The sequence below is a fragment of the Siphateles boraxobius genome, unplaced genomic scaffold (assembly GCF_051911475.1).
Source record: "Siphateles boraxobius isolate OS27281-9 unplaced genomic scaffold, OSU_SipBor_1 1, whole genome shotgun sequence".
In the NCBI taxonomy this organism is placed as follows: Eukaryota; Metazoa; Chordata; class Actinopteri; order Cypriniformes; family Leuciscidae; genus Siphateles; species Siphateles boraxobius.
Window position 1 is genome coordinate 18,335,650 of NW_027508699.1, and position 144,179 is coordinate 18,479,828.

The 144,179-nt window shown below is 39.0% G+C and overlaps 3 protein-coding genes across 7 annotated transcripts in view; 2 read left to right on the forward strand and 1 right to left on the reverse strand.

Annotated features, from left to right (window-relative positions):
* Nucleotides 1-2,254: 2,254 nt before the first annotated feature.
* fam110b (family with sequence similarity 110 member B) lies at nucleotides 2,255-55,069 on the forward strand. 4 transcript variants are annotated; one of them, XM_077227279.1, is made up of 4 exons: nucleotides 2,260-2,390; nucleotides 27,237-27,293; nucleotides 41,800-41,890; nucleotides 52,592-55,069. In XM_077227279.1, the coding sequence occupies exon 4, from the start codon at nucleotides 52,919-52,921 to the stop codon at nucleotides 54,110-54,112; it is 1,194 nt and encodes a 397-aa protein (XP_077083394.1). In that variant the 5' UTR covers nucleotides 2,260-2,390; nucleotides 27,237-27,293; nucleotides 41,800-41,890; nucleotides 52,592-52,918; the 3' UTR covers nucleotides 54,113-55,069. The 4 variants fall into 4 exon arrangements, with proteins under 4 accessions (XP_077083386.1, XP_077083394.1, XP_077083408.1 ...); XM_077227293.1 differs by lacking the exon at nucleotides 2,260-2,390 and adding an exon at nucleotides 16,847-17,137; XM_077227271.1 differs by lacking the exon at nucleotides 27,237-27,293 and having other exon boundaries at nucleotides 2,255-2,390.
* A 34,286-nt stretch (nucleotides 55,070-89,355) lies between these two features.
* On the forward strand, nucleotides 89,356-92,355 carry cyp7a1 (cytochrome P450, family 7, subfamily A, polypeptide 1). The gene is made up of 6 exons (XM_077227312.1): nucleotides 89,356-89,499; nucleotides 89,857-90,097; nucleotides 90,190-90,794; nucleotides 91,037-91,167; nucleotides 91,271-91,449; nucleotides 91,596-92,355. The coding sequence occupies exons 1-6, from the start codon at nucleotides 89,417-89,419 to the stop codon at nucleotides 91,893-91,895; spliced, it is 1,539 nt and encodes a 512-aa protein (XP_077083427.1). The 5' UTR covers nucleotides 89,356-89,416; the 3' UTR covers nucleotides 91,896-92,355.
* A 22,859-nt stretch (nucleotides 92,356-115,214) lies between these two features.
* Nucleotides 115,215-144,179, reverse strand: part of tox (thymocyte selection-associated high mobility group box) — a 60,889-nt gene continuing 31,924 nt past the window's right edge. For both annotated transcript variants that reach the window (XM_077227301.1, XM_077227305.1), the window contains exons 3-10: nucleotides 142,608-142,715; nucleotides 132,787-133,032; nucleotides 127,143-127,394; nucleotides 125,587-125,817; nucleotides 124,059-124,139; nucleotides 121,505-121,870; nucleotides 116,861-117,009; nucleotides 115,215-116,765 (exon numbers count right to left, since the gene is read on the reverse strand). In XM_077227301.1, the coding sequence (XP_077083416.1) occupies nucleotides 116,729-116,765; nucleotides 116,861-117,009; nucleotides 121,505-121,870; nucleotides 124,059-124,139; nucleotides 125,587-125,817; nucleotides 127,143-127,394; nucleotides 132,787-133,032; nucleotides 142,608-142,715 (1,470 nt within the window). In that variant the 3' untranslated portion in view covers nucleotides 115,215-116,728. The remainder of the gene's footprint in view (nucleotides 116,766-116,860; nucleotides 117,010-121,504; nucleotides 121,871-124,058; nucleotides 124,140-125,586; nucleotides 125,818-127,142; nucleotides 127,395-132,786; nucleotides 133,033-142,607; nucleotides 142,716-144,179) is intronic.

Genomic DNA, 144,179 nt, shown 5'->3' on the forward strand with positions numbered 1-144,179 from the left:
CTTTATATTGCTCCAAGTTAATTGAGTTCATTGTCTGGTATTGGATGTGCTATTGCACACTGTTTGGTTTACCTTCATTTGCGGAAATCACTCTTTTGTTTTAATTAATAAAATAACTGCTGCATTTAGATCCGCTTCACCTGCCTCATCTTCTTCTTCAGCCTGAAATTTTGTAATATTTATATATTTTATATATATATATATATATATATATATTGCATTATCATTCCATATCAATTCTTTTATGTTTATATGTGAATGTGTTTCTATTTTAAAACATACATTTAAAATGTCCTAACATTATTTCTTCAATTGTAATTTCTGCTCAAGTACTTTTATGCCACAGTGCAGCATTAACTTGCACATCCTTTTCCTGGTATCTATGCCACTTCAGATGAAGTTTCATTGCCTTACAGTGTGAAGATAAACTGCAATAAACTGATACCGTGTTAGACCAAATCAGCTTAATCTTAAAAAGATCACACTAAATTTCAGGAGCTTGGAGTCAAGCATGTGTGATAGAACTGGCGTCTGGTTCAAGAGTGGGTCATCTAGGGCTTTGCCTCATGGGACTGGAGGCTGAATGTCACTTGTAATCTGCTCTCTCAGTGTCAACACAATGTCTGGCGTCTCCTTCGGCGCAGAGTGTACTTCTCTTGGAACAACAAACCCACATACGGAGAGCATATGCTGATGCCTCACTCAGCATTTATAATGAGCGTATTGATGATTCAAAGCCTGATAAAGAAAGAAAACATTAAGTGAGTAAAATGAAGATACATATGGCATCATTCCATATCAGTTCTGATCTAAACTCATACAGTGGCACTTTTGAGATAATTTAGTTTTGTGTTTAATTAAGCATATGCATTTTTTCTTAAAAATTACAGCAAAAGGATTTCACACTCTATGATTTCAGCAGTTCTTGATATAGGTCGTGAATTTAGTGATGTAAAATGATGTTGAGTCTGCCTCTGCCTGACAACAAGAATCCCAATTTTCAGCTCAGTTTAGCTGTTGCCTGGTAACAGGAAGGTCTGTGAAGTGAAACCCCTCAGAAGCCTGTGCTGCCAACAGTCCCCCTTTGAGAGGGAAATATCACTAATATCTCTTAATGTCAAATGTTTTCCCTCTTTGAACATGATAAGGGATAGATAAACGATTAATTATAAAGAGATTTGTTTAATGATGGTCATATGTTACATGCATTGATGATTGAACTGAATGACGAATAACCACAATTTCAATGACTTTATTGAGCAGTTCTTCAAATTAGCTAGTTAAAGTGTGATTGGAACAACAGTAGCAAATGTTATATGACAACATTATAGATTCTGATACATTTTTCTTTTTAATGAAATAGATTTTTTTAGTATTAGCCAAGAAACGAGTAGAAGAAAAAGATGCTCAGTCCTCTAAACAAGTTTCATTATTCAGACAAGTGAACAGAAATGTTGTTGTACTTTATCTAGTCATTCTAAAATCAAGCTTTACTTGAACTTTTCATATTAAAGAGTTTATCACATCCAAACCTATAGGTGGCGTGACTCGTGCAATGTCTTATAACTTTATGCCAGACACATTACAGAAATTAATGTTGACTCTATATTGACTCTGTATTAAAATAATATTAATAATGATAAAGTAGCATTTTCCCATTTGCAATTTCATGTTGAAATTGGCAATTAAACCAGGTGTAAGTTAATTTAAAAAAATGTAATTAAATAAATAAAAGTAGCTATAGGTAACTATAGGTATAAGCATAAGGAGTAGCCTAGTAGTAGTAGTTCTATTAAATGAATGACTCTCATGCAAGTTTTTTTTCTTTTCTTTTTTTCCCTTAAAAATATTAAAATTCTGTAGACAGAAAATGGAAACACCTGTCCAAAACATTATTAGGTTTAACACGAATATTTTTACCCAGAGGTCAAGTTCATTATGTAGGCTATGCTTGACATTTCATGTAACGGACCACAAACTGCGCTCATCAGCTGAATGTGGTAAACGTAGCGGTCCCTTTAAGAAAATCGGACAGCAGTATTTTAAAAACAGGGGTGAACTGTTATTTTAAACCTGAAAAGTCACTGAACAAAGGGTACATTTATTGCAAATGTAATCTATTTGTTAATGAAATTACTAATTTTCCCTTTAATGTAAAACGAAGGATCAGCTAATTACATTAACGACAAATTATATAGTTTGTTAGACCGTCCACCCCTCTTTCGCACAACGGTCTATTCTGGATCCAAGGCTCATGATGCAGTGGGATTCAATAAGCTGGTACGTTGCTGCCCAACGCAAGGTTTTCCGCTCCAGTCGACTGTGAATGAGCACGGAAATATACTGCAGCATCCTCTTTCATTTAGAGTCTTCACGCGCAGATCATAAAGGTAAGTTCTTTGTAGTCAGTATCATTTTATTTCACGCTGTATTTAATATGCGTCAGTCTCTGTTTAACGTTAGACCCCATAACAGCCCATTCAATAACAGTCTAGCATCCCTTACCTATTGTTCAACTCCAGACATCTAAATTCCATGGACATGAACACTGCTAATGACATGTTGCATGTGGTTGTACTGTGTTGCGTTTATCTTCAGGGAATTTGATACATAAGCAGCATATCTTCAGAACCATTCGCTCAATATTGCTAGTGTTTGCATTGGAATCTTCCTCCTAACTGCATTTTGCAGTCAAGGTGGAAATCTCGCTGTTGTCATGAAACCGCATGGATTACAGAGCAGACAGACAATACGCTTGAAGTAACAGCAGGCTTTCTCCACCATATATGACTTTCTTTTCTCCATTGTAACTGTCTGATAATGTAGGCTTTATGTATGAGTCTGGCTTCTTGTAATGTGTTGGGCGGGCTATTGATTGTCTACCAGGACTGTTACTAATGTAGTTCCATCCCCTTCCTTGTGCATCCCTTACAATTTGTCCTGTTTTAAGATTCTGCTTAAATGTCTTGGATTATTCTAAGCTTCTAATGGAGGTTTGAAGGGAATCAGACAAGCCGAAATGATAGCTTGATTAAGTCATTCAGATATCCAAGTTTTGACAGTGTGCCTGTCCTTGCAGTCTAAAATGTGGCACTTGACCTGTTGTGTTTTATAAGTTGTATGAAATTCAGCTGCTCAAACCAGATTTAAAGGCTGTTTGACTGGAGTATGCTGTCTGTTTGGATTAGGATAGCTGCTTAAGGGGTTGGTCATAAGGTTGGCTTACACTTGCATCTCAAAATTCTTGTTTTGAGCATTAGTCATTAGTCAAAAGCTCACTATCTTTTTAAGTTCTTTTTAAGCAAGCACAGGCTAATGCTTGTTTTGAGCACAAGAAACTGCCCGTCTCTTTTAAATACCATCTCTGTTGGTTCCCTCAGTAAAAATATTCAGTTTAACTCAACTGGTGGCGGGGTCACAGGTCGTGGATAGCAGGGAAACAATGCTGGCATAGTTAGGATGAAAACATAAATGCATGAAATGGAAATTCACCCTATCTGTTTTCTGAATTTTATTGAGCTTATTATGAATGATTTATCAATTACGTATGTTTCATAGGAAAAAAACCCTCATAATTCTTAATCAAAATGTTGATCTTCTGTTGAAACGTTGCTTAAATCCACCCCTTTCCTACAATCAACTCGAGCTCACATTCAGGTCTGCCTCCATCCAATAAACAATAGAACCAAGTCCCAAACCAAGTTTTTTTCTTTCGCGATAAGCGATGTACCTCACAATGTGGAAGAAACAATCTGTCAATATTTCCATTACATCGCAACTTTAAAAGGGAAGAGAAAATGTTTTTGAATGTGTCTTATCATAAAGAATGTGTGTCCAATCAGACTGGTATTTTGTCACAAATGTCATATTAATATTTGTACATATTGTTGGGCTTCTAAAGTTCCTGCTAATATTAATATTTTATATGTTTAGTTTAAGAATATTTTTATTTTATTTTATACGATGAACAATTTTGAAGTGAATGAGGTCGCAAAAAGCTGGTTGAAGGTGAAACAAAACCACTGGTTTAGATAATGTAGGGAGTGTCTTGTACAATTGTTGATTAACTTTATGCCATTAATTAGGCTGTTTGCTCTTTTTAGCCCACATTTTGATTACGAGCTACTTTGCATCAAACCTACAGAATTCGGTAATAACACAACAGAAATGTAGTGCACTCTCCTTCGACGACGGAAAGATGGGATGTGGAATGAAAAGCTCAGAGCTGGAACAGTGTCATGGGATTGTAAAGCCATGATTATATGAGGAATGCCATGATGACTTCAGCAGAGATGCGGAAATGAACTGCGTTTAGAGGTAACAGATGAAAATGCAGTTAGAGTTTTTTTCTCCGCACTCCTCTCGGGGCTTGAGGAAATCAAGGGCTTTAGTACAGTCTCCTCTTTGGCTGAGGAATTGTCTTAAAAACAGCTGAGCAGTCTATGAATAGCTGACAGATTTTGACATCGTATTGGTATCTTGCATTACATGGTCGAGCCAGCTGCGATTGGATCATAATTTAAGCGGATGATCCAGTGGGTCATTCAGGGTGAGTTTTGTTGTTCACATGTGGAAAGTCTTGGGCTTTTTCAGTCTTCTCACAGTATGAACAGTGAGTCACAGGATAAATCATGAAAGTAATTAAATCCAGTAGGTATATCAGCTTTTCAAATGCCTTCCTCTTTTTTCCATTGCAAAAGAAGAGAGTGAATTCAACCATGTTTTCTTGAAGACTACTCCCTTCATGCAGCCCAGTTCATTTGTGTCTGTCATGCAGTCCCTTATATACCTTTATATATGTAGTAGGCCTATTTGTTAATATAAAAGCTTAATAAAAGTTTACTATAAATCTATAACAATTTAAAAAAACTTTTACAAAAGGAAAAAACTTTCAGCCAGAGCTGCTGAAACTGCTATGAGTAAAATCTTGAATGCACTGAGCCACATCCATGAAGACCCCTGTCATGATGTTGCGTCTGGTTGATCTGAAGAGCAGAAGATGGGAAGGAAGTGGACATGTGGTCATGTCTCAAATCATAATGATGTCTCAGATTAGATTCATTTTAATGTCATGAAAGAACTTAACAACACTGTGTTATGGATATGGTAAAAGCAATCAAACTTTCAGCAAGATGTTAAGAATTTCATAAGTTTTTAGAAAAATCTAATAATTAGGACTGTCGAGTGGTATTTTTAATAATATTGCATGAATTACTTGATATGCCAATTAATTAATCACAATTAATCTGTTGATTGCATACCTTTGTATTAATATTTCCTATAAGAAAAGTCACAAAAATCCAAAGGTTACATTATTGCGGCCACAAAAGCACTGAAAACACATTACAAAGAGCCAGTATATTGGTATTTTTGTTTATTTACATATCATTGAAAATAACACATCAGCAATTAAAGTCAACATCAGTCCATTTTGAAAATGAGTTTCCAATAGAATTTAAAAGTAAGTAATTTTCAGCAAGTTTGTGTACAATTCACTTGTCTCATATGTTTAGCCGAGTGCCGCTGACCCAGATTTCCCAGATCTAGATTTCATAACCAATTTTTATTTTTACCAATTTCAATACCACAAAAACAAATATAGCCTACTTAAAAAAAACGAATTACAAGCAATAGGACAACAAACTACAATAGAACAAAGCAATAGACCTACCTGAAACAGTTCAAGCACTAGAAATAAGAAATACTAGCCTATATAAATTGTATAAAGTAATCAAATGTATTAAAAAACACTCACGGCACATCTTCACTGTGTAAATTAAATGTACATGTATTCTTATTAAACTGAGACAAAAGTGATTCAGTCAAGAGCATTGAGAGAATTTCTCTTTTTTGTTGTTTGATTAACATTAATGACACTGAGGACAGCAGGTTTATAAGGCTGCTGTCACTTTAAGATCGAATGCACGGTTCCTGTTACATGCATTTTCCTTCTCAACTGTTTCTGTTCATTTAAGACATAAATGACTGTTTATGAAGATTCTTGCAAAGACTGGCATTTTGACACATAAGATTTGTGTGTAACTGTTGAAGCCCAATTAGGCGGCAAAAAGAAGTCAGTTCAGTACTCACATGCTCTATGAGCGATTATACTCTTAATGTGTGCGAGTCTTTCAGACAGTGCTCAGAAACCATCTTTTTGTCAGAGCGCGCACATAGCGAAATTAGTTATCTTGCAATGATTTAAAAAACTTAGTGCAGTGCTTAAAAACGCACTCAAACGATAAGCTTTCATGACCACGCAGCATAGCAATGTCACGTGAGTGTAACAACGATAGAGATGATAGTCCAATCATGTCTACCAGTATATCGACGACCACCCTCACACTTAAATGATGTTTTGATGAGATTTAAGACAAATCAATATCTTTTTTACATGGCCTGTAGCTTGGCTGATTTCACAACAAAACTAACTGGTTTGGATGCCCCCTGACCGAGTAGTTATTAGTGGTAATGAAACACTTTTGTGCCCAGGTTGCGTTATTGTGGTTTCATGTTGCCTTTGTATTGTTTATTCTCCAGGGGTGGTTTAGGCCCATCTGTCTGATTCTTCACATCAATAGGAGCCGCAGATGCATAGCCTGACACCCAGCAGGCCTTTATAATGTGCCCAGGCGTAGCGTGTGTTTGTGTCTATGTGCATGTGGGTATACAGGCTCTATACTCACTGTTTTGTTCAGGACGTGCCGCCGGTCTGTTTTAAAGGGTCCTCAGAGTAGGCTGCGTGTTAGTCACAACAGACAGGTGTCCTGTCAGCAGAACCACTGCTCTTTTGCCTGCATGCATTAGTATCCACGCTCTGATTTTTCAGAGCTTGACTAATATTTTTTTGCTGCTGATCCAGGTAGGTCGGTAGTTTAGATTAGTACTTGACTTGATATTTTCACTAGCCTCACTGCAATAAATTATACTTTTTATTTTTAGCAAAATATATTTCATGTATTAGAAAGAAATTTATTTTGTTTTTTATTAACTATTAAGGTTTATTTATGAATCAAATCGGGGTACACCATATATTTGTACTATATTGGTTATTGGCTGATTGAATTAAAGGGGTACTATTATGCTCAGTTACAGGTTCATCATTTTATTTATGGGGTCTACAAGAATATGTTTACATAATTTAATGATAATTTTTTAAAATTTTCTTACCTCTTACCATAAATAGTGTGTATCAGGTCCGGATGCTTCCTGAGGTGCTGCGAACCCTACTGTAACTAAGTTAACCATGGCCTCAGTTTTGCCATATCAGTTCGAGCCGGAGCCCGATAATGACAGTCAAAATAACCGAGTTGATTGTGGCGAGCAGGACGAGGCCGAGGGCAGTGAGAGAGCGGCACGAGGCCGGTGGCGTGATTACTGATGAGGGACACCTGCACGACGCACCGGTCTCGTATCTCTCACGGATGACTGCTGTCATATATAACAAAACAAACACAAGTCCAGGCCTGGCCTCTCTCGATCTCCACTGTCGTCGCTTCTCCTTTTATGCTTCCGCTCCTCCGTGAGAGATACGAGACCGGTGTGTCGCACAGGTGGCGCTCATCAGTAATCACGTCACCGGCATCGTCCTGCTCGCCACATTGATCAGAATGAAACAACTTTCGCAACCACGACTTGTGCAGGACGTTTCAGAGTGGTAATTTTTTATTTTATACCTCTCTTGCATTTCAGATGTGATGTTATAATTGTCATCTGACCTGCAGGGGCACAGGAAGTAGGGGTGCTGTTTTCACAGGTTTATAAATGCATGCAGCACAATGTTTATAAAAAAATCAATACATTTTAAATCAGTAAACTCTTTAGTAAGGAATTTAACTTATGAATTGTTAGTGGGCTACAAAACTTTTCTCTTATTAAACTGTTTTAATCTTACATAGGCTAGTTGACTTTCTCAAAATGGGATTAATCTATTATTTCATTCCACTTGGATCTTGATTGACACACACCAGGGACTGAAATTAACGGCTGCTTGTGGCAAAAATGGCATGAAAATGAACAAAAATGCCCCCAAAAATTTAGTTATGGTGGAAAATGCCCCAATAACGAGTACTTTTGAAGATATAGGTTAGTTAAGCACTAAGCTGTCAAATTAGCAAGAGTGCTGTTTTCCCCAAATAGCATATTGCAAATATTATATTGCATTTTAGACAGACACATATTGTCTGTTTTTTTGTGCTCCTTCAATGAAAGTATTTCCAAACAAAGCCACATCAGAACCATCTCTGAGCAACATGTTTCATTCATGAAAGAATCAACATTTCAGAACAAGTTGATTTGAATGAATGATTCAATGACTCACTCTTTAAAACAGTGACTTGCTGCCACCTACTGGCAGGTTTCCTCTTATTTATTCATTATTGTTTATTTCCTGTTGCTGCGCAGGCTTGTTTATTGCCTGCAAAAAAACCCTCAATAGCCCTTTTTTGAAATGGCGGATTACACATACATTCCTTGTTGCATATTAACGCAAGTATCACAATGTTCTGTCAAAAAACGAACAAAAACAATCTTCCCGTGCCCCTGCCTGCATCAAACAGCGTGGTTCAGAATGCAGTCGTTATAAAAATCGTGAGACATGTTAAAAATTTATTTTAACTACTGTAATTTCATCTGACTTAGGAAGGCCGCAAAAAAGAGGTTTTGATTCGGGGTGGAAAAAACAGCATATCTTGGACATGGTGACAACACACTACTAACGCAACTAAACCAGGCCTTGCGCAAGCTTGCAAAAATATTTAAAGGGGACCTATTATGCAAAATTCACTTTTGCATGGTGTTTGGACATAAATGTGTGATGGCAGTGTGTGTACACAAGCACCCTTCAGTGATAAAAATCCCCATAAATCATAAGCAGTGTCTCCCAAGGACCTGTTTTCAGAATGCGGCTTTAGTGACGTCACTACAGCCACAGGCCCCGCCCACGAGTGTTGACAGACACTGCCTTTCTAACATAGAACCGCCCTTATCGAGTTCACAGCGAGATGAGAGTTGTACACATCCGCCATTGCTACACTGACGAGAATGTCTCCCAAGCGTTTTCGGTGTCGTGTAGCTGGATGTATTAATCCACATAGCTCTATTTATTTACTGAAGCGATAGGCCTAACGTTATTGATCATGGCAGTAATGAAGGTGAGAGCGCGCACTTTTGCCGCGTTCCAGGCAACCTGTAACCCGTGTTTTCCCAACCTTATACCCGTGAAAGTGCACTGGAACGGCAGTCAAACCCGTGTCTTCCCACCCGTGAACTTGTACTAGATCGATGTACTCCCAGTTATTCCCCCCCGGTGATTATAAATGGATGATCGTTACCTTCAACAGCGGGCTCGGCGATGGTTGATGCGCGCATCTCTATGGTAACATTATACACTGATGAATGAGCGCTGCTTTTAATTTCTTTACAACAAAATTGATTTGACACAATTTCATTTACTAAATGGCATAAACAGGCTTTACTCCCTTCAAACTTAAACTGGAATATCACTGTTTCTGTCAGTGCGACTTCCCGAACAGGTGAACGCGCGCGCACGCACACAATACTTTTGGAGTAAAAATTTTAATTGCAGATGCAGTGCACCGTGATGCATCGCGATATCGAATTGAACTGAATCGATGACATGATAATCGTAATCGAACCGAACTGTGAGACCAGTGTAGGTTCACACCCCTACTAATTATACAGTGTTTATTCAGCTCTTACAGTGATTTTCTGGAGTAAAACAGACGCTTCATCTTTTGTGTGATGTACAATAAACTTCATTGAACTCATCAGTATATTTTTGGCCAACATTCGGACGAGGTCCGCTACAACAGGCTTGCAAGTTACTAATATAGTGGATAAAAGCAAGATGGAAAAATAAGTTATAACCGTAATTAAACTAGACTATACCTGTTCTATCTCCATACAGCATATATTATCTGGCTCTGCAGGCATTATTGCAGCTCATTTGCATTTAAAGGGATATACACTAAAACGGTGCGTTTTTCTGAGCCCCAAAAAGTGACAATTTAAACATGCTGTAGAAAATGATCTGTTAGGTATTTTGAGCTAAAACCTCACATACAAACTCTGGGGACATCAGGGACTTATTTTACATCATTTGAAAAAGGGCATAATAGGTCACCTTTAATAGCAAAACATGAAAATAATGTGGCTACAACCCCAAATGACCCTTCGCAGGGAGCTTGATTGACAGGTGATCTGGCCAATCATACTTCGCCATCCGCCATTTTGTCTGACAAAGCAGTCATGAGAGTTAGTAGATTAACATGGGAGGATTTGAACTTGAAAAACTGAAGATACTACTGACGCCTTTCCGCGCTTAAAACAACATTCCTTCTTATGTTCATTCATGTTTATTTGATACTATAAATGAACTAGAAGGAAGAGATGATCGGTTCACAAGCAGCTTTAACTGACGTTCTACAGCGATCTGTCACGACACATTAAAGAGCCACAAAACGGTATTTATTGTTTAAATTTCTTTTTAAAAATGACCAAATTTGAAAGGTGAAACTTTGTTTAATATGTTTAATATCAAAAGTAACCGAAAAGTAACCTGGTAGGTCCTGTCTGTCAGCGTATCGTCAGTCTCCTCTCTGATCCGTGATGTATTTTTCACTGCGTGAGAACATGGTGTGTGCGTGAGAGCAGCGTAGCTTGTCGGACATGGCGACAGTAACTAAGGGGGGCGGGTGTTTGCGACGGGTCAATTCCATTCATCCATTACTATGGTTTATTGCTTTTCTAATGTCCTGTTTTAGGCTGATAGATTTTGCGGCCCTATTACATAACTACTGCAGACATTTTACAGGGCCTGTTACTAAATATTGCTTTGATATTACAGAATGCATCAACAAATAAAATCCTTTCGCAAGCACAGCAGATCAGGCCTTTATTGAATCTCTCAGCACTTATTCCAGCTCAGGCCTTGGCGGCTTATATCATTGAGAAATGTGATTGCATCTTGTCTACAGGCTCTTGAGAAATATTTTTGCAATTAAAGTGTCCCAACACTGGGTCAGCTGAAGGAGGATTAAGGCCACACTGCTGCGAGTGTGAATAGCTCAACAGAAGGTGTTGATGAAAGCAGCCCTATGGAGGTGCTCCACAGCAGATGGCACACACACTGGGAACTGATGTTCACATTCCACATTCACATTCCTTCTCCCACTTCCGGATAATTATTAGAAATCATTCAATATGTATTCAATATGCCTGGGTGATTATCTTTATTTGAGTCAGAATTATAATATCCTGCTTTTATTGGCTAAGAGGTGATGGATATGGAGCAGGGAATAATTGTCACTGTTATACTCTCAATAATCAGTATAATGAATGTTTGTATTGCTATCCACATCAAACCAATATTTTGCTTGTAAACCCTTCCATTCCACAGCAGTTGCTTACATATTGGAATTCTTTCTAATATATTACAATCACAAATAAGGATGTTCCTTCAACTATGGGCATTTTCGACCTTTGTGGACTTTTAGAAACGCACTTCTCAAACTAAACTTATTGAAATGTCAACTAACAATGTCTAAAAATTCTGTATTTTGTTCATTGCAATTCAGGTAGAAAATATTTTTGAAAATGGATTTTCAGAATTAAATGGCTTGTCCTTTTGTCTTCCGAATGATAATTTCATTGCTGAGATTTTATGAATCCTAAATACACACAATTAATTCCTATTTCCACACCTTTTGCATAATTTGACAAGGGTGAAGCTTAACTGGAAATGATATGCAATAAAAATGTTCAGAGAAATATTCAAGTGAAATATACTTCTTTCCTTTTTTTGCTCTTATTTCATTTTAGGCATACATTGTAGTTTCATTGATGCAGAATTGTCTTTTTAGGTCTGTGTTGAACCTTGGGTTAAAACATTGGTAAATAATAGTTTGTTTAATTCACCCTTTGTTTAGGTTATCATAGTTTTAATAATGTTAATATTTTTAGGATGTAAAGATTTAATGCAGGTCTGGAGAAAAATAAAATATAAAGCCGTTTGAAAAGTAGCAAAACAAAAGTTGTAATATAAATCAACCCCTGGGACCTTTAAGTGTCTGTATTAAAGAAGTGCTTATAAATGTTTAATCATCAGTGATATAAGTATGAAATGTTTAATTTATCATTATACATTTGAATGTGAATTATTTAAATAAGAAGAGTGCATTATGTTGAGTTAAATTAATTAACTGCTAGACTCTAAGGTTTGTCTGACTGCGGGATTAAAATGTGACCCAAATCCTCTGGACAGGATGAAAAGCATGCATGAACCTGTGATTTTTCTTTGTATTAAGGGAATGGGCTCTTAATTACGCAGTTAAACATGCCATAGTGGTGTTCTGTTCACGGTATAAGATCCAAGCAATTTCTGTGATGTAGGACACCATTTGGTATTGTGAGGATTTTTAACCGGTTATTTCCCATATTCTTTCATGTTTCAGTCTCTATTCTGACATTATCTACAATAACAATAGGATTAGCCTTACATGTGTTAGAGAAGGACAGTCGCCCTCCATTTTAGGAATACTAAACTTCTCAAGGGTTCATCCTAAAATGAAAAATCTTCCCATCACTCAGTTATTAGTGCTGTATGTCTAGCAGAATGAATAAAATGTCTGCGGTCTACATCATCTGACATCTTGCATTCACATGACTGCCTTGACAGAGATCAACAATAAAGGAATTTAAAAAAAGAGAAGAGGATCGGCGAATAGTTGGGAGCATTGGCAGAGGGCCAAGCACGACGCTCAAACGGTGACCTATTTCACGTCGTCCAGAGTGTGCTAGACTAGAGAAGAGATGAATTACTGTCTCTGTTGCCATCTCATTTCAGGTGCTTATTTATTTGTGCTACATTTTGGAATATTTGTCTTTCAACAATGGTTACATCAACTAGTTGCTAATAGCTGCTGTACAATATGCAATGTACCGGATCCTTTTGATGACCCTCATGCTATGTTATGGGCTGTTGTGGGATGGGGTGAGATTGTTAAAGTGACTACTAGTTTTTCCGCTGGGCATCTAGTAGCAAATACATGGAGTACAGTTAATATACCCTGTAGTTTGTGTAGATCCTGGCCAGGGTAAAATTATGCCCAACCCCCAGGGTCGGTTCAAGTGGCAGTGCAATTAGCACTCAATCCAAATGCCAATTCTCATGGTGGCACATCCAGTTCTCTCTGGTGGCACAGTATTGGCAGAAATGCATGTTGCCTGTGAACAAACATCCTTTTTTTTCTATAAATTTGGGACCTTTCCAATTATTAAATATTATATCCCCAATCCCTCGAAAAGAACTTGAATAGTTTCCCCCAAAAGTAGAATGGTCATAATTTCCTTCCCCCTGATATTGTTTTTTAAATCAAGTTGCATAAACCTCTAAGACTAGTCTTACAAGGCAGACATATAAAACATTTTTTTTTTAAGACTGTTCATAGCTTTTTAAAATCAGTTATATAAAAACATATATTTTCATAGAGTTGGCCTAATTTGATTCCGGAAAGCAAGACTGACTGCCCCTGACTAACTGCTAGTGGGCCATTCTAGAACTTAAGACACTGTCTTAACATATAATTTAAAGGTAATTTTGCATTTTGCGAAAGAACATTGTTTTAGTTGTGATTAGGCTCTGTGGGACTGTGCGGATTAATATGGTTATCCTACTGCTCAAAAAACATCCACTAGGCATAAGATATATAATCAGTTTAGATGGTTTAGATCTCAAGCTGACTAGCTGAAAACATTACTGTAGCTATACCCATTAATAGACAACTTCCTTGAAAATGAATTTACAATTGAATTAGCACAGCACTACAACAACCCATAATGAAATTACACTTCACAAAAGATAATGCTTAACAATGAACTCCAATAGAGAGCTACACAGTAATTTATCTGTTCAAATTCATCAGTTCTCGTCATCTTCGAAAAGCCAAGAGAATGTTGACTCTCGTTTTATTACGAGCTTGTGTCCTTGTGTTTTCTTTTTGCAAGCAGACTCTCTTCTGTTCGCTGTTTTTTTTAAACCGGTGATTCCCCAAAGGTACAAGATTTAAGCCCTATTCGCACAGGATTAGTACTATCTGGGGACCTCGTGTGATTAAGAAATTACCCACCCAGATCTGAATTTCATGCGGCGCATGCGCACGGGATAACCGAAGCCTGTGATTTTACTCAAATTTTCTGACTTATCTCCCGGATATGACGTCAATAGGCTGTTGCTTGGAAATGTCTTTTCGTTATAGGTCTAGCTGTATGACATATTATGACATAAACAGAATAAAGTTTCTTACCGCATGCTGCTATACATGTCATTCATCTCCATCTAATCATTCTTTTTGTTTTTGCTCTTCTGATGATTTTCAGCTTTCACTTTCTGCAAATTGTGTAGTTGTGTATAGCTATATGACCCAGCACTCAAAATACTATCAAAACACTCCAACACAGCCACAACATTCTTCGCGAAAGATGGATAAAAAGGCGCACATGAAACAAAAACCTTGAAAAAATAATGTACGATCCGGCCAAATCACAGGGATGCCGATTCGCATGGGACCAATATTATCACAGGACCTCGGTGATCGGCAAAATATAGTAGGTAATTTGTGGGGGAATTTTTACTTTACAAATTACAGACATGGCCGATTCGCACGGGATTAAGACCTCAGACAAACTCCGCAATTATTACAAATGACTAGAGGTCACCAGGTAATACTTTTCCCGTGCGAATAGGGCTTTAGCTGCTCCATGTCAACGCTTCTCGCTCGTTGTCTGCTTATAAGAAATATTTTTCAAATATCCAACATTCTTTTGTTATTGAGAGTGTTTTGATATTTGCATCGATAAGGTGATCATCTGTAACCATGGGTACAGTGGTGCGCCTCAAGCCATCCGATTCATCTGTGCAGAATAATGGACCCAAAAGCACAACTTTTACTAAAACAACGCAAGTAACGTGTACACTGTAAACCTGAATAAGTTGGCAAAACTCAATCCGTTGCATACATTTTTAGGTAAAGAAGAAATTCAAAATTTAAGTAAGGAGAATTGGCAGATGTTTAATTGCTCTTAACTTGAAATATTTGAGTAAGCTAACTCTTTTCACTTAAAATTATTATGTAATATCAACTCAATTATTTTTAATCGTAGAAACTTAGCTAGCTTTAAGTAGCTAATTCAGTAAATGCTAACTTGCTAAGTAACACAGGGTTTTGATAGCATTAGCATAGTATAGCAATTGCTGAATGAGTATGGCAATATAGAAAATTTAACTTACCCGTTCTCAAACCAAGCTCATGCTCCACTCATGACCAGGATGGTAACCTACATAAAAGAAACTCTTAATTAGCATAACTAAACATTAAATGCTACTAAATCTCTCCCTCTGCATTAATCTTGCACGAAAAACATTATTTAACTCTAAATTCTTTGAATTTAATCTCCCTTTTGAATTTCATGACATAGAAGGCAATAGAAATCCCAGCCCAGTTTCAGTTAAATTTAAGTTTGTCAAAATTTGTTTGTCAAAAAGAAACAAATTCATAAAACTCAAAACAATGAAACAATTCAGATTACTTAAAATGTGTCAGTTTTGTGAACTCAAAAGAAAAAAATGTCTATATACTCATAAAAGTTAATTTGATTGAACTAATTTGTTTAATTCAAGTTTACCCTTCTCAAACCAATTAATTATTTTGATCATTAGGGTTTACAGTTTTCTGCTTTAACCGCTAGAGGCCCAAAAATTACATAGTGCAGCTTTAAGCAATTTTAATAGTAAAATCGTATGCCAGTGCTTTTACGGTGCTCTATCGTGTATACAGGTTTGAATTGGTGTGTAAATGATGTCAGAAGTTTCATTTTTGGTTGAACTATCCCTTTAAACAAACCATTTTGCATTTCCTATTCTCCTATTATTTACAATATAAGGGTGTGCAAAACAAAATAAAAAAATTTAATCTGTTAGTCAGTGGCTTGCACAAGACTTTACTTTATAACATGTTTGTTGGATGACTAGTACACCATCACCACCTATCTCTGATTATTTTGTATTTTTATGAAGCCATTTTTTCTTGTTGGTTGGTCATTAAGATGTTTGTGTGATATGTAGACTTTACTATTCTTGTGTAAACATTTGGTCGGATCTAAGGACATTGCAAAGGCCTCCAGAGAGTCAGGCTATGCTGAAAAAGAAACTGTACTGACAGATATTATAGGTTTCACTCAGTTTTGTTTCACAAACAAGACACTGTACAATATTTGGATTGGTTCACAAAATGGCCAAATTCTCAGTTTTCAACACAGCTCCAAGTGACTCACTAGTTGTTGTTAAAACATTGCATGTGAATCACTGTCTTTGATGCCAACCTTTTTTTTTTACTCTTAACCAAAATACTCCTTTTAGTGCTTCACCTTATATAACATAATAAACCTAGAGATGAAATTGCGTAACGATTCATCTCAACCTGATGTTAGCGTATCTTTCCTCTCATTGGTCAGTCATCTTTACCGTTTGTCCAAAGGTCATTAAAAATGTTCATGTATATCTGTTTTTTTTTTTGAACTCTCCGTGGGCAGTGAGAGGAGTGATGACACTATAATCCCATTGAAATCTGGCCTACAATCTCCACTGATGCGATTAAGATATTTCTCAGCCCTGTGCGGTAGGCACTGCTTCAGAGCTACAAATAGGCAATGTTTCTGTGGGCCTAAACATGACCTATACATGGTCCTGCAACAACAGATTTCACTTTCATAAAGTCTTGGTTATGACAACAATGTTTTTTTTTAAAGCGAAGATTATGGTCTTCCCACTTAAGGAAAGAGGGTAAGCAGTTCAATGTTGGCCTGTGATTAAGGAAGGCAGTCAGATTGTATTAGACTAATAGCATTTGATTGAGGACTAACTGCCATTCTGTCTGGTATATCCAGTCATTTGTAAGATTTAGTTAAGTTGGAAGGACACTATCGTTCTGCTGCCACTGTTACGGGAATAAACCCGGCAATGAAGTATGTCGAAAGATGTGTACTGTGATTCTGTGCTTCCTTGTACGCCAACTTTGGAAATGTGTCATCTCTGTGTGGATTTCAAAGGAAACTTCATCATGTGAGTATCTTGCGGTAGTTTTTGACGATGGTACTTTAATATACTCAGTTCTATAGTAGTATTATTACAAATGAACGCAGAGTTACCCAAAGGTGTAATTTTTTTTTAAATGGCAAACAACTGTCTGAGTGAGACTGCTTTCTCTTTGTCATTACCTACATTTGTAGTTCAGCCGTACTAAATATTAAGGACTTTGTGATTCAGGGATGGGCAGCAGAGATGCCTGTATTATTGTCTGTCTGTGTAACGATGCGGGAAGAATGAAGCGAGCAATGAATCCAATTGCAAGCACATTTATTAATAAAACAAACAAAAGAAACTCAGACCAGGAACACAGAAACAGCAACCATTACAACATTAACAACTCACAAAGACAGGGCTGAAACACAGGGCTTAAATACAGGGGTAAACGAGCTAAACAAGATAACAAGAGGGCGTGGTTAATCAGAAACTCCTGGGGATACTTATAAACTAGAAAAACTACAAAGGACTACAAAACATGACACAGCACAGGGTATAACTAAAGTTCACACAAGACAATGGAAACACAGGACAGACAGGAACAAGACATGAACCCACACCGTGACATAGCCCTCCCCCTATGGGCGGCTCCCGACGCCCGTAAAAAACAAACAAAAAAAAGTTGAGGAGGGTGGTGAAGTGGAGGCGGTCTTGGGGGAGGGATGTAGGGCCAGGTCCGCGCAGGGAACAGGACCAGGGCCTTGCAATGGCGGGCCTGGGCCATGGGACGTGGGCGGAGCAGGCTGCGCAGGCGGCCTGGGCGGTGACAGTCCATCGGGCGACCAGGGCGGAGACGACCCCTCGGACGGCCAGGGCGGAGACGACCCCTCGGACGGCCAGGGCGGAGACGACCCCTCGGACGGCCAGGGCGGAGACGACCCCTCGGGTGGCCAGGGCGTAGAAGACCCTTCGGGTGGCCACGGCGGTGAAGACCCCTCGGGCGGCCACGGCGGTGAAGACCCCTCGGGCGGCCACGGCGGTGAAGACCCCTCGGGCGGCCAGGGCGGGGAAGACCCCTCGGGCGGCCACGGCGGAGAAGGCCCTTCGGGCGATCCCGGCTCGGGAACAGCAGACACCGGCTCGGGAACAGCAGACACCGGCTCGGGAACAGCAGACACCGGCTCGGGAACAGCAGACACCGGCTGGGGAACAGCAGACACCGGCTCGGGAACAGCAGACACCGGCTCGGGAACAGACAACACACACACTGGCTCGGGAACAGACAACACACACACTGGCTCGGGAACAGACAACACACACACTGGCTCGGGAACAGACAACACACACACTGGCTCGGGAACAGACAACACACACACTGGCTCGGGAACAGACAACACACACACTGGCTCGGGAACAGACAACACACACACTGGCTCGGGAACAGACAACACACACACTGGCTCGGGAACAGACAACACACACACTGGCTCGGGAACAGACAACACACACACTGGCTCGGGAACAGACAACACACACACTGGCTCGGGAACAGACAACACACACACTGGCTCGGGAACAGACAACACACACACTGGCTCGGGAACAGACAACACACACACTGGCTCGGGAACAGACAACACACAAACTGGTTTGGGAACAGACAACACACACCCTGGTTCGGGCTCAGGAACGGACAACACACACACTGGCTCGGGAACAGGAACAGTCTCTGAATAGGCCATCTTGTCCATAGACAGTGGCTCGGAGGAAGTGATGTGAACAGTCTCTCGATGGGCAGACGTGACGTGAACAGTCTCTCGCTGGGCAGACGTGACGTGAACAGTCTCTCGCTGGGCAGACGTGACGTGAACAGTCACTCGCTGGGCAGACGTGACGTGAACAGTCTCTCGCTGGGCAGACGTGACGTGAACAGTCTCTCGCTGGGCAGACGTGACGTGAACAGTCTCTCGCTGGGCAGACGTGACGTGAACAGTCTCTCGCTGGGCAGACGTGACGTGAACAGTCTCTCGCTGGGCAGACGTGACGTGAACAGTCTCTCGCTGGGCAGACGTGACGTGAACAGTCTCTCGCTGGGCAGACGTGACGTGAACAGTCTCTCGCTGGGCAGACGTGACGTGAACAGTCTCTCGCTGGGCAGACGTGACGTGAACAGTCTCTCGCTGGGCAGACGTGACGTGAACAGTCTCTCGCTGGGCAGACGTGACGTGAACAGTCTCTCGCTGGGCAGAAGTGACGTGAACAGTCTCTCGCTGGGCAGACGTGACGTGTACAGTCTCTCGCTGGGCAGACGTGACGTGAACAGTCTCTCGCTGGGCAGACGTGACGTGAACAGTCTCTCGCTGGGCAGACGTGACGTGAACAGATGTGACGTGAACAGTCTCTCGCTGGGCAGACGTGACGTGAACAGTCTCTCGCTGGGCAGACGTGACGTGAACAGTCTCTAGATCTGCAGAAGTGACGAGGACAGTCTCTGGATCAGCGGGCTCTGGCGCAGGATCAACGGGCTCTGGGCTGGGCATTATCAGCAGGGTAGAGGGCTTTGTGCTGGGCAGGACCAGTGGTAACGGAAACTCTGGGCTGGACGGGACCAGCGGCGAAGGAAACTCTGGGCTGGGTTCATGGGCTGTCGCTGATGTGTGTGCTGCCCACACACACAAAACAGCCATGGACACCACAATGAGCGCTGCGTCTTCCAGAGCAGACTCAAGTGCGGCGTGTTCAGTCTCTGGCGGGCAGGTGATATGCTCCGGTTCTGGCGAACAGGCGACGGGCTCAGAAGACTGGCTCTGGCTCTTGCTCGAAGACTGGCTCTTGCTCGAAGACTGGCTCTGGCTCTTGCTTGAAGACTGGCTCTGGCTCTGGCTCTTGCTCGAAGACTGGCTCTGGCTCTGGCTCTTGCTCGAAGACTGGCTCTGGCTCTTGCTCGAAGACTGGCTCTGGCTCTTGCTCGAAGACTGGCTCTGGCTCTTGCTCGAAGACTGGCTCTGGCTCTTGCTCGAAGACTGGCTCTGGCTCTTGCTCGAAGACTGGCTCTGGCTCTTGCTCGAAGACTGGCTCTGGCTCTTGCTCGAAGACTGGCTCTGGCTCTTGCTCGAAGACTGGCTCTGGCTCTTGCTCGAAGACTGGCTCTGGCTCTTGCTCGAAGACTGGCTCTGGCTCTTGCTCGAAGACTGGCTCTGGCTCTTGCTTGCTCTTGCTCGAAGACTGGCTCTGGCTGGACGTGGCTGACGTGAAGCTCTGGCTGGACGTGGCTGACGTGAAGCTCTGGCTGGATGATCTCTCGACAGTCTTTGGCTTAGGAGCCACCGGACACGTCGTTGAGGAGGCCATTCTTCTCCTCCTCCTCCGTCTCCGGACCACCGGATTTGGGACCACCGGAATTGGGACCACCAGAACAGGGACCAGCGGTGAAGGCCTGGCGTGACACGGGATGAAGCTCTCCAAACATCTGGAGAGCGCCTCTCTCCAGCCCAGACCGGAGAGATTGGGGAGTTCCCTCGGGTTAACCTCCTTAGCCCCCAGCCGGTAACAGACTTTAATTGCCTCGTCATCCAGTGAGCAGGAGGCAGCAAGAGGAACAAATTCCCACGTATACTGGAACAAATCAAGGCTTTCCAGGGCCAAGGCCGCGATCTGTCCAGCCAACTCCCGGTCTAGCCTGTGTAGATCAGGCGAGATCCGTGCTGCTGGATTCATATTCGGTGAGTTGTTCTGTAACGATGCGGGAAGAATGAAGCGAGCAGTGAATCCAATTGCAAGCACATTTATTAATAAAACAAACAAAAGAAACTCAGACCAGGAACACAGAAACAGCAACCATTACAACATTAACAACTCACAAAGACAGGGCTGAAACACAGGGCTTAAATACAGGGGTAAACGAGCTAAACAAGATAACAAGAGGGCGTGGTTAATCAGAAACACCTGGGGATACTTATAAACTAGAAATACTACAAAGGACTACAAAACATGACACAGCACAGGAAATAACTAAAGTTCACACAAGACAAGGCAAACACAGGACAGACAGGAACAAGACATGAACCCACACCGTGACAGTCTGTCTGGATGGATGACTGCCAGAATTAATCTCTTTTATAAATGACCATGAAAGGATTATTCAGATTCAGACCTGTTTCATATGGAGAGCAATAAATCACCTCAGCAAGCGATAGGAGTTTAGCATTGACGAGACCCAAATGATGAAATGCAAAGTCCCTTAATGATCTATTGGGGATTTCTTTGATCGAATTAACAGCTTTTGGTTGGGGGAATGAATATCTTTCCAGATTGCCTGATGTAAAATGTTGCTAGGGACAATGACGTTCATTTTTTAAAAAAGATATTATTAAGATATTAAAAATGTAATTCAGTGTAATGCAGTGACTTGAATGCACCTCTTCTTTATTGAGCATGTTTTAATCTCCAAAATAAAATTAATTTTGTTTATTAATATTTGAAAAATGTTTGTCACTTTTGTTGCACAAAATATTCTGTAAAAACTATTTAAAAATATATTATTTAAAAACTGTTTTTGAAAATGACAAATGTATACACTCATTTTACATGTTCATGGTGTAAGGAAAATATGTTTTACACTAAAAGTTTGTGGTCAGTCAGTACGATTTTTGAAATAAGATTTCTTTGAAAGAAATTAATACTTTTATTCTGCAAGGACACAGTACAATGATGAATATGTATAAGAAAATGTCAGTAAAGACTTTAAAATTGTCAAAAATAATTATATTTCAAATAAATGTTGTTCTTTATTTTCATTAAATAATCCTGAGGGGAAAAATCCATCACAATTTCCTAAAAAATAATAAGCAGCACAACTGTTTTCAAAATGGATAAGAATGTTTCAAGCAAATCAGCATATTAGAAGGATTTCTGAAGGATCATGTGACACTGAAGACTGGAGTAATGATGCTGAAAATTCAGCTTTTGGAATAAACATTTCAAATATAATAGAAAACATAGAAAGCAGTTATTTTAAATTTTAATAATATTTTAAAATATGACTGTTTTACTGTATTTAAAAAAATAAATAAACGCAGCCTGGGTGAGCATAAGATACTTTTTTCAAAAACAATAAAAAAAAATCTTACTGACCCCAAACTTTTAAATGGTAGTGGATTTTCCTTTCCTTTATCTTGTGCAGTCTGATTTGTCACTGACCCACTATTTCTACTACACTGTAAAAAAATTAATGTAAAATTTACAGCAACTTTCTGCAATTTTGATTGCCAGTAAGCCTGTAAATTTACAAGATTACTGTAAATCATCAACTACAATTAAACTGTAAAAATGCAGCACACTTGTATAAGTAGCAAAAAAAGAGCATCTGTGAATTTACCGTTCTTTACTGTAATCTTTACAGTATGAATTAAAACCTGTGTAAACTCATTTCATTTGAGGAAACCGATTATTTTAAATTGGTCAATTGCCATTTCATATTTATACTGTGATATTTTTTCATTTGAGTCCACTAAAAAAAGAATGTTCCTTAAAATAACATTAATTTAAATAGAACTAAATAGAACTAAACATCAATTTAACTCAATCCTCTTGCAGATAATTGTTAGTTAACAACAGCACACATTCATGAGTTTAATAACTGAACCAAAAGATCATCACTGCATCAGCAACTACACAGTCAATGCTTTTATATAAAGCAACATGCAGCATAACATCAGTGTGTCTCTGCTCATCTCAGACTGAAACACAGGCTCTACTCTCCAACACAATAGTGACCCACAAAACTCAACAGAAACCCTTTAAAATCCCAACAGAACATTAAACACTAACAGATCTCCACTATATCATTATGTGCAAAAACACATAAAATCACTAAGTAATTCAAAGAATTTTACTTATTTTGTTTGGTAAATTTGACTGTGAGATTTTACAGTAAACTAGTGACTTCCTGCCACAGCACCAGATGAAATCAACTGAAGATAAAAGAAGACATTAAATCTCTGAAGATCTCAGCAGAGGATTAAACAACAAAACAGCATTACTAGCTTTACTTATTACTAACCAGGTTGACTGTTTTTCTGTCATAATCAGAAGTACTTATTGAAGTACTATTATTAGAAATAACAGGTTTAGATGGTGATTTATTGAAAATATTTCATTTGAAGTTACCATGATCGTGATCAGTGTTTGCTTTTTTTTTAAAGATTATTTTTTCTTTGGCTGCTATCTTTATGAGACAAATTTGTTATGACAATAAAAGACAAGAACAAATATGATCAGGTGTTGATGGTTGTGTATTGATGTTGGCCTTATCAACATCTAGTGGCCTGATCCTCTGATCTTGACCAGAGTCTATTCTCCCATTATGAAGGTGAGGTGTTATCAATTTCACCTTATTGATTGTGGTAGTCCTGTGATTCTACAGCATTATGTTCAGTTGTAATATTTACAGGTAATTTGGGTTTTAAATATTTGCTATTCACAAAACCTTTCAAGTTATTAGAACACACACATATATCAAGAATCAGCATGTGAACCTCAACAATGGTGACCAACAAAATATTTAGATAAACAGATCAACTCTGACCATCACAAATCAAGCTACTAAAAAGTCACATAAAAAAAAACATAAATTAAAGCACACGGTAAGAATAAAAGAAAATAAGACAATTCCGCTGCATAATTTATGCATGCTGGAATGCATGCTGGGAGTTTTGTACTATGGTGGTACACAGCATGCATTGCGACATGAAGCTTTTTATTTGAGTGTCACCATTCTGATTGTTGATGTTTGTGTGTGACAAAATAACATAGTGCTTTAAAAATTACTCTGAATAATGTTTTTAAAATTGTTCAAATTATAACAATGCAGTGTAAAATCACAGGACTTTTATAATCAATCATATGGAAAGACCCAAACAAAAAGAGATTAAACTCTGGATGAAATGAGGTGCTACTGATTTATAAGCTCTATTGATGACATCATCAATACACAGCCATTGTCACCAGGTCACGTTTCTCCTGGTTTTTTTGCTATAACAATTGTGCCTTATAAACACACAGGTAAAGCAGCCAGAGAAAAACTAATGTTTAAATGTCAAGGACAAGAGTCCAACTAAAGCCAACACTTACTAACAATAAATCATCAACATCTAAACCTTTGTTCATTCTCAAAAATAACTTCTGATTATGACAGTCCATCTGGTTAGTAATAAGTGAAGCTGGTAATGCTGTTTGTGGAGTTGTTTAATCCTCCTCTGCTGAGATCTTGAGATATTTAATGCCTTCTTTTTGTCTTCAGGTGATTTAATCTAGGCTGTGGGGAAGTCAGTAGTTTAGTTGCTGATGCAGTGATGATCTTTTGGTTCAGTTCTTCATCTCATGCATTTGTGCTGTTGTTAACTAACAATTATCTTAAAGAGGATTGAGTTACATTGATGTTTAGTTCTAAATCATTTAAATTAATTTTATTTTAAGGCGAGACACGGCAGGCAAAAACATCGTTTTTTTTTCACTGGTCAATTTTGAGATTTTGGGATATTTGTCTTCAATAACCTGTCTTCTTTCAGACTTGTGGCTAAAAAAAAGTCCGAAATACACATTTAGGTCTTTATTTTACTACACCTTGTCTGTTTGCGACTGTAGATTTCTCATAAATTCATCAAAAGTTGTCGTTATAAATCATCCCTCTACTCCGCGATCGCGATCTGCACCCTGTCATCACACAGTTCAGTTCAGTTCAAAGCTCTCTCTCTCCTGAACAATACTGCCGGATCCAAATATGGTCATTTCCTTTTTATCAGCAACCAATCGCGAAACTAAAAGGGGGGATTTAACTCTAAATGCGCAATGTTATTGGCTGATGCTAAATCTTTAAAGGCGGTTTTCTCAAAATGACTTTTCTATCGTACTCAAAGTCCGAAATCTCCACTTCAGTAGTTATATTATGAATACATTTACAGAGGGATTTGTAAATATATTATTCCTAGCCTGATTTATATAACATTTTATTCAAAAAAATATGGCGAAAATCATTTTTTAAGGCTATTGACAGTATATTCTGATTTACAGGATAAAAAAAGTAGATATCCATAAATCCCTCTGTAATTTTTTTCCCATCTAATATGTGAACACAATGAAAAAATAATTTTGAACCTGGCTTTATTAAATACTCAGATTTCGTTTTTTAAAAGATATGCAAATTAGCGCATATTTAATTAGATAATGCCTAATTTGCATATTTAAACATTAAATTACAGAAAACTTGTAATACATTTTTTTTCTCATCTTAATGTAGGTAGTAATCAGCTGGGAAAGTTTCATGGTGATATTTGCTAGCTAAAAAAAATTTCCTATTCACCTGTAGTGTCTCGCCTTAAGAAACATAAATGTTTTAGTGGATTCAAATGAAATAAGATCACAGTATAAATATGAAATTGCAATTGACCAATTTAAGATAATCGGTTTTCTCAAATGAAATGAGTTTACACAGGTTTTAATTTATACTGTAAAGATTACAGTAAAGAACTGTAAAAAATTTTTGCAGCTTTTGCAGGTGTGCTATATTTTTACAGTATAACTGTAGTTTATGATTTACAGTAATCTTGTAAATTTACAGGCTTACTGGCAACCAAAATTGCCAGTAAGTTTCTGCAAATTTTACAGCAATTTTTTTAAAGTGTCAAGCAGTCATACAGTCTTGATGCATTTATCTTGAGGACACACCTGAACATTTTAAATGGAATTCCAGCCTTTTCCAGGTGCGTTTCAAAACCACACATGAGTACCGTTTAGTTTAGATCGTTTCTTTTATGATGTAGGTCCTGTGATGTTGTGGAAACTTTGAAACGGCATCAAACACATCAGCAACAAGCTGCGTGTTCTTTCTCTGTGGAAAATACATCCCCATGTACAAACGCTTTCTGTACTCTCAGCATGTTCACACAGTGTTCAAGAAACACGACTTGGAAAAAGGTGAAACTGCGCTTATGGAGGGATTAAGAGCTCTGACTCACAGCGGCCTTCCTCTGAGCCGACCTTCCCCCATACTGAGACGATGCGAGAAACTTCCACAGGCCCATGCATTTTATATATGTTATTCAGCTCTAGTGCTGGATCGTTTACATCTGAGCCACATTTAGTTTTATGTAGCCAAGTAAGCTAATAGTAATTGATAAACATGCCTTTATGGTTTACAATTCACCATTAAAGCTCCAGTTGGTAACTTTTGTAAACAAATATTTGTTAAAACTGTCATTATGTCCTGACAGTAGAATATGAGACATATAATCTGTGAAAAAATCAAGCTCCTCTTGCTCCTCCCTGTGGTCCTATTGCCATTTGCAGAAATACACCGCTCCTGGTCAGAAACAACCAATCAGAGCCAGGAGGAATGTCTTAGCAGTGTCAATCACGCTCGTGTACGCGCTGATCACCCCTCTCTTGCACAGCGCGAGCGCGTACCGTCGTTCGTGACCCTCCTGTTCGAACTCGTTCATCCAAATGAACGAATCTTTTTTCGAGGCATTTCGTTCATTCAACGAACGAAATGACCTGAAAAAAGATTTGTTCATTTTGAACGAGTTTTTTTCGGAGTCGGTTCGTTCATTCAGGTTCGCTAGATAAGACCCTTATTCATCGTCTGGTATCGTTTAAAGCCCTTTGAAGCTGCACTGAAACTGTCATTTGAAACTGTCACTGTTCAAATTTTCAGACTAAGTCAACATTTTCTCAAAATTCCCTACTTCAGCTTTAAGTTGTAGCTTGAAATCTACTTTTTAGCATGTGTGCAGGAGTAATGTCGCATAATGAATTTATACTTTGTTATCTGGATTATAGTGTGTGCTAATTTAGTCAGACTAATTTAAAGGAGCTGTAAGCAATATTAACTATTTTGCTAAACTACACCAGACTTGGCCAAAGAGTGGAGGTTTTGGCTGCCTAGCATGGTTGAGTTAGCCCACACTGGTAGATGCTGTAGCTACACCATCTGGACCCAAAAAACTTTTGTTTTCCACCGACAGCTATTTAAAAGCCATGTGCACTGACGTTTTTCCAAGCACCATCAAAATTGTAAATATTTCATTATATTATAGTAGATGTTTTGAGAGTGACCAAATTGCTGCTATTTTTGTTACAGCTTGGGATAGAAGTGACTCGTTGAGACGAATGGCAATGCTAACAGATGGCTGCACAGGTATTGCTTATACTAGTATTCTTAGGGGAGCTAAGCTCTCTCATCCAAACACTCTCCTTTCCATTGAAATCACAAAATAAAATATCAAATATGCCACATCATTTTGTAAGTCGAACAAGATTTTGGCTCATGATCTCTATATAATATCATGATCTCTTAATATGCAAGGATTTTTCGCCACCAGGGGTCGCTAACCTCTTACAATAACAAAGGCGTATATTGATGACGTATATTCCACATTAAGCTGAATTATGGATCTTGTCGTCAAGCTGATGGATCTTTTATGGATGAGTGAATACATTAATGTTTTAACATGACTGTGGTGTGAAGCAGGGCGCGATTGCTAGACGTATACCAGCGCCACACACAACGCGAGTCCCGCGGATTTAAAAGAATAAGGACATTTCATTCTACCGAACTACACGCAAGTGCTGAATTACTACTCACACATGTCAGTTTATTAGACAAATCAAACTTGAGGTAACGCAGCGCTGTTTCACTTGCTCTAACAGTTACACTATCACACTAAACGGCATTTGAGTGTGTTGAATGTTTCCTTGGTTAAAATCGCAATTTCCTCACGATTAACAAATTGTTTGAAACATTTGGGATATTGTAAGTAATCAACTAAACAAATATATAACATTGGCCTAGTGGTTTTTGGATATTTTACTGCAAAAATACTACATATTGTACCTTTAAGGCATGAAGTTGACTCATGCTTTGGTGGTGGGACTGAGTCCCCCCCTAAGACTGTAGTCTTAAAGTGACCCAAGGATACTTTTATCATAGACCTTTTTGGACTTACCCACTGAGTTACCCACCCCCCTCTCTCCAAAATCCCTCCCCGTTAAGACATGATAGCAAAACCGTACAAAATGACTGTCAGGCACAGAGTACCACATTCTTCTGATTGGCCAAACAATAGCAGTCAGATTGTTTTTGATGTCATTCGTTGAAGCTATGATGCTTTATGCACTGGTGCAATTTATTTATAACTTTTTTCCTTCTATAATGTTTTTAGCAGCATAAAACATCAGTTTCATCATGGAATTGTTACCAGGACAACCAAGAATGCCTTATAACTTGCTGAAGGGTTTTATGCATGTCATGTAAATAATTAAACAATTTTGAAGGGATAGTTGACCCAAAATGGAAATTCTGTCATTTTACTCACCCTCATGCCATTCCAAACCTGAATAACTTTCTTTCCTCTGTGTAACATAACAGAAGGTATTTGAGAAATGTCATATTTTTTTCTCTCTCGATGCAATGCATATCAATGGTCCCCAATATTGTCTGGTTACCAACATTCTTTAAAATATCTTCTTTTGTGCTCTGCAGAAGAAAGAAAGTCATACTGGTTTGTAACAACTTGAAAACAGAAATTTATTTTTTGGGCTGAACTGTCTCTTTAAATCCTACTGTTGACAAAAATGTGACAAGAAAAAAATAACACCACTAGATTGTTAATAATGCATCAGTGTTTTTGAAAATGAAACATTTTAAAGAAATATGATAGTTTTAAATAATCCAATCATAGTGAATAATGTTGGGCATTGCCGTTTGATGATAATTAAGTCACTCAAATGTACCTTTTATGACATTTAAACAGATATATGCACAACATAAACATCATTTTAAACTTGCATCTGCACAAAAAGAAGCAACTGAACAAGTGCTAGTCAAAATGTGCAACTCTTGTCGTGAATACGATCCTCCGTAACAACATGGTAAACCATGGGCAACTAAACAAAGAATTCAAAACAATCTATTAAAATAGTGTTCCCATTACAATGTTATGTATATGACAGATTTGTGCTGCACATTTTGCACTTAACTGTATATTCATGATCAAAGTGATTCCAGGGACAGTTTCACTTTAGTTCTTCGTTCTGGTCCGCATGCCATTGCTATGCGGACCTCAAGTTACAGCCCACAGCAGTGCCATAAACAATCAGAAAAACATTTTTTAAAGTCACATGAAAAAATTATTCATGAGTGCTCATCACTGTCTGTCGAGTACTAAGTACTCATGCCAACACCTACTAGTGACTTGCAGCAACAAAGTTGGAGATGGTGTAAAGTGGGCTGAAGGAGTCAGTGCACTTGCTCCATGAGGTCATGGAAGAGGCTATCTGACACCGCGGTTCATGTTTATTGTTCCTGCCATGGATTTTTAATCGGACAGAGCTGAGTATTCATTGTGTTTTCCATGACAGTGGTTTGCTCAACTGTGTTCCTCCACATTCAGGGAAGAGCGTGGTGTTGTGCTGAATGCTCCAGTTTTTGTGTAAGAAGGCATATTGAAGGTAAGGTTATGATGATGACTGTGGTTTCAGTGAATAGACTGGATGAGGTCTGAATCCAAAGTGCCTTTGTCCAGCCTGTCCACTTATTAAAAGAACAGCAGTATCAGGTTGTCTTCGAAAGATTTAGTTTATGAAAATTTAATATGGCTGTTACATGGCACCGGCCTCAGTCCTGCCGCTGCTGTCTGCCTACACAGGCAGCTGGTTGAGGGACTGTAATTAGATTAGAGAGAGGAGTGGGTGGCAGTGGGCAGACGTATGTGTGTGTGTGTGTGTTTGTTTGTCTGCTGGTGTCACAATCACGCACATGGCTGATGTAACGACTGGCTGGCTGTAATCCGGCACTCTTGAGTTGTGCGGCCCATACTGCTGATGGAAGGTGTGTGATACAATCCATTACTCTTGCCCTCTCCCTCTCTCCTTTATCAGTTTTTGTCTTTCATTCGATGCATATGGTTGTGTTTGGATCATTGCTTTGCATTTATAATTTTCTGTAAGCAAACACAAGCTGAGGAGAGATCATTTAATTCATGACCAGGGCCAAATGGAATCAGCAGACCTTTTATCTACACTCTCTGCAGTTTTTACATTTTTTTTTAATACTCCTTGATACTGATTAATTTTGGTGAATTAGTGTTTGTATCATGTGCTCTCACATTCTTGTTCTTTCTAACCTGTCATATTATGTTATATTTGCATTTACTGTTTGATCTCTTTTTCACTCTTGTCAGGGCTTAGCAAAAAAGCAAATATTATTTTTAATGATATTTATATTTATCATGGTGCTGTAGCATAATAGCATAAAGCTGATGTGGATAACACAACTAATTTTTGTAATTTATATAGATAAAAAGGTTTATTATAGCCATTTATTATTGTATACCAAAGGCATCATATTGAAATGAATAATATACTAACTATAACATGCATGTCAATAGAAACTTTTGTTTCTATACTACAAAGTTATTTGAAATAGCATAGCATAGTTTCTTGCACTTTAATGTTCATGGTTTGCATTCATTTTCACACAGAATAAACAAAATAAACATTTAGGATTGATATTATGAAAGTATTGACCAAAGACTGCATAAATGCCGGATGTATATATTTCAAGATCGATCCGCTCATCCCTATTTCATGTCATCTGATAATTCACATGTATAAGTATATCAGATAATTTTATGTGATACAAGTTGCACTAGTGTTTACATCTGAGACTCAATTTCTTTTTTTTCTTTTTAACCTGTAATGATGTTGTGATTTCGGTGGGTATTTGTGTTTCTCTCTCTCTCTCTCTCTCTCTCTCTCTCTCTCTCTCTCTCTCTCTCTCTCTCTCTCTCTCTCTCTCTCTCCCTATCTCTCTCTCTCTCTCTCTCTCTCTCTCTCTCTCTCTCTCTATCTATCTCTATATTTCTCTCTCTCTCTCTCTCCCTATCTCTCTCTCTCTCCCTATCTCTCTCTCTCTCTCTCTCTCTCTCTCTCTCTCTCTCTCTCTCTATATATATATATATATATATATATATATATTTCTCTCTCTCTCTCTCTCTCTCTCTCTCTCTCTCTCTCTCTCTATCTCTCTCTCTCTCTCTCTCCCTATATCTCTCTCTCTCTCTCTCTCTCTCTCTCTCTCTATATATATATATATATATATATATATATATATATATTTCTCTCTCTCTCTCTCTCTCTCCCCCTTTTGATATGTTATGAGACATTTTGGGTAGCTGAGAGGGCGAAGCAGGGATCAGGAACACGTTGAAGAGTTATTTTTAAAAACTGCCAGGCAAAAATTGCTCTAAGTAGAGTACAATTTCAATGCACTTAATTCCCATTATTTTACCCAGCATTCCTCAGTAATGATGGCACAAAGCATGATGCAATATTGATTAGATGGTTTATATGATGCATGACTCTGAAGCTTTTGTTTCTAGTAAACAGAGAACTAAGTGACATTATTCATAAGAGGATATTATTCACCACCCAAAATATCTTTCAGTGAGTTCTTGAAATCAGCCTGAATGGGCAAACTCACTGAGGATTATACAGGCACACATGTGTCTCAGCGTGCACACATCGCTGTTGCATCCGGATTGTTTTGTTTCCGTCGAGTCTCCAGCTGCTTTTCACGTGGCATGGCTATTTGATATTCCATCCATCATTGATTTATCACAGCTTTACATAATACCGGCACTGTGTATGCTAATACTTCATCAAAAATGAAATACATTTTACAAGCTTAATGTTCTCTTTGAAATCAGAGATACAGAAATATTTTTTTTTACTGTTTTAACTTTTTCATTCTGCACAGGACACAGCAAAAATGACTTCTATTATTATTATGATTATTACAGCTCAGAAAAAAAGTATTATTATTATTATTATTATTATATTTATCCTGGTACTATAGCATATTAACTAATAAACATACTAAAACTAAAGTATTGTAACAAACATTTAATGAAAAATGTAATGTATTTTATTCGGCCATATTTAAAGGTAGGCTACACTATGTAACTTTAAACTGTAACTTTTTGTGTAAAAACAAAACTACATGTATTTTGCGGAAGGACATTGTTTTAGTTGTGCTTCAGCTCTGTGTGACTGTGTGGATGAATATGGTTCTTTCCTCATAACAAAATATTATGAAAGTATTGTCCAAAGACTGCATAAATGTCGAATGTATGCATATTTTAAGATCGATCCTCTCATTCCGATTTCATTTCATCTGATAATTCATGTGTATAAGTATATCAAATAATTGAATGTGATGCAAAGTGCACTAGTGTTTACATCCGAGACTCAATTTCTTAGTTTTTTTATCTGTCATATTGTGATTTCAGTGGGTTTTTGTCTTTCTCCCTTTTGATATCTTATGAGACATTCTGGGTAGCCGAGAGGGCGAAGGAGGGATCGGGAACACGCTGAAGTGTAAATGTTTTATTATATAAAAAAATACTATACTTGGGTATAGGGTAAAATACTATACCTATACATTTAAAAAAATACCTACTCACCTGTTGATGCCATCACAGCGTCACTTTTACAACATTTCAAATCCCTCAGTTCTCTCATCATTTCCAAAAAAACCCAAAAAATGTTGATTCTTGTTTTATTACAAGCTCTGTCACGTTCTCTTTTTGCCAGCAGCGACTCTCTGTTTGGCTTTTTCTTTTTTTAAATGGGTGATTCCCCAGAGGTTAAAGATAAGTAAGATTTAGCTGCTTCAAGTCAGCCTTTCTCCATCGCACACAATATGTGTCAAAACAGCCGGAGCAACTTTTCTCTAGTTACGGATATGACTAGAAACGCACAGACGGGTGATGCATGTACGCAATTTCCTGTAAAAACCATCCCATCAGGTCTAATAATATAAACACCTATAATAGGCGTATTATTGTACCATAGTGAATCAGGGTTAGACAAAAACACATTTTGGAAGATTGATGTATTGACTCATTATTAGAATTTTGTGGATATTGAACAAAAAGTGTTACATTGTGTACAATTAATATATAGGGTACAAATATTTGTGACATTATTTGATGATTTAATTTATAATTTTTTGTGCGTGTGGTGGGAATAGACTGGGCACGCAGAAAAAAAATGTTGAGCCCTTCCTGGATTTACCTTTATCCTTCTGTCTTTTGACAAATCTGAAAAAGGTTATTTTTGCAGGGGTGATACGGATGGTGTTAGGGTTTTTTTTCTGAGTTACTGGAGCACTGAACAGCCCTTTAGCTGAGTTTACTATGGAAAAGCTTGTGCTGTAGTCTTTGCCCTTGGCCTGTGCATGAGAGATGAGTTGAGCCTTGACGAAAACTTTAGAGATCGTGAGGCAGCAGACGGGCACTGCAGCGTTACTTACTCAGCACATTGTCCTCTCTCTGTCTCTCCTCCCACCCTTACATTTCCAGCATCTGCTGCTGTTCTGATCCTTCCCCATTTTCCTGTGTGTCCAACCTAATAATGAGGAGACTGCACAGCCTCGTTCTCCGTCTAAAACAAACAGCGGCTTACCAAAATTTCCTTCACTGCCCTACTGCATTCACATGTCAGTCTGATAACTTTTTGTATTGATGCCATTCATGATTTTGATGGATAAGCTAACAATGTATTTTCACAATTTTAAAGATGTGCAATGACACAAACACTGAAAATGGCTCAACTCGTATACACGTTACCATTTAAACATTTAAAGATTTTTTTCTGTCTGTGATGCTTCATTTATTTGATCAACAGTGACATTGTGAAATATTAATACAATTCAGAATAACTGATTTTCCATTTTAATATATTTTAAAATGTAATTTATTCTTAGGATGGCAAAGCTGAATTTTCAGCATCATTACTTCAGTCTTCAGAGATCATTCTAAAATGCCGATTTGGTGCTCAAGAAATATTTCATATAATGCTGAAAGCAGTTGTGCTCTTCAAGATTTTTTGGGAAACAGTGATATAATTTTTTTCAGGATTCTTTACTAAATATAGTCCCTTTTCTCAGGGGACAAAAATATCTAATTTTAAATGAAAATAATGAAAATACAGTTTTTCCAAATTCGCCGGCATTGGCGTAAAGGTTTGTCAGAAAGTGATGTTTGACATTGTGTGCCAGAGGCGTGTGTGTTTGTATCTATGCTGTTGCCTCCCTCTCAGTGTGAGCTCTCCTTAAGCTGTTCTGGGTGCCGGCCCATAGCTTGGCCTCTTTCTCAAAGCGGACCTGCTACTTAGTGAAGAAACGCTTCTTGTTTTCAGCTTTTAACATACTTACAACAATCTTATTCATCTTCCTCCTCAAAGGAGGCCAGCCTCTCCCACACTGGCCTTGTTGGTAAACAAAAGATCCTGTGAAAAAGCCCCACACCGACCTTTTTGTCCCCATCATAAACCTTGGTGTGACTGTGTGTTAATGGGTATGTTCCTTTAGTGGTTTGGGACAGTCCATCTTTCCTGTTGGAGAGCTTGAATTAAAGAGAGTCTCTGTAAGTTTGTAGTATTCCTTTTTCCCCAACCATCAGATGTCCCAAGCGAAGCAGGCATGGATTCCATATGAATTGCTGAATGGTTCCTTTTATGTTTTCTTGTTGAAGTTACAACAGCCTCTGCAAGGTGGAGCTTCTGATTGGCCCTCCAGCTCCATTCAAACCATAACTTCCTCTCCTTTAGTGAGAGATCTCGTCCGACGTTCTCTGTATCGGTCTCAGCTTCTAGATCTGTACACTGTAAAAAATAATATGATCAATAAGTTATGACAACATATGTTTTTACATCACCTTCGGTGTGTGAATGAGTGTGTGAATGAGTGTGTGAATGGGTGAATGTGAGGCAATATGTAAAGCGCTTTGGTGGCCATTGGGTCTGTTAAAGCGCTAGTATGTAAATGCAGTCCATTTACCATTTACCATCACTTTAACGCAATTTTTTTATTTATTTTTTTGAAGTTTAATATAATTTAAGTTCACGACTTAAACATCTAAGTCGATTGTACTTAAAAAATTTAAGGCAGCACCTTTTTTTTGTCAGTTTAGATCAGTGGTTTTCAACTGGTAGGTCAGGTATCCACCTAAAAATTAGTTTTAGGTTTGTGTATTGACAACAGTGATAAAATAATGATGAATGCAAATAATAATTTTTAATAATTTTATTTTATTATTATTATTATATATTAATATTGTTGTATTATTATTTTTAAGATAAGTATATATTTTTAAAAGAGAGGATAATATCCAGAGGGGACAAAAGTAAAATGTTATTATTTGCATTTAGAATTTTTTTTTTAAACATAACTAACAATATTATCATGCATAATTATCTGATAGCAAATTAAACGGGTTTAATAAAGGAGAAACTGCTTCCCATATTTTTTGTTGTTGAAATTAAGCTAAAATATGAAATTAAATCATTTTGATTGAAGCTCATGTCATTTAATAATTTTGTATTGTTAGGTCTATAGTTTGTTCACTTTTACATAAAAACAAAAAACAAAATTGTATCGGGTCGCCACATGATATCCAGAAGTAAAATCTGGGTTATGAAGCAAAAACATTTGCCAACCACTGATGTAAAGTCTCCCTGCTGTAGCATGTTTTCTCATTAAAACTGGATCTTTGAGAGAGACTGATTCTGCTGCTGCTGGTGGCAGAACGGCATGATGGGAATGCCATCAAAGACAAGTAGCATCCAAGGTGAAGGGTTTGTGTGTGTGCATGAAAGAGACACACTGAACATAAATAGCACTTGCATTCAACAGTATAATGTATTCTTGTGTCTGGCTGATAAGCGCTTCACGGAGCTGTTGTTTAATGTCTAGAGTTTTAGTTTCCACTGACGTCTACAGATCGTCTGTAGTTTCAGAGATGTAACTACGATCGTTTGTTAGATTTTTGTTCTTGTTTCGCAGCATTTCATTCTCTGTTGTTCTTTAGTTTCATGCTGAAGTGGAATAGTAAGTGAGTGTTGTAGTAAGTTAAGTTGACACTGTTGGCTGTAGATTTGGGAACTGACTCACCCACATGCTGTTGTATGTGATTCATGGCTCGGGACTTGTTTGGAATGATAATGCAGGCTTTGGTGTTTGCTCACAGATAAATGAAGCTGTGAAAGTCGGCGGATGGCTCTGTGAAGAGTGCCGTCTGCACGGAATGCCAAATGACCACGTGAAAAGCAAAGGCTGTCTCTGTGCTTGAGTGGTAAACCAGCTCTCAGTGGGATTTATGTTCTGCTACTAGAAGTTCCTAAAACATGGTCACCCCTGATCCTAATGCTTTACAAAAAAAAAAAAACCTATATGAATGCATAAATAGGGTCAAAAAGTGACCCCTGTTAGATTTGCTGGTTTTCTTCAGTTTAGAAGTGAAGGCATCCTGGTTTTTTGTTAGTTTGTTTTTTTCTTCAATGAAATTACCAAAGTCAGCAAAACAGTCATCTTTTCCTCCATTTTGTGACGTATATCCGAGTAAAACTTCTCTAATAAGGAAATGTAGGGCAGGACTTGAATTTGTCCATTGGGAATTTATTGGAGTTGTTGGATCATTGGTGCTTGCTAATTTTCAATTTTTAAAAATAATGATGTGTGCATGGATAAATTAGTTATAATTAGCACTGCAATGAAATAAGAATTGTCCATTTTGATTTCATTGTGACTTTAAATGTTTCAGTAATGTTAATTTCCAGTTCCCTTGTAAATGCAATGAAAAAATACTTATTTATTTGAAAAAAAATAGTATTAATAATGATTATGAGTGATTATTATTATACAAATAAAAATGAAATAAAATCAATAAATACAATGTATAAAGTATTATATTTTATTCAATTCTTTAAATCTCACACACACACACACACACACACACACACACACACACACACACACACACACACACACACACACACACACACACACACACACACACACACACACACACACACACACACACACACATACACGCATCGTACATCCAGTGAGACTCCCAGTCCTGTCATGCGTCTGGATCTGGACCAGTGAATGTCCGATGTGAAAGGAAAGGCAAATCTACCATCTCACTCCCAGGAAATTCCTAGACCCATTGGTTATAGGCCTACTCTTAATTGTTTTTATACGCTTCTCAAAGAAGATGCCTTTGGGTTCAGTTGATGTCGGTATAGGCAAGGCAAGGCAAGGCAAGTTTATTTATATAGCACATTTCATACACTACGGCAATTCAACGTGCTTTACAGAAAGGAATTAAAATAATCACAAAATAAAAGCAAGGAAAATTAAAACAGTTATTAAAGTAATTTATAGTTATACAATTAGTTAAAAAAGTTAAAAGATGATACATAGATCAACTTTTTTTCAAAATACAAAATATTTTTCATATTGTATCATATTTTTCACAACTCCTAGTTTTACACTGAGATTTAACCATGGTGATTACACTGTGTCTGTGGTGTTCTTTCGGCAGTCTGGTATAGTATCGTTTGCTCAAAGTGCGTGCAATGTGAGGGGGATCCAGCTGACTAAATGTGGGTTTTGCTCCTTCATATCATTAATCGCATGAACTGTGCTGCGTTAAATTCTCTAGGGAGGGATGACATAATGAATATGCCTTTTTGACATCTCATCCCTGTGTCTTGATTAGTCTGAGGAAAGAAAAAAAACATTTGTGAAAAATATCACCAAAATGGATCAATAATGAAATGATTCTGTATTTGTAGTTTTGCTGTCAGGTTGTGTTCTCTGACTGAGGTGATAATGTGGTTACTGCTTCATTAAAGTGCTGAGCCCCGAGCAGCGAGTTTATACCAGGATTTTCTCATTACTTAGATGTCCACGTCTGGAGGAACGTCCCCATAAAATGATAAACTGTAGCCATGAGAGCCTGCGAAGCTCCAACATCTGCTGCTTTCTGTAGTGTCATGATGATTCATTAACACAGTAAAAGGGAAGGAACACTGTGAGCTCAAGATGCAAACACTCATCATCCACTCTCTGTATTTATGCGGCTCACTTATGTCCTTACAATCGCAGTCTTAGCTGTCTCAAAATAAGAGATCGGAATCCAGGCTGCGCTGCTCAACATCTTATAACACTCATTTGTTCGTCTTTGAAAAACGATGCCATGCTAGATATTGGCAACTTTCCATGAATCATATCATATCAAATCAAATTTTATTTATATAGCATTTTTAAAATCAACCTTGGTTGATCAACCAAAGTGCTGTACATGAAAGTAGAAGTAAAAATAAGAGCAAGAAACATGTAAAAGTTACAGAAGATTAAAAGCAAGAGAAAAAAGAAGTTTTTAACATGGATTTAAATTCAGCTAATGTAAGGAGCTGTTTTAACATGTAGTGGTAGGTGTTTGCACAGCTTAGGGCCAGCCACTGCGAAAGCTCGATCACCCCGGCCTTTTAGGCGAGATCGTGGGACAGACAAGAGAGGCTGATCTCTTGTTCTAATTGATCTGGATGGGTTGTGGGTGACAATTACATCAGAGAGGTATTTGGGGGCTTGGTTGCTGAGAGCTTTATTAATGAATAATACAATTTTAAAATCAATTCGGTATCGGACTGGCAACCAGTGCAGGGAACGTAGAATTGGGGTGATATGATCGTTTGCAGCTGCCAGTCATTTTTAACATAAACTGTTTATCAACAATCTCAGCAGATCACTGGATTTACCAATTTTGCAACACTGAAAATAACCGAATTTAGGGACATGTGACACTTGATTTGTGCAGTTTTCAAATTAAAAGATATATTTAAAAAACTATACAAGAATAAGTAATGTGTTGCAAATTTAACATAAAATGTGCCGCCATTGAATTTTGGAGGACATTTTGCACAAAAGATTAACTATGTCTCTATTTTAAAAAATAAAGAAGATTTAGGGCCCTATTTTAACGATCTAAGCGCATGGTCTAAAGCGTACGGTGTAAGTGCACTTAGGGTGTGTCCAAATCCACTTTTGCTAGTTTAACGACAGGAAAAATGTTCAGGGCACGTCACGTGGTGAATGGTCTAAAAGGTGTTCTCCATATTCTCTTAATGAGTAATGGGTGTGTTTTGGGTGTAACGTGCAATAAACCAATCAGAATCTCATCTCCCATTCCCTTTAAATGCCAATTGCGCTCACGCCATGACGGATACGCTATTTACATGGCAGAATTTGCAAGCGGAAAAACTGAACGCTTCTCTAGCGAGGAAACGGATCTGCTCGTGTGCAAGTTTAAAGACAAAGTGTACGCGCGTTGTGGATCCGCCTATAGGCGCATATTACTAAAGCGCTCTTTAAATAAGAAAAAAAAATATTGCGACATTGACTTTAGACCAGATTTCATTTGGTCAATGGTGCAGTTGCCTCAAAATAGCAACTCGCCAACAATGTGCCTGAACACACCTCTTTTTCAGAGCAGCACACCCATGGGTGCACAAATGGGTGCAAATGCATTTGCTATTTAAACATCGTGGCGCAGGACGTGAAAATGATAACTGCGCGGGCTGAAACTAGCAATAAAACACTTGCGTTGCACCTGGCGCTGCATTGTGCCGGGTGTATGATAGGGCCCTTAATCTAATATATTAAAAAGTAATATTTAATATGATTATATATATATATATATATATATATATATATACAGGTCCTTCTCAAAAAATTAGCATATTGTGATAAAGTTCATTATTTTCCATAATGTAATGATAAAAATTAAACTTTCATATATTTTAGATTCATTGCACACCAACTGAAATATTTCAGGTCTTTTATTGTTTTAATACTGATGATTCTGGCATACAGCTCATGAAAACCCAAAATTCCTATCTCAAAAAATTAGCATATTTCGTCCGACCAATAAAAGAAGGGTTTTTAAAACAAAAAAAGTCAACCTTCAAATAATTATGTTCAGTTATGCACTCAATACTTGGTCGGGAATCCTTTTGCAGAAATGACTGCTTCAATGCAGAGTGGCATGGAGGCAATCAGCCTGTGGCACTGCTGAGGTGTTATGGAGGCCCAGGATGCTTCTATAGCGGCCTTAAGCTCATCCAGATTGTTGGGTCTTGCGTCTCTCAACTTTCTCTTCGCAATATCCCACAGATTCTCTATGGGGTTCAGGTCAGGAGAGTTGGCAGGCCAATTGAGCACAGTAATACCATGGTCAGTAAACCATTTACCAGTGGTTTTGGCACTGTGAGCAGGTGCCAGGTCGTGCTGAAAAATGAAATCTTCATCTCCATAAAGCTTTTCAGCAGATGGAAGCATGAAGTGCTCCAAAATCTCCTGATAGCTAGCTGCATTGACCCTGCCCTTGATAAAACACAGTGGACCAACACCAGCAGCTGACATGGCACCCCAGACCATCAATGGCTGTGGGTACTTGAAACTGGACTTCAGGCATTTTGGCATTTCCTTCTCCCCAGTCTTCCTCCAGACTCTGGCACCTTGATTTCCGAATGACATGCAAAATTTGCTTTCATCCGAAAAAAGTACTTTGGACCACTGAGCAACAGTCCAGTGCTGCTTCTCTGTAGCCCAGGTCAGGCGCTTCTGCCGCTGTTTCTGGTTCAAAAGTGGCTTGACCTGGGGAATGCGGCACCTGTAGCCCATTTCCTGCACATGCCTGTGCACGGTGGCTCTGGATGTTTCTACTCCAGACTCAGTCCACTGCTTCCGCAGGTTCCCCAAGGTCTGGAATCGGTCCTTCTCCACAATCTTCCTCAGGGTCCGGTCACCTCTTCTCGTTGTGCAGCGTTTTTTGCCACACTTTTTCCTTCCCACTGAGGTGCCTTGATACAGCACTCTGGGAACAGCCTATTTGTTCAGAAATTTCTTTCTGTCTTACCCTCTTGCTTGAGTGTGTCAATGATGGCCTTCTGGACAGCAGTCAGGTCGGCAGTCTTACCCATGATTGCGGTTTTGAGTAATGAAACAGGCTGGGAGTTTTTAAAAGCCTCAGGAATCTTTTGCAGGTGTTTATAATTAATTAGTTGATTCAGATGATTAGGTTAATAGCTCGTTTAGAGACCCTTTTCATGATATGCTAATTTTTAGAGATAGGAATTTTGGGTTTTCATGAGCTGTATGCCAAAATCATCAGTATTAAAACAATAAAAGACCTGAAATATTTCAGTTGGTGTGCAATGAATATAAAATATATGAAAGTTTAATTTTTATCATTACATTATGGAAAATAATGAACTTTATCACAATATGCTAATTTTTTGAGAAGGACTGTATATATTATTTCATTTAATATGATTTAATATTTAATTTTTTATAATTGATATTATAATTTATACACATTATTTAATGCTAATTAATATTGTATGTTATTAATATAAAATAAATCATATTTTAAATAAATAATTTAAATTTTCAAAATTCTGAAAATGTAATTAACTAATTTACTTACTTATTTTTACGCCATGCTATAGAAATTGTTCTATCTTCCAATGTAATTTTATTAACTTTTCATTATATATAGTTTGGTTTCTACACAATTTCTTACTAAACTCCTACTCCTCATTCCTTAGAATTCCTATTTGTATAAAAGCTTTATTTAAGGTGTACATGTCACACAAAAAAGCCCTTACCATTATTATTATACAACAATTTTCTCATTGCTAGTGCTTTGGTAATAAAGCTATCAGGAAAAACATTGAGTTGACTTAACTGATTTGTGATGGCAGCATCTTATCTGGTGTTTTCTCTTGCCCAGGCGTCAGCCCCACTGATAACCTGCAGCATCTGGAGGACAAGAGCGGCTCGGACAGCAGCTCGGAGCCTGTTAAAACCTGAGCTACAGAGAGGTTGGTTACTTCATCTTTCATCTACTTAAATGCTCTTCCATCCAGTATAACTTATAGAGTACTAGTTAGTTGTAAAAACAATCTTTTGAACAACACTAGCCAACCAATTGTCAATACACCAACAAACATTTCATATGATATCTGCAGTGCTGGGGGCAGAGAGTCTGTTTGCATTTCCAGGTCCTGCTAATGTGTTGTGTTTGTTGTTGTGTGCGTTAGCAGATGTTCCTTCACAGAAAAACAAGAGGTACCTGAGGGGGCAGCTTTTAGTACAGGATAGTTTTTCCCATGTCATTTCCTCTTAAGCGAATGGGTTGTGCAAGCTGACACATTCCCTTTGATCATTTCCAACCCTTCAGAAGTGCGTAACTCAGTATGTTCATCTGGGTAAAGGCTATGATGAAATCTATGTGTTCCAGAATCCAGACTCACTAACAAGCCGTTAAAATGTAATCACGTGATGTTTAGGATGCCATTTTTTCATTGTCCACAATCTGTTAACACAATTGATGAAAAAGGGAATGAGAATTTGGGGTCTCGAGTCAAGTCATCTGTGGTGTCTAATTCTCAGCAGTTTGTTTATTACAATTAACCTGAGAAGATTATCTTTTCAGACCGACTGCCTTACAAAACACGCCTGAAACGGTCTCCACCTACAGTCATGTTAGGAACAGCTGTCCAAGACTGCTAAACCATCAAATTCAGTCACACTGGACCTTTGTGAAACAATATGTAACTATTTTTGTTTTGTTTTGTGTTTTGTTTAAATTATGTGCAATTGCAGGCTGATGTAGTTAGAAAAACATGTCAAGAGATCCTTCTTTTCTTTTCTAATCCATTACTATCAGTCTTTTTTGTTTTTGAACGCAAGAACATGTCCCGTGTGAACAAATTCTCACTTATTTGTGTTTGTTCTCGGTAAGTGAGGCTTGGTGAGTTGAGTTTCCTTTTGTCACAGATACTCGCATTGTTCTTTTTTAAAAAAAGCTTTTTTTTTTTTTTTTGATAATTTAATTAACCGCCCTTATAATTCGGGCGGCAGTGGTGCAGTGGTTGATGTAGGTTGTCTACAAACCGAAAGGTTGGTGGTTTGATCCCCGGTTCCACCTGACCAAGTGTCGAGGTGTCCATGAGCAAGACACCTAACCCCGGCTGCTCCCGTCGAGCTGGATGGCGCCTTGCATGGCTGACACCGCCGTCGGTGTATGAATGGGTGAATGTGAGGCAAATATGTAAAGCGATTTGGTGGCCATTGGGTCTGTGAAAGCGCTATATAAATGCAGTCCATTTACCATAATTATCTTTAGAATATAATACAAAATCATGATGAACCATGTTAACACTGATGCTGAGATCGTAAAGTGATCCAATCCACAGCATCAGGATCACCAGCCAACTGAACCATCCTCAGTTCTCCGTCACTGCTGTCCTCTCGCTGCTCCTTGAGTAGCACTAACAGAATTATTTCCTCTGCGTCCGGGACAGATAAAGCATTACGTGCACAAGAGCTTAGGGTCTTCGCTGTGGACACCATTTACTTTTTAATGGATGAGTCTGCTGTGGATTCCCGATAGTTAGTGTAAAGTATAACTGCATACATATGCTCATTATTCATTCACTAATATACGGGTGATCATAGCCCGTAAGCTTTGGATTGATGAGGCATGAGGAAAGTCATGAGTGGAGAGATTTGTCCCATGAGCTTTAGTACAGGATAATCTGGGTCATGGCTTTGCTCTTAACGAACCACAGTCTGGGTTAATGTCCCTTGCATCCGTTTACACCAACTAGATTAACTTTGTTCTCATTAACTCAAAGAGCTGGTTAGGTAGTGATTGCTGCAAGAAACACACACAACAAAGCTGTGCTAGAACTTTTATATTCTCCCAGGACATTACTCCAAGCACTTGAACTACTTCAGATGCGTAGAACAAATAGATTTGCAACGGTCGCTTTTTCGCATCCAGTGTGGACAACTTCTAGCTTTTACCGTGCAATGCGGCGGTGTTGCTTTTATTCTTGTGATCTTATGCAACCAGGGTCCAAAATTAACACTCACAGAGTAACAAACGCTTCTCTGTTAGCATGGCCTTTGAAAGTAGTTTAAATTCCATTCCTAGAGTGTGTCCCAGAGGGAAGGGAGCATATTTAAATGTGCTTAAAGTCGAAGTTGCTCTCTTAAGAATACAGACAAATGTGCTTGTGCTTTGAAAGGCTCACCTGCATTCTTCCATGAGCCATAGAAGGTCATATTCTGGTTATGTGCACTTGTAATTTAGTGCGTTGTAGACCTTCTCAAAATAGATGCGCTGTTGCTACCTGTGCCTGCCAGGTAGCCCTCGACAAAGCACAGCACGTCCTGTGTTTGGTCTGGATGTCAGAATGATGCTTTAATAGGTTTGCTATTTACCTTAGGCCTTATTTTCAGAGCCTTTCCTCTATCACAGAGCACCTTTGATTTACTGCAGCGGCATTGAGATCACAAAATATCCTTGAAATTGCTGTGAGCCTTCCAGTGCCAGTATCACAAATACAATTAAAGTGTCTTAAGACAAATATGTCTTCTGTCTGGATATTTTGGCAAAGAATATGTCAGATGGGGATGATGAACGGGATGTGATGCCAAAGACTGATTTGTGGCATTTTATGTTTGCCACATATTGACATTTCTTCTAACTTTTAAAGTTTTTTTGTTTTTTTTTTGTTGAGTTTTTGTAATGTCTGGTAAAAAAAATTTGGTTTTTTTTGTTGAGTTTTTTTAATGTCTGGTAAAATTTTCTTCTGCTCTTGATAGCTTTTGAATTTAAGCTGATATTTAGTAGACTCTAAATGACCTGACCAATTTCAGACTGTTCAGACCAATGTGTAAAAACTGCAGACAGACTGAATAAAAATGCAAATTCACTCTTTGACAGTAAGGTAACACTTATAGAAAAGCAGAAGTGTCGTGATTACCCTGGTACACAAAGCGCTGTGTAACTTGCCTTTTTATGATGCAGAGAATAAACAGTCAAACAATATTTACATGTTTCCAAATAGGCATTCAGATTTTGTATTCAATATGGTGTTTATCAAATAACACCTAATACAAGAGTGCAGAGACAAGAGGGCCGGTTCGGAATTCTTCCTCTGATATTCACTGTTGCTTAGCAAATTACTCTGTTCGTGAGTGCCACCAATGTACTTTTATGTAGCAGCAGCATCTCTAGGCAAGTGACCAAAAGCACAAATTTTACTGCACTGAAAAAAATGGTATTGGATTTGGTGTACAAATTGCTAGTAAATTTCACAAATAATTACAAAAAAGGCAAGTAAAACTGAATTAAATAAATGTGACATTTTGAAGTAGAAAGTACTTAATTAATATTTGTTTTATTTACAACGACGAAATAGTTTATGCAGTGCGATCCAAGACAGAATAGAAAACTTTTTTTGCATTTACGGCATGTGAGTGTTCGCGTAACGGATGCATTAACAGCCATTCTTTAAAAGTAATTTGTTTAAATTTGTAATGTTTATTGCACCAAATTTTTGCACTGAACATTCGTTCACCCTTTCTACATTAGGTGCAAGCAGCGCAACACGTCACGCTAAAAAGAACATACCTGTAGAAACTAGAGATGCACCAATACTACATTTCTCTGTCAATACCGATAGCCGATTATTCAGAGTGATATCTGCCGATACCGATAGTTAAATGTTCTTAAAGAGAAACTCTCCCAACTAATGCTGTGTAAACTATACAAGGAACCCTCTCATTTGGTAAATTACTATAATATTAGAAGTTAAAAAGAACAACAGAGCTCAAACTATTATATTCAAACTTATTTTCAGATCAAATATATCTTTTGAGGTAAAGCATGTTTTTTTTTTCAAGCAAATTTTTGTTTTATTTAATGCATTAAAATGGAAGAAACGATATGCACTCTGCACTGCCACTTGAACTGTGGCTCTACAGCAATCTGTCACGTCCCGTTTAAGAGCGTCAAAACAACATTTATTGTTTGAATTTTTTTATAAAATTTGAAAACGTGATTTTGTGATAAAGGTGACAGAATTCCAAAGCTGAGACTTTTTATTGTAAGTATTGTCTTTTTTGTATTGTCTTTATTGTATGAGTATGCTCATACTTGAGTATATATATGAGTATGCTTATTGTTGCGTATGACCTAAATTCAATAGAAGACATTTTCTTCACATACAGTATGAATCCTAGTCTGACACGTTTTTCCGCCCCCCTTTGATTGACAGGATATCATCGGCCCTGATCATTGGCTGTTTTAAAACAACCGGTTGATGGCCGATTTTAAAAATAATGTGCTACTTCCAATAACAGGACAAATGGATTTAGATATTTGGCTATCATGTGTCCATTGTAGACAAGCTTCTACACAGTCGAACAAACACTGTGTGACACTGCGACTGGTTTGGTGGCTTCCTATACATGATATAATTATGTAACAAGAGCTCTGGCACAGTCTCTCACACACGCACGCACGCACGCAGGCACGCACGCACGCACGCACACCTGATGTGACGGTTGGCCTATGTCTGGATGAGTGACGGGAGGGCAGAGCCAATGAGCTGCTCTCCCCTGAGGGCCCGGGGCTCATCTGCTGGCTCCATGAGTCACTAGTCCAGCCCACTGCTCACAGCACACAACCAGCTCTAATGTCACAGCCCTGTGCTGCTGCTGGTACTGCTGGTGTGAACAGATAACATATGCAAACCAGAATCTGTTGCTTATATAGGAGTTCATCAACAGTACAGCTGCAGTGCAATCTTATGAAACTATTGCGAACATATGAATATTTACAGTCGGGTCAAAAAGGCTTGTTTCCATTAAAGCTCAAAATGCTCAGGGGCCGTATTCACAAAGAATTTTATTTTACCACTAGGAGTACTCCTAAATCCCATTAAAATATTTTAGCTAGGAGTTTTCTCTTAAAAGTTATTCACAACGCCTTTCAGAGCTACTCTTAGTAAGGAAAAATGACAACTCCTAAACTAAGAGTGAGTCTTCGTTGCTATGGATGACGTCAATTCTCATGCACGAGTTTCCTCGCAATGATCACGGTGATTGGTTGTTAGATGACAGGGCCATCATGCGGAACATAACACAGACGCAACAAATCATGGAATTACGACATCTAAATATGTCTGTGTCCTACACAAAATAATAATAGTAATGTCATCGAAATGCATATATAATGACATGTTTGTGCAGGCCCCAGTGAAGTGTAATTCTAAAAAGGCAGAAAGAGAGAGAAAAGTGGTGAATTCAATTAAATTAAATTAAGGTAGCCTAATACCCTAATGAAACCGCCACGGCGCCACTTGCCTAATAATGAAAAACGACACTTGGATTAACACTTGCTTGGTTAATTGACATCCTATTAGTATAGAAGCTTGTTTCCGCCACTGAATAAAAATAAATTAAAATAATTGCGACTTTTTATCTCACAATTGCGAGATATGAAGTCAGAATTGTGAGAAATAAAGTCGCAGTTGTGAGATAAAAAGTCGCAATTACCTTTTTTATTTTTCATTCTGTGACGGAAACAAGCTTCCATAGCCTAAATAGACTACTTAAAGCAAGTAAATGTTGCTCCTATTGAAGTAATGTAATAGTTGAATTACGGTGGATTATGAACTCGCCAAAACGAAAAAGAAAGCCCAACTGGACGCAGGATCAGTTACTGCTGCTGGCCCAGTTGGTGCTGAAAAAATAAAAAAATAAAAATAAAAGGGAAATTCGACACTGGGATATCAAGTAAAACTAAGCGTGAGACATAGGAGAAGATTTGTTTGCAGATCAATGCAGCATTCCCGCTTGTGTCGCAGACCCCGGACGACTGCGAGGCGGTGATATGCGCTACAATCCTTTGTGAATAGGTCTTAGTGAGTTAGGAGTCCTCTCGACTTCTTTTAAGCTGTCCCAGACTTAGGTATTACTTTTAGGGCTAAAATGCTTCGTGAATTACTTTTAGTGAAAAAAATTAGGAGTCCTAAAGTTAGGAGTGACACGCCCATTATTTTTAGGAGTTGCTACTAAATTCGCAAGTTAGGAGCTACTTTTAGCCTTAAAATTCTTTGTGAATACGGCCCCTGAAGATCATCCCAAAATAACCTCCTCTGCATATGTGCTTTTGTGACACTGATAAGGGTTGTATATTTGTTATATATAATCGGGTTTTTTTAATGTAAAAATAGGATTTTATTATTTATAAAAAAATATTTATGGGTTCTAAATAATGGTAACAAATAATTTTGTTTGCATGTTTTTTATATATATGAAATATTTAGTAAAAAAATGTTTTGACGTGAAAACCAAAGCAGGTTTAATAAAGCAGTTTTGCTGTTAAGCAGGATCATATTGTAGTTCTTCTCACCCTGAGAAATGTACCTAGAGGACGAGCCTTTAGGCTAATGTAATAAAAGGATTTTTGCTGAAATCCAATCTTCTCTTTGTTTTATACATGATTTTGTAAACCAATACACCCAGTGGGACACTGGTGCTTCATATCATTTCAGAGTTGATAAACGCAACAGACTTGTGAATCTAATAGTAACGTAACGCACATCTACGAGCAGGGTGTTTTATATTGTTGTTTGAAGTAGTCATGTGGCCTTAAAGCAGCAGTTTTCTTTTCTTTTTTTTAGTCAGTTTTGGTTTTAAACTCCCTGAGTAAAAATTGTTCACGTGATCATCATGTGTTTAGAATTAAAAGAAAAAAGTTTGGCCTCTCAGACAACAAGATGGTTTTAATGGTGGTGTTGCTACATTGCCAAACGGCTCAGCTGATGTGGCGTATTTTCTGCGCATTTCTGTGATTTTTATGACCCGAGGCGCACTGGAATGTGGCTTACGTGGTCATAGAGTATAACACTGGTACAGCTGAGAGAACATTCCTAACATGGGAAATGCACTCGTTGATACAGATGTGCTTTATGATCTGCTAGTTGTATGTAAGAAACCATAAAGACCTCATGGAATAACAAGCAGTTTTCTGTCCTTTTGCTGAGTGCTGACATATCCTTGCTCTGTGCTGACTTGTTTCCTAAACAGCAAGTTTGTATTGGTTATTAGGTTGTATCGGTATATGGATTTTTTTGTTATTAGCTTTTAATTTAGCTTTTAATTTGCCACAGCTGTGAACCATGATTAGTAGTTTGCTAGCAAGAAACGCTGATATTTGGAGAGATTATCTCATTCTAGAGTTTTTCGATCGGACAAGATCAATATTTTACAATATCAGTATTTATCACTATCACTAGAACTTGCACTTTCTTTAGTTCCACTGACCTGCGTCTCACGATTTTAACTAACAGCATATACAGTATATTGTATCCATGCATTAGTCTTAAAGTGACAGCAGCATAATAAACTATTGTTAGACCTACCTGAAAAACTCTGTATATTTCATTTGTATGTTTGTTCTATTGTATTTATTTATTTGTGCTATTGATTGTAGTTTTATTATTTGTTCTTTTTTTATTGATGGCCGTTTACTTGCCTTTTATAATGTTCGAAATTTATATTAGTTAGTAGTTTAAGCTGTGGTATTAAAATTGGAATCAAAAATTGTATTGTAATAAAAAAGGATACATTTGTCAAAAACAACACAAATAATAATCGAAAGTGTATATAGTAATATTAGGATATTAATATATAGTATAGTATATATATTATAAGTAATCGAAAATCGAGAATCAAATTAAGATCAAATTAAGATCAATCTGTTTCGATACCAAGCCCTGTGTGTATATATTTATATGTAATGTATATTTAATTAAATCAATGTAATAATGTGTACACACAAACACACACACACACACACACACACACACACACACACACACACACACACACACACACACACACACACACACACACACACACACACACACACACACACATATATATATATACAAATTCACACTAAACTGGATTAATAAATGCTGTAACATATTGCTTATTTGTTAATTAATATTAATATTAATAATAGGGGTGGTGATGGCTTAATGGATCAGACACATGCCTTTGGTGTGAGAGACCCGGGTTCGAATCCACTATGAGACACCAATTTGTCCCTGAGCAAGACACTTAACCCCTAGTTGCTCCAGAGGCGTGCGACCTCTGACATATATAGCAATTGTAAGTCGCTTTGGATAAAAGCGTCAGCTAAATGAATAAATGTAAATGTAATATTACCTAATGCATTAACTGATGTTTACAGATTAAATCTTATTGCAAAGTGTTTACCACTAAAGCCACAGAGTTCATTGTGGTCTTTTAAGACCAGAAAGGAATATTTACTGTAGTAAACACATGACCGGTATGTTTCTTATAAGGGCATAGGATAACATGTGCAGGGAGGCCTGCATGTATTACTGATCGTGTAGCAAGTCGTTCTAATATCCGTTTTACAAATCGCTGTTTCATTTCAGCAGGCCAACTCACAGGGATGGTGCGGTGAGGTAAAGTGTTATTCTTACATGGGTGATAAGGGTGAGCGGGTGCGTTGAGAAAGCCGTGGGGATTGTCTTTGGCTCTGATAATTCAGAAGGGCTTTGGAGGGAGATGAAATGATGTGAGATGGCTCTTGGCTGGAGTCCCACAGCTGGGTTTACTCTGTTTTGGGGGAGGGGGCTACAGCACTCAACACAGAGGATTAAAGGCGACTAGGGTTTTTTTTCTTTGCGGGGGCGTTTGGGAAGATCGTTACAATTATTACTCTCTACATGACCCGTGTTTTAGTCTCCTCTGTGTTCTGTAATTATCTTTGAAGAGAAAGGCCCATTCCCCATATGCGGTTTAGGTTTATAATCATCGACCCCTTCCTGAAACATATAAACGGTCATTGTTGATAGTGTTATTAAAGAACACAGTTTTCATCACAGTCTGCTCATATTATGTCTAACTAAATCATCAATAATGTGACTGCAAAGTTGTTTGCTATATATGTTTGTTCTTGTCCCGCCAATGTCCCGCAAATGGCAAAATAGGCTAGTTTAGATAGTATTACTCAAGGTTACCCCAGACCAGTGCTTATATGTTATGACTCTGTGGCTGGTACATAATTCACTTCCAATTACTAGTAGAAGTTGTTTTGCATCTGTGTATTTTTGACCAGAAATATTTTGATAAGCTTTATTAAGAACATCTGTGACATGTTGGCAATTGCCACTGAAAATAAAATTCGACTTATAAAAAGCACAATATATGTACAAATTTTTGCCTCATAGACTTCAATTATAAGTACATAACCTTCAGTGTGTTTTTCAAAATTATTTTTTAAAACAGTTGGAGTTTAATTGTCCTTTTAAAAGGCCATCTTATTCTGTTTTCTCCGATACTTCCTCCTCTGACTTTTCTAAGACTTTGCAAAGTCTCTATCTAACCCAAATGTGACCCTGGGGACGTTTTAAGTGCTTGGGCAGAAAAAAAGTGCTTTTGGGTCCAGTGAGGTTCACTTGCTTATGGGAGTTTTTGTAATTAAATTATATGATATTTCTGCAAAGCTGATTGCTATACAACAATAAAATCCCTTGTGAGCTTGTAATCAGTGGATTTGTATGCCAGGATGCACAGAAATAAAGAACTGTGTGTAATAACTCTGATATGGGTCAGACAATTGCCATTGTAAGACAATGTTTTACACAGGTTTGAAGTTAACTAGACCTTGTAATGGTCAACATACATTATTTGAAATAACAGACCATTTTCTTCACTACAAAGTGGTACAGATAAATAAGTTTTATCTATAATATAAATAAGTGTGAAGCTATATAAGCAAGACAGTATAAACCTATTGAGCTAAAGACCCTAGGCATGTGAAGGCTTAAAATAAAATAGGCCTGAGCTCAAAAAAGAAACTCACTTGCCGTCTCAGTAATAATGGCTATGCTGATGTTTATTTATTTTTTTATAATCTCTGCAGCCCCTTAGATTGAATCAGAAGATTGTCACAGACTGTTGTGCCATAAACTGCTTTGTCATAGCAGTTTCCAGAACTTTTGTGGCCACCACTAACACTGTTGTCGAAGAACCTCTGTAATTACTTTTATTTATGAGACCAGGAAAGTTTTCCACCATTTTGTGTATCTCTTCCTCTCTTCAATGTATTTTTTTCTTGTCCCCCTGCAAACAGCCTCAGGGTTTTGGCAGGAACACGAATCCTGATCATACGTCTATATTTCTCTGTCTGCAAAAATAAAACATGCACACTCACACTTAAATTGCTGAATCATTGTTTCTTTGCAGTTTTATGAGAATAATTTGCCTCTCTTGACGTATGAGAATACGTATATACGTATCATATAATTTTGATATGAAATAATTATAACCAATATATAAAAAATAGGGCTTATCAAATTATCTTTTGATGAACGATGGTAACATATACAAATGTAACATATAAGGATAAACATTGCAGTTATACATAAGGCACTAGTGCATATAAATAGTGCACTAGTGCATATAAATATTTCTATATTTAAAAACTTTCTCATACACACGCACCACCACCCAAATGTGTTAATTCCACTGATATTTAGGTGTGCATGTGTTTTCTATTAGTTGTTTTCTCATGATTACATCATCAGCCAACAGCATTGCAGAGTCGCAGCTCTTCCTGTTGTTGCTAGGAATGTGATGTCACCTGCTCCTTTAACACGGTTGGTCCTTGTGTGTTTCAGGTCCTCAGCCTTGGCAAAGAACAAATGAGCAGCGACAAGGCTTTTCCCCACAATCCTCTGGTGCTCCCTCCCAGCTGGCTGAGCCTGACAGGTTGTGCTGACACTGACTGGAGTTGAGTGCTCTCTTTTTCCGTTGTCAGGGGCCTGGCTGCGTGGAGGAAGCGGGGGCTAATTAATGAGCTGTGAGTATGAGGCCTCACTGCTGACAGCCAGTGGAGACGGGATTAATAGTCCGGTCATCTGGCTTGATGTGTGTGCCTCCAGGCTGCCCCTTGACGAGAGTCCACTGCGGAATCCACCACGGCGGCCGCCGAGAGACCAGCAGAGATGCCCACCGAGACGCTGCAGGCAGATAGCAAGCCCGCCGTCCAGGGTGGGGCCTTTGCCTCTGCTGTCCCACTCCGCATCCTCAACAAGGGGCCCGACTACTTTCGACGCCAGACTGAGCAAAACCCAAAGCGGTTGAGTGCCGTGGAGCGTCTCGAGGCCGACAAGGCCAAGTACGTAAAGAGCCAGGAGGTCATAAACGCTAAGCAGGAACCTATCAAGCCACAGGTACTGGCCAAGCCCCCTGTATGCCCAGTTCCTGTCAAGAGGAATGGCGGTGTGGGATCTGGCTTGAAGGCCTCCAATAACAATGCCAAGTCGGACACCTGCGCAACCACCACCAAACGGGAGAATCTCAACCTGGAGATCCTGAAGAACATCTTGAACAGCTCCTCCTCATCCGAGGGGCCTGCCAAGGGGACGTCTTACAAAGTCGGGGCACGCAGTTGGGCGCCGCATCGCTCATCCGAGCTGACGGAACCTGGATGTCGTTCTTTTACAGACTCGCTCAAGGTACCATCTTCCACGCAAGGTCGACACAGTCCACAGGGAGGCAACTTGAACCTGAGTCGCAGGCTGCTGGAGGAAAGGTCGTGCGAGGCCGTTGGTGAGCGCTCAACGCTGCATGCCTCCCACAGCTCCTCAGACATTCGCCGCATGTGCAATGGCAAGCCACTGAGAGCGGCCCGTAGCAGCAGCTCTTCCGCACCACCACTGCCGCCCAAGCCTAGCGCTAAGGCCTTGGCTGCTTGTGACAATGCACCCCGCTCCCCTGAAAGAGAGACACTGGCCAGCACTACTACAGAGTTGGAGTTGGGTAATTCTGTGGCCCGCAGGCCCTCTCTGCACCGCTCCAAATCAGACCTGAGCGACCGCTATGCGCGGGCCGGCGCAGACGTGGAACGCTTCTTCAACTATTGTGGGCTGGATCCCGAGGAGCTGGAGAGCGTAGGTGTGGAAAGCTTTGCCCGAGCGAACTCTGACATTGTGTCGCTCAACTTTCGTAGTGCCAGCATGATCAGCTCGGACTGTGAGCAGTCACGGCATAGCAACGACGACCTGACCGATGAAGAAGACGATGCCGGGGAGCGTGTTCCCTATGGAATTTCTGCCGTTGAACGGAACGCCCGGGTCATTAAGTGGCTCTACAGCATCAAGCAGGCGCGGGAGTCTCAGAAAGTCTCCCATGTCTAAAAGAGGGAGCAGACCTCCCCAACCCAATCTAGACTTGGTACCTGCTTATTTTTGCAATCCATGCACTGTCTTTGAAATCTCTAAAGATTACATGGCAAAGACTTTTGAGTTGACGGCTCTTTTTAGTCACTTTTTTGCAGTCAGTGTTCGCTGTCTTCTGAATCTGCATGACTCTTTAGACACTCAGCCTCTTTGCGGCCTCAAGGTAATGTAGCTCATGTAGGAACCTCTTTAAAAATGGTTGCGTCAATGCCATCCCTGTACTGAAAACAACTCATATTTCCTTTTTTCTTTCTGCCTCTGTCTATCAAACATCTTGATGCCAGCACTTTTCAGGTGCTTCTTATTTCACTTGGGCGCACTGAGCCAGGAAGCCATATTGGTATGAATGCAGAGCTGCAGTGTGTTTAGACTTCTTTTGATCCTCTCTCTCTGTCACTTTTTTTTTTACTTGTTCTTATGATGGGTATGAGCTGTATGTATATAAACCTCTGTGAATAGGCGCAGCAGAAGCATGTTTTAGTCTATTCTCGAGATCTCCCCCGCCCGACTTGTCTTGGTCAGCCTTGCACTGGTCATATTTTTACAGCAGTATCAGACATCATTCAGCTCCATGTGGTTTGTTTTTACTTTGTCTGTTGGTGCAATTGTTTCGAAAGGTGTAAATGCTGTAAGAATATGTATATCATTTTCAGAGTTGTCTGAAAAACATTGTGACGAGTCTGCTATGTTCCTCCGTAGCTCCTGGTCTGTTTGTTCCCCCTTTGGGCTTGCATTGCGAGGCTGTGTGAGACTTTGTCCATGAACAAATCTGTAGGACACTGTTGTTGCAATGACATATATGTTCGGTATATTGAAGTTTGAGCTGTTACTTAAAAATTTCATCAAAATGTTTGTTAACATTTAGTTCTTTTTCATTTCAATAAATGGCTGATTTTGCCAACTTTTGTCATCAAACTTAAATGTTTTAATGTATTTATCTGTCATGTATATAGTTGATGCATGTATATATTATTTTTCTTGAAGTGAAGCACAAACATTCTTCAAAATATTTAAATGTGTGTTCCAGTGGGAAAAAAAAACTCATACTGGTTCAGAATGACATCAAGGTGAATGAATGATGACAACAAATTGTTTCTTCTTTTTTTTTAACTATCTATCTCTTTAAGCAATAATAGAATGCTTTTTGAACTAGCTCAGACATTGGCTAGAAAGGGGAAAAATAACAAAGGCCAATCATGTGCTCTTCCCATTGCTGACCCTGAAAAAACAGCTGTCAAGTGTTGTATTCTCACAACCCTATTTTTGCTCTCTCATTGTAGCCCTTGTCTCTTTGCAGAGTATGGCTGTCTGCAGGAGGGTAGGTGCCTTTAATTTAGTCATTTGTGCTGCTTGCTTTCTCAGGGCAAGAGGAAATGATCTAATTCATCACAAATGTTTAGAAAGTCCAGACCGCTGCACTAGAGGCCCCCTCGGTCCCTGGAGCACCTAACTCATAAACAAGCAAAAGGGATCCATGGGTCACAAGCTGGAACACTTACGTGAAACCTAATGTTTTCACCCACTTTTCTCTGCAGTTTACAGAAAAGACTCGATGCAGTCGAAAGCACTGAACTGGTCTTTGTGGTGATTGCGAAGGCAAGTCTCAGTGTAACTATTTCTCATACTTATTAAACTTTGGTGCACATGTAAAGTGCAGACATGAATGATGCCTTAAACTGTGTGCCTTATTAAGGAAAGGTGTTTTGCTTCTTTATTCTTGAACACATACCTGACCCGAATGCACACTCAAAGTGAAAGGTTTTTTTATTGGCATCTATGGACCTTTAGCATCCATTAACCTTTCCAATGCACAAAAGTTTAATTTTACTGGAAAATGTTATTTAGATTATTAATATGTTGACAATGAAAAAAAAAAACATTTTTAGGAACTGATCACTGAAAGGCTATAATTTTCCACAAAAAAACACCATAGCAACGCCCTTGCAACCACATAGCACTGCATTAAAATACACTTAAAGGGACATTTCTTAGGTTATGCTGTTATCTTGAACAGCTTTTATAAGAGGCTCTTGATTTTAGTAACCAGAATAAGGCGTGTCTGTTATTTAAGCCACAAAATGGCTGCTCTTGCTGTTCTGAAATTTATTGTGTTTTTAGGGTAATTATAAATTATTTGTAATGGCATTTAAGTGCCTGTTAAACAATATTTACACAATGCACACCCCCTCCCCTACTCCCCTTACCACTAGAAATGTAGGATTAGCGAATCCTCCCTCCGGCTTTGCATGACATGAAGATAATTTCTCAGTTGATCTAATGACTAATGGGAGGGTTTATCTGTTCATGTGAGGAAAGCACAAGACTGTCGAGCTGTGGCGGTAAAAAAGCCTTGCTTTTTTCCTGTGAGGACCTGGATTGAAACAAAATGGCACCCCAGGCAACAATAAGGAGGTGAATTTAATTTTCTATTTTGTTTCCTGAAGTTACACTAATAACATCAGACCCTCTCATGAACGCCTTCATTAATTTCCGTCTTGCATGCCTGACAAAAGAGGCATTGATGAATGCCCTTTCTATAGCGCCTCTCTCTCTCTTTCCCTGGCAGGAGTGGAGCAGAACATTAGGCTATGAAAGCAAGCCATGTTTGAGCTCTGTCTCTCTCGCTGGAGGGATGCTGCGACATGGTTGTGGGGTTCATTGGCTGTAATCATTCCCCCTGCACGGCTCCCTCCACAACACAAAGGCAGCAAGTTTCTTTATCCCTTTGACTCATGCTTTTCTAATGCAGCGGTTTAAGCCTAATGCTTTGCTACAGCTGTGAACTAGCATGACATTTACAACCGATTGCCACCTCTCTCTAAGGCCAGAGGCTCACAGTCATCATGTGGTGTCATAACAGGCTGAATGTGGCCTCGTTGTCCCTCTTTTGTATGTTTTGCTATTGTTTCGTCTGTAGCGCTGCAGCGCTGTAAATAACCAGAGATTTCATCAGCACTATATCTCCTTATAGCAGTATTGAAAGTGTCATGTTCATTAAAGTTGAATGGTACTCATTTTTAAACCAAGTTTTGTTTTAAACAAACAAAATAAATATTTTTGAAGTTGCATTATTATTGTAGAAAAAAAACAATGGAAATGAATCTGTTAAGTTCAGTTGCAATTTAGCTTGGTAAATAGCATGTTATTATAAAACAGATAATAGCCAACTGGACTTTTGCTTTTATGTGTTACACTGTCCTTAATGTGTGTGTGTTACCTCTTGTCTGGGGCAATTGTGGTAACAATCATTATAATTTGTTCATTAAGTAGTGCAAATTTTTTCAACACTGATAATATTAATATATATATACATATACATAATACTGGACTTTTGCTTTATGCAGTCTCTATGCATTGTTTTATAACATAAATCAAGGAAAAATTGGGCCAAAACCTAAAATTGAATAAGAATGCTGAAATTGAATGTGATAAGACATTGTAATAATTTGTTTATATCTTAAACCTTAAGTAATTGTAAAATTACTTTTTCTTACACCAACCCCTTGTATTTTCATTTAGATTTCTCAAATCAAATCTAAACTTATCTGTTTCAACAAAAATGTTTTATTATGTATATTTAAATGTCACATCATGGTGGTTTAGGGCTTACTTTTGTAGGACTTTAGGTTTATCCTATACAACAGTTGTTAATCAGGTTTTACCTTGTTAAGTACTTGGACAATACAAACAAGCCGTCAGAGCAAAATATCATTAGAAAGCATGTGGCGACCCTTCGTTAAAATTCCAGTAGCTTGGTAAAAGCTTTGTCAACAACCTGCATTCAGTTGTGTTCAGTCAGGAGAGTAAGAGGGCTCTGTGTGCAATGAATGCTCCTGTCCTGAAATTGAAATTCCAATGGCAGCCCACAGCTAACCATTATCAGCTGCTCTAAGATTCCTCTAGCCTCAAATAACTGATGATGCTTAAAAGAGGGGGAATCTGAATTATAAAACATAAATTGGGCTTATATATTTAAACAGTGTAGATTCTTATGTCTTTTATATCGGTCTGTTAAAATTGTTTTTTACATGTTCCATTCACAGAAGTATGATTTCTAATATCTATAGCAGATTGTCCTAACATCTTCCCCTTAAAGTTGCAGTAGGGAGTTTTGAGAAAATGTTGACTTAGCCTGAAAATTTGAACAAGCACAACTTACAGGTCCAACCCGCTTGCTCTCTGCTACGCTACAGCCCTCCCTCCACAGCTCTTCCCTCCACAGCTCTTCCCTCCACAGCTCTTCCCTCCACAGCTCCTCCCTCCACAGCTCTTCCCTCCACAGCTCCTCCCTCCACAGCTCTTCCCTCCACAGCTCTTCCCTCCACAGCTCCTCCCTCCACAGCTCCTCCCTCCACAGCTCCTCCCTCCACAGCTCCTCCCTCCACAGCTCTTCCCTCCACAGCTCTTCCCTCCACAGCTCCTCCCTCCACAGCTCCTCCCTCCACAGCTCCTCCCTCCACAGCTCCTCCCTCCACAGCTCTTCCCTCCACAGCTCCTCCCTCCACAGCTCCTCCCTCCACAGCTCCTCCCTCCACAGCTCCTCCCTCCACAGCTCCTCCCCCACAGCGGAGCCTGCCGTGAACGCGCAGGCTAGTAAACAGGACCACCGATGACGGCGGATTATAAACAGTTATGGAACAATCACTAATAGGGACGAAACATCAACAATATGCTTTACATTGACTATGGCCTGCCCATACTTTGACTACAAAGTTGGTCCTCAAATCATTATGTATTTTGCAATACATGTAACTTTATAAGGTTGCACTCTTTCTATAAGTTATAAATAGCTACTAAGATAACGTTAAAGGATTAGTTCACTTTAAAAAAAACTTTTGCTGATAATTTACTCACCCCCATGTCATCCAAAATGTCCATGTCTTTCTTTCTTCAGTCGAAAAGAAATAAATTTTTTTGATGAAAACATTCCAGGCTTTTTCTCCATATAATGGACTTCAATAGGACACAAACGTTTCAAGGACCAAATGACAGTTTCAGCGCAGCTTCAAAGGGTTTTAAACGATACCAGACGATGAATAAGGGTCTTATCTAGTGAAACGATCGGTCATTTAAAAAATAAATAAAAAACTTTAAGTTTTTAAGCACAAATGCTCGCCTTGCTCTGTTCTGTGATGCACGTTCGTGATCCTGTTCGAACTTGTTCATCCAAATGAACAAATCTTTTTTTCGAGTCATTCGTTCGTTGAATGAACGAAATGACTCCGAAAAAGACTCGTTCAAAATTAACAAATCTTTTTTCGGGTCATTTTGTTCGTTGAATGAACGAAGTGACTCGAAAAAAGATTCGTTCATTTGGATGAACGAGTTTGAACAGGAGAGTCACGAACGACGGTACGCGCTCGCGCTGTGCAAGAGAGGGGTGATCAGCGCGTACACGAGCGTGATTGACACTGCTAAGACATTCCTCCTGGCTCTGATTGGTTGTTTCTGACCGGGAGCGGTGTATTTCTCCAAATGGCAGTAGGACCACAGGGAGGAGCCAGAGGAGCTTGATTTTTTTCACAGATTATCTGTCTCATATTCTACTTTCAGGACATAATGAGAGTTTTAACAAATATTTGTTTACAAAAGTGACCTACTGGAGCTTTAAAGCGGCACTATGCAGGATTTCTGTTTTTGTCAAACAGCGATCCCTAGAGTCGCTGTAGAGTACTTGTATTTAACGTTACTGTCGTAAACACCACTCACGCAGAGCGTATCTGAACTCACGGCCTCTGCACTTAATAATAATAAAGTAGCCTACCGCGTTAGGCTTACCTGAGCCTAAATGCCAGATGACACCAATAAAGTGTATCATGTACGTCGCATTATTTCGCAGGGCTCTCAAGTTTTGAAGACAGGCAAGAGTGACATCCAGCCGACAGATACATTTTTGTCATTGACTGTTGAGTTAAATCTTACCCAGATAAAATAGTGCTATTTTCTGATTGGCTATTGTGTAGCTCGACAAACAACACCAGAGGAGACGCGCTTGATTCCTGCCGGTTCCACAGTGAGAGGGGCGCGGCCAGAGTTTTGGCATATTAAATATATTACAAATAGTTTTTCAGCGTGAGAAATACAATGTGTGGCGGGAGAGCGTAACAAAAGACTGAAATGAGTTACTGTCACGCTCAATGCGTGACACTTGAGAGCCCTGATTTCGTAACAATGTCCCTTATGATGTTGTTAGACATGATTATTGCAATTTATCATAATAGTTTGCAAATTTCGATCATTTACACTATTTACAACATGTAGGCTTATTTATGTCCTGATAATTATGTGAGATATTGACAAGTGTTCTCATGATAATAGCAGGAATCAACTTTAACAGTGAAAGACTGAGCGAGTGGGACTCTTGTCCGGTTCCTCGTGCTGTCAGATTCTCGTTACCTTTTTCTAGACTCTTCCGACCGCGCTTTCTTCGTTTTTTTCCGCCATTCTGAAAACGCAGGTCCGATGTTTACTCGTGTCTGACTCCTCGCTCGGTCAGTCTGCCATTTCCTCTTTCTCTGTTCCTCCGACAATCCTTTTCTAGCTTTCTGCTTCTTATATGCCAGCTTTGCCATGGGACGATAGTTGTTCTTATAGCTAGCCGTATCCTTGATGGGGGCGTCTACGCATGCAGTGCCGTAAAGCAATTCGTTACCTCGCGAGACCTGATATCACACGATACTTCCTAACACTGAGTTGCAGTGTTAGGACCAAAGTTGAGTTACTGAGTTACACCAAAGTTGCAAGGGTGGTTTTGCGGCTCACATGCACCAGGGGGGTGCGAGACGACCACCATTCAACACGAAATCAGTAATATAAACATTACAATGACTCCAAAGCTGTTCGGTTAAGGTAAAAAAGTTACTTAGTTCTGCTTTAACTGAGGGGCAACATGTATGACCAACAACCATAATCATCTGATTGAAGGGCTTTTTTATTCTGATGAGAAATGCATAAGCCATCCATTTCTGAATACCTTTAATGGACATAATACTGAGATGGCATGAAGATGGGGTCATTAGTGTGATGCATGTAGTGTCTGCATTCAGTATGAAATGGAGATTAAGTAAAGCTTACTTGGGCTGTGTGTTAAGTGTGTGTAACCCTTCTTATCTTGGGCGACTGAAAACTAACATCATTTGTTCAGTTGTTCAATTTGTTCAATGTTAAAGCAACACAACTGTTTTCAACATTGATATAAAGAAATGTTTCTTGAGCTGCAAATCAGCATATAATGATCATGTGACTGAAGACTGGAGTAGTACTGAGAATTCAGTTTTGCCATCACACAGGAATAAATTCAGTTTTAATATGCAGGCTATTCAAATAGAAAATGTTTTTAAAATGTTGTAAAAATGTCAAAATATAACAGTGTTTTTGGTCAAAAGCAGCCATAAAAGACTTCTTTCAAAAACACTACTGACCCCAAACTGTTGAATGTTAGTGTATATGTAGTATTTTGAATAATGATAAGCCATTTGCATTATACACATGCTTGATGTTTTGACAGCTCCGTAATAAATATACTTTTTCTTGCTATGTGTATCTCTATGCCTGATATTAGCCAGTTGTCTATCAGAAATTCCTTTGTTCTTTCAATGACTTTCAGAACTATTTCACAAAAGAGACACAATGCTTTTCTCAGGGACACAGCGCACAAATAGGTTTGTAGTCACAGCATAGAAGATAGAAGGTCAGTCACGCAGAACTATAATTGACCTAAAAGCTTTTATTTCAGTTCCCAGTTCTGCATCAAACTCTTGGCACGCAAAAAAGGAACAAACCCGATCCTTAGATTGTAATGATAAACATTGTATGTGTGGTACTAAAATCGTATTTTAATTATTTGCCCCAAAGCAAGCAAACAAGCAAACACATAAACAAAGAAGCTGTTGACTGGTTCATTCTAGGTGCTTGGATGTCTGACGGATGCCATTCGTGCAATCATCATGCAATAACTACATCATGATGAACACAGACTGTCCCCTAGTGGTGCTTTCTGTTTCCTACATGGGTGAAAATATAAATAGAAAAGCCTTTTACAAATCTAATTTCACATTACTAAACTCCAATGTTTTTATCCTGTGTTTAATGTTTTTAAATGTGTTCCCTTGTGAGAACAAAATGCAAAAACAGTTCAACAGTTTGATAGTCCATTCAAAACATTACAAACAGGGCCTAAAGGGGGCAGCGTACACACAGAGATGATCCTCAACAAAAATCTGAGCTGATTTTATTTTTGGTCTGATCAGCCCAGTTTTGTTGTCTTGGTGCTCATGGTTTGTTTTGACAGCTCTGCTGTCATCGTGGCATTATCCCCACCCTCTTGTTATTCCATTAAACATAATTGCTCACCTGTCATCGATTGACTTCCTAATTTATTCCCCTATTTATCCCTCTCTAATTCACTGTCTTGTGCCAGAATGTTTGTGTATGTTACCTAGCGCTCTGGCCAGCTGTAATACCTTGTCTTGTCTAGTTAAATCGTGTGTGTGTCATGTTTCGAGGCTCCAGTGCCTGTTTTGCTTCCTCTCTCACACCGTCTATACTGCATTCCGCTGCCCTGGCTTGCTTCCTGCTCCTTGGAATTGACTTCACTCACCCCTGCCTCTCATTCCTCGCCCACCAGCAATCTCTCCATCGGATGCCGGGGTGCCGTGGTCTATCTGTTCCTCCCGTTCTCCTGAAGGCTGCCTGGGAATTGCGCTGTCCAACGCCCTCTGCTGGATTTAATTATCATTTTTCTGTTGACTGCTTTTGGCCTTGTGTGCTATTATTCTAGAAATAAACTGAGTTTTGTTGTGCCCGCAACTGAATCTCATCCTGATTTGTGACAGAACAGTCTGGCAAACAAAGGTTCAGACAGCACTCATCCAGCAGACGCTCTCTTGGGCCAGTATGCCACCCAGCTTACCACCACTTCACAGGAGGTTGAATTTCCGTCAGCTCGGGTGGCCGAACTCAACTCAACGCCTGTATTGAGGAGCTCCAGTGAGATGCCCTGGGAACCATACCAGTCATTCCTTCTGCCCAATCTCCTCTCCACCACAAGCCCGAACCCCATGATAACAGCCCACGACCTTATGATGGGGACCCAAACTGAATGAGTTGGCCCTGCATTCCAGGTTTCTTGAGGAGCTGGATGATCAAATCAAATCAGTGGGTGAAATTCTTAGGTGCAGTTCCGAGCAATATAGCAGTATGACACGATGTGACGTAAACAATTACAGCAAACATCAGATTTACATAGATTACACATCTAATGTGCGCACAATTACTCACAGTACCATACACACTAACAGAACAATAAATAATATACAATATACACTATACAATATACAACAATTTACAATATACAACAATATACAAAAAATACAAAAAGAGGTATGTATACATGCAATAGATACACGTAAGGTGGATATATAAAAAATAAAAAAATTAATATATATATATATTGTTATATGCAGTAGGTTATGTTGTGGTGTGTTGACAGTTAGACTGTTTTTGGTTATTGATCATGAGGGATCAAGAGTTTAGAAATCTAATTGCTTGTGGGAAGAAGCTGTCATGGAGTCGACTGGTGTGTGTCCTTATGCGGTACCGCCTGCCTGATGGTAGCAGTGAGAGCAGTCCATGGCTCGGGTGGCTAGAGTCTCTGATGATCCTCCGAGCTTTCCTCACACACCGCCTGGCATATATATCCTGGAGGGAGGGAAGCTCACCTCCGATGATACGGCTGGCAGTGCGCGCCACCCTTCGCAGGGCTTTGCGGTTACGGCTGGTGGTGTTGCCGTACCAGGCAGTGATGCAGCCAGTCAGGATGCTCTCGACGGTGCTGGTGTAGAACTGTGTGAGGATGTGGCGGTTCATTCCGAACTTCCTCAGCCGTCTCAGGAAGAAGAGGCGCTGATGAGCCTTCTTCATGATGGCCTCGGTGTGGACGGACCATGTGAGTTCCTCTGTGATGTGGACACCGAAGAACTTGAAGCTGCTGACTCTCTCCACCGGTGCTCCATTGATGGTGATGGGGCTGTGTTCTCTGTCGTTCTTCCTGAAGTCGACTACTAGCTCCTTGGTTTTGCTGATGTTGAGGGAGAGGTTGTTCTTCTGACACCAGTGCGTCAGAGAGAGCACCTCCTCTCTGTAGGCCGTTTCATCGTTGTCGGTGATCAGACCTACGACCGTCGTATCATCAGCAAACTTGATGATGGAATTGGAGCTGTGAGTTGCCACGCAGTCATATGTGTTCAAGGAGTACAAGAGTGGGCTAAGAACACAGCCCTGAGGGGCTCCAGGGTTGAGGGTCAGTGATGAGGAGATGTTGCTGCCTATTCTAACCACCTGGCGTCTGTTTGACAGGAAGTCCAGGATCCAGCTGCACAGCAAGCTGTTTAAGCCCAGAGCCCGGAGTTTCACATCAAGCAAGGAGGGCACTATGGTGTTGAATGCAGAGCTGTAGTCTACAAACAGCATTCTCACATATGTGTTCCTTTTTTCCAGGTGGGAGAGAGCAGTGTGTATTGTAGATGCAATAGCATCATCAGTGGAGCGGTTATTGCGGTATGCAAACTGCAGTGGGTCCAGTGAGGGAGGTAGAACAGAGCAGATGTAATCTCTGACTAGTCTCTCAAAGCATTTACTGATGATGGGGGTCAGAGCAACAGGGCGCCAGTCATTTAAGCAGGTGATGTTGGTTTGCTTCGGTACAGGTACAATGATGGATGTTTTGAAGCATGTGGGGACTACATACAAGGAGAGGGACCGATTGAAAATGTCCGTAAAAACACCAGCAAGTTGATTCGCGCACTTTCTGATGACGCGGCCCGGAATACCGTCTGGACCCGCGGCTTTACGGATGTTCATTCGACGGAAAGATCGGGTTACATCCGCTACAGAGACGGAGAGTGTACTAACCTCTGTAGCTTCAGCCGCGAGAACTCTCTCCGCGAGGGGGGTGTTAGTTCCCTCAAAGCGAGCATAAAAAGTGTTTAGCTCATCTGGGAGAGAGGCAGTGTTGTTCACTGTGGAGTTTATGTTTCCTCTGTAGTCCGTAATGATATTAATTCCCTTCCACATGCTTCTAGAGTCGGAGGTGTTGAACTTTCCGTCAATCTTGTCTCTGTATTGGCGTTTTGCTGCTCTGATAGTTTTACGGAGGGCATAACTTGCTTGTTTTTTCTCCTCCGCACTCCCGGAGTTAAAAGCGGAAGTCCGGGCATTGAGTGCCGCACGAACATCGCTATTAATCCATGGTTTCTGGTTCGGGTAAATCCGAATTGTTTTGGTCGGAACAACGTCTTCTACGCACTTCCTGATGAAACATGTTACGCTGTCAGCGTAAACCTCGATATCGTCATCAGAGGCCGACCGGAACATCTCCCAGTCCGCGTGATCAAAACAGTCCTGAAGCATAGAGTCTGATTGGTCCGACCAGCACTGGATCGATCTGAGGGCGGGTGTTTCCTGTTTCAGTTTCTGCCTATAAGCGGGCAGAAGGAGAACGGAAGAGTGATCCGATTTGCCAAAAGGTGGACGGGGGAGGGATTTGTAGCCATCCCGGAAAGGGGAGTAGCAATGATCCAAAACCCGGTCCCCTCGTGTGTTAAAGTTTATGTGTTGGTGGTATTTAGGTGCTATTTTCTTGAAGTTGGCTTTGTTAAAGTCCCCGGACACAATGAACGCGGCCTCAGGGTGCGCGGGTTTCCTGCTCGCTTATTTCCCCATACAGTTCCTTTAGTGCCCGGTCTGTGTCGGCTTGTGGGGGAATGTACACAGCCGTGATAATGACCGCTGTGAATTCCCTCGGTAGCCATAATGGTCGACACAGAAGCATGAGAAATTCCAGATCAGGAGAGCAGAAAGACTTGATAGAATGTACGTTCCTCTGATCACACCAGGATTTGTTGATCATAAAACATACACCCCCACCTCTGCTTTTTCCTGAGAGGTCTTTAACTCTGTCCGCTCGGTGCACTGAGAACCCCGCGGTTTCAATGGCTGAGTCTGGAATCTCAGCAGACATCCAAGTTTCTGTAAGGCAGATAATGCAGCAGTCCCTCGTCTCCCGTTGGAAAGAGATCCGCGCTCTCAGCTCACAGAGCTTGTTGTCTAGAGACTGAACGTTTGCTAGCAAAATACTGGGAAGCGGGGGGGCGATTTGCGCGCCGTCTTACTCTGACGAGAACGCCGGCTCTTCTTCCCCTTCTCCGTCTGCGTTTCTGCGGCCGAGCTGCTTAGACAAAGGGCTCCGCTGCCGTGTTTTTTCAGCGGGGCATCACTGAAGAAATGAAACTCCGGTTTTCGGTGTTCGATTGCCGAACCAATGTCCAAAAGTGTTTGTATGTCGTACTCAATAAGACAGACAACATCCAAGACAAAAAACAAAAGAACTGTAAACAAAACAAACAAAAAACTACCATGTTGTGACGGAGCTCGCAACGCAGCAAACAGGGAATCCTGTTGGGTGCTTCTCCCTGTGTGAAGCACGGCTCCCTGCGCACCTGCATTGACTATAGAGGACTAAAGTTAGTTATTGCACAGAGCCCAGGTCTTCACCAGGTTGGACCTCTGCAACGCTTACCACCTTGTATGAATTCACAAGGGGGATGAGCGGAAGACAGCATACCCCTACAAGACATTTTGAATATTTGGTCTTACCTTTCAGTCTGACTAACGCTCCAGCTGTCTTCCAGACCTTGGTCAAGGATGTGCTAAGGGACATGGTAAACAAGTTTGTCTTTGCACCTTGATGACATTCTCATCTTTTCTCCTTCTCCACAGGTGCACATATGAATTTAGCGGTTTAGTCCAAATTTTCTGAACAGACACGATCGCTTTATATGATGAACTGATTTAATTTAAGCTTTTATTCACGTATAAAAATGTACTCTTCAGTTTTGGTAAACGGAAGCTTAAGCTTGTTCGCTTGATGTGCAAGAACCAATGAGATTTGTTCTCGCGTGTAAAGCAGGTTCGGTTGAGCTGCTGTTTATGTCCACTGATATAAAAGCGGTCTCTTCAGAAAATTTGGACTAAACCATTAATGGATTCGTTTTACGATCTCTTTATGAACTTTTTGAAGCGTCAAAGTGGTAGTTTACGTAGCTGTCTATGGAGGGTACAGAAAACTGTCAGATTTCTTTAAAAAGACCTTCATTTGTGTTCCGAAGATGAGGTTTTACGGGTTTGGAATGACATGCGGGTGAGTAATTAATGACAGAATTTTTATTTTTGGGTGAACTATCTCTTTAATATGGACTAAGCAATCGAAATATCGATGTAGCTAAATAAAATGCAGATAGAGACATTTTGACTGATTAAACATGAAGGTAATTAACACAACATATACACAGTATATGGCTTATCTGTGTTCTTCATTGTAACACGCAATGCCAACAGACATAGCCTTCATAACAGTATAGAATATAATAAAATATTATAATTTAAATCTCATTCTGTGATAAGCCGCGCAGTGGCTATCACATGCATGATAGCATTATTTGTTTTTATTTTCTTTCACCACACTGTGACTCAACAGAGTTTTTTTTTACTGCATTCGTTTTGAAAGCCTTATCACATAGGGCCTACACTACAAATTTTGACCCGGAGAGGATATTCTTTTTACTGTAAATGCTAGTTACTGTTATCACATTGGATTAAAACTTACTGACTTTACCAGGGTAACTACTTCCTCAAAAAAAAAAGTGTGAATATTTGTAATTTCTATGATCAATCTGTTTAAAAAATAAATACAAAACCTGTCCTCATTGAAAGAAAAAAAGTTGACAAAAAGATACAATATTTGATGATAATATAACATAACAATAGATTTACAAGCAATTTTTAAAAGGCCAGTCATTTTTGACCAGGAGCACAAAAGGTGTTTCAGGGTTTTCAACACCAAATAAGGGTTAACTACCTAGAGCTCTCATACTTGAGCTTTCAAACAAACTAGACCAAATACCAATCCAATCCAAAAAACTGCAACCATTCAGAGCATCTTAGCACCCTAATGGCAAAGTCTAAAACTAAACTAAACTTTGTTCATTACTTTAAATGGCCAGAGTATTTACAATACCCAAGACTTATAATCTTCAAACTTCAAATATCTCTGCAATCTTCCAAAGTATTAGAAGTACACATAGACTAAATAACATTCAGATTTCAAACTGACTTTCATACGAGGCTTTGTCGAGCCAAAATTCAAAGTTAGCCTTGACAGACTATCTTTTTCTTGTTTAGTTTGAAGATTGTTCTGCTTGGAGGACTTACAGATAAAATGACACAATGTCCCCACATTAGGCAAATCTGCATACAACAGTACATACTGACATATCTCTCCCATTTAGCATTTAGTGCTACATTGTGTTCTCCTGAGGGACATGGCTTTCATGAAAGGCAGAGGATTGAAAATATATGAGGGACCGGTGGATTATTGACAGTCAGCAAGAGAGACTGAAAAGTAATCACACTGAAAAGGAAGTCATTCAGAACCTCTGTACCATGAAACCAGGTGAGTTCAGGATAAGACTCATTGGTAATGATGATATGACAGTAGTCGTGCTGAATAAGAAAAGCAGCAGTGCGTGATTGCAACACTCAAACAATAACTTACAAGTATTAAGACTGAAACGTAGTGCTGTAAAAGGACTTTAGGCCACTGATTGTATATTGCGCTGGGATGGTCAATTTTTTATGTTAAGTTCAGACAGGGATCCGGTTCATGGTCTAGTTCAGTGGTTCCCAATCCTGGAGTACCCTCAACTCTACACAATTTGTTAGTCTCTTTAATCAAACATACCTGATTCATCTCATCAGCTCGCTAGAGTCTTGAAGACCTGAAATGGTTGTGTCAGATTAGAGAAACATCCAAAATATGTACTGTTACTTCAGGACCAGGGTTGGGAAACCACTGCTTTGGTTATTGTGTGCGGGTGATGTGAGATCAAATCAAGCCTATTTCCTGGACCCCATTGACTTTCACAGTATGGGGGGAAAAATTCTAAATCTGCAGAAGAAAAAAAGTCATACTGGTTTGGAATGACATGAGGGTGAATAAATGATGACACAATATATTTATTTTTGGTGAACAATCCCTTTAATTTTGATTTATTTAATTTTATGAATTTTCAATAGTTTTGTATTTAATTTTTAGTTTTGTTTTCTTCAGAGTTATTACTTTCATCATATTATTATATCCATTTCTATTTTAGAAGAATTAACAAAATGCTACATGAAATGTAAAGTATTGTGCAACTATAGATGTATGTATGTATGTTTCATTAATTTAATTGTTAGGCTTCATTTTAATATATTCCAGCATGTTGTGTTTATAATGAGTTTAATAAATGTGTAGTTTAATTTTTTTTTTTTTTATCCATTATAGCTGGCTAAATGCAGTCTTTTTTCATCTTACATTCATTCCTTTTTCCTGAACTGTGTGATAACTTCTGTTGTAATATAAGATGTGTGAAGTAAACAGACAAGCACAATGGGAGAAAAGGGGAACAAGGCTGAGACATGACCCAAAACTCAAACCCAGGTCTTCATATATCAGGAGGAGCATGCAACCCAGTGTGACACAGCTCTGACAAACTCAACTGCTTCTGGGCTCCTTCACCTTCCTCTTTTGCATCAGATAGAGTTTCATCTGGTGATTAATTATGTGTGACATAACATAAACATTGAATTAATTATACTGGAGCCTACAGGTAACGTTATGGATCATTTTTATCCTTCCCACTGTTATAGTGACAGTCCTGCTGAAATGTCCTGAAGAATATGCTCAATTTTCAAACACTGTATGCTCAATTTATTAGGGTCTAGCCTTGACCTAAAGTGACAGATGCACTTAAGTCTGTTGACTGATAATACTGTTTCTATAGGCAGCAATAAAAATAATACAAAACAGAGAAACTATGAGCAGATTTTTAAACGGTTTTAAATTTTTGAATCGGCACTGTGAAGGATGACAGGATAAAAATCGAATAAAAATTCAAATAAATCAAATCATTTTGCTTTCATATTCCTCTATTCAGTGCCCGATAAATGCATTCATGATCTTCTTGCCAAAGTTGGATTGTAAAATCTGAGTGTCTCAGATAAAATAAATGAGTGTCTAATAAAGTAGTGGTACACTAGTGGTATACTAACCGTCAGAATAGGAACTTAGAGATTTAGCCCTGTAGTTCAGTATTTTTGAAGAGGTCAGGGTTTACCTTCACCTATCTGTCTCATTTCATAGTTCAAACAGATAACAGTATTCTGACGTATATACTGGATCATGAATTCAACATACAACATAGCCAGGAAAAATCAATGCTTGTGCAGAAATTCTCCAAATGTCTCTCTACTGTATACTAGCATGACACTGTGCACTGAGTGCACTGAAATAAAAAGCAAACTGACCTTTAACAGATACACGTGATATGGTCCGCTTTGGTAAAACAACAAAGAGTTGTTTTTGAGGCGATACGTTTGTATCGATTGAACATTTGGAGCACAATACAATATAACTGATGTAACTGTTATGATGTTGAAAATTGATTTGGCAAAATGTACAAGCCTCCATCAAAAATGTTAATTATGTGTGTTATGATTTATGAACGCTGATGTTGGAAGCAGGTCTTTTCGCTGATTTCAGCTGAGTATTTTAATAGGTTACAGGTGACAAATGTCTTTTTATCTACCATTCCAACTTCAAGGTTAGTTATAGTTTTGCTTTAATGATGTTTTCCTTTTATTGCTCTGTGAGAGTCAAAGTGCATATGTGGATGTATGCCGACACAGACATGAGCGCCGTGGTACATTTACGTTTTTTGATCCAGCAGATGCTATTATCCAAAGCAACATACAAGTGAGGAACAGCAAAGCAGTTTATCATAAGAGTCGATAAAATACAAGTTTCAAGTATAAGGTCGATTAGAACGAGATTAAATGCGGAAAAAGAAAAAGAGAGAGATTATTTTTTTTAGTTCTTAGTTTTTTAGTATAATACATAGTTATTATATTATGTGCCTTTGTTTATGGTTGTGGATTAGTTAAGTTCTTGCATTACAGAGCCTTCCTGCAGCTCAAACAGTAGAGCATTGCACTTGCAACGCCAAGGTCCGTTAAGTCACTTTGGATAAAAGTGCATGCATAAATAGTAATGGCAAAGTAGGACCTATAAGACATTGTAAATAATGCTCAGCTTATGGTTTTAAATGAGTTCAGTGATGTATAAATATCTGATCAAATATAATTAAAGTTAGCAAAAGCTTAAACAACAAATATTTTGATTCTAATATTGATTTTGTTGATCCTGTTCAGTTGTTTCTGCAGACTTGCATTGCAATTCATCCAGCTCTTTTTTCTGTACTTTTTCTTATTTTCTCTCTATTCTATTGTAGTTTGTATTTGGTGGTGTAAGAAATGCTTATGATTAAAACTTTTGCATGTGGATAATAAGCTGTAATTCTGAAAATATCATAAGCCAAGAATTTCTTCAAAACAGGCCCCCTTTCATTTACACAACATTCCTTGGCAGTCATCCGTTCAAAGTGACTGTTAAACGCAGTGGCGCAAAAAGCGGGTATACGCTATATGCGGAGCATAGGGGTGCCGCATCATGGGGGCGCCAAAGCGATGGTAAAAAAATATAAAAAATTCTAATTTATATAAGTTATATAAATTTATATAAGTTAAATATTAAAAAGTTATATAAATTTTAGAGGACTAACGGCTAGAGTAGGCGCCGGCGCCCTCATAAGATTCCATAATATAATTTATTTTGACATAGAAGGGTAATATCCCGAGCGCGCGTGATCGCTGAGTGAGCAGCACAGTAGTGAGTTGTCATTGAAAAAGCAAATGTATAAAGCATAAAAAGGGGTCGGGGGCTAAAAATAGAAAAAGAAAGAGGGAAAATGAGATGGCATGTCAAGGGGCGTGACAGATAAGTGGATGGTGAAAGGCAACAGCTAGGATTTAAAGTGTGACGTCTGTGCTTGGAGGAGGCTTGCAAACATTCATGTTAACAGACTAGCTTTTGCTAACACTGTAGCAGCCAGAATATGCCAATAGCATCGAGCTGCAGCACCGCAGACTCACCTCCGGCTAGACTGGACACCAGTGGATAGACAGCCTACGCCATTTCCATTTACTACGTCATTTACGTTTCCCCGCTAATTTCCGTTTTCACCGCTGGATTGACATATATTTATTTTATATTTTCACCTCTGGATTGACAAATATTTATTTTATATTTTCACCTCTGGATTGACATATATTTATTTTCTGTTTTCACCAGTGGATAGACAGGATTCTTTGCAGGCTTAATTGCACACGTCTTTTCCGTATTGTCATTTTACTTTTATGACTTAAAATATATAATATAAAAGCTGTGTGCAAATTGAAATATGATCTTTATCATATATCTTTACATAAAACAATTCTCAATAATATAGCCTACTTAATATTATAACATCATTCATGCAAACTGCATTCACAAGGACCACCTTGAAAATATTGTTCAGATCATATCACTATTTTTTGGACTTAAATTCAGCCTAGATCAATAGACTATAACGTTTTGTCAATACAACAGACTTGTACATGTTAATTGACCACAGTTTTTTGCCTTGCCCATTTGGATATTCAATTCTTTCTTTTTTTTTTGTGAATGTAACCGCTTCTGTTTTTAAAATATACGTAGATTCACATGATCAGACAATTTACCAAACAATCCAGATTAAATTAACACTTCATGGTTTTGCAATATTTATTGGAAATTACCCAATCTAATTAGTAAAATTAGTCAAATCTGACCATCAGAATGAAGATGCCACAGTCAGGCTCGTAAGGTTGTGGGGGAAGTCCCTATTTCAAGAGAAGATAAAACATGAACAGTTCCAAATAAACTATTGCACAATGTGCACACCACACCTCATTCCTGTCCCCTAAAACTGGCAGTCTGGGCAATGCTCAGGAAATTCAGGGTCTGTATAAAACCCTCGCAGGTCTCCACAGTACCCCACCCAGTCTTTGAAAAAACATCTGCAATTTCTGCATTGTACAATTTTAAAAGGGAAACACAACCCTCTTACAGCCTGGGGCAGTTTTTTGACATTCACCACACCCATAGGCGTAGCAGCGGGTGTGCCGGTGCCACCCACAGTGGCAGCTCGCAAACCTAAAAATAGATGCAGAATTATTTTTTAAAGTCTTGATAAAAATGTTTTTCTAAACTTGGACTATTGTTGTTTACTTAAAAATTAAAATACATTTTAAATGTACAAATATTCTAATTATTATCGTTAAAAAAATATCGGCCCACATTCGCACTGCCAATCAATCCGCAAACTGACTGACGGTAAGAAGGTTGTGCTGTTGAGGCTCGCGCCTCATGATGAGAAATGGAAACAATGAGCACAGTTCACACAAAGAAACGAACATACAGCGGATAAAAAAATTCATGCGGAGTTTTTATATAACATATGATATGATACAGTTAAGCAACATAATACGATCACGAGTGCTGAATACCATCACAATTGAAAATGTGACACTGATTTCATATGACAGTTCAATAAACAAGTAATTAATATCAAGTCACATTTTAGACACAATATTGGCTGATTTTGTTCTATTTGAGCAGCGAAGTTCAAAACAAAGATCACAGCAGAACCACTGCGCATCTCACCGGAAAACATAACCGCATTACTGAATGATTCAGCGCTTCGAATGAATCGGTTGAGTCAAAGATTCAATGACCCATTAAACAACTGCCTCATTGCTGAACGATTCAGCCGTTTGAAAGAATCATTTGAATAAATGACTCGATAACTCACTCATTAAGACGGTCACTTGCTGCCCTTTACTGGTGGTTTAGTTTCGTGTTTAAAAGTAGGATATAATTATATTTGTATATTCAAAAAATATTTAAAACAACCTCATAACATTATTTAATGCAGTTGTAATATTTCAGTGTAAATTAATTAATTTGAACAGCCATATAGGTTCTTTATTCAATTGAATTTATTGATCAAATTTAAGAATTTAAAATGAAAGATGAAGCACATATTTAAATGCTCGTTATAAAGGTTAAAATATCATAATAATGCAGATTTAAATATGTAAAAGCTGATTGAACACTGATGAGAATATTGCGTTAGAATAAATTGTATTTACAACACACACAAAAAAAATCAAATTTTTTTCTGGACAACCAATTTTTTTCTTGGACGAGTGAATGACCGATTTTTATATTACTTGACAATAAATGTGGCACATCGAGTTTTTCTCATGCACACCCAGAGACGTTTTTCTGGCTATGCTAGTGAACCAGTCTATGGACCACACCTAAAGCAAGAACAGATGTAGGCCACAATATGATTAGAATGAGCATGTTTATATTTAGCTATATTAGAGTACAAGTCTACAATCTTCACACATCCAAGTGAAAAAAAAAACGTATTTACAATATTAAATCATACCACTCAAAGAACGATTTAATTGGAAAATCTATTGTAGCAACCTAGCTCTAGAATTGAGTTCACTTATACCTTTAAAAAAACAGGACACAGTACCTTGAAAACAAGACGATTTTTTAACTAGCTAGTTTGTGCATTTGTATTCTGACATGACCTATAAATCATCGACAGTTTATTATTTTTTCTTACCGCTGACATCTGCATGGCGTGTCAAATTTGAAAAGTGAAAGACGATACGGAAATGACGTCAATTTGAAAAGTGAATGACGATACGGAAATAATATGCAAAACCGAGGTTGCTGAGCTGAAAACTGGAAAATATAAGGTAGCATGTACAATAAATGACAAGAATCTGGAAAACAACTAATGCAATATCTCTGGTTTAGTATGGAATCATGCATAGATTTGCTACCAGACTTGGAGGCTTGCAAATATTAACGTTAACAGACTGACACGTGTTTCCTAACTTAATGCAAAATAACATTAACGATATCTACATTTAGAACCAATCCCACGCATGACATATCTCAATTTTATTAAAGTAAAATAACAACTGGTAAATATAAGGTAGCATGCACAATAAAGACTAGAAGCTGGAAAACATTACTTATGCCATAAGGCTGGTTTATCATGGAAACAAATAGATTTTGTTTTACCATTAGCTGTTCATGTTAGCTGTGCTGTCAGACATACAGGTTACATCTGCTGGGTGACATGGAAGCTGTAATTAGGGTCACATCTCTCTCTCTTTAAAGATCTGTGCTATATATGTATGTGTATATGTGTATGTTTGTAACTGTTTATTCTGTTTGTAACTCTTTATTATTTGTTAACATTGTTTAATATATATATATATATATATATATATATATATATATATATATATATATATATATATACCATATAATTATGGTAGGCCTACAGTGACTGTCTGATATACTTCAAAATAAACCTTTATTATTTGAACCCCATACATGATGATGTCCGGCACACTTATTTAGCAGGCGCCAAAATTGTTGCTGCATACCCCTCTAGCACTGGGTAGTTGCGCCCCTGGTTAAACGCAATATAGAGTTTGTCTGGCTGTCTCATCAAACAACAGACACATATTCATGACCATTTGACAGGACAGGCTAATTATACAAGTTGGAGTGCCAACTGCAGGGCAAAACTGTTGGTGCTAGAAAGTACAGTATGATACTTCATACTACAGAGATGTTGTCCTTTAAGTCATTATGTCTTCCCCCCGAGCCATACATTCCATACAGAAGTTAAGTTAGAAGTCATATTCTGGAGTACATGTAACTTCATGTATACCGTTTTAAGACTGGAAAACTAGTTGGGGAACGATCACTCCTCGAGTGGATAAAGGACCCTGCTGAAAATTACCATTTGAACTCACTCTCGTGCACAATTCGAGATGCAAGTCTCACCCCAGAATCATTCTAATCTACATTTCTTCCCCTCATCCCCCACTCTTGGTGAGATCACCCAAACTCAAACAAGAATCTATATGGTTTTAATGTGAACAATTATCATACAGTTTTATACATGTCTGGTATCATTTTAAATGTCACAGTGCGACTGGTACAAATGTCTCATTCCCAAAGAATTAAACCAAAAGGTAATAAAGTTCTTAAGAGTTTAGAAATATCTTGCACACAGAAGGGGCTGACTTTCAAGCAAATGGCCCTCTGCACACAAAAGGTGTGACCTCTGAATGCTAATTACCGTTGTTAGCACATGTTATTATGTGAAACAGGTTCTCGCTATATAATGGAATGCAGCAAAAAGATCAGGGCCTTTCTGTACCTCAGATCAGCCCGTGAATGCTGAGAGCGGCCGAGACTCTCAGCATTCATGTATTTCCTAATGTCGGGTTAACATTTCTCCTCTTAATTCCAGAGCATTTGCTGTTTTGTATAGATTATCTTTGAACTGATTATGAAATTGTAATGATACATTTACCTGACATAATAAATTGTTACATTTGATTATTCTAACTGACTTTGACATTATTTTCATTAGAGTTTAAAGGAATAGTAAAATATTCACTCACATTTAATGATGCACGGATATCATTAAAACCTTTTCATTTATGGAGTCAGATGAAATAACGAGAAAATACATACGAGAAAATGTATTGGACTTAATCAAAAATACTTTTCCAGGAGAAAAGACAGTAACGCGTAAAGACTTTCCGTGCTGGTTGGGCAAGCCTATATGTGTGATATTAAGTAGCAGTCTTTTCCTGTACTTGCTTGTATGAAATGCCGTAACCACAATGTCGGTGCCAACTAAAGTTGGGATAAAATCCAGTGGAATGTGCTTCTCTTCACAGTCTCTGACGTTCTATTTTCATTAATGTGATCCCAGCGCTATAGTTTCAAGTCAGTTGTGGGTATGAAAAGACAGACTTGTATTCAAACTAATATAATTTAATACATTTTAAATTCCAGGGAAAGGCTTTCCTCAGCCTTTGGGGTAAATCCTATTTATTTTCAAACAAAGTCTTACAACTGGCACTAACTGGTTGTGCGTATGATAGACATTTCACATAATATTTAGAATCTTATCTTCTGCTGTCACCGAAAATGGGTCTTAATTTAACACTCAAGAAAAATCAAAACTCATAAATTTCTTACAACAAAAACAAAATAAACAAACAGAAAATAAGATAGAGAATCAATTGGACAAAAACCAAACAAACAAACTAAAACTGACCTGCTCAAATGAACAAAGCAACACCTTATAAATGAAAGGATGGGCCCATTACAAATTAGGAGGGAAAACAATTCAGCTTAACATTCAACATAACCTTAAGAAAATCAAAATTGAATCAAATAGAGATATATATTAAATAAAGATAGAGGAAAGCAAAATCTAACTAAAGGAATCAATTAATAAAGACATCAACTTTTTTTTTTGTCAGCTGAAACTCTTTGACTTGAAGTACCCCCTGAGAATATAAGTTAATACGTTAGGTCAATAATAATAAATAACAACACAATGAAGTTCACAGTTCTCTGATGTCAGTTTATGGTCACATTTCCATATTTATTTAATTATTTAATAGCTTTTCATTAAACTCATGAACCCCAGTCTGAGGAACCCTGATGTAATACTTAATGCACTTTATGTTGTAAATAACAAAGAATGGCATTTAGTTTCTTTCTCTTTGTATTTTTATATCAATATGATACAATATTTTCCTATTCAAAACAATGTGATAAGTTTTAAAAGCTTAAAAGTAATCTAAAAAGTAATCAAAGTCAGAATACATTACCTATCTAGGTAATTTGAAATCAGTATCTGACAACAATTTGTAAGTAATCTACCCAGCACTGATCAACATTCCAATCAACCAATTAGATTTGAAGAACAAATTTACAGTTTATGTCAAGTTTAGGCTTACAAATCAGTGTTATTCATCATTTCCCTCTGCTATAGGGGATAAGTTATGGGTAGGGATTGGTTTAGGGGAAATTTCGGACAGTAATTGTGGTAGATTTTTCCCCTACGCATCTGACTTAGGTTGAACCTGGTGTCCTTGACACCTGAAAATATTATACTCAGTTGAGTTACCTCTGAATGCGCGAGTTGACACAATCTAACCCCGCCTAAGTGTCTCACAAAGAGTCGAACGACATCTCGTCCCCTATCGAACACTAGGTCTCTAGTGTTTATAACAATTCCACACTATCACTTGGTGGTAAGGTCTCTAGTGTTTCGCTAAATAACTTGTTCCACTTACTAGCTTACTTCCTGCGCAGGAATAATCGACAAACAGACTTCAGCAAATGTCCTCTAAATGCTTTAATCACCGCCGGGAGAGTACTTGAGCAGTTCTCAGAGCATCTCTCCCAAGAAGAAGCTTTTCTGTATGTTCACACCGCCGCCGACTTGAGCGACAAAGTAGCTCTGGCCGCCCTGCCAAGGACGCTTGTCAAAAAGTACAGGGAAGCTTGTTGACGCTTTGGCCGCTCTGACGTAACATCAAATGTAATACACGGGTTTCTTGTATACAAACAATACCGGATGCGCGTGCCTCCAGGGGGCAAAAAACCGCTATCTGTTATGCCGAGTTCTGTAAAAGAACATTGTAATTAACGTAGATTTCGCATTGTTTGTAATTTATTGTTGACTCAATAATAAACTGCAATTTCAGAGTTGGATCTGTTTGTTTGTGTTTCATATTAATATAACATTATGTAAAACGCCCAACTGTTTACGAATAAAAATCCGGAAATACTGTGATGCATGAATGAATTATCATGTTAGACTAAGCTAGTAATGTAATAGCCTCTATAGAGCCCGAATTTGCTTTTATATAAGTTAACCTTGTTTACATATCACGACTGCACACATATAACGTTACTTTACTGTAAATCAAAGATTTGACGATGGATTATTTTGGAAGTAGTAGCTACCTCCGACCGTGGCGATTATATTAAAAAACTTACTCTCAGCAATGGTGAGATCTTGCCGGATCCCTACGCAATACCTGACGGTCTTTGGATTGTGGATGACAAGAAGTTCCCAGCAATTGTATGGCCTGATATATATAATTGTCTAATTCAGACACCAAGTGTGTATACAAGAGAAATGATTAGAGCGTACAAATCCCTTGATGCATATAACTACTTGCTATGTGGTCATGTGCAGCTCGTCAAATACTTTGATGCTGCACCGGATTTTTGCGTGATGAGGTCAGATGTGCTCCCTAGTCAAAGGCAAGGCATTAAAGCCTGATGCCTGGGTGTATGTCCATAAGGGCCTTGGTTACATCCTTATGGCTAACTGCAAATGCATGGCAGGGTACGTCTATCAATTTTTCTGCCATCAGAAACCCTTTACTCCGGTACGAAGACCGCGGGTCTTTTGCCCCCTGGCTGCGTGCGCAAGCAGTGATGACGTCGCCGAGAAATCCATGTATAAACAGAAAAAACAAGCAATACATTGAAGAAACCTTTTATAATGACAGCATTTTTATAACCGTTTTGGTCACATTTAATCGGGAGAAAAAAAGAATAATTAGCTATTATTATTATTATTTGCATTATTATTTGCATTAGAGCAATTGGTCAAATCAGTGTTACCGTGAGCAAATGAATTGCTTTCCTGCTTGAAACGAGCATTCGTATATATTTCAAATAAAAGTTGCGCTCATTCTCAAACGTGTAACAGTTATCACTGGATCATGGATAATCGCGAAGTTGTTGTGTTTGGTGCTGCTGTATGTATTTGCGGATTAGACGTCGGGCTCTGAGATTTTGGGTTCATGACCTATATGCAAACAACGTCATATCATAAATGATAGGAAATCCAGCAACGGTGATGATTAGCTTCTCCTCCATTTCCTCGGAAATAATGTTTAAGTAGGAACAAAAGTTTACATGGTATGTTTCTCTAGAATCAGCCAGCGCGAAGAACGTCTATATTCCGATTGGTTGCTGGCTTTTGCCGCTGCTTGCCGCTGAACCGCGTCATAGCTCATTACCATAAAGTGGAGCTACTTTGAACTTTCATATTGTTGCTCAAAACGACCAAAACGCGAGGCCGATGGATTTGACGCTCCTTGCAGCTGAGAGAGGCCAGCTTCCATTGAAAATTAATGACTATCGGTAGCTTTGGAAGCTCAAGTCGGCGCCGGTGTGAACGTAAAGTTAAGCTAGGCCGGAGGATCTCAGACAAATTCCATTAAGAATCCCACCAGTTAACACGGATACAACCGTTTTTATAGAATAGGGAGGTATGGCAAAATAACATGAATTTGATTGGTTCTTCATATTGAAACCTTTCTGTTACTATAGGTAAAGCAACCTTTGTTTTAATGATTACTTTATTGTTAATCTCAAGGTTCTAGCCAAGTCATATGTCTAGTTTAATTTCCCATGTATGTTATTTTTACACTCAACAGGGGTATGGCAACATAGGTCAACAACATTCAAAACAAAGTTTTAGTACATGGTGTTTCAAAGTGTTAGTATGTTAGATAAGGTTAGATGTTAAAAAACTAGGTTAGTTTAATATTCAGTTTCAAATTTCCACCACAGTTCCCCTCTCTGGTAGTAATCATACACAACCACAATTAAATTTTTATTTCTTCTAATGAATTATTCCATACCCGCATGATTTACCTGCTCTTTTCCAAATCCTCCCATAGTAAGTCAGTGACTTTACGTGTACCTGTAAAAAAACAGGTTACCGGTACATGTAAAAAAATAAAAATAATAATAATAAAATAAATAAAAATAAAAAAATAGAAAAATAAACACAGCAAACAAACAGGGTAATCATGGTATGTGTGTGGCAGCCGGAGGTGGGAATATTCTAGTGGATGGGGGGCATGGGCCCTTGGCCCCGCTGCGCCTCTTCTTGGTGGCCCATTGTAGTGTGGCGTGGGCGGGGGTCTAACTTATACCGTGGCCAAGGAGGAATCAGATGCAGCCTTTTAATACCATATTAGTAATTGTCTTGTTATTGTTATTATTATTATTAGTCCTCTTCCTTATCCTCCAGCCTCCCCCTATGGCGTTATTTTTTAGTCAAAAGTTATGAGCGTGCAAGACATGCTCACGAGCACATTATGTTATTTCACACGCCCAAAAATTAACCTTCAGCTGGCATGATAAAAGTACTCGCGCACAAATTCAACAACCGAGAGGTGTACAGGTAGCTGTGAGCGAGCGCCTGGCATACTCTCATAGGTTAACTCTGCTTGTACAGTGGAATCCTGCTCGCGCGCAGCGGGCTTCTGCTCGCGGAGTGCTGTTTTGCTCGCGCAGTGGATTTCTGCTCGCTCAGCTGATTTCTGCTCCCTCGAGTCTACATGACTTTTGACGATTTGGGGGCGGAAACCAAGGAGGGCACTGACCCTCTTACAATTGGTCACTTTCATCGTAATCGCAACCACAGGGACATCTTTGTACCTTGATGGACAGCTCTCATTACAGGAAGTCAGAGTCAAAGGATCTGACGGAGTTTTTTTTTTTTTAGTTTTTTTTTTAAATGAATTTAAACTGTATATAAAATCCTTAAAAACTTTGAAAGGTCCTAAAGCACAAAAAATATATGATACCCTAAAACACTTCCCAACTAAGATAAATGGATGAACAAAGACTGAATTCTCCCCTTATGTCATGTTATATTATAATTCCTTACCGTTTATTTATTAAAATGTTTATTTTGCTTACAAATATCCTTATTTTTGTACTAAGACTACATTTATATTCTTGTTGTATTAAGAGCTGCTCCCTCTGACTATATTGTCCTTGTATCCTATTCTAAAGAAAAGAAAGTTATGCAGCCATGTTTGTCTGTAAATCTTGATATTTCAATAAAAATAAAAAAAAACTCTGTCAGATACTTTGACTCCGTGCTTCCTGTAATGAGAGCTGTCAATCAAAGTACAAAGATGTCCCTGTGGTTGCGATTACGATGAAAGTGACCAATTGTAAGAGGGTCAGTGCCCTCCTTGGTTCCGCCCCCAAATTGTCAAAAGTCATGTAGACGCGAGGGAGCAGAAATCAGCTGAGCGAGCAGAAATCCACTGCGCGAGCAAAACAGCACTCCGCGAGCAGAAGCCCGCTGCGCGCGAGCAGGATTCCACTGTACAAGCAGAGTTAACCTATGAGAGTATGCCAGGCGCTCGCTCGCAGCTACCTGTACACCTCTCGGTTGTTGAATTTGTGCGCGAGTACTTTTATCATGCCAGCTGAAGGTTCATTTTTGCGCGTGTGAAATAACATAATGTGCTCGTGTGCATGTCTTACACGCTCATAACTTTTGACTAAAAAATAACGCCATATCCCCCTCATTCCTGAGGAAAAGTCCAGTTGCTATTATTGCTATTACTATTACTATTCTTACTTATTCGTTCATTTTTCATTTAGGCCCTTATTGTTGAGAACGATGATTGGCATGGCACTTCAGTCTTCTACTGTTAAGAAAGTCTGTGTGCTGCTGCCACAGAGCTCAGTCGCCGGCAAGTGTTTCCCAGTTTTCGCTCGGGAAGCCGAATGCCTGAAGGTCGCGCTTCAGGAAATCCTTGTAGCGGAGCTTCGGCCGTCCAACTGGACGAGCTGCATCAGCAATTTCGCCGTACAAAATTGCTTTTGGTAAACGGTTGTCATCCATGCGGTATGTGTGGCCAGCCCATCGTAAGCGGCGAGTGCGCAACATAGTGTAGAGGTCTGTGCTCTTGGCCATGGAGAGGATAGCCGAATTTGGAACATGGTCCTTTCAAGTTATGCCAAAAATTGAGTGCAAACAACGAAAATGAACGGTGTTCATGTCTGCGGTAGGTGCACCAAGTTTCGCTGCCGTACAGGAGAGTGCTGAGAATACAGGCCTCATAAACTTTGATTTTTAAGTGGAGAGACAATGAATTGCTCTTCCATACTCTCTCGCTAATCCTGCCGAAGGTTGTTGATGCTTTCCCAATACGGATGTCTAATTCGCAGTCTAGACTGTAGGAGGTGTCGACTGTGGAACCGAGATAGGTAAACTTTGTGACGTTTGACAGTACGCTGTTGTTGAGAGTGATTGTGGGTGAAAGCATAACAGGTCGGGCAAAGACTACTGTTTTCCCCAGGCTGATCTTCAATCCAAACTCCTCGCAAGCAACAGCAAAAGAGGAGCACATACCCTGCAGCTCAGTCTCAGAGTTGGCAATGAAGGCGGCATCATCAGCATATAGGAGTTCCTGGATGTGGACGCGGTTGATCTTTGTTTTTGCGTGTAGTCTTGCCAGGTTGAAGAGATTGCCAGAGCTATGTGTGTGAAGTAGCACTCCAGAAGGAACAGGGAAAGCTCGGCGCAATACAGCGGAAGAAAATATGCCAAAGAGAGTTGGAGCTAGTACACAGCCTTGCTTCACGCCACAGAAAATGGGAAATTCTTTAGAGAGAGAGCCCTCTAACTATATTGTTGCCTTCATGTGAACATGAAATTCTTGTATGTTTTTCAAGAGTTTGGGTGGACAGCCCAGTTGACGGAGTATGGTAAAGAGGCCAGACCTACTGACATAGTTGAAAGCCTTTGTCAGATCGACAAAGACTGCATAAGGAGGCCGACCTTGCTCAATACATTTCTCTTGGATTTGGCGAACTGAGAAAATCATGTCAATGGCAGAGCGACCAGGCCGGAAGCTGCATTGGCTCTCCGGGAGTATCCTGTTTGTAATGACCGTGGAAGGAGGAGGCGGGCAAGGATCTTGCCAGGCTGGGAGAGTAGAGCTGTGCCGCGGTAGTTGTTGCAATCGCAGCGATCCCCTTGTACATTCTTTTCTTGTAATTATTCTTGTACAAATTAACTACGTTAGCGTTACGTAATTCGTCGGGGATGGTGCCTTTGTTCCAGCAGGTTAAGACCAGGTGATGGAGTTCCACGGCAAGTCTGTTGCCACCGCTTAAGAAGATTTCCGGTGGAAGCCCATCCACACCAGGGGCTTTGTTGTTCTTCAGAAGGCTGATGTTTTTTTAACCTCATTTAGAGTGATATTGTTGTCAAGCTCACACAGGATTGGAAGTTGGGGAACAGCAGATATTATAGCAACTTCACTAGCTGTTACAGGCTCAGCATACAGTGAGCTGTACTGTTCCACCCAGCGTTTGAGCTGATCGTTGAGGTTTGTCAGTATTTCTCCTATTGAAGATCGAAGAGGGGAGGACTTTTTCACCAGAGGTCCTAAAGCCTGCTTTAGAACCTGGTACATACCACCAGTTTTACCGGTAGCAGAGCAATCTTCTACACGTCTACAGATGCTTTCCCAGTAGAGGTGTTTTGCCTCCCGAGTTAGACGCTGCACCTCTGAGAGGGTCTGCTTCCAGTGAGCAATGGTACGAGGGGAGGAGTCTTTTTTGACAGCCAGTCGTGCCGCACGCTTATCCGCAAGTAATGGAAGGAGTGTGTCTGCGTGACACCTAAACCAATCAGGCTGTTTTTGAGTACGTCTACCTAAGCTGGAAAGTGCGCAATCACTAACTATGTTACGAAAGCGCAGCCAGGCCGATGTAGCATTCTGGGTAGGGGCAGACAGAACAAGATTGGCTTGCAGCGAAGCCTGAAACTGTTGGCAATTTTTCTTTGACTTGGTTGCAAGAACGTCAAGCGTCGGAGACGGCTTTGGACGAGACATGTGGATCCTCTTGGGTTTAAGTTTAATCTTCCTGCGCACTAGTATAGATCTGTGTCGCAGTCAGCAGAGTGTATTGACCTAACATGTGTGAGGTCCTGAAGGTGGGTTTTTTAGATGATCACATGGTCCAATTGATGCCAGCGTTTAGAACGTGAGTGTTGCCATGTCATCTTGGACCACATTGAGCCTTCAAAGAATGATGATGGGAAGCACAGCTTATGTGAAGTGCAAAGCTCAAGGAGGCGCTGTCCGTTATCGTTCATTGCGATGTCCACCCCAAGTCGTAGTAGTTCCCTGTCTATAACAGCAGACTTCCGTGGATGGACTCCGTCGAGACTGGAAGTCACCCCAAGAGAACGGACATTCCAACATGCCAAACGCAGTTGGGAGGCAGTAGTAGGATGACGCCTGGGACGCGCCTGCCGAGCAACGACAGCAACCCTGTTTACAGGGGGCTCCCGAGTTGCCAGTTGCTGAGAGTTTACTCCAGACAATTCCATCGTAGTTGCGTGAAACGTCAAGCGCCGGGGCAAGAAAATAGTGGAAGAATGCATGCCCAGAACAAAGCATCAACCTCTGGACCCAGCACTGCAAGCAAAGGACCAGCGGAGCACAAACGTGCGACAGCTGGAGCAGTGATGGATTGCCCCGCAGTACCCGCTAACTGGGTGTTGATCCCTGACTGTTGATCATAAGATGGTTCTTCCGCTCAGTTATCTCAGTTATCTGCACCACGTTAAGGTGGCATAAGAGTCTTGGCCGACGAGATGCTCTAACCATCAGTGAGTTGGACTTACGTAACTGCGTCCGCTTCACTCTCACGAGTATAGAAGGCGGTTGAGCTGGGAGTGAGATAGACAAAGCACCTGAAAGTCAAGCAGCTAAATGCTCAACGCAACTACGCTGCAACCCTACATGCACAAAGGCCCTGTGTGACCAAAACACACCACACCACTATTCTTACTATTAAATGTATTTTATATAAGACTATATTATCATATCTTCCTCATCTTCCAGTTTTTATTTTTTACTATTATTATCATCATCATTATTATTATTATTGTCATCAATGTTTTATTTATTTATTATTATACATGTATTAATTTTTATTTTTTATTATTATACATTTATTAATTTTTATTAATTACATCTGTTGTACATATAAGATGTTCCTCTGTTAAGATACTTCCACTCACACATAGTTACACTTGCACATATGCGTACACACACACACACACACACACACACTGGCTGTTGTTATGCTTTGCTGGTATTTGATTGCATAAAAAAAAATCAAATTAATTAAATAAATAAATTTAAAAAAAGATTTTAAATACAGAAATGTCAGCCCTCTGAAAAGTATAATCATGCATATGTATATAGTTATACACGTATATAGACTACTAAATATATTAGTTTCACCTTTTAATTTGAATTACTGAAATACATGAACTTTTGCATGATATTCTAATTTTTCGAGTTTCACCTGTACATACAATCAAGTTGTAGCCAAATCATTGCCTTATAATTCACAGGATGACTGCACTTCTGTTCATTACACAACTTCTATTACTCATGGGGCTATATGCACATTGTATTTAATGTGTTAGGCCTATTAAAATGTCATATAATAATGTTTTATAGTTTTTCCCCCTGCAGATGAAAATCATGAATCTGTATTCTCATTTATAAGCTGATCCACTTGTCCGTGCGCCACTTCTGTAGCCCCGTTCACACCACCAGCGACTTTGTCGCTGTATGTCGCTAGGCTCTGTACTGTGAAGTCGCTTGTGGGCGTTCGTAGTGCTGTCGCTCTAATGTTATTGGTAGACTGCACGTCTGGCCATATCTATACAAAATACCATCACAAGTGATATATACAACTATATAATTTTAATTTGACTAGGAATTAGGCTCAAAAGAAACAGTATGCTGTTGGGATAGTGTTTTTATATTACCACAACAGTGTTCAGTTGATTAAATTAATTTACTAGATTAACGATCGATCAATCAACAAATTAAACTCACTCATACTGTCATAAATTACTAAAATGTCATTCGAATTTGACAAATAATCAATTTTCTTGTCCCTAATAGTCAACATAATGCAGGGGAAACTGTAAAATGAACTGCAGCAGTACTAAACTTGACCTTGACAAGTCAAGACCTGTAAAACACATTTACAGGTAAGCTACTGTAAAGGGGAACTTACAGTAACTTACTGGCAATAGTGCTGCCAGTAAGTTACCGCAAAAATACAATAAAATGTCCAACAGTGCACTCAGTAGTGTAAACTTGCTCTTTCAGGAGGGGAGCTGAAGGCCCCACTTCCTCTCCAGTCATCCCAGTTTTTCAGCTTCCATTTTTGTCAAGGCAGCTGTCTGTAATCTTGGACACTCAGAGAACTGCAAAACTCAAATTAAACTTAGTTTCATTTTCAAATTCTCATCTGGTTAAGAACAGCAGTTTTTCATTTTATTAAAAAGCTTGGTCCTTCATTGCGGAAAAAAGCAAGCATTCTTCGTTGCAAAACACAGGAAAACTACTTTTATTACAATACATTTATTACATTTATATATATTTATATTTATTATAAGTTTTTTCACACTGTCTCCCAGGGATAACGGGATACAAATTCTAGACGTCTTCAGATAGAAAGTATAATATTTAAACTCGTACAGTTAATATCTTATTATTTTATAATAATGTCTTATAATGTTCTAGGATCAACAAAATATGTCCATGTCTTACTTGGCAAAATCACAGTGGCCCAATAATATGGAGAATTTATTTTAAAAAAAAGTAATGCTAATGTTTAATAAAACCCTATTTTCAGTTCAATTCAATCTTTAAATGCACTTGAGTAGTAACAGCAGCCATAAAGCTTTATGAATGCCTTCATGCTATATAGCTGAGCCCCCTCACACTTTTTATTGGTATGTACATATGATGCTACATTTCACTTTTCAAACATTTTGTAACGGTTTGTGAGCTAAACAAACTATGGGGAAAGAGGCTCTCTGAGGATACAGTATATAGTGATTTGATTGCAGCAGATTGTTTGGTTTATCTGCAGTTTCAAGGTCAAATGAATGTCTGGCCATCACAGTGTTAATTATTAAAGTTGATGAAGATGGCCTTCATCTGGACCTTATCAATAAAGTTATCTCATTTCAGTGAGACACGTCACACATATTAAGATTCAAACGGTGCTTTTGATAAGATCAGCAATATATTGGCACTTAAAGCTGATTATTGATCTTTTGGTAAGATTTTAAAATAAGGTCTCATTAGCTGCAGTTCCATTAAATAATATCAACAAATATTGATTTGATTTTAATAATGCAGAAGTGAATGTTTAAATTAACATGAACTAGGAGCTTTTAAAGTATTTTTTCATTGTTACTTCAGGTTAACTAATGTAGCTAATAATATGAACAAATTAAACCTTATTGTAAAGTGTTACAGATCCATTCAGTTGCCAAAAATATGCAGGTGTATAGATTAAATGCCCAAAGGTAACAAAACAAGGTGTGTTAGTCATTAACTACTCCTAAAATCATGTCTATGCTCATCTCATTCACTCTGACTATTTGTCTGATGCGTGTAATTATATTAAACCAGCCTGAACAAGGCTGTTATAAACATTTTACTTACTAGCCCATGTCAGTGAGTTTTTTAACAGTATGTCTGACTCTGAACTGACTGAACTCACTGATGCTTTTAGGTTTTCGGCCAGAGCACCAGTTACCAACGATCAGTGACCATTTATCCAGAAGTGACCTGTCACATTAAGGTTACAATAGTATAAACTTCTTGCTTTGCAAATAAACACTTCGCCAATTCATACAGCTTTTTGACCTTTCCTCATCACCAGGACAGGGAAATACTCAGAAAACCTCTGCTGAAAATAATCATTCGCTACACTTGCTCATCTGATACAATCAAGCTGCAAAAATCTGAATATAAATTATTTTAGACACAAATGGTGTAGCATAAGAATGATATCATTTTTGTTTAAATATAATAAATGTAATGATGGATGAGATTGTTTTTTTTAAATTTGTGACACTGATGCAACCTCAACCTTTTAGTCATCAATAGATTTTGTGTCGCAATCAAAACATTAACTTAAAAAAATAGTATGTAGGTGTGCACATTCATTGTTAAAAACTAGTTTTGTTGTCTTTAGTTGACGTTGTCTGAAATGTTGTGAAATATGGGTTTCTAGCAATACATCCCCAGAAATGATTTTGCATATTTAAATAGCAAACTGACACTTAAAAAGCATGACTTAATCGACATGTTTAAATTTTTAAATGAGTTTCAGCGAGTTTACACCAAAGACCTTGAAGCTGTTTCCCAACTTTGCAGTACTATCAAAGTACAGTCTACTGGCCCTCAGGTGGAGGTGTCCATGGACTCCGTTCAAGGACAAACACACAAACACATATACACCTATCCAGGGTTTTTTCTTAAAGCCATCAGGCACGTTTTCAGAAAAAAAGTGTTGGAGGCGGTCATTAGTTGAGGTTACGTCAGGGGCTGTGGGTTGTGGTGAATCATATAAAAACAGTGCTAAGAGTGTATGAGTGCATCTTCAAGGATTACAGCCACACTCTAGTTCCTCCAGTTTTTGTCTCTCCAGCAGTTATGATCCTAAGCATTGCCCTCATTTGGGCCATAGTGGTTGCGCTCTGTTGCTGTCTTTGGCTTATCACAGGAATTCGCAGAAGGTAAATACCCACAGATCTGTGACTAAAAGCTTCACTGATCTTAGGAACATCATGGGGATGGTTGGGATTCGAATCTGTTTGACAACTGATGTTACGTAATGCTTATTAAACTCGCAGGGTACTTCTTTAAATTAAAGCTGTATGGTATTCGAAAAAAATCTTTGTATGGTATTGTATAGAGTCAAGAGTAAGTTCTTTAAAAACTAAATGATAGAACTTGTTTCTTGTTCTTAATGATAGAAATAAATGATAGAACTTGTTCTTAATGATAGAACTAAATGATAGAACTTGTTTCTTGTTCTTAAACCCGTTATTTATAGAATGTTTTGTAATTGTTTGACATTGTGGGTGTTTCAGACAGCCTGGGGAGCCTCCAGTAGAAAATGGCTGGATCCCTTACCTTGGCTGTGCTCTTCAGTTTGGGGCAAACCCTTTGGAGTTTCTTCGCAGCAGACAAAAGAAATATGGTCACATTTTTACATGCAAGATCGCTGGGCAGTATGTCCATTTCCTTTGTGATCCATTCTCCTACCACTCCGTCATCCGCCAAGGAAGGCATCTGGACTGGAAGAAATTTCACTTTGATGCCTCTGCAAAGGTACAGCAAATAACTTTTTGATTATTTCAGCAATCTAACTACAAAATTTACTACTTAAGTTGGCATGTAATGACGTGAATTTGTTCTTGCAGGCATTTGGTCATGAGAGCATGGATCCAAGCCACGGTTACACCACCGAAAATCTGCATCAGACCTTTCTAAAGACCCTGCAAGGAGACGCCTTGTCTTCTCTAATTGAAACCATGATGGAAAACCTTCAGAGCACCATGTTGCACTCAGGCATGCTGAAGGCCGAAACTTCCAAGTGGAAGAGCGATGGTATTTTTGCCTTCTGCTACAAGACCATGTTTGAAGCTGGCTACCTGACCCTCTTTGGAAAGGAATTGGATGGCGACCAGAGCATTGCACGTCAGCAAGCCCAAAAAGCTCTGGTGCTCAATGCTCTGGAGAACTTTAAAGAATTTGATAAGATCTTTCCTGCTCTGATTGCTGGCCTCCCCATTCACGTTTTCAAGAGTGCCCACAGTGCTCGCGAGAACCTTGCCAAGACTATGCTTCATGAGAACCTTAGCAAGCGTACCAATATGTCTGATCTTGTATCCTTGCGCATGCTCTTGAATGACACATTATCTACCTTCAATGAGCTGAGTAAAGCCAGGACCCATGTGGCCATACTGTGGGCTTCACAAGCCAACACTTTGCCTGCAACCTTCTGGACCCTGTTCTACATGATCAGGTACAACTTATACTCAGTATGCGTAAAACTACACAGTAGTCACTCCCAAAGTTATAAACCAGCATAAATAAATACAGTAATTGTATTATGGAGATAAGCATTAAAGTGTACTTGGAAAAGACTTTTACTGTACCCATATGGAAGCGTTAAACTGTGAAACTGATCTAAATTATTGTATGCAACAGAGAACAGTTCAATAATGTACTTGTTAGGATGATGACAAAACCTCTGCTTGGTTTCAGGTGCCCTGCTGCCATGAAAGCTGCTAGCGAGGAGGTGAGGCGAACATTTGAAAGTTCTTATCAGAAAGTTGATCCCCCAAATTCTCGACTTGTACTAACAAGGGAACAGTTGGACAACATGCCAGTTCTAGGTGGGAAACAATTTGAAAATATTTCAACATATATGTATTTAACATTCTTAACAAAATAACCTACCAAAAGGTCATGTGGAGTAAAGCTTCCCTGCAATTTTAGACAGTGTCATTAAAGAGGCGATGAGACTGTCCAGTGCGTCCCTGAATGTGAGAATGGCCAAGAGTGACTTCCTTCTTCACCTGGACAACAAAGAGTCTTACCACATCCGTAAAGATGATGTAATAGCTCTATACCCTCCGATGATTCACTTTGATCCTGAGGTCTATGACAATCCTCTGGTGAGTATTTTGTTCTTTACTGGTGTTTAATAGATAAATAGCAGCTTTCACCTGAGAAAAATATTTGAATTAACCTGTACATTTTATCATGAAATTTTAATGTGTTTGAATGTGTTTTTTTTGTGTGTTTTTTTTGCCACAAACAGACATATAAGTATGATAGATACCTTGACGAGAATGGGCAGGAGAAGACCAGCTTTTACCGAAACGGACGCAAACTTCGGTACTACTACATGCCCTTCGGCTCTGGGGTGACCAAGTGTCCGGGCCGTTTCTTTGCGGTGCACGAGATCAAGCAGTTCCTATCTCTGTTGCTAGCATACTTTGAGATGGAACTTTTGGACTCTGATGTGAAAGAACCACCGTTGGACCAGTCTCGGGCCGGACTGGGTGTTTTGCAGCCCACCTATGATGTTGATTTTCGATATAGACTCAAATTTCACTAAGGATCTCACACTTATTTATTGACTGTTGACTTAAACTGTAAATAATGTACATTTTGCATCATGTCCAAGTAGACAAATGTGAATAGGCTTCAATTGTGTTTTCTTTCTATTCAACTTGATTAGAGAGAGATTTTAGAAAGTTTGAAAGGAACTTAAGAGCTCTCCTTTTAAAAAATATCAGTAACATTTACTGCACTTGTGCTGTGTATTCATAGTATTCTTCTCAGTTCTTAAACTATGGCAGTATTCAGAAAATTATATTGCACGTTAATTTCACCTTTCACTGGCTGTTCATCATTTTTGTAAAGTTATGTGCTTTGTGAATTTTATTTTGAATGTACAGAGCAATTTTTTTAACCAAATACCTGAGTGTGTCCCGCCGTTTAAAAGTGCTGTTAGAGTTTTTAAATGGAATTATGTGCAGATGATCCTACCCCTTGAAATATATCAATGAAATAACTGTCCTGATCTGATGCATCACAATGATCTCTGTAACGGCCTCTGTAAACATAAAAAAAAAAGTCAGAATCTAGACTAGCCAGTCAGAGGTTTTTTGAGAAGCTTTCACGCGTTTCATTTAAAATTATATTTAAATATGAAACTTAAACCGCCAGTGGCGGCAGGTTACTGTTAAAAAGTGAGTCATTATCTACTACTGGCTTTACCGACTTCGGGCCGAACGGATCTAATAATGGCAAAGAATGATTCTCAGGGGCGTAGAATTTAGCAGGGACGCTAGGGACGTTTGTCCCTAGCAATAATTTCGATCAAAAATTAAAATATATTTATATATAACCACTGTTGCCTGGTTGGGTCTTGTGGGTTTTATGTATTTCTTATTTTATTTAACCAGGAAACATCTCATTTAGAATAAAATGTCTTACAAGAGCGTTCTGAGAAAAATGCGCAAATCCTGGAACACAAACGGTTAATAGATCTAGATAGATATAGATATAGCCTGATCCAAACTTGCATATACTTTCAGGGTTCAAAACAAGTTTAAAACACTGTCGTCGGCATCTGTGGCATCTTGTCAAAAGGCATGTGCATCTCGGCATGTCAAAATAAATCAAAATCATGGTTACGGTAATGCGCTTACAAAGAAGGCAATGGGGAAAGGCTTGGAAAGCAGAAATATTCATTCTACAAAACAAAAATGCGTGTATAGTTGTCTAAATCATCCAAGTGTTGGAACTACTTTTCCAGGACGGATGGACATTTGGTTATTTATTAGCCTATATAACAACAGATTTGGGCAGGCTATTCAGAAAATTTTGCTACCAACTGCATTTTAAAGACATCGTCTACATCGTTTTTTAGTGGTGGAACTACTTTTCTGCGTGGATGAATGTTTGTTATTCAGAACATAAGAATGCTATTGGGCAAGCAATTCAGATTAGCTAGCTAAATTACTAACAATAAAAAATTAGCTAAGATTAGCTGACAGCTTTAGCAAAAGTAGCTTAGTGGTGGGACTACTCTTCAGGGCGGATGAACGTTTGGTTATTCAGAATATAACAATGGTATTGAGCTAAATATTCAGATTAGCTAGCTAAGCTACTAACTAAAAAGTATCTTAGGGTATGTTTACACAACAACGATGTACAAAAAACTGGAAAAGTGTTTTCTTTGTACAGATGACAGCCTTGTCAAAACCATCCCCGTTAACATCGATCTGCGAAAACGACTAAAAACCGTTGTATTTTGCTGCCAGGCCAGTAGTTGGCAATGTTAGTTTTGAAGAATCATACGCAACACTTAATTCGCATGCACATGACGTCACTGGATTTGTAGTTCACACAGAGACCATAATGATATATGATGACCTATAGGTCCCGCCTGCTTAACACACATCGCTAAACTGATTGGCTTTGTGTTTTCTTTCTAACTTATGAGAGGCTGTAGCTATATTTGATTGTGGGCGCAGCGGCAAAGCTCCTACGAAGGAAACCTAGATGCGGTAAGCTAGGTAGTAATCTACAGTTCAGTGCACAAAAATACGAGGCAAATTGCCACACGGAGCTCCCGGAGGAGCTCTGGGTCAGAACCACCCTCGTTCATGACCATGAGTGCCTGGGCCTGGTGGACCTGCAGAAGTGCCATCGCATGGAGGGCGGAAGCAGGCTTTGTAAGCCTTCGCCGTGAGACCGGACGAAAATTTACATGGGCAGGGCAGGGAAGCCCTCATGGTAATCCTCAGATCACCCTGACCATGCACAGAAGTAGGTCTATTCTGAGGTCCAGAATAGACGCTAGATCGGGGTATAGGCGAGGGGACTGCACCTCCCTTGAGGTAAGCGAGTCTCAATCTCAGCGCTGTCATAGTCATATTCCCATAATGGGAACATGAACTATTCACAAAAGCTGCCTCAGCGTGTTGAATGCAAAAACACGAGAGGCAACTATTGAGGCCGTCTGCTGGCACCAGGGAACGACCGCACCCAGAAACGCACAAGCAGAATGACATCCTGAAAAGGACGCAGGATCACGCTTGTGTTGCTCTTTTAGTTGAAAACAAAAAATATAGAAAAGAAAAAATAACTCTCTCAGTGCTGAAGCACCCAGGGATAGCCGCGGTGTAATCGGGGTAAACACTCAAAGAGGAACACCCACCGAGACCGACACATACAGACACACACACAAGCAATGCTGTGAAAACAGCAGTTGTGAGCTGTAATGCTCTCAGCCACCGCTGATCGCGCCTTCACACCATGGTTTTATATCAGTTAGCCTAATAGCTGGTTTGATTTGCATTGAGAGATTATTTTATGGAAAAGTAAACCATGCCAATCTCTAGGTATGGTGAAGGGTATGTGGTGATGTGGGGCCAAAGGCCAAGGGAACTTTATCAGGATGCATAGTATCCTGGATTCATGAAATAACTGCCCTTTAAAAAGAAAAATCTGCCGGCCTCTATGGGAATTTAACATAGGGGTGTAATGACTTATGCACCCTGTATTTTAAGGAAGAACATTTGTTTATTTACGATACATTATTCATTCACAAAGAATTTGGTGTATTTAAAGGTTGGATTTTTCCTCATTTTTTAAATCAAGGCATTATGATCAATTACCAAAAGATTATTTTTATTCCTCTTTTTAGTCACCTTTAGCATGGGTGTATTCACTTATGCTAAGCACTGTATAATATATATATATATATATATATATATATATATATATATATATATATATATATATAAAAATATAATAATATATACACACATATATTATGTAAACAAAAATTTTTATGTTAGATGTGATTAATTGATTTGACAGCACTAATTAATATAACATATTAATAATACTAATGATATAATCTAGCCAATTGATTATGCACAATTCCAATGAATGTTTAAAAGCCCACAATTTTTTAAGCAAGTTGATGTTTCTTAACCGGTTTACCTTTTCCTTAGCATCTGTTAGGTCTAAGAATGCCAAATAGTCAGACGTAATCCTAACATAGACCTAAATTTAGTTGATAAACACATGGATTGTGTTAGAGAGATTGTATCAAGGACGATTTGCAACCGCTTTCTGTTGATAAGCTAGGCACAAGGTATGCAAATATTAAAGTGACTCTTAGTAAACCCGGGCCGACGATACATCGGCTGTCTTCAGGGAACAACGTGAAAGAGTGTACTTGTGCACACTGCTGTACGCTTTGACCTTGAGCTGATTATGTAACAAACATGCCAACACGAACTACAAAAAGATCAATTTGCTAAAGGATTGGAAGTTCAGATTAAACTCAGCATATAATGTCTTCAGTTTTTAATTAATTATGATTGACATACAGATCAGTGTCTTGTGATTACATTATACACCAACATTATAACCAACATAATTCAGATTGGTTTCACTATTGGTCTCGTAGGTGATGTGCAATAGCTGAATATGTGTTAAATTACATTTCTGAAGAAGCAGGGGTCAGAGATGAGTCAGCAGACAGATGCTGTTTGCCAGTGTAAATAAAACATCCGAATTAGTTGTATGCCTGTAATCTGGATAGCCTTATCTTACAGGGCTAGAGTTGTTTGTGCAAGACAATAAAGGGGAAATGTCTGTCACGAAATTATAGGTTATTATCAATCATGCTGAAACTTATATTACATGTCAACTTCAGACTTTTAGGCTATAGGCATTTGGATGGAATATCATTAATTGATAGAAAAAGCATATATATGGTGTAATTGAAAAGTGAAGGAGTTCATTGTTTTATATTATCTTAACTGCTTCATAAAGATTACCTCAAGGTCACTGTAATTTAGGCTAATGCTTTAGATGATAGGGAGTTCAGATATGGAAATGACCCATCTAGAAGCAAAGTTTCTGCTGTAGCTGAAGGCTGGCCATTTTTACAGAGTGTTTAATGGATTTGCTCGTCTCACTTTTTCAATAACTGAAGAGACAGATAAATCATTTAACATGCAAATGAGACTGAAGCGTTCTGTGTGAAGTAGAATGCGGCTGCAAAAGGGATTTAAATGTTTGAGGGGGAAAATCAGTGTAATCTGGCACAGGCTATATTGTCCTTTTGTTTTCGCATGCATAGTCATGTATTTTAACAATGAAACAGAAACAAGTGTATAAATTAGAATGACTGTAGACTGATTTTGTGCTCAAGTAACGTTTCTTATTATCAGTTGCTTTGTGATAGCTACAGTATACATATTTATAGAAGGTTCAAGAACATAATTTAATTAAAATAGAAATCTTTTTGTAAAATTATAGGCTAAATATCTTTTCATCAATTGAATGCATCCTTGATGAATAAAAGTATTCTTTCTTTAAAAATGTCCAAATTGGTGTATATTTTCCACATGGCGTGGTTTCTCATCTGATCTTACAGTGTTTTTGGTCATGCCATTTTTTTATATTAAATGAGAGTTTGTATCAATGAGCTACACTGCTGCATGATTAATCAGTAAAAGATCTGCGTTCGAACTGCCGCTGACTGACCCGAAGAGAGCAGTTGTCATGTATAGGTTACACCAGTAGGTGGCAAGAAGTGCTGTTAAAAAATTTATGTCATTGAATCATTCAGTCCAGAGATGTTCAAAAAAGCTGATTCATCCAGTAATTAATCAAGTTAATTCTTTATGAGCGAGTCATTGAATCGTTCATTCATTAAATTATTAATTAAATATTTTTAAAATATACATTTATTGATTTTTTTACATTTTGTCAGAACATCTTGTAAATCACGTTATTTTGTTTAGTTGGCTTTTGAGAATATTGGGAAAATAGTGATCTCTATTTATCCAGAATTGTGCAGATCTAATCAATGAATGAATGAATTAGGTATTTATACTGCGCTTCACAATTAGGGAAATCTCCTCAACCACCACCAGTGTGCAGCATCCACTTCTTGGATGATGTGACGGCAGCTACAGTACACCGGCGCCAGTGTGCTCACCACATGCCAGCTACAGGTGGAGACGAGAGAGAATGATAGAGCCAATTCAGTTGATGGGGATTATTAGGAGGCAATGATTGATAAGGGCCAATAGTGGGAATTTGGCAAGGACACCAGGGTTACACCCCTACTCTTTACGAGAAGTGCCATAGGATTTTTAATGACCACAGAAAGTCAGGACCTCGGTTTAATATCTCATCTGTAGGACAGTGTTTTTTATAGTGTCCCCATCCCTATTCTGGGGTGTTAGGACCCACATACCACAGGGTGAGACCCTCACTAACACCTTTTCCAGCAGTTTTCCTTGGAGGTCTCCCTAGGAGGCCTCCCAGGTACTGACCAGGCTCAACACTGCTTAGCTTAATTAACTCTTAATTAACTTAAGGTTTTCATATGCAGGCATTCCCCCCCCCCCCCCCCCCATTTTTCTGTCTGTTTTTTTTAATGTTTAATAGGCAATGTTAAAAACCATATTCACGTTCAGATTTATATGGTATGAAAATAAATAGCAAGCTGTCATTTTGCAGATGCTTTCATCACAAATTTTACAATGGTAGGCCCACTGGAGCAACCTGAGGTTACACACACACACACACACACACACACACACACACACACACACACACACAGTACAGAGTGTATCCAGGCAGAGTGCAGAATGTGGTTATTATAATGCACTTGGAGAAGTTTTAGCAGAGTGTTAAGAGTGTTAAGTTGTTGCACATGCTCTAATGAAACAAATGACTTAAAGGGTCATGAAACCCCCCTCTTTCAGCTCAAGTCTAGCTCACAATCTTTTTGAAAAATGCAACTTAAATGGGCGTGGATGGCTGTGAGAAGAAGGGAGGGAGTGGGTGTGGCACGGCAGGGGAGAGGGGGAACTGTCATCAGCCAGCAGTGTTTCCAGATGTACGATAATTATCGTATTTGTACAATAATTTTGACCTCTGTACAATGTACGATCAATAATGAACAATAATTTCAGAGTTTTCAGTCGTTCGTCCAAACACACATCCTACCGCTTCTCTCTCTGACCCCGAATCATTTCGCAGGCTCGCCCTGCCTGCACGCAAGCACGTACACACACACACACACACACACAGGCACCACACAGTGTCGCCCGGCCCGCACGTCAACACTACACACTCACAAGTCCCCCGCATTAAGCATACAATTGATATATTATGGAAATATCTAAAATGTTCATAACGACCGCTTATTTAACAAAAGGCAAGTAAAATGACCAGTGTTACATTTTAGGCACACACATAGCCTACCTCTGAAGGGATAGAAAAGTCCTCAGGACTTGGTACCGCATTACTCGCAAGACGTAACTTGCATTGGTCATCGACAAGGCCAAAGTCCACCATTCTCCAGTTCTCGAAGCTCTCTCGGGTAAAATGTTTGCGGCACACGTATTAGAAGTGTCCGTGGTTGATGGCCAACCAACCACCCGGAGCCGGAGTCTAGCCCTGGCAGCATCGCCGGGAAATATATACAACCCACTTTGACTTTTGCACCACGAAAATTTTGCGTCCCATGATTGTCTCTCTCCTTTACTACGCGATATTACAGTTTCACATGTCTGCTGAAAGATCCACGTGGTGTCATGAATAATTAAGAGACAGTGTCTCATTAATAATTATGAGAGACCGATGAGTCATCAACACACTACACTGTGCTCTGCCACGTCACAGCCTGCGATAAAGATTTTAAACCCGGAAGACGAAAATAGCAAGGAAAAACTAAAATGTAACCATTTTCACCCTATAAACTAACAGATCCTAACATTGTCTTCAATGGTGTTCAACACACATACCTCCGTTAAAATCTCAGAAAATTTGGTTTAGGGTTTCATGACCCTTTAAAGGGGAACTATGCAGGTTTTTTTAGCTTAACTGAACAGCTTCGGAGTCATTGGAATGGTTATATGACTTTTTTTCTTGAATGCTGGCCGTCTCGCACCCCCTGGTGCCTGAGAGTGGAAAAAACACACTTGCAACTTTGGGCCGGCGGGCCTCCAGCCTCAGCTTCAGGAAGTAATGCGTAATATCAGCTCTCGCGATGTAACGAATTGCTTCACAGCACTGTACACATATAAGAAGCAGAAAGCTAGGAAAACATTGTCGGAGGAACAGAGAAAGAGGAAATGGCAGACTGACCGAGCGAGGAGTCAGACACGAGTAAACATCGGACCTGCGTTTTCAGAATGGCGAAAAAAACCAAGAAAGCGCGGTCGGAAGAGTCTAGAAAAAAGAAAAAGAGGATCTGACAGCGTGAGGAACAGGACAAGAGTCCCACTCGGCCAGGCTTTCACTGTTAAAGTTGATTCCTGCGATTATCATGACAGTTGTCAATATCTTACATAATTATCAGGACATGAATAAGCCTACACGTTGTAAATAGTGTAAATGAGCACAATTTGCAAACTATTATGATAAATTGCAACAACGACATCATAACGGACATTGTTACAAAATAATGCGACGTACATGTAACTTTATTGATGACATCTGGCATTTTGTAATGTTTACATTACACTCAAAAAACACAAATGAAATTATACAGTAGGCCTAGGCTACAGGCTATTTACTTGTAATTTAGCTGCAATCATGTAAAAACTAGGGCTGTCAAAATAACGCGTTAATTTCGATTAATTAATCTGAGAAGAAATAACGCGTTAAAAAAATAACGCAGATTAATCCATTCCGTTTTGACCTTTGCGGAGCCGTTCTAGCATTCGTGTAAAAAAGGAGGGAGACAAGAACGCGCTGCTTGGATCATTGTTTGGAACATTTACTTTTAACAAACGGCGTTCGTCAAACTCTAAAGTACCACATCAATGCATCCAGGAGTGTGTGCGTGAGTCGGCGAGTGTGTCTGAGAGAAAGCGCGCTTGTGTGTGTGTGAGTGTGCTGTAACTTTTCACGCGCTCTCACATCACACAACCATTTTCTCACGCACAGAAAAATCGCGCACCAAAGAGAGGACACGGAAACAGACAAGACAGAGCACGTTACTTATGATATTAAAAAAATCTCAGCTCTCAGATTCTGTTAATTTTTTTTACGAAAATCAAGCAATACCGTTTTGGTTCTTGTAAATGTGTCATGACAGATCCCTATAGCGGCACGTGAACCGATCATCTCTAGCTAATAGTAAATAAACACGAATGACCAATGTTGAAAGATACAGTAGGGCAGCCTAAAACTTACCGAAATGTATATTCCTCGATCAATCCGTGTTTTTCAACCGCGAAAAGAGGTCAATAAAACAGCTGGAGAACAATTATGTCACATAACATTTAGCCCTAAGTTACCCCAGGAAAGCCATTTCATGACCATATAGCATGTTATAGTTGGCTATAAAAAAAGAGCTATAGAGAGTATTTTTCAAAATTTATGTAGTCTAGGGCCTACTAGTATATTACGTATGGATTATATTTTTACTTATATCAAAGTTGTTATTTGTAATAAACACGCATTATATTTAATTTGAGCTATTTTTAACCTTAAATACTACCAGCTGATATGGTTCTCTGTATTTTTACAGCATTGGGTGAGATTTTTTTTCTTGAGAAAAATGAATGCCTATCTTGTGTACCTAATATTTATCCAAATGAGTCAATATTGCATCACATCACAATAATTAAATTAAATTGAAATTGTGAAATTTGTGTCAAGCAATAATAATAAAAACGTAGCTTACCAGAAATTGTACCATGTAAACATTGTAAAATTGTGTATGCGATTAATTTAGATTAATTAATTACAGAGTATGTAATTAATTAGATTAAAAATTTTAATCGATTGACAGCCCTAGTAAAAACGTTATAAGCCATCAAACGCGGTAGGCTACATTATTATTATAAAGTGCAGAGGCCGTGAGTGCAGAGACGCTCTGCGTGAGTGGTGTTTACGACAGTAACGTTAAATACAAGTACTCCACATCGACTCTAGGGGTCGCTTTGACAAAAACGGAATTCCTGCATAGTGTGCCTTAAACATGCTGCTGCAAGATTGCAGCATTGGTGAAGACAACAAAATTACACAATATAGGCGAGCTCAAACAGGTTACTATAATAATAAAAAACAGTCACCTCTTACAAAGCCAGTCAAATAAAGGTCAGAACATTGGCTTTATGTCTGTTATTTAAACATCAGAATTTGTATTTTTTTAATAAGTTTAAGATGGGCCTTAGAACTAGGACATAAAAAAAGATACCAATTCAACTGTTTCTTCCACCAGCACTTTCAGAAGCACTGCTGGCTCATTCTCAGAACACGTTACCATTTGCACTTAAAGCTTGGTGACAGTTGTTTTATTATAATTACCCTAACCCTAAAGCACTACAGTAAAGTGCAGTAGTATCAGGGTTTTGCCATGTCTTGATAGAAATAATTTGTTAAAGGTACAATATGTAAGATTTTTGTAATAAAATATCAAAAAATCACTTGCACAGTGTGATATATTTCCTGCAGTTGTATACTTACAAAATCCCAAATGCATTACGTCTAGCGGCACGCTCACGCTGTTGTTGTTTCGTTCAAACATTATGGACCATGGCAAGCAGACTTTAGGACAAAAGGAGAAATAAAACGTGGATCAATATCGGTGTGGCGTTATCGAGATGCCGAGAGCTCCACATCCGCAACTTGACACAGAAGCCGCTCTTGCATGTACTTTATTAGACAGGTGTGCAAATGTACATAAAATGAATCAATGTTATATAGCTCAACATGATGAAATGTTAGAATATGATCAGTATGTTATTCTAATGTTGATCTAGCTTACTGCTAGTATCATACAGCCAACAAAATAACACACAGAATACCATCACAAGTTTTATTCGACTAATGAACTGACCTGTGTGAGTAGTAATTCTGCACTTGTGGGTAGTTCGGTAGAATGAAATGTCCTTATTCCTTTATATCCGCGGGAGTCGCGTGTGGCGATAATTCCGCTTATGCGTCACCTACACCTACACCTTTGTTATTCTAAGAGGTTAGCGACCCCTAGCGGTAAAAAACAAACAAACATATTGTAGCTTTAAGTTAAGAGGTGTAGGTAATGACTGTTTAATGGCACAACATGTAAGGTTTTGGATTAAAATATCCAAAAACCGCTAGAATAATGTATTTAGTTGATTTTTGGTTTATCCCAAATGTTTCAAACAATGTTTAAATCCAGAGTATTCAGCTATTTTAACCAGTGTAATGGCCAGCGTTATTCCGTCGCCTGTCATTGACGTCATATCTGTGCTACCCTTGATTCCGCAGAAACCATGAAAACACCAAAAACGCTTTAATATATTTTGTGTTTTATTAGACAGGTGAACAACTGTTTGGATACCTTTATCGACAGAAAACTAATCATTGTTATATAGCTCAACTCGGTTAGTCTTATTGTTTGAATCTCTTGTTTTGTTGATTTACCGCAAGTAACAAGTTTGTACCATGCCTCAGAGACAACACTATTATGTCAAGTGGCTAACAGCAAAATCAGAAAGAGCTTTATTTGTAGTAACAGTAATACAGCATTTCCATCACCATACAATATATTTTAAAATGAATTGCATGCCATTTACCAGCACAGTCATCCAGCTTTTATTAATATGATAATCTAATATCAATCTAGATTACTGCAGTGTGCAACAAGTGTCTCATAACAGCCACTGAGAAAATGCACAGATTAACATTATAACAGCTTTCGACACACTCAAATTTATTTTTAGTATGATTGTTTTGACCAAGTAACAGGGTTTTCCCACAATTTAAATTAAACAAATAAAGTGACCTGTACCTGTGTAGTAATTCAGCATGTAAGACTGTTTTATTAGAATGAAATAAAATAATGTGAATTTAAGAGATCAAACATTATGAAAATGAACCATGGGTTTATTTAAAGTGTAGAAATCATGTTTTTTGTGTGTGTTTGTGTGTGTGTGGATTGATAACCATTTGTATAACCACAGTTTTACTACAAATACCATGGTTAAACTATGGTTAGTGTAGCAAAACGAGGTTACTACAATAACCATGTTTTTTATTTAATGGATAATTGATGTAACAAAGTTCAAGTTCAGGGAGGAATGAGGCGTAACTTTAATCATAAGGCTGGTTTCACAGACAGGGCTTAGATTAAGCCAGGATTAGGCCTTAGTTCAATTAGGACATTAGTTTTTATAATCATGCCTTAGAAAAAAAAACATTATTGGTTTGCATCTTGAGACAAAACAATGACTGACATAATGATATGTCAGTGCTAGTTGCTTTCAGTTAAAACAGCTCAAACATACATTTTAGTCTGGGACTAGACGTGGCAAAGTGTGAAAATGTGCATAAACAACGATGCGAAAGGAGCGTTAGCGACTGAATGCGGCATATAAGCATTATAAAAACAGCAACTTAAAATGTCCAAGTCTCTCGGCCCCACAATCCTTCTTACCACAGTAACGTTAATAAAACTTCAATAGATTATCTCATCCATGAACATGATTTCTGCCTGAGTCCGGCGTCCGCCTGTCCGTTTGATGCTTTTCCAACGGCTGTGTGGAGGTAACATAGGAGGTAAAGATGACAACTCCCATGATTCCACGCTCATTCACGGCTTCGTTCATCAAGCTATGCCTTTGTTATTTTTGTGAATAAGCGACCTCTAGCGGCGAAACTTACACACTGCCTTTGACCAGTACAACCGTGTTCAAAATTGATTATAATAAGAAATACTTCTTGAGCAGTAAATTAGCATTTAAAATTGATTTCTGAAGGATCATGTGGCACTGAAGACTGGAGTAATGATGCTAAAAATGTAGCGTTACCATCACAATAATAAATTACCTTTGAAAATATATTCGAATAGAAAACTATTGCCCAAAACCTTGTGTTACAGAAGGAAATCATGTCCTGATGATCATAATACATACTGAAAAATACTTTTCAATTTCAGTATGTACTTTTTGTAATTAGTGGAAAAGTATGTGAGATTCACTTGTTCTAATTTTTAAGCGTGGAAGGTTTGGCTTCTCGTTATTTTAACCCAAACAGGCAAGAGTGGACAATGCTAAGCAAAAAATAATGTCATGTAATTTTTTATATTATCTGGACTTAAATTAAAAATATCCAAAAGAATTTTTAAAAAATGTGATATATTTTGGATTTTATGAGTGTCTCCTGAGACACGTTGCCTGATTAGGGTATTAAAAAAAAGGACAAATGTTAACTGTTCTGTTACTGCCACTGCATGTTTAAAACAACTATATACCATACTTCCCCTGATCTAATGTTGAGAAATGATATATCATTCGAAAGCTTACGAACTCAAGATTCAGCCCGTTTTGAAATTGGACGTTGCGTTACCATAGAAACGGTACTCTAAATTCTTTTATCGGGCTACTCCCCTTTTGGGCATCGTCATGTTTCATAATTTGAGATCAAAACCTTTTCTAATCTTGACAAAACACATTGTCAGAAAGGTCTGAGTCTCAAGGTTCCATATTTTGTGACAGAAGTGATATTTGGACAGAAATGTATTAATTTGTTATGGCAGAATGCATACAATTAAATTCAATGGAATGTAAGTCACCCGGTGGCTATTTTTAGTATTATGCCTAAACAAAATCTCATGGGAACTTAAATTGTTGTGACAGCAACTTCAAATTTGGAACACAACTTGGTTAGATGTTACTATCTTTGATTTGATAGTAATTTTGTAGTAAAAAATATTTAGTAAAATACATATTTTATAAAAAAGAAAAAATATTAAGTACAGTATATTTGATTTAATGTAAGTTTAAAATTCCATAACACTTTCATTTTTTTAAGTGCTTTCACTTCAACAATAATCTGCTGACTGTTTTCTTTAAAACAAGACCAAACTTAGGCCTATATTCCAAAGCATTCTTGAATTACAATCATTTAAGTTTGAATAGTGCGTTTCTAGTTTAATCCCTTTATACCCTAAACAGGCAACGTGTCTCGGGGGTTACATACATTTCAAAACGTGCTAAATAACAACATGAACATGTTACTTAATTTTCTCCCTCGGCACCTTAACACAATGTTCACAATTAATGTTAGCAGTATTCTTTTTTTTTTCAGAAGAAAAGTAAGTTTAAAGCTGCCGTCGGCAACATTTTTTTGATCATATCCAGTGAAATCGACACTATAATCCGACAGAACAACATAAATAAAGTGGTTTTAGAAAAAAAACCCGAGCTTCTCACTCCACCTGGAGCGTGTTATTTGTTTTGGAAAAATCCACCTGTCCAGGATCATCGGATCCAATCAGCGCAGGGCGTTGTGAGATCTGACTGTCAACCACAGGTAGTGCACACGCCACCCCTCGCGCACGTTACAATCACATGCACACGCCACCCCTCGCGCATGTTACAATCACATGCACACACCTGAAGTTCGCACAGTAAGGAAGAATGATGGGGGAACCTCAAGAGCTAGGAGGTCAAAAACAACACAGGAAAAAAGAACACCTGCTGAAAAGAAAGAAGTAAAGAAAGAAAGCGACCGTGCCCTTAATAAAAACAGGATCAACATTGGATCGGCATTTGAAAGGTGGAGAGATTTACGTGATTTAATTGGGTTCAAGCTGGATGAAGAGCTTGCAACATTTCTTCTCGACAGGTTTATCCACCAGTTACTTTATTTCTTAGTGTTATGTTAGTAATCTAAGTATGTTTGCCCAAATGTGTTGGATATGGATAGCTAACGTTAGCACTTGTTGGGCAGGTTCGTTTGTTTGCAGTTGCACTGTAATCCGTGTGAATGTAACGTTAGGTGGATAAACATGTCCAGATGAAGGGATAAAATTCGGCTTTTTGGAAGAATCATTGCTACTCTATCTTTCTTATGTGAGTAAGAACAGTAGTAAAGCTACTGTTATTGTATGTGCTATCTGACTAACGTTAGCTCTGTTATATAAGCAATAGAACACTGTACAATGACCATGTCTGCCGCATATACCATACAGCAATAATAGCGTTTCAGACAGACAATGGTGTTTATTTACGTTTAATTTGTGAGTAATCCATTTCTTAACAATCTACTCCAAAATAACAAAACAACAATAACAAAATACTCCATGGTGTTGATGGATGCGGATGAGACGGGCGCGTTCACAGAAAATCTGGTGCACAGGCACTGACGAGCACAAACTTCGTTGATAATGGGGGAGGGGCATGAGAGTTGTAAACATTCAAATTTTTGCCTAAGTCCACTCAATCTACCAGACTTGCCGACTGGAGCTTTAATATATATTTACTTATCTCAAAATCGGAATGTTCTGCACCACTGGCAGCCATGTTGGATTTAGGTCAGGCTGACTAATTGATCACAAAAAATTTGAAGCAAATTATGTGACCAGCATACTCAAGACAGACCAGGCTGTCATAAGTGATAAAAGGATTTGATGAAAAAATCGTTCTTATGCCCCAAAAAATGTATCTCGTGAGTCACGTTGCCTGTTTAAGGGTAAACTTTAATTTACATGAAGAGCCAGGAAGCATGTACAGATCTTCTGTTAAAGGGGAACTATGCAATTACTTTTCGAGAGGTCTCTCGTCTTGCGTAAGGCTAGCTTGCGCTATGGGAAAACTCCTTTCCTCGAGAATATTGAAGCAAAAAATTTTAAAACGCAGTGCAGCTGCACAGCAGACACAGATGAGCAGCTAGCACTGTCGTTGGCTGTGCGGCGGCAACTGCACGAACCTATGGCGAGGCGGCTCAGACGCGTAACCAATCAGGCTGCTTCGCGCCTTGGCACGTCAGAGCCCGCCAGAATGGGCATGGCCTAAGCCCTTATAGTGGCCCATTTAGCCAAAGGAATCCAGATTTTGTCTCCTTCAGCGAACTTCCAACTTCGCTGTTCTCTGGATAAGAAGCCTTCGCTGCTGTCAAAAAGCCTTCAGCGGAACAAGCCACCTGCCTTGCAGCTCTGAGGACGCCGGCTTCCTGGTTTTTCAACTGGACGCTGCCTTCAGCCCGCTGTTCTACTGTTCCATTCGGCGCTATATCCTTTTAATGCATTAGTGTGTTCGCCGCTGCGTCACAGTTTTTCTGAAAGAGCAATTTCCGAGGCGTTGTTGCAAATGCCTCGTTCTAAAATGCGCCTCGTGCAGAGGCCCTCTCTTCGGCGCAGACCGTCACATCCTCTGCGCTTCCTGTCTAGGCCAGGACGCGAATTTTTTTTACCAGGATGGTAGGGGAAGGTACTGCCTTTTTCGCCTCTGATTGGCTAGAAGGGCTCTCCTCCGAAAAAAAATATAGCGGCCAGGACCACACGGAAGCTGCACTCGCTGACGATGACATGGATCTCCCCACCCTGCGGGCTCGACTGGCTGTTTTCGACGACGATGATCCCGTGCTTCACACTCCCTAAAAGAAGCGATGCTCACAAAGGATTCCAGAGCAGACAGACACGAGCGAACGCATGCCGGGCCAGTCCCCGCGTGCCTCGCCCTGTGTCGCGCGTCATGCAGAGCCCTCTCGAGCTCTCTGCATGACCCAGATGGACACTATGAGTGAGTTTTGGCCTGGAAACCAGCCACGCTGAAACTGCATCTCTCACGACGGCTGTTCTTGGATGAGAATATGCCTCTCTGCTATGTGCTCGTGCTAACTGTCTTACGTTATTCCGGCCCCTGTGGCTCAGTAGTAGAGTCGAAGACTACCGTGCCAGAGACCTGTATTTGAATCCCGGCTCTAACAGGTGAAATGGGTACAGCACATTTTAACGTCCGATTTGCACATCATGTATGAACTGTCTACATGACTCGGATGGACACAATGAATGCGTTTTCTTGCCTGGGATACAGCCACACTGAAACTGCATTCACTCACAGTCATGCTGTTCTGTTCACTGCGCTTGCAGCCAGCTTCCTTACGTACAGAAAGCGACCTCGCCCCTCGCGCCCTCCCGTTTCACAACGGCGGGTTGTGATATCCAAAATGCAGGTACAAAAAACACAAATCATTTGTAGGTCACGTGTCTACTGTAAAGTATGCACCCCTACACATGTAAGCACTGTTTCCACAGTCCTAAATTCTCCCTCGATTCACGCTGGAAATGCATTAAATGTAGGTCATGTGCCCACTATGAAGTGCTCACTCCTAAACGCAAACACTGTTCACACAGTATCAAGTTTTCCTCCAGCTCATGCCGGGAACATAATGAATGTAGTGCGCGTTCTTACTATGAAGTATGCACTCCTACACATAAGTACTGTTCCCACAGTCTCAAATTCTCCCCCAGTTTACGCAGGGAATGCATTAAATGTAGATCATGTGCCCACTATGAAGTATGCACTCCTACACGCAAGCACTGTTCACAGAGTATCAAGTCTCCAGCGGAGAGTGTAATGAATGTAGTGCGTGTGCCCACTACGAAATGTGCACCCCTACACAAAAACAAAGCCACTGTAATGTCAATTCTCCCCCCAGCTCATGCGGGAGATGTAATAAACGTGGGTTGTGTGCCAACTGTGGAGTTTGCACCCCCACATGCGAAAACTGTTCATTCAGTGATAAAGGGTTCGCTTGCTGTAATGCGCGTGCCCCCGAACATGAGCCCGCAAACATTAAGCGGCTGGGCGGCTGGGTCCCTATTACACAGCAGCCCGTTCCCAGTTTTCATTCAACCCCTAGCTATGCGGGCCGAGGCCTGGCAGGCCATCCCCGGTATATCAGAATGGGTGATGAACATAATAGAATAAGGCTACTCGCTACAGTTTGCTCGCAGACCCCCGCGCTTTTCAGCCGTGGTCAAGACGACGGTGAGAAGGGGTGTGGCTCACGTCCTTCGCACCGAAGTCTCGAAACTGTTAGAGAAGGGAGCTGTGGAAACAGTCCCACTATCCCAAAGCGAGTCAGGCTTTTATAGTCGTTACTTCCTCGTTCCAAAGAAGGATGGCGGTCTCAGACCCATCCTAGATCTCAGACACCTGAACAAAGCACTTATGACGCGACCGTTCAGAATACACACAACCAAACAAATCCTTGCGCAAATTATTTTTGTGAAAATATTTTCACATCCAGATATCGCCCCATCACAGGCCATTTCTCAGATTCGCCTTCGAGGGGCAGGCTTACCAGTACACAGTACTACTGTTCGGCCTATCATTGGCACCTCGTACTTTTACTAAGTACTTTTACTTTTACCCCCCTGAGACAGCGGGGAGTGGCTGATTATAGCCCAATCAAAGGAACAGTTGATAACTCACAGATCTCCTGGCTCCTCAGCCATATAGAAAGCCTGGGACTCAGGATCAACGTTTCCAAGAGCACACTGTCTCCCAGCCAGAGTATCTCTTTCCTGGGTACAGTGATAGACTCTATACAAATGAAAGTGCGCCTCACATCAGATCGCGCCCTCACTATCAAGCGCCTAGCGGCATCTTTCAGAACAGGCGCGTGCGCGCCTCTCAAGAGATTTCAGAGGATGTTGGGTCTAATGGCCTCAGCATCATCAGTACTCCAGCTCGGACTACTGCACATGCATCCTCTCCAGCGCTGGCTAAAACCCTGTGTACCAACCCACGCATGGCGATCTGGCCACTCACTAATCAGAGCCAACCACGGCTGTATCAGAGCCCTGGCTCCCTGGAAAGCAGCCGTCTGGTATCAGTCAGGAGTGAGTATGGGTGCGGTTACAAGGAGAAAGGTTATCCAACAGATGCCTCCAATCTAGGTTGGGGGGCCCTTTACGAGGGCAGGCCCGTCTCTGGCCTATGGTCAAGCCTGGAGAAGCGCCTACATATAAACTGTCTAGAGATCAGAGCAGTCAATCTATCGCTGAAAGCTTTTCTCCCATACTTAAAAGGCCACCACGTCCTGGTCCGGACAGACAACATGGCAGTATTGTCCTATATAAATCGCCAGGGCGGTCTCAGGTCAAACAACCTGCACACCATGGCCAAAAACCTCATCTTTTATGCTCAGCACAACCTACGCTCCCTAAGGGCGGCGCATGTGCCAGTTATTCTGAACCAGGGTGCAGATATGTTATTTAGAGACAATGTTCCCCCAGGGGAATGGTCCCTTCACCCACAGACGGTTCAGCTAATATGGATCATCTTCGGAAAGGCAGAGGTCGACCTCTTCGCCTAAGAAGACAACGCTCATTGTCGAATATTTTTCTCAAAGATCAGGGACGCGCTTGCCCACGATTGGCTGAGCCGCTCGCTTTATGCATTCCCTCTGGTCACAATGTTACCACAGGCCATCGAACGGATCAGGGAGAGCAAGTGCGCAGTGCTACTGATAGCACCTCTGTGGAAGACCCAATTATGGTTCTCCAAGCTGGCACAGCTACTGGAAACAGCCCCGTGGCCGGTTCCTTTGAGGAGAGACCACCTTACTCAGCCAAACCAATTAATCTGCCATCCCCGTCCCGATTTGTTGGGCCCTTCATGTATGGCCCCTCAACGGATACCCGGGTGTCTCCCAGAAAGGGTGCTGAAAACAATATCTGAGGCAAGAGCGCCGTCAACTAGAAGCCTCCACGCTCAGAAATGGGTGGTATTTTCTGGCTGATGCGCTGCACGGAGCCTAGACCCTATTTGTGCAAAGTATCGAGTGTACTCGCCTTCTTACAAGGGCTTTTGGATGAGGGTCGTACCCCTTCCACACTCAAAGTGTATATGGCGGCCATAACAGCTTCTCACGCTCTTGTGTCAGGCCAATCGCTAGGAAGAAGAAACCTCGTCATACGCTTCCTTAAAGGGGCAAGGAGGCTAAACCCTCCGCGACCTCCTTCTATGCCTATCTGGGACCTCTCCACGGTCCTGAAAGCACTGAAAGGTGCCCCAATCGAGCCGCTACGTTCTGCGGACCTGAAGCATCTCTCGTTAAAGACCGCTCTCTTACTGACGCTCGCCTCAGTCAAGAGAGTGGGCGATTTACAAGCGCTGTCAATAAGCGCTTCCTGTCTTGAGTTTGGGCCTAACGACTCCAGAGTCGTTCTTAAGCCAAGGCATATATTCCTAAAGTGCTCAAGTTCAGTGCGCAGGTAATTTCACTAGCTGCTCTTTCCTCACCAGAAGACGAAAGAGACGCGAGTTTAGTCTGTCCCGTCACGGCTATCAGAGTTTATGTGGAGCGTTCAGCCTCATTCAAGCAGTCAGAACAGCTCTTTTTTATGCTTTGGCTGCCGCACCAAGGGGCTCGGTGTGACAAAGCAGAGATTATCACGCTGGATAGTGGATGCTAGCACGTTGGCTTATCAGTCTAAGGGCCTGCATTAGGTGTCAGAGCTCATTCCACAAGACCCATGGCCTCGTCATGGGCTTGGTCAAGTGGAATACCCATGGAAGGTATTTGTGCAGCGGCCTGCTGGGCCTCGCCATCCACATTTATCAGATTTTATAATCTGGAAGTTCCCGCTTTGCAAGCGAGGGTTCTTTCAGTGTAAGTGCAAGCACAAACCCCCCTAGGCCATAGGATAGGGTCCTGGTTAAACTCGGACAACAGTCCTTAAATATATTTATATACATACATTATAAGGATTTGGCCCTATTAGGCCCATTCCCTTATTTTTTCCTATACGAGACTCGTCAAATGACCGGTTTCTATTGGGATTCATAAACTTTACTCATCTATTAGCCTCAGGCATCTGGCTTCGGGCTACTGTATGGAGCAAAGTTAAGCACGCACAGCGTTTTGAAGGGGGTTCCCATAGCGTAAGCTTGTCTTAAGCAATACGAGAGACCTCTCGAAAGGGAACGTCTCGGTTACTTAAGTAACCTCGGTTCCCTGAGAAGAGGGAACGAGTATTGCGTAACCCGCCGTGCTATTGTGCTTTGATCAGGGGATCGCTTCAGTCGACTTAACCTGGATTCCTTTGGTTGAATGGGCCACCATAAGGGATTAGGCCACGCCCATTCCGGCGGGATCTGACGTGCCAAGCCGCGAAGCAGCCTGATTGGTTCCGCGTCTGAGCTGCCTCGCCATAGGTTAGTGCAGTTGCTGCAGCACAGCCATTGGCCGTGCTAGCAGCTCATCTGTGTCAAAAAAAATTTTGCTTCAATATTCTCAAGAACAGGAGTTTTCCCATAGCGTAAGCTAGCCTTACGCAATACTTGTTTCCTCTTCTCAGGGAACCGAGGTTACGTAAGTAACCAAGACTTTTTTTTAGCTTAACTGAACAACTTCGGAGTAATTGGGATGGTTATAAGGCTTTTTCCGGGTTGAATGGTGGCCGGTCAGGCTTACACTGTTAAAGTTGATTCCTGCGATTATCATGACAGTTGTCAATATCTCACATAATTATCAGTACATAAATAAGCCTACACGTTGTAAATAGTGTAAATGAGTGCAATTTGCAAACTATTATGATAAATTGCAATAATCATGTCTAACAACATCATAATGGACATTGTTACGAAATAATGCGACGTACATGTAACTTTATTGATGTCATCTAGCATTTTATAATGTTTACATTACACTCAAAAAATGAAATTATACAGTAGGCCTAGGCTATTGACTATTTACTTTTAGCTGCAATCATGTAAAAATGCTATAAGCCATCAAACGCGGTAGGCTACATTATTTTTATAAAGTGCAGAGGCTGTGAGTGCAGAGACGCTCTGCGTGAGTGGTGTTTACGACAGTAACGTTAAATACAAGTACTCTACAGCGACTGTACTTGTAGTTAAGTACTCTAGGGGTCGCTGTTTGACAAAAACAGAATTCCTGCATAGTGTGCCTTTAATAGTTAAAGGTGCTCTAAAGCCCTATTCTCATGGGATTAGTACTACTTTCGTTATAGGTTTAGCTGTATGATATATTATGACATGAACAGAATAAAGTTCCTTACGCATTGCTGCTATACATGTATGTCATTCATATCCATCTAATCATTCTTTTTGTTTTTGCATTCTTTTTGAATAGGCTTAAGCCGGTGTTTCCCAAACCTGTCCTGAAGGACCACCATTAACCCATGTGATAATGATCTGATGAGTTGAATCAGGTGTGTTTGATTAGGGAGACAAAGAAAACGTGCAGTGCTGGTGGTCCTTCAGGACAGGTTTGGGAAACACTGCTCTAAGCGATGTTGGGTGACGTCAGTTCTTGTTGACGTTCGAAGTATTGTCAAACAAAACGGAGGCTATCTATTCTAGACCCTCCCTCCTCCTCATCCGCGAACTAACACCCCAAACCCCACCCCTAAAAGGTTATTGGCTGGAACAGTTTGTTATGTTTCATGGTGCGGGTCAGTTTTTGTTGCCGTTTTTGGAGCCTGGGGTGTCTGCAGGAACTGCGTTTTTTTTACAGTGTGTTCAGGGGACAGGCAGCTAGCAGATAGTGAGGAGATGTTTGCTGCATGTGACAAAAAATGTTTGGTCTACAAACGCGTGACATCGCTTAGAGCACCTTTAATGCATTAATATTTGTGTAGATTGTGAGACATTTAAGAGAGAAGCAAAGTCTCGCCTTGATATTTTACATTATAGCTGTGATCAAGGGAATTACAAGATAATTGTGGTTTAAAATGAAAGGCAAAGCATTTGAACTTGGAGACTTTATTATCAACTGTTTTTGGACACTGAGCAAGTAAAGGGTGTGATTTCATGGCTGGGGATGATTTCTGTTTTTCTTTCTTTGAAGTGATAAGGATCAGTACAGGGTAACATTAGTCACCTATTGCACCATCTGGTAGTCCCGCATAGTAACCTTGGCAAATCGAATTGTTGCTCACAGAGACAAATGAACTGTCAAAAAACAGGTTTACCTGGAAAATGAATCATTTACTGGAAACCCCATACATGCCCCCCCGCCCCCCCAACCTACTCCCACTCCCACTCCCGAACCTAAATAGCATATATAAAAAATATCAGCATTTATCTGTTATAACAACCAGAGAGATCTTTGTACTCACACCTAAATCACATTGCCCGCTGCTATTCTGGCTTTGGCCACGAGATGGCAATATTTTGCCATCACTAAAAATGAAGTACACCGAGCTATAGTTTTCAAAAACAGCGAGTTGTTCAGAATACAGATTGTCTATTAATCCGTCTTTAGCTTCCAGTGAGACTCCAACACAAAGTCCAGTGAGGCTGGACATTGTCCACCAAATAGGGCTGCAGGTCAAGAGGAAGTTCTGTTTATGAAACCTAACTTTGACCTTGCTTTACCCTAAACTACAACTAATGAAACACTATCAGCTGTTCATACTTGTTTTATGATTTGTACTTTCACGATCCAGACTCTTTTAACAAGTCTAAATAATGAACCTACTATTTCAGGTCTGTTAATTTGAGTAACCAACAGTGAAAGACATGAATACAATACATGATATTGTCAGGAAAATATACTGACTCCTCTCATTATCCCATACACAATATGCATTAGGTTGAGTATGTAGTAGGTAGCAGCTACTATACTATTACTATACTATACTATACTACTATACTAATACTATTATATACAGCCATTTTGGAGACGTAAACATAAATAGGACAAAATTCAGAAGTCCCACTAGTGATTTCTTAGCATAATGGGGACTTTATAAATACAGTTTGTGCAGGAAAAAAATTGATTTAAATGACACTAAGGAACCATTTAAAACGAGATAAATATGTAAAATGCTAAGGGATTCAGTCTATGGCAGCTGTACAGCAGGAGAGGAATGTGCTCTTGACATTGGGAGGTTTATTTGTGCTGTGTTCATGGTTGGAAAATGGATTGTTGTTATTACATTCTGTATCAACAGCACTGTGACCCAGTTATGAGATATGAGTGAGGAAGAGAATTAGTGTTCATTATACATAAACTTAAGCTTGACCTTTCTCTCGGGAAGGAATTATGAGGTTAGAAATGTTCCAAATAATATTCAATACAAATATTATGCCCTGAATTCCTTGCAATGAAACACTCGTGACACTCGTTGATTAATTACTGCACAAAAATGCAGGTTTGCCTTTATTTATTTTCAAACACAATAAAAACTAAATAAGAATTATTCACATTGTTGCCTGGATCAATTCTGTCAAAACAAATTAACAGAAAAACATCCCTGGAACTCTAACATAATTACTCAAAAAACACCTACAGTTATTTTTTTTCCTTCATAAATAGGCGCAAACAAGTACCATAAAAAGATCTCATATAGACACAGTGTAGAGGAATAGTAAATGATCAGCCATATGCCAGGGTTATACAGCAACTCTCCAATCTGCCACTGTTTCTTCTAATTAACACCATATAAGCATCTGACAGTTTCATACACATAGTTTGGATGAAATTAATCAATATGCCAGAAGTGATACAAAAGAATTATTTTGTGTAATACAAAATAAACTTTTCTTTAGTACTTTCCTTAATGAATCATTTCATGCCACCTCGCTGGTTGATGCCATCAACCTTTACCTTTTTAAACTTGGGAAAAGAATACTTCTTCAGTCACTTTTGTCGGTCCAATCAATGGCGACTTCCGATGCCAAGAAACTACTCATCTTGGCTAATTATCCCTTTTCGAGTTTTAAACGAACTGGTGTGGTCCAATTCAAAATCACATTGTTACTAGAAAAAAAAGAGTTGAAGTCTTATACTCTAGGAGTAACACAGATTCTATTTACAACTTGAAACGAGGGCTGCTTGAAACAACCCGTCTGGTCGTTCATAACGTTCCTATGAGCGACTGTTTTATACTTACAACAGAACTCTGTTTCTAAGGCAGTTGACTAGAAAAGATCATTACAGAGAGGAAGAATGATACGACGAGAAAGAGTGTGGAAAAGAGAGGGGCGAAAGCAGGAGTCATATCATCCGCATTCTTTTTTGTTGCTTTTTTTTCTTCTTTTTTTCTTCAGATTGTGACTTTCCTCTTTGTACAAAAAAGAAGTTCTGTTTTGGTTCTTGTTCCGCCGTTTGTCAGCGAGAGCTTGGAGTCTCCGACACGCAGCGGTAAGTGCTTAGGAACTGATGGATTGACAACTTTCCTGCGAGGCAAATTGACCTACGCAACGTCTTAAAAACCATAAACAATCTCCAATAAAACACACGTCTACAGGGGGTTTCCATACATGGCCTCTTATTAGGTACGCAATGAGGACGCGGAACAGTAGAGGTAAGTCAATATCATTAGAGAAGTGATTGCATTTAAACAAATTTTAGCATTCAATTTACATGTTCATGCTTTTGATGATTTAAACTCTATTTTAAAGATCCAAAAGGTCTGAATGTCAGAAGCTAGAAGGAAATTGCAAAGCCACCACAGTAGGGTGCACTAAAGTGTGAGCCATGAGAAAGAAAACATTCAAACGTTGTTTTGCTGATGCGTGGATTGTGTCTAGTCTAAAATAAGGCCTGAATAATTATTCAGGACCTGAATTGCTGTACTGGGATGAGGAACTGCCTTGGTCCTGTGAGCGTGAAGGAGCGTAAGGCTGGACATGTCGATCAGGTCAGGTACAGGGCTTTGTCCCTCTGCAGAGCCCTGTGAAGGTAAATATGAACAAGTCAAAATGGCTGTCAGAAAAATTTGCTTATTTTCCTTAATGTTTGTGACTGATCTCGCAAGTGTCCACTTACCCGTTGCCGCAGTAGTCAGGGGTCCAGTCCAGGCCCTGGGTCTGTCCGTTCCTGCAGCCGGTGCGGTAGTCCATTGAAGGGGACAGGCCAGGTCCGGCGGAGGATGTGACATTTACCATGTTCTGATACTCTGCCTGAAGGGGGAAACCCTGAGAGAGAGAGAGAGAGAGAGAGAGAGAGAGAGAGAGAGAGAGAGAGAGAGAGAGAGAGAGAGAGAGAGAACACAATAGCAGATTACATATGAGATCATACACGCTGCAGGTCCCACTGAGACAAGGCTCACACTGCAGAGGTATGAGAAGCAAGCTGGATCTGTTATATAATAATTATTATATATATGCTAGAATAAATTATTTCAGCACAATATGTCATGCTGTTATTTTTGTCTGGAAAACACATAAGTAGACATTTTTAAGGAATGGTTACACAGCTTTTGCCATATAAGAACAGTGACCAGGGACTGTTCAGAAGTTGTTTTGAAGCCATACAATGTGTGGGGAATTTAAGTTTAAGTTTGTCACTTAAGTAATAATAAGTGGATTTAATTTTTTTAGGATTAAAAAAAAGGGAGAATAAAAAAAAAGCCTACATAAGAATGCTATTTTGCGGTCAGTAATGTTGTCATACAGTATGCTACGCATATGTGACTAGTAAGATCAGACTGCATCAATTTGGTCAAAAATTCAGTAAAACAGTAATATTGTGAAATATAATTACAATTTAAAATACATTTCTTTCTATTTTATTATGTTTTAAACATAATAACATGTTTTAAATAAAGTAATTTATTCCAGTGATGGCTAAGCTGAATTTTCAGCATCATTACTATGATACTTCAGAAATCATTCTGATATGCTGATTTGCTGTTTAAGAAATGTTTCTTATTATAACCAATGTTGAAAACAGCTTAATTTTTTTGTGGAAACTGTGATGCAGTTTTTGTTCAGGATTATTTGATAAATAGAAAGTTTAAAAGAACAGCATTTATTTCAAATATTTATTTTTACTGTCACTTTTGATTAATGCAATGCATATTTGCTGAATAAAAGTATTAATTTGTTTCAAAGAAAAAAAATCTTACTGACCCCAAACTTTTATTTATTTATTCAGAATGCTGAACTGGCCTTACTGTTTTTCTGAGAGAAACCCAAGCGAAGCACAAAACAGCTCGTTCAAGTCTAATTCCAGCAAACATCCTACACGATCTGAAGTGGACATGATGACAGTGTAACGCAAGCAGCCTCGAATGAGCATTAATGAGCAACTGCATTCGGTGGTCGACGAGACCGGTGGGGGTAGACGAAAAATAAACGAAGCAGATATTCTAATTTGAAGACTTCTTCTCTGTTCTTAGCCTAGGAAAGACTGCATGTGAAAAGGAAGTTAATCTCAGTGGTACACAAGAGAATCTGCCTGAAAGAGCAAGACAGCAGGTGGCTGCGTTTTTTTCCCCCTCCAGAGATTCTACCTATTCATGAATTGTTCCTCAAATTCTTCTCCTTCATTCGATCACAAAGGCTCCATCTGCCCCTTTGTGTCCCTCCCCCCCCCCAACACCGCCCCACCTCCCCCCAGCCTGCCTCGGCTCACCGAAAAAGTTGAACCGCGCGTTTTTGTTTGCTCTCCACAAATATGCAAAAATGAACGAGGATTATTACTCCCCTTTGGATTTAAAAACTCTCCCATAAAGGCAGGATCTGCGGAACAGGCTTAAGAACTCCCCAAACGGAGGAGAGAAAGCCAAGTTTAAGCATTCGTACTCTCCTCCAAAAGATTGACAGAGCTATACAAGAAGCCCTGTGGTAATCTAAAATTGGACTTCAGACAAATTCACACTATAATCTGCATGAAAATTAGACACTTTTTTTGCCTTATGACGATGATCATCCACAGCAATAGTTAATTTTCCTGCTGAGGACTGATAAAAAAGAAGCACATAAAATTCAATCAAGTAGTTGCTCTTTTAAATACAACGTTTCCCAGAATTCCCAGCAGGCACAGGAAGGGAAACTTACAACAATATGCCTTTCATAATCAAACGTGGAAGGCGAACCTTTTTGCGGCAACAGTTTGAATTAGAAATATGTTTTTCAGTTTCGTCTTTGATGGAATCCATACATTCCTTAATGATTCCTATCAAACACACTTCAATTCAAATGCGAACAGCTCATCACTCAATGTCGGCGCGGCGCATCCCTCTGTGAAAGATCAAACCGCTGTCATTGGATAGCGTGTCACCTGTTCTCCTGACCACCTGATTCATCTCTCTTTATGAAGCTAATCCCTGTTTACCCCAAGACAATGTGATTCTCCGCCCTCTCCTTCTCTCCAGCACCAGCCAGTCCTGCCTCCCAGCTGATGCTCATCTCTTAAAGAGCTTCCAGGCACAAGGGTGCTATTCATTAGGACCTCATTACAACCTCATCTCAATCCCACTGAAGTTCCAGCACAACTCAGGGCTATTAAGACATGAAACAGATCAACACAGAACTCGTAACGGCGTTGTCGCCGTCACCACCACGAGTGTTTAAGGAGACTCGGGCTTCAAACCTCTCCTTAACCACCTCTGTTTGAGATCTCTATTAGGGAAAGGAGGGTTTAATTAGCACTGATGCTAATAATGAGGCTAGGTGTTAACGTAGGGCTGCGGTTGAAACATGCTCTTCTTCCTCACACGGTAAAACAGGACAGGCAATAAACACAGTGAATGTTATTTCAAAAGAGGTTGTTTTCTCTTTAATTAGATTTTTTTTGGGGGGGGGGGGGGGGGGGGGGTTGTTTGAGTCCGAATGAGTAGACTAGAGCCTTTATTTGCTTTCTCTGCTTTGCTGTTGTCTACGTCCTCAAAAAACAACCTTCTCCTCCTATACACTTTAGCAGAGAACTAATTTCATTTCCTTCGGCCCAATCTGAAAAACTGTTTTCATCAGATAGCTGAGGCGTTTTGTCTTCCACACTGATGTATTCATCAATCTCAATGTGAGTTTTTCTGTGCAACCTTAAGTCACATCCAAATCCTAATGCATCTGTTTATTACAGAGAGAAAATTGAAAATCTGTCTGTGTGATACGCTGGGATTTTTTTTGCACGGTGTGGACATAAAACAAGCTGGCAGATATTAATGGTTCTTCTCTTGACCTCATTCGCCGGTGCGAGAGATAGGCTGAAGGGGCCGGAAATGATGAAAAATGAAACGGTGCAGCATCTGCTGCATAAACAGCACTTCCTTCACTCTCACATTCATACACACACATATACTCCCCGCTATCTGTTCCACGATAATGTAGAATGGAAATTGGAGAAGTATGAGACAAGGCGGGTTTTTGAAGAGGTTTATGGAAAATAGATTGGCTGAGGAGCAAATCCTTTAATTGGCCCAGCCTGGTGTCTGTCATCTCTTTTTAGTCTTGCTTTAATAACAGTGAAAAGGCTGCTAATGTCTTTCTTGATCAAAGTCAACATGAAATAGAGTGCACAACCCATTTTACATCCTAAATGTGACATATTTCACAATAGAAGAAGCAAAATCTAGGGAGGGTCTTGATTCTATCCATTAGGAATTGACCGGATGGTGAAAAGTGCCCTTTACATGGTTAGATGGGTGGGGTGAATTGGGTTACACTTTATTTTAAGTGTAATTACATTTAAGTACTGAGTAAAATTAATTAACTACGTGTACTTTCTATTTAGGATTAGGTTTGTTGTAGGGTTAGTGGCATGTAATTATGCATAATTTATAGATATTATTATAGTAATAATAAGTAGCATGTGCAACAAGAACACTGTAAAATAAAGTGTTATCGTAAATTGTTCGCATTAAGTCCAAGACAACATATTAAGAAAGCGAATTTTAGTCAATTTAGATTAAATTAAATTAAGTCAATTTCATGCTAACTTTAAAATTGTGTGAATGAATTTATTTAAATATTTAGGTTTTTGGATGTGGGGACTAGTGGTTAACTGATATGGTAACACAAATTGTGTATGTGTACACTGTACAGTCATAAAGAGCTAAATGAATATATTACATAAATATAATTTTTTGTGCCATTGCCATATTCTTTTTTTTTTGTAGGACTTTTTTTATTTAAAGATGTCTCTTATACTCACAAAGGCTGCATTTATTTGCTCAAACATACACTAAAACATTAAAAACTGTAATTACAATTTAAATTTGTAATTTAATGCAATTTATTGTAATTTATTCCTGTGATGGTAAAGCTAAATTTTCAGCATCATTACTCCAGTCTTCAATGTCACATGATCCTTCAGAAATCATTCTAATATGCTGATTTGCTTCTCAATAAACATTTCTTATTATTATCAATTTTGAAAACAGTCGTGCTGCTTAATATTTTTTTGGAAGCAGTGATACTTTTTGTTACGATTCTTTGATGAATAGAAAGTTCAAAAGAACAGGATTTATTTTAATAGACTATTTATTAAATATTTTGTTACATTATAACTGTCTTAACAGTCACTTTTGATCACTTTAATGTATATTTGCTGAATAAAAGTCCCCACATATTTGAACAGCAGTGTACATATAGAAATGTAAGAATTATAGAATATAGAATTATATATAGAATTACTTTAAATGTACAAAGTTTATCCAAAATTCAAAAGTATCAGTAGATGTCTGACCTGGGCCATGGATGGGGAGTGCAGAGGCAGCGGGTGGCTGTTGAGCTGCTGCTGCTGGTGCTGGTGTTGGTGCTGGTGCTGGTGGAGACTGAGGTGCTGGTGTAAGGGGGGGCTGATCTGCAGCGGAGGGGGGGACGAGCCCGTCATGCTGCCCATGCTCATGGGCGCGCTGGGCCGGGATGTGCCACCTCGGGCTAGGCCTGGCTGCATCGGGGGCAGATGGGGACTGAGTCCTGGCTGCTGGTGGTATGGAGAAGCCATGTAGAGACCTGGGTGAGACTGACCTGCCCCGGAGAAAACTGATGGCTTGGGCCCGAGCATCTGAGAGGCTTGTGATACCTTCACATCGCCTGGGTCATTGTAGCTCTAGAGAAAGTTACGAAAATATTTTAGTTGTTGGATGCATTGTTATTTTAAACAGTTTTATTTTTAAGCATGTATTGTGTCATTCTCTGCTTTTAAATGCCTGATGACTGTTTAATGTCTGAAATGTTGCTTTTACATATGTATAAATATATGTATATTTAAAATTACATAAAATCTAAATTCATATCAGTTTTAAATATACACTGAACAAAATTATAAACGCATCACTTTTGTTTTTGCCCCCATTTTTCATGACCTGAACTCAAAGATCTAAGACTTTTTCTTAGTTGTACAAATGTACACAAAAGGCCTAATTCTCTCAAATATTGTTCACAAATCTGTCTAGATCTGTGTTTGTGAGCAGCTCTCCTTTGCTGAGATAATTCATCCAGGTGTGGCATATCAAGATGCTTATTAGACAGCATGATTATTGCACAGGTGTGCCTTAGGCTGGCCACAATAAAAGGCCACTCTAAAATGTGCAGTTTTATCACACAGCACAATGCCACAGATGTTGTACGTTTTGAGGGAGCGTGCAATTGGCATGCTGACTGCAGAAATGTCCACAAGAGCTGTTGCCCGTGAATTGAATGTTCATTTCTCTACCATAAGCCATCTACAAAGGCGTTTCAGAGAATTTGGCAGTACATGCAACCGGCCTCACAACCGCGGACCAAGTGTAACCCCAGCAGCCCAGGAGCTCCACATCCAGCATCTTCACCTCCAAGATTGTCTGAGACCAGCCACCCGGACAGCTGCTGCAACAATCGTTTTGCATAACCAAAGAATTTCTGCACAAACTGTCAGAAGGAAGCTCATCTGCATGCTCGTCGTCCTCATCGGGGTCTCGACCTGACTGCAGTTCGACGTCGTAACCGACTTGAGTGGGCAAATGCTCACATGCGATGGCGTCTGGCACTTTGGAGAGGTGTTCTCTTCACGGATGAATCCTGGTTTTCACTGTACAGGGCAGATGGCAGACAGCGTGTATGGCGTCGTGTGGGTGAGCGGTTTGCTGATGTCAACGTTGTGGATCGAGTGGCCCATGGTGGTGGTGGGGTTATGGTATGGGCAGCGTATGTTATGGACAACGAACACAGGTGTATTTTATTGATGGCATTTTGAATGCACAGAGATACCGTGACGAGAGGCCCATTGTTGTGCCATTCATCCACGACCATCACCTCATGTTGCATGATAATGCACGGCCCCATGTTGCAAGGATCTGTACACAATTCCTGGAAGCTGAAAACATCCCAGTTTTTGCATGGGCAGCATACTCACCGGACATGTCACCCATTGAGCATGTTTGGAATACTCTGGAACGGCGTTTACAACAGCGTGTTCCAGGTCCTGCCAATATCCAGCAACTTCGCACAGCCATTAAAGACGAGTGGACCAACATTCCACAAGCCACAATCAACAACTTGATCAACTCTATGCGAAGGAGATTTGTTGCACTGCATGAGGCAAATGGTGGTCACACAAAATACTGACTGGTTTTCGGACCCCCCCAGACCCCCCCAATACAGTAAAACTTCACATTTTAGAGTGGCCTTTTATTGTGGCCAGCCTAAAGCACACCTGTTTAATAATCATGCTGTCTAATCAGCATCTTGATATGCCACACCAGTGAGGTGGATGGATTATCTCGGCAAAGGAGAAGTGCTCACTAATACGGATTTAGACAGATTTGTGAACAATATTTGAGAGAAATAGACCGTTTGTGTACATAGAAAAAGTCTTGAAAAATGTGGACAAAAACTAAATTGTTGCGTTTATAATTTTGTTCAAAACATATGTATAAATACTTTATATGTATAAAATCTAAATTGTAAAAACATTGCATGAATGTATAGATAAAAATATTAAATATATCTCTCTGTATTCCGTGGTAATTATTAGTCTAACTCATAATATTTCCATTCAGGTTATATGCCTTAAATATTGCAACATTTATTAAATACTATTGGATTTCTTGCAAGCTACAACAGCTTGAGATGTTTTTATTACGCTCTCTTCATAATAGTGTGTAATTCATAGTAATAGTAATTAATTCAGGTGTGCGCGGGAGGACTCTCAAAAACTTCTCTAAGCTGCCAAACAGGAACATCTCGAAATGTCCCTTCTCAAACGTCCCAATTTTAAAGCGTGTACGCATATCAATAACCCAGAGTCATTTACGTACCTGAGACACGAGGCTCGCTCTGTACGCAGCCAGCTGTTTAAGGTACTCCTTCTTTGCGGTTTCTGTTTTTTTCTTGTACACCTGCCATGATAAAACAAACAAACAAAGAAAAAATATATTAAGAGGCCAAAGCTGTTATTCATGTTCCTGTGCACAATTATTCTTAGAAATGGGATCTAATGGCAGTCCATTTATGAGCCATAATGCGTAATTGTTGTTGGAGCGCTGAAATGGTGCTTGAGTGCAGCCCACTTTATCCATCGCTTGTTCTTCTGCCTTTATGGACTGTCCATATTTCCCTTTCAGTTGGGGCATATGTGTAATTATTTGCCCATCAATACATCTGTGCTGTTATTACATCAACCAATAGACCTCTACTAAAAAGACAAGAGCAAAAGAGAGTGATAGAGAAAGACAAAAACAGCAGAGAGACATGATGTTCTTTTATCAGGCAAACATCCTCTCCTGAGGAAAAGTACTTTTAAGTGTTTTCATCAGCTTCACCGGCTGAGTGTTTTACATAGTAAAAAGAGAGTGAATCAACGACTACAAAAAATAAAAGAATGACTGTAGATGCTATCTGGTGGCTTCGGTGAGAGAAATGGGTACTTTCAGTTGTGTTTATTCTGAAATCAGAAGCAACACTGCAAGTCATGTCCTTCTTCAAAACCTAAATTCACACCCTAAAAAAGAGTCTAGGTGTTAACATAAGTGCTAATCCTTTTCATCACCACTGCTCTCAATCTTAAAAGAAACCTTGATTATTAAACAGTTACAAGGGTATTTACTGTACTACGTAAGGTCCAGAATTTCACTTTGATATACACATTTGCTTTAAAGCACAGCAAAAAAGTAATTATTAACTGACTGCATGATCTAATGTGTACCTTAAAGGGATAGTTCACCTAAAACTGAAAATCCTAATGTTACTTTAAACCTGTATGGCTTTCTTACTTCTGTGGAACACTTTTTTTTAACTCTCCATAATGCTGTTGTGAACTATGCTGTAAATAGCCATTTGGTGGTTAAAACAAAACTCAACATTACAGACTGTATTCCTGCTAAATATGTACTGAAACTTAATAAAGTGACTAGCAGACCCCACAAAACTTTTCTTTGTTATATTCCAATGAAAAAACAAAACATATCTCCATATTGCACTGTTTTCACACCTGACTTTAAGACTTCCCCTACATGCACAACCGCGCTTGATGTTAGACCACAACACCACTTCGGAGACAATGTTATTCTGTGATTGCACAAGGGGAAATCAGCAAATGTTCTGGCCAACACGTGCGTCATCACACCTGCTGTCATAACAAATCGTTATGCGGACATACTATTGTATATATTATAGATAATACTTTAGATAATAAACAAAACGTGTGCTGTGTATATAGAACCACTGAGTAATCTAATGCCTGCTACATTACCTCAGTCTTTATGAGTCAGCCACAAGATCACAGCAAGATAAAGCAACTTTTACAAATTTGCACACAAGCAAGGTTTATTAAAGAGAGAAAGTCACCTGTTTTTGTTCCTCGCCGAGACCGTCCCACATGGAGGCCACAATTTTGGAGACCTCTCCAAATGTGGCATTAGGATTTTGGCCTTTGATAGCAGCCTGTGTGTCTCTGAAGAACAGGGCATAGGCTGACACTGGCTTCTGAGGCTCGTTGGGGTCTTTCTTCTTCTTCTTCTTGGGGGTTTTGGGCTTCTTGGCCATGTCTGTGGCTGCTCTCTTCTCTGCCCCATTCATCTGAAAGGAGAGGAGCTCATTATAGTAAACAATGGATATCCAATTAGATTAAGCCATAATAAAAGCTTTATGAATGAATCATCTTCCTAAAGCTAGTTAGTGAGCCTTGTCTCAAAAGCCTGGAGCTATTTTTTAAATTGTAATGACTTCCGCGCTTTAATCGTATATGCTCTATTCCCACGCGTTTTTACCAAAGAATTGTCAATGACGTTTGCAACTGTTTGTCATCTCTCAATAAGGATATTTTAAAATATTTTTTATAAGATTTCACTGACAAAGAGATATTTCTAGCTAATTAAATATTAATTTTAGAACTGAGGATAACTAGAAAAAATTATTTTGACTATAGGGCATAGTGATCATTGCATAATCATCTGTTCACAATTATCATTGATTATGGATTGTGATCACTGTACACATTAAAGGCCTTACCATATATGACTATCCAAATAAGGACATCTTATTTGCATGTATAAATACATTTTATTTTAAAACAGTACTTTTTGAATTAAGAATTGGTTTATATTAAAAGAAAATTATTTAAAATCTTATTTTCTACTCTGTGCATATATATATATATATATATATATATATATATATATATATATATATATATATATATATATATATTTTAAAAGCCTTCAAATAAATCATACATTTTAAATTCAGTGTGAATAAATGATTTCTTAAGGTGCATGTGTATTAAGTTTACACTTTAATACTGTAACTGTTAACACCATCTGTCATACAAAACAGATATTTTATTTAATTACTTGAATGACAATTAATCACCAGCCAAAGCTTCATACTTGTAACAGTCCTAACTATATAAATGTCCATGATATTTTAAGATTGAAATGTGATTCAAATATCAGATATGATTGTGATATGACTTGATCTGGAAACCACAATTTTAAAATTTCCTGAAATTTGTGACTGTGAGACTTTAAATAAATATGAGTAGTTCGTAATTGTGATGGATGTATGTCTCTTGTCTTCCGTGTTAGGAAACAAGACAAAAATATCTTAGCAGAGCACATAGACGGCCACACGTTCAAGAGGATCAGTATTGATGTGGAGTTTTGGAGAAAATGTGCTGTATTTGGGCTGTGAAGAACAGACTTGAGGCAGATCAGTGTCTTAGCAAATCTGTGTTTAAGGAAACATGGCAGTACAACTTACTGAAAGGTCAGCAGTGACTCATTCCTTTTAATACACAGTATTTTGCCACAGTGCATAAAATAGTACCTGAGCGTGTGTGAGGCTGAGGAAGATAAGCTTTTATATTTATGAGATCATAGAATGGGTAAAGCTCACTCTCTCACCTTGGCAGCATCATCTGCATCATCCTCATGCACGGAGCTGGAGGGGGAAGGTGTGGCGGACTTGCTCTCTGGTGGAGATGGGGATCCATGGGTGCCATTGTTGCTGTTCAGACCCAACTGAGTATTGAGTTGTGACTGGTTGATTGTGGTCAGCTGACCTTGAGGAACCATGCCAGGTTGGATCCTGGGTCTATGCGTATCCACCTGAGGGTGCCCACCGTAACGCGAGTCAGAGTTGACCATCTGCTGCATCTGGAAGAATAAAAGAAAACTTTATTTTAAACAACTATACATAGATTTTGAAATCTTTCAAATAACTAATCCAAACAGAAGTGAATCTCAATTAGCAGCATTTGGAGCATGATGTTGATTACCACAAAAATAATTTGAATAAGGAATTTTTCAATTTATAATTTTTTTAATAAAAAAAAAAGCAAAAATGGAGGTTACGGTGAGGCACTTTGCATTGAGTTGTCGACCAAGCACTATTTAATATTATTACTTATTAAATTAAATTATTATTACTTATTAAAACTAAGCTCACAAAAATGTTGAACTCATGAAATATTCATGATAATCCTAATGTTAACTAGCACTTAATGTCTCCATCCATACCTTATGACAGGTTTATATTTTCACCTTCCTGCTGCTGTGAATTCTAGGGTGTATAAAACATTGCTTTTGTACACTGTATCTGGGGGATAAATCACTTCCGACAAGGACAAACCCTGTAGTGGTAGTCTGTCACCTGATACTGTCTGAAGCAACAGGTGACCTGAAATGTACCCCACGCCCACCATTGTATGCCGCACAATGCCCCCGACAGGTGGAGCTTTGGGGTTAGAGGCCACAGGCATGCTCTGAAAGACAGGTGACTGTGTCTCCCTCCCCACATAAACACTTCAGACACTCTGAACACTCAATACACAAAATATACTGAAATCTTCTTCTAACAGTCTATTATTGAGTGGTGCTTGTCCTAAAAAGTCACTGCCATGATATTAAGGTGTTCTGGGTGGTTTTCAATTTTTTAAATTTCAATTAAGTTATTCAAATTAAATAAAGTTTTACATTGTATATATAAATTTGAGTTTATACAGTTTAATTTATATTTATTCAATTATATATTTTATACTATATATATATATATATATATATATATATATATATAGTTTTTACAGTTTAATAAAATATATATACTGTATATACAGTTTGATTTTCAGCCAATAGCCCTTTCATATGTTCAACTTATTCAGTTGAATACATGAAAGTGCTTTTATGTCATGTCATGAAGCATCTGATAAACTATTAATTTCCGAGAATTCAGCATATCCAAACGCAATTGATTTAGTTGCAAAGGACTAATGACATGACATTAAACAGCAATGGGGAGGAAAACCTCCAATCCATGCGGTATTAGCGGTTAACTGACTAATAAACTGACACTGGTGAAAATGTCAAGTTCTCATGAAATAGCTGGTGGGGGGGCTGGATCGCAGTGGAAATCTGTTCAACTTTTTAGTGTATAACCATTACAATGTTAATGGACAGGAGAAAGTTTCGTTTTTCAGCGAAATGCGTTCACCTTCGTATACACACCTCGTTAATACGCTAAAACGCATTTCCAAAGTTTTACCTCATCCCACTCGATTTCTAGTGAAACATCTGTCTTTTCTTGAGGGGGACTTTTTTCAGTTAACCCAGACAATACCCACCTTGTGTGGAGTAATAAGACAATGTGGTCTTATTTAGGTAGAAAACACACTTCAACTTGAAAACCACACACGCTATATTAAAGGCCACCTTTCTTTTTCATGGTAAAACAAAACTTAGAGGCAGGACACGCTTTCTGACAGAAACTAAGAGTGAAATCAAAGAAAAATTGTTTAATCATACTGCAATAACTAGAGAAATTTCCCAATGAGAAAAACTTTATGGCAAGAGGATCAACATGGCTGCAGAAAAAAACCCTCAAATCGTGTTTGTCAGAGTGAGGTTGTGATGGTATTTATCATCTGAGCTCACCATTAATCTCTACCACACAGAGGACAAAGGCTTGCCAGGGATGAATAGAGGTCACGTGACGAGGTCACAGACAAAAGCCCTAAAGGTTGCCTGTTCTGCACTTTTTAAGTTTGAAAAAACAAATGGCTGCCTGGGCTGGCTGTTTTTTCATCAGATCCACTGACCCGTGCTGCAAGGGAGGTCATACTCATTTGATATCAATTTCCTTTAAATCACAGGGCCAATTGTAATCACACGTACAGTATGAGACTATTTGCATGCTTATCTTCCTATAGTGCACGACAGAGACGTATGAAAGGGACGCGAGAACCCCAGCTTTCCATGGAGTCCAATGACATTTTAAAGGGAGGAAAATAATGTCTACTTTACTCCGGCTGTCACTTCAGGGGCACTTTCATGTCCTTCTGTTTCCATTAAAAAGGTATAAATAGCTTAAGTGCTGGACTAGATCAGAGCCAATTGTTTGCTCTGGGTAATAAAACCACAGCCCAATGATAAGGACTTTTTCAGGCAGAGTAATGAGGGTGTATTTCATGTCCTTGTGTTACTGTAGATCTTTATAAGCTAAAACACAAACTGGCTTTTTGTTTACCCTTTCGATCGTTCGAATGAATTTGAAATATATTCGGGCATAATCTTAGCTATTAATATCTTTCCTCTCAAGTTAATCCGCTTCAGAGTCGCTGTTATTATTTATTAGTAATAATAGCTTGTCACAGTCTACACGATGGAAAACACCCAATATTTATGACATGCATGAGTACATATGAGAAGTGAGGTAATTTGGAGTATAAAAGCTTAAAGCCGTATTACACCATCTGTCATTTGGACATGCCAGTGTTTAATTGCTTTCGCTTGAATTTTACACAACCGCATGCAAATACCTGTCTCTTATTAAACTTCACTGTAAATGATCTATGCAAAAGCAGTCTAATAGAAGTAGCTTGTCACGCTGCACTTTCAAGGTCTCGAATGTTTTGCAGTGCACAGCAAAGAGCTGCAAACTGTAGGCTTTGCTGCAAATTTGCAATAAATGGAGATTTATGTCCATTACTGTTCCTTTTTTTTATTTAGGCCACTGCTGGATGAGGATTTAGTGGCTTTTGCGCTGATGATGGACGATCTCGAAGCTTTTTACCGCTCACGCCCTCTCTCTCTCTCCTCCGCTGTCAGCTCTGTTTAGATTTGCACATTTTACACACATCAACTTGTGCTTATTTAAGCGGACATGTGGCTTTCTGGAAAGCAAACTTCACCTGAGCATTTCCAATAAATTCGTCGCGTTTCATGCGAATCACCGAGCTCATCAGAACGGCCCGATGAGATCTCATCTCTCACATTATATGTTTAAAAAGAAGCCTTCCCCGTTTCTCAGAACTAGGGGATCCATTTAGCTATTCTCTGGCATTTACTTTCATTCTTTTTAATGGAACGAGGGGGAGGGAGGGTGAAACCTTAAGAGATAATTTTCCTTTTAATCTAATAGTTTTTAAGGTGAAGCACATTTCACTCAACTATCTCTGCTGGCTAAACAATGCAAGCTCTGAGACCTATACAATGAATGCAAAATGTGAGAGGCACATAAATGCACTCTCTGTTCCACCAGAGAAGGCAGCTCCAACAGGCTAATGCTGAGAGAAAATTAATTCCATCAGCTAGCTCTTTCATTCTCCACTGCAGCTACAAGCTCTCTGTCCCGTTGCCTGGCAACCATAATTCATAGCCGCTCTAAATGGATGTTCTCCAAGCACTGAGAACATTAAGGTGAAAAGAACAAATGCCTTTGTGAATCTCAATATATTTCAGTGTGCATGTCACTCTGTATGTTTTTTTTTAGCCACCCATGTGTGTTATTCTTTAAAAATCTATTTGATGTAAGTTTAAGAGGGACACTACGAAGGTGCATTTTCCCGAAAAGAGTAACAAAGGAATCGAAAATAATGGTCGTACCATTTTTCTCTCTTAGGGCAGTTGTAATTTCGCTTCATGCGCTCATTTCTGATAAATCATTTGTGCGAATATCAAATAAATAAAGGTCAAGATAAAAATTAATAAATAAATAAAAAAGCACAAAAACAAGGCTCAATATTTAGGTTTGGCCCCCAAACATGAAGTATGTGGAAAACAATAGGTGAGAGATGATGAAGAGGAGAAGTTTCAGTTTGACTCGAGCGTCAGATTAGCAGCACATCTTACATTCATCTTCAACCACAGTTAGTCACAGCTCACCAACACTTCATATGTGTCATAATAACATTATGAGGTTTCTTGCACTTAGCCAAAATTTAAGGTTTGGGTTTCATTTCTGCAGAAGTGGCAGCGATTTGTAGATGTCTGTAATTAATATCAATATAATATAAGAAAAAGACAAGAGATGCATGAGGTGAAAAAATAAGTTAGCGAAATACCAAATAAAATAATATTGATGTAATCTTTATATAAATAATGTCATGCACAGATATTCTAATAATGAATTATATTGTAATAACCATATACTTCTGATTTTTTTAAATTATTTCTAGGATTCAAAATGTTTTAATCTACAGTTTCTGAATGTACTGTACAACTATCTAGTACAGCTACATGGCAAGCAGAATGCATTAGGAGGAGTGCCTTGATGCTAAATTATATTTAATTAACTTAATCCAACAGGGAATTTGGCATTGTTTCACTGTGCGTTAAATCACATTAGCTCTCATTTGCTGGGTGCTATCTCAATCATTCTATATGCCGCTCCAACCTCTTATAATCTCTGTTGAGGTGTTTCATTGGTGTCAATTAAAACATTGTTTGGGCACTGAAACGACTTTGCTATTGCGTAATTCTGTCATGCGAAATGCATTAGTGACATCTCAAAGGAGAGCATATGCATCTTACAATGAAATTTCCTCCATTCACAGAGAAACAGTGTTTTTGGTACCTTTCCATACTATATTATATGGAAGCACTTTCCACCTCAGAGTACAAAAAATGTAAAATAGGTAACTGCAACTGCTTATTCTTGATGCAAAAACCTCTATATTTGTCCGACATTTTTCTGACATTTTCTTTTAAATGAGCATAGTTATGTTTTTAATTTTACTCTATCAGTCACATTTTTGAAAATACCTAAACATAGGAGCCTGATAAAAATGCTCATTTAAAAGAAAAATGACGTTTTGTATCTGAAGTTTTGTATTATCTCTAATACATAGCTTTTATTTGCAGCAAACTAAATGAACCTGTCAGGCAGCCAACTACAGGCAATTAGGTATGAAATTGGTATATATATATATATATATATATATATATATATCTTGCAATGTAATAATTGCTTTTGTGACATATATAAACTTTGTTTCTCATAATTTCATCTTTATAAATTACAATGTGATTTATCTCAAAATCACTAAATGTGATGTTATATTTCACAATTGCTGCTGCGTCACTTTATAACAATATGACTTTATATGCCACAATGTGATTTTAAATCATGTAATTGTGACTTTATTTCTCATAATTTTGGTTTTGTATCTCACAGTATGACGACTACTTTTAAACTGTATCCATTAATTACCCTTTTAGGCAGAAACGGGCTTCCATATGCCTCAGGTCTTAGACAGAGAGCACTGGTACTCACCACTGAGAGGGAGTTGGTGAGCAGACCACCATCTTGACCCAACATGTTGTGGACCGACATGCCGGACAGGTCCATTCCTTGCAGGTGAAAGGGGGTCATTCCGTTCTGGGAGACAGGGGAGCAAAGGTGATGGTACGTTCCGGACTCAGACTCGGGCAAGTGTGCCAGCATGTGTTCGGGGAGGGTGGGGGGAGTGATAGGCGGGATGTTGAAGTCTTCGTCCCCAAGACTGGGCACTGGGTAGGACTGTTGGAATGAACAGAGACACAGCACAAAAAGTTTACATGTCCTGTCAGAACACTGATTGTCTGATTACAAAACCACAATCTTATTCAAAAGATGATTCTGACTGGTCATTAGTGATGATGAATACAATGTATTTTTCATGTCTATTATCATTTATTCAGAGGTAAATACAAAAGAACCTGATAAAGAAGGTATCAAATTTGAAATCTCCCAACATAAAAATGACATTGTAACTTTAAAATGGAAAAGCGAGTGAATAGATGGTGAAGTGCAATGAGCATTCTTGTCAGAGAGTCTCCAAAGGCAGCATGAAAAGGCTTTCCAAACAGTTAGTTTGAAATACTGCACAACAGGGGGTCACCCGTAGGCTAGAACAAGGACAGACTGTCCATTTGATACTTATAAAGAAGAGAATGAAATAGGTTACAGCACGAACAGAAAAATCTTGTTGAAAACCAACATTCTTTGATGTTCTATATTTTGCCACTGAAGCGATCCTGCTATGGCAATGATTCACACTGTATCAATAACAGAAAAAAGACTAATCACAACTATATACGCAGCAAATCAAATGCTGAATAAAGTACATCAAAGTGCACTGCCCATTACAGTGATTCATTCATACTATTTGAGCCTTTGAGGAAGTAAAATTATATGCAAATGGTCAATCAATCTCATTAGATTATAACAAAAGGCTGCTTTTATGAGGCTGAACAGTCATTTGCGCTTGGCTGTGAAGTTTGCTTTGGCTGCCTTAAAACAGCCCGTCCTGCACGCTGCCTCCTCCAGCCCCTGTCAGTTTAGACTGTGATGAAAAAGATGTAAAGCAGATAAGGAGATGAAAGGCTGTACAAATCCAAGCAAAATCATAAATTATTCGGTAAACACTCCCTTGGAGTAAAATACTGTAGAAAAATATATACAGTTATCGGAAGGCATAGAGATGAAGTTTATCATCAGTACCAAGGCAAGCCGGAAAACACATTGTGCCGAACACTTCACAAAACGCTAACTGTAAATATGCCTCAGCCTCTGATTCGAATTGAAATGACTCAAAAGATCCCTCTCTCTCTTTTTTTACCTTGAAAGGGGCTTCTCTTTTCTGCTGCTTTATTATCTCTAATACATAGCTCTTATTTGCAGCAAACTAAATGAACCTGTCAGACAGCCAACTACAGGCAATTAGGTATGAAATTGGTTCCAAATTCAAACTTAACTCAAATAACGGTCCAACTGTTACTTTTAAGGATTGCAATAATCGTTTTAATGAGCTTCCTACTTCTGCCTCTAAAAGCCAATGTATCATGCTCATTTGCATATTTGATTGTGTTGTGCCTCACAGATGTCTGCGTTTGTTTGTGGGAAATATGCTGGCATAATTCATACAGTAAGGCCCTTAGAGGAATGATTTGACTGCCAAATGAAAAAAAATAAATCACATAGAACAAGACGACTGTTTGCAGTGGCTTGCATTGCTGTTGATACATGCGAGTAATGTACTCATTTGTGTAATTATTGTCGAAAGAAGAAAAATAAATGAATATTTTCAGGTAAAAATTATATAAATAAATAAGAGCAGGAATGGATAACAGTTTTGTCGGCTCGATTCGAGGTGCGATTGTTTATGTGTTCTAACGGTACGTGATGTTTCTTGGTATCTTGTCTTTTTTTACACTTTCCATTTTTTGTGACACTGAGGTGCGTAAACAGGCAGCCAAGAAAGAGAACACAGGAAATAAATAACCCTGTGCTGTGGTGTGTGGCTCTGAAAAAAAGTGAAATGCACAAAAATTAAGAGACATTGCAAACATTTCCTACATCTGTGTGTTTTTGATGTTAAATAGAAGACATTAGATGAGGCCGCGCATACAAACATAACAAAATATGATGTCATCTGATGCTGATCTACTTATTGAACTGGAAACTGCAAAAAAGCTCCAGCTAATCTAAATAAATGCGTTTTCTGAAGCAATATGTGCTACGAGTAAGTTTATTTTTCCAATTCCAACCTCTTGTTTAAACATCCTTCATTTTTTCAATCTGTAGTCATGTTGTTGGTAATTGAAAAATGTTTGTATCATCTGATGAAACCTGAATCAGATCATTCGAAATGAACTAAATTAACTTTTTAAATTCTGAGTCAGGATTGTGGGAAATTACCCGCACAATGTCTGTATATTCAGTTCAGTGTTTACTATTCATAATTCAGTTACATTCAAATCGCTACGTAAAATTTTAACATAATTTAGGTGTGCGGTTTTCCTCTAAAAGGCTATCTTTCATTTAACAATAAATGGAACATATAAGAAAAACGACAATTTCTGTGTAAATGAGGACTTTGGATGACACATAGTTTCCCAACAACCCTCCTTCGCATTACATGCAAAGGAGGGGAAGGAGAAGAAAATGACAAGTTTTGAGATCCACAACGTGCAAGTCCTTGTCCATTTCATGTGACATCATTTCGACTGGACAACAAATCTCTCAGGGTGGTGATTGCCTGTCAAATAGCACAAGGGTAATGGGACTGGTGGGAGATGAATGGCAAATGAGCAGGAGAGTCATTTAAATCTACTATCAATTACTGATGATGGTCATGATGGCTCTATAGAATCATTGTCTATGGGCGACTTCACAGCCAGCAGTCAATCAAAGCTTCACAGCGGAGGGGGGAAAGTGGAATAAACTGGGGGAAAAGTCATGTATCTGATGCGGTTTACTGACAATAAGGAAAGAAAGGAGAGAGAGCTCTCGTGTTTTTAACATTGTGTAGTGAATGAGAGGCAGAAATGCTTCACCAGCAGAAATTACGCATTAAATTACTGCAGCCTCACAATGGAGATGTGAATAGTTTGTAAGCCTTCCATCTTGACAGGCGTAAATCAGCTCGTCATTATGAAAGAAGAGCACGTGTACTGAGATATGAGGTGGATTTGAAAAAGTGCATTTAGAGATAAGATATACAAATTTAGGAGATGCTTTCTGACGATTTAGAAGGATGGGTGAGACTGAGGCTAGTTGTCAACTGGGGAAGCTGTATTCCAGTTTTTAAATCAAATGTTTTTTTTTTATCTCTAGCTCTGGTTTTGTATGTTGGTTTCAAACCCCTAACCACTTCAATTTTGAATAATAACTTTTTTTTTATCATTTTAGTAATAATAAAATACATTTCTAAACATCATAAATGATATGAAAAAGAACATAAAACATTTTAAATAAATGTAGAAAAATAAATGCATTCTGTTTTTTTTGTTATTATTATTCAAAAATACTGGTAAATCAGTTCTGGCCATTTACCAGTATGAGAAGTTGTACCATTACCAGTAAATTACTGGTACAACGCTGTGTGTGAACAAAGAATGAAGATTACCAGTATGAGTATGTACGAGATCTGAATGCACTGACAAAAGAAGCCTGCTTTGGGCCAATCATAAAGTTCTTATTGAGATTGATTACTCCGCGGCATTTACAGTAAGCACCGCTGCTTTTTAATAGTTTTTCTATGTAAATATGCGCTAGTTGGACATCTTTTACCATTGCACCATTTCTCGCAGCTCGAGCCTTCTTTTTCATTCATTAGCACTGCGGCTCAGCAAAAACGTGTTTTGTGTGATCATCCCCTTATGCCTGTCAAAAATAATGCTGTCAAATTGAACAGATAGTGAAACGAAAGCGCTTCTCTTCATGCGGGCTAATGAAGAACACGGCGCAGAGTTTAAAGATCATTTTCCGATGACTGACATCACAGAATTTAACGGTATTTTGGTGCTGATGTGTGAATGGTCTCTTAACGGTAAAAAACCAGAACGCCGTTGCTTGTGTGAACAGCATTTTTGTGTATTTACTGGTAAAGTCGTTCTAGCAATTTTATGGTAATTTACTTGCATTTCTGTGTGAAAGGGGCATTAGGTGCAACTTTTCAAAAGGTTTTTTTTTCTGGGAAACACTTTAAGGTATTTGCCTTTCGCAGAAACAAAAGTACTCTATTTAAATGATCACTCCAGGATTGGCTGTGGATCATTACCCAGAGCTCCATGTGGCACGAGGAGCGCTCCAACATGTTGTCATGCCCTTCCACCAATTAAATTGCCAAAGAACAGAAAAAAAAAGTAAACAACAATAACCTGCACCTGCAGATGAGGCAGCTTTTTTATAATGTAATTTTGAATAATGAAGATGTCACGTTAAATGGTACAGTAGTTAAACTTAATAAAGTGCCCTATTTTTTTCCCCAATCGGCTTTTCATTTGCCATCTAGTCTGGGATTGTGTGAGAGAGGCAACGAAAGCAATTCAGCCTGTAATGAATACCTCTGGGACCCAGGGGCAGTGATCATTTGAATGCAACATTCTTTGGCCGGGCCCCCAAAACAACCTCGGACTCGCTGAGCTGCCGATTACTGTTGAGAGCTTCTGGATAAATGCAGAAGGGCTTGTCTGTCTTGTGCTAACATCAAGGTCAAGCATTTTGGAGGAGGTTTCTACTTTGTTTAATGGAGGTGACATGAGAGCGTGTGAAGCCCCGTCTGACCCAAGCTGCGGCATCAGACCCGGCGTGTTTTTCTTATAACCCGAATGGGATCAAAGCATACAGGCACGGTCCACGAGCGACCACTCCCTGTCCGGCACGCTGCATCAGTGCCTTTGAGCAGCTTAAAGCGCATGCATGCATGAATATGCAATGCAGGAATATCTCTGAATAATGCATATTATGAGAAATACAATGCTAGAATTATTTGAGCAATTATTTAAGATATACTACTGTTGAAATATTTAATAAATATGTTGTATAGGAACATTAGTTTGGCTCAAGAGAACATTTCTGAACACGTCTGAAATACACTAAAAAAACACATGTAAGAACGGGCCTCTTCATTCCCAGGAGAGAGCACAAGGTTAGTTTATGCATGTTTAAAATGCACAGCTTTCTCCTGGTCCCCCAAGAGCTCTGCAACATCTGGGGGAGGGGGGTGGGGGATGGATACGAGCAACTCTATATAAACCCACACAGAAATCTGACAACCCCCCTCATCAGAGACTATACATGTCAAACCATTGCGGCAGGCAAATACATTCTGTGCAAGAAACAAACAAATAAAATATCGTAACTGTCTCTGCTGCTCTTATAGTTAGGGATAGTATTAACATCAAATACACTTCTTGAATGCAGCATTGCATCTTCTATAACACAGATAAGACAATTTCACCCAACCAAATGTGATTGTTAAACACTCATCAGGTTTAAACATAAACCATGAGTTGTTAAGCGAACATTGCTCACTCTGTGAGTCAAAGTGAGCATTTTCATAATTAGTGTCTTTGAGCGTAGTCCAGAAATATGAGAAGTGTGTATATTTTTAGTGTTCGCTGAGTGTATGCTGTAGTCGGCTTTATCTAGCATCGCTGGCACACGCTACTTCATCTTGCTGCTGCATTTAAAATAAATAAACGTTCATACAGAGCGCTTGTGGGCTGACATGCGCTCAACACTCCACCATTTTGGGCTAATAAATGTGGCTTTTATTTAATGGCCAAGAAACACATGGTTTGGGGTTGGAAGATGGGGGAATGAGAGGAGATTGTAAGATAGGAGAGAACCTGTGTGCAGACAGACAGTGCTGAGCTGCAGTCTGGTCTATGAATGCTCTATGTATTTTAACATTTCATCGATTCAGTTTATTTTTTTTCTTCTGGGTTGTTATTATTGTTATGTCTCTCAGAGAGGAACGGACCTCCACGTGCAGAGATGCTCAGATGGATAACAGTATCACATTTTGTCACTTCAAGCAGCTACGAGGCTTTCAAAAGTGTTGTCAGTTAGTGGGAATGTTTTGATGGCAAAAAGGCAGGCAGATTCCGAAGAGATTAACAGAAGTTTTTAAATGTCATTTTAACACATGCCCGTTTCCTTTATAAAAAAAGTCCCTCTCATCACCAGCTCTGTTTTCAAGTTAAAATTCCAATAACTAAATCCTTTGCATTATTTAAAGCCAATATGCTCAAAAAGAAATGCTTATTGGAATGTACCTTATAATTTAATATAATATTTATAATGTTTTTTAATATTTATCATAATTATTTATATTATTACACCATCTAGTGTGAAAACTTTTTTTTTGTCCATCAAATACTAAAATTGCGACTGAACGTTTTTCAACACCTTTGAAAGAAGAACAAAAAAGGAAGTATTTGTCTATACATTCCATTTTGTATGTTTGATCTAGACCAGTTTTTGCTTGCTCCACTGCACATATTTTGGTTCCATTTCGTATGAGCAAAATAGCTTTAAAGTTCATTACGAGATCTGAAGGTTCCCCCACCTCCAAAATCCCAATTTAACCCCTGCAAATGTGGTCTGTGATGCTTTGCTATTCCAACTGCAGCGATGTGAAGGGCCACCTCTAGTTTCAGTATCTATGCACATAAATTACATCTTTAACGGTACACTCAACATCATTGATCTCAACCATTCGCACTGAGGACCGGCTTATGAAAGTAACAGTGTTGTTCATACCAGTGCACAGACCACGGCAGCATTTAGATCTTTAAAATCCACCTAAAAATGAACAGATCAAACTAAAAGTACTTCAGCAACCATTCATTTAAAAACCATGATACTTACACTTGGCCTTGGCCACTTTCCAGGTTGCCTTTGTTTCGTGTTATAGAGCAGATTAAAAGACGCAATTGCAGTACATGTTTTGCCTTCAGCGCTGGAGCTGCGGATGCTTTTCAGCTTCAGTTTTAGCTTCCTGAGTGTGAAGTTTAAAATAGGCACAGGGGTACACTTCTCTCTAATTCGGTTAATGTGTGTTTAAAAGCAGGAGAAAGCTTTGTGGCTATGTACCACACACCGAGGTCAAGGTGAATTCAACTGTTGTTGCAAATAAAAGTAATTACATGTTCCCAACAGAGGGAAAGAGAGAAGTTGAGAAAGAGAGAGAGAGAGAGGGTGAGAGATGCAAGGAAGCACGAAAACAGCAGCAAACAGAGACTGCAGCTCATAAGTAAAATGAAGTAATATCTACAAAGGGAGTTTTAAGATTCAAAGGGAAACATAAAAGTAGTGCTAGACTCAAAGCAGCTCTAAGATTACAGCAATCCTATTCATACATGTGAAATCAATGTGGAGCTCAATGACAAATAAAAGTGTGATCTACACAACAATGGAGTGCAGGATGCAGGGACAGACATCGTCTAAAGACTGTATAAAGTACAATGGACCCCTTTTCACAGACTTTGATATATTTTCCACTTTAATTTAGCAGGTTAGCCTCTCTCTCTCTCTCTCTCTCTCTCTCTCTCTCAATGTGCATAATTGAATGTAAAGTTAAAATAGCAGGACTCTTTTGTCATATAACTCTGGTATTAAAAGAAGAAAAATCTACCTAACTAGTATGTACTGCTGCAAAGGAGTTTAAGGCGTCGCTTCACAACATTCTCTAAATTAGCATTAGCGACCAGAACAACTAATAACATTTCAATTGTGAGAAAAATGTGTACAATATCATTTAGAAGCTACATCTCTTCAATTAGTAACTGTGATTATTTTCTTGTTTTATTTGTAGTTAGTTAGTAAGCAAGCTAGTTTCATTTTCATGTTGTGTAAGAAATTTTGATACTCTAATATACCATGTTATACTACAGCGCCTTCACAGATGGTTTGCAGCTGCTGAAGGAGTGACAGCAAATTGTTGTAATCTATCTCTCTATTAATTTATTAAAGGTCCCATATTGTACAACTTTCTAAAGTTTTATTTTAGGTTTTGATGTCCTTAAGAATATTTATTTGCGGTATAAGTAACAAAAACCATTTCATTATATTTTTACAGCTCCTTTCTCAGGAGCTCTGCCAAGAACAGGTCGATTTTGGCCTGTCTACTAAATATTCATGAGCCTCTCTTCTGATTGGCCTGTTGTTTTCTGAGTGACCCACCATTGGTGTCTGTGGATCGACTGTTTTGAAACTTATATGGTAGTTTCATAGCCCCTAGACCTCTGTTATTATGACCCAGGAAATTTCAGTTTTGACAATATCGGACCTTTAATATTCATTTTATTTTGATTAACTCTTTTAGAAAGTCAAAAAACGTAAGAGATTTATTAAATTTATTTACCGCTATTGGTCAATAATTGATATATACTTGTGCTGCTAATTTCCTCAATTGTTACATTATATTAAATGTCCTTTGCTTAATCTAACGCTTTCTTTAATTAATCTTTAAAGGTCCCATATTATGCAAAATTCACTTTTGCATGCTGTTTGGACATAAATGTGTGTTGGCAGTGTGTGTACACAACCACCCAAGAGTGATAAAAATCCACTCACTCCTTTTTTATTAATCCCCATAAATCATCAGCAGTGTCTCCCAACGACCTGTTTTCAGACTGCTGTTTTAGTGACGTCACTAAGTACAGGCCCCGCCCACGAGTGTTGACAGACACTGCCGTTCTAACATAGACCCGCCCTGATCGAGTTCACAGCTGCTGCACTGACGAGAATGTCTCCCAGCGTTGTAGGTGTTGTGTGGCTGGATGTATTAATCCACATAGCTCTCTCTATTTACTCCCAAAATCTGAGGCAGCCGCTGAAGACGAGGTGGAATTATTTAGTTTTTAAAGAAATTGCTCCCTCAACTTTACCGAAATTCATTTATGTGCTTGCGCACTTCTTATATCTTACTGTTTACTCAGCTCTTACGGTGAGTTTCTGAAGTAAAACTGACGCTTCATCTTTGTGTTATTTACAATAAACTTTATTAAACTCATCAGTATATGTTTGATCATCATTCGGACCTGGTCCGAAACAGCAGACTTGTAGGCTATTAATAGTGGATACATACAAGAAGATGACAAATACGTTATAACCGTAATTAAACTACTAAACTATTCCTGTTCCATCTCTATACAGCACTCTGACTCTGTAGGCATTATTGTCCGACTCCGGGTCGAAATGAACACCTTTACTGAGAGTTTCTGATATTATTATCATCATTCTGTGAGATGAAATTGTCCTGAGACTGAGCGCGAGCTCTTGAAGCTCCGCCCCCTGTGCCGTGCTCATTTGCATTTAAAGGTTACACACTAAAACATTGCGTTTTTCTGAGCACCAAAAATTGACAATTTAAACATGCTGTTGGGTATTTTGAGCTAAAACTTCACATACACACTCTGGGGACATCAGAGACTTATTTTACATATTGTGAAAAGGGGCATAATATTGGACCTTTAAAAACTCTAATAATTTAATAAAACTGTTAAATGTAATCTGTAGCAAATCTCAAAATGAATATTTATTTTTAAAAATGTACATTATAATGTTGTGATGCCTAACTTCACTTGTAGCCTTTAAAATTATTGATTTTAATTGAAAGTGTTTTATTTTTAAATGACTTATACAAAGTAGCGTTTTTCTAGTGCATAAATAATCATCAGCCACTTCCATTTTCCAAACCCGTAAATGTAAAAAGGGATCATATGGATGAGACACACACAGTACGTAACACACAAAAATCGTCAGTTGATGTTATTATGCAATGATGGGCGTCTGGTTGGCATTGGTGTGGGGTTATTTACCCATGTCAGACGGTGGCCGTCCGTGTGTGTAGGGGTCTCTCTTTTCCAGTGGCCGCCGGCTTGTTTGTTGCTGTGCTGCGTCTGGTTGGGACTGGCAGGTACGCGGAACTACAGTGGGATGCAAGGCCAAGGGGTCAACCGACACAGCAGGATAACAAGAAAACATGCACATGCAAGACTCATCACAACTTTCAACTTTCATCACTCTTCAATCCATTTTTTGGCTCTGTGTTCTTTAGATTCTCAATACATCTTTCATCTCCACCCACATTAAAGCTGTTGCAAACATGCAGCGTGAGCACCTTAAACACAGTGACCAGGGATGTACAATGCAGACAATGCACATTTTAAACCAATTTCAGACTATGTAATGGCTCAAGAACTGTATGCAGCTTTTCGTGTTAAAAGAGGTAACTCTGAAACAAAGAAGTGATCTGTAATTTCCTTTCCTTTACATTCTCCTGAATGCATTTGCTACAGTGTGCTGAATAATTCATGAGCCAAATATCATTTATTTATTTTTCCTCTTCCTATTGAGAGCCATTACACCACTGGGTTTAGTCTCTACAGCCTACAGGTTAGACTGTAATTCCCACTAATTCTCTATATCACAATGTATTGTGAATGCTTACTGAAGAGCTTTAGGACTCACATAAGGTATGGTGTGCTGAACATGAACATGACATATCAAGCACAAAGCAAAGCATGTAACCTCAACATAACATCATAATTAGGCAAGTCAGTGGAAGCCAACTATTAGCATTTAGTTTCAGTTGACTATTAACTAATATATTTGTCCACTGATTTTAGATTAGATTACATTGAATAGTTTCTTAAAAAAAAATCAGTAACACTAATTTGCTGTTAAATTACATTATTATTAATTTATTATTTTATTATATATATTATAGTTGAAATAATTGTCCTAACTAGTCAGTTGATTGACCATCATGCCCCATGTTTGACCAGCAAACTTAAATATATTTTTTGTTATTGCACAAAGAGCTACAACTTTGTCAAACTCCAAGCGAATGTGTTCATGATTAAGTTTAAATATACAATTTTCGACATGTGTGAGAAAGGTGTGAATTGCACCTTCACACATTTCATGAGAACAGAGACCTGTTAAACGTTACTTATGTCAAACTAAAAGACAGAAGATGTTTTGAGCAGGTTGCCAAACCATATGGACAGTTTTTTCTTAAAACGTGTTTCATTATTAAATTGATTATATCAAATGGAATAATTATTCATAACACTTTTTTAACTTGTAATGAGAAAAACACAAGTGAGATCCGGAGGGAGGGAGTTCTTTTAGAGCGGGAGCTACTGCACATTACATTCTACATGTCTTACATTAAAGGCCAAACTCTGTGATCCACAAACAGATTGAATTCAGCGCTTTCATTGTGTTTACTGCGTCGAGGCGCTTTGCAGAAAAGTTGTTTTTAACCTCGAGTATTATTCTACATTACATTGTGTATAGTCGAAGTTTGAAATGTCAAAATGTAGCTTGCTTAAATTTAATAGAATGCAAGCACAGTTCAGATCAATGCGTCTATAAAAACAGGC

What these genes read in the sequence shown, in the direction of transcription:
- cyp7a1 (XM_077227312.1), top strand. Translation starts at nt 89,417, where the DNA reads ATGATCCTAAGCATTGCCCTCATTTGGGCCATAGTGGTTGCGCTCTGT. An exon ending in ACTTTGATGCCTCTGCAAAG is followed by an intron (nt 90,098 to 90,189) that starts GTACAGCAAATA and finishes TTGTTCTTGCAG; the next exon opens with GCATTTGGTCATGAGAGCAT. An exon ending in ACCCTGTTCTACATGATCAG is followed by an intron (nt 90,795 to 91,036) that starts GTACAACTTATA and finishes GCTTGGTTTCAG; the next exon opens with GTGCCCTGCTGCCATGAAAG.
- fam110b (XM_077227271.1), top strand. Translation starts at nt 52,919, where the DNA reads ATGCCCACCGAGACGCTGCAGGCAGATAGCAAGCCCGCCGTCCAGGGT.